The 144,179-nt window shown below is 32.7% G+C and overlaps 6 protein-coding genes across 11 annotated transcripts in view; 4 read left to right on the forward strand and 2 right to left on the reverse strand.

Moving 5' to 3' along the window:
- Positions 1-3,070: 3,070 nt before the first annotated feature.
- Positions 3,071-38,513, forward strand: LOC124354012 (heparan-alpha-glucosaminide N-acetyltransferase-like). The gene is given in 13 exon segments (XM_046804130.1): positions 3,071-3,322; positions 10,727-10,852; positions 15,696-15,814; positions 17,792-17,886; positions 18,342-18,469; positions 24,584-24,696; positions 26,841-26,948; positions 29,654-29,912; positions 32,181-32,321; positions 32,323-32,467; positions 33,222-33,346; positions 36,064-36,247; positions 38,253-38,513. Coding segments are annotated over 12 exon segments (1,725 nt in total). The 5' UTR covers positions 3,071-3,322; the 3' UTR covers positions 38,435-38,513.
- A 9,892-nt stretch (positions 38,514-48,405) lies between these two features.
- Positions 48,406-49,413, forward strand: LOC124355639. Its single transcript, XM_046806801.1, has 2 exons — positions 48,406-48,658; positions 49,249-49,413. Exons 1-2 carry the CDS (start codon positions 48,407-48,409, stop codon positions 49,411-49,413), a joined length of 417 nt encoding a protein of 138 aa, XP_046662757.1. The 5' UTR covers position 48,406.
- LOC124354013 (protein ALP1-like) lies at positions 49,146-51,613 on the reverse strand. Its single transcript, XM_046804132.1, has 2 exons — positions 51,129-51,613; positions 49,146-50,236 (listed from the first exon to the last, which is right to left on the reverse strand). Exons 1-2 carry the CDS (start codon positions 51,555-51,557, stop codon positions 49,424-49,426), a joined length of 1,242 nt encoding a protein of 413 aa, XP_046660088.1. The 5' UTR covers positions 51,558-51,613; the 3' UTR covers positions 49,146-49,423.
- An 849-nt stretch (positions 51,614-52,462) lies between these two features.
- On the forward strand, positions 52,463-76,531 carry LOC124354014 (gastrula zinc finger protein XlCGF26.1-like). Of its 6 annotated transcripts, none has more exons than XM_046804133.1 (5): positions 52,463-52,730; positions 59,776-59,909; positions 61,162-61,269; positions 63,160-63,294; positions 73,159-76,531. In XM_046804133.1, the coding sequence occupies exons 2-5, from the start codon at positions 59,820-59,822 to the stop codon at positions 74,473-74,475; spliced, it is 1,650 nt and encodes a 549-aa protein (XP_046660089.1). In that variant the 5' UTR covers positions 52,463-52,730; positions 59,776-59,819; the 3' UTR covers positions 74,476-76,531. The 6 variants fall into 6 exon arrangements, with proteins under 6 accessions (XP_046660089.1, XP_046660091.1, XP_046660093.1 ...); XM_046804135.1 differs by having other exon boundaries at positions 59,780-59,909; XM_046804136.1 differs by having other exon boundaries at positions 52,464-52,730; positions 61,174-61,269.
- Positions 76,532-91,620: 15,089 nt separating this feature from the next.
- On the forward strand, positions 91,621-98,646 carry LOC124354015. Its single transcript, XM_046804139.1, has 3 exons — positions 91,621-91,762; positions 96,355-96,538; positions 98,340-98,646. Exons 2-3 carry the CDS (start codon positions 96,395-96,397, stop codon positions 98,499-98,501), a joined length of 306 nt encoding a protein of 101 aa, XP_046660095.1. The 5' UTR covers positions 91,621-91,762; positions 96,355-96,394; the 3' UTR covers positions 98,502-98,646.
- A 4,989-nt stretch (positions 98,647-103,635) lies between these two features.
- The window catches only part of LOC124354016 (alkyldihydroxyacetonephosphate synthase-like), a 44,662-nt gene continuing 4,118 nt past the window's right edge, over positions 103,636-144,179 (reverse strand). The window contains exons 2-10 of the mRNA XM_046804140.1: positions 128,630-128,719; positions 124,461-124,591; positions 123,136-123,288; positions 119,532-119,683; positions 118,444-118,580; positions 114,776-114,954; positions 108,950-109,077; positions 107,222-107,399; positions 103,636-103,826 (exon numbers count right to left, since the gene is read on the reverse strand). Coding sequence (XP_046660096.1) covers positions 103,651-103,826; positions 107,222-107,399; positions 108,950-109,077; positions 114,776-114,954; positions 118,444-118,580; positions 119,532-119,683; positions 123,136-123,288; positions 124,461-124,591; positions 128,630-128,719 — 1,324 coding nt within the window. The 3' untranslated portion in view covers positions 103,636-103,650. The remainder of the gene's footprint in view (positions 103,827-107,221; positions 107,400-108,949; positions 109,078-114,775; positions 114,955-118,443; positions 118,581-119,531; positions 119,684-123,135; positions 123,289-124,460; positions 124,592-128,629; positions 128,720-144,179) is intronic.

Consider the following 144,179-nt stretch of genomic DNA (forward strand, 5'->3'; position numbering starts at 1 on the left):
TGGGTGGTTTGTGCTGTTCAAATGAACTACAATGTCCCACAGGGATCTATTCTTGGACCCGTCATATTTCTTGTGTATGTCATCATGTTGAACACATCGATCCTGACGAGGAAAATGGTCCAATATGTTGGTTATACATACTCTCTGCATTGGAGCCTAAACAAAACACAGTTAGAATTCAATGAATTATTAACACTTAATTCGTGCATTAATGTATTCATACATTCAGTTTCTTTCAGAGTTAAACCTGAGGGTTAACCGTTCCAAATCACATGCAATTGACTTTTACCTCCGGAAACGAGAACCCGAGAACCTATTAGCCGTGATGGCGGATAATGTCCTCAGAGAGGGAACTGATTCCACCAAGTTCCTTAAGAATCGCCAAATTCAAGGGCTAACCTGGGATGATCATATTCAAACTATCTGGTCTAGGGTATCATCGTGCATTTATGTCTTGCCAAACCTTGCTAAATTCTGCTCCATGGATATACTAAGAAAGGCCTACTTTGACGTTGTGTATCCTCACCTGACATACTATACGGTGTGAGGCTGTGGGGCAGCTGTTATACATATGAATTCGAAAGGGTATTTAGAAGTCAAAAGAAAGCTGTTCGAAGGGTGCTTTTAAAATCCGAGGTTGGTGTAAAGCTGATCAATAGACTCTGAAGAAATAAAACAATTTAATTGCCCTAAACAATCCAAAGCTCGGCTAAAAAAACCTCTTGGTGTCGAGGGTGTTCAACTCAGTTAACGAGTTTATAACGAGTTTGAATGTATCGGGATTCAATTCAAAATTGACATGATCGATACTCTGGTTCTGAATAAAAAAACCACCGACACGAGCGAATTGCATTTGAGAGAATGAAAGAAATTGTGTCTGCGTGAGTAACTGGCTGGCAGTTATTTGTAAAATTGTTATACAATGCTTTCTGTACTATAAAACTGATAGTTGTATGCAATTATTAAAATAGTTACCAGAATAAAGGTTTATTATTATTATCAAAAGTAGACCAATCCGACAGAAATCTAAATACTTTTATTCTTATCTCGATTTTCGTAGCCTAGATGTTTTGTAATATGACAAATTTTATTATAGTTATACCTAGCTGCACATTCTGTTATTGTATTGTGCTTTTAGTAAATTTAATCGTTCTGTTATACACAGGTCCAAATTTGTTTATCATTCACCAAATGATTACTAAGCGTAATGCCAAATTCGTTGTAATATATCCTCATTAACTTCACATACCTCATATCTCACACAATTTTTCATTTTCGCCTATTGTAATACTATAAATATAGGTATTTTTAATTTTCAGGAATCACTTCTGTTGTTTGTACAAAAGATAATAGATAACAAAAAGTTCTGTTTATTATTAAAATCTTCTCCTTTATATTCAATTAGTACTCAAACAAAAATACTAATAATACATTTTAACCCTGCTTTGTTCCATGGAAATTTTGTTTGGTATAATGGAAATCGTACTTACTGGTAAATGATGATTATTTGAATAAGACCCCATATTTAGCTATACAATATCTTTCTTGAATTTCATTTGCAATTTACTACCAATACCTACCTTACTTTTACTGTACAAAGTTGTGGTTTTATTTTTATACATTGCATTTTATTATTTAAGCAATTACGTGTTGTTGCATTATAGCAATCTGATATCATATACATGTGCTATAGCAATTCTGCAACTTATATTGCAAATAATAATACATTATTGCTTCATTCTAGTGCTGTTTGAGTTAATATGTTTTTCATACAAAAAAATTTGAAGAGCTTCTGCGAAATTCACGAATTAGTATAAATTAGAATAATTCAAAATTTAATAATCATGTTTTATCATTTTAACATAGATTAACAAAATATATATATTATGTCATAATATAATATTAATCGGACCTTTTCATTACACTGCATGCCGTATTGAATGTTACATAACTCCAATCACATCCAACATTATTTAAACAGGAGCGATCACTTGTTAATGCACTTCAGGACTTCATGAAATCATCAATGCCTGTTTCTAATGAGCAAACAAAAACTCCTAAGAAATGGGTTCGATTTAGAGCACTATTCCCACATTCTCATGCAATCTTTGAAAACCCTAATTCAAATTTTATTTTACGTGGACATTGTCACAGTTCCTGGGATGAATGCCTATTCGCTTTTCGAAAATTTCTCCAGTCTACGTCCCATTGATCTTTAAAATAGCCAAAAATCCCATATTGGTCTCTAAAGTTGTGAAATATTATTGGAAAAAACCTGTTAAATGTAATCAACGGTTCTGAGTAAACATTGTTTTCTGACAGCACAACTATACGTGCAATTAATGTAATCACTATTTTTAATTTGATTGCATATATCGTCTGTAAAATCTATAAGGAATAACGATTAGTGTAAGTACTTTACCTTAGAAATATTCTTCAAATAATGTGGTAAGAATTTGACTCCGAAGACTCTTTTTGAAGCAGTCGGCAAGAATAATGCTAGACGAAAGTTCGCTAGACTTTGCTTTTGGCCTAATGTGCTAATTCCAGCTTTAAATGTTCTAATACATTAAAAATATTGTACAATTTATAAAGAAACAAATATGTAAATAATGCCATTGTTAATGGACATGTTTAACAAATATTAAGTATTAGATATAAAAGGCAAAGCTACTACATCTCTTTTATTATACATTTAATGTGTGTTATAACACATTTTTGGTAAAAATAGACTTTTCTGTTCTGTGATATATATTCTCTTAATCGGGAAACAAGGCAAAATCGACTATGAAGCAAAACAATACTAAGACCTAATGTACTCGTGATACACACGTTTTAACATATTTTCTTCATCGCAAGAAGGAAAACTTAACATTAGCTACGAAAATATAATTTACTCGAACCAGAAGTGCAAAATACAAGCACAAAGCCTACAGTATTGGTGTGAAACCACTGGTAAACTACTTGTAGTTTATAAATTTGCTATTGGTATCACTGAGCTACAAATCATATGCTGCATCATATGGTTGAATATTTATTGTACGGTATTAATTTCTTTGTTGATAGTTTTTTTTAGGTTAGGTGTTCAGTTTCAGTTTCAGCCACTTGACACTCGAGTCGACCCTAAGTATTTTACACAACTACATTGTAGACTATTATTGAATTTATTGTTCGTCGCTGTCAGTTCTATTCAGTACCTGCATGTAAATTTTATTTGTTCTGCGACTATTAGATGATCCATCAGCTGTCAGATGTAACTTTTTAATAACGTTTTCTTACCAAATCCGTAGTGATGTAATTTATTTTGCCTTCAATTAATAAGGTAGTAAATATTGCATTGGTATTACTAGACTAAACATGAGTCATGCATGTATAATTTTGCATGGCCTATGACCTGTTTTACCCAGTATATACACTAAATATTACTTCAAGTAATTAATTATATTGTGCTATTTTAGTATGTTATCTCTAATAATTTTATGGTAGGTTTTATATTATTTAGTAGTTGGCTAGTTGTATTATGAAAAAAGTCAAACAAAACATGTAAAATCTCCAGAATGTAAGTTATTATCTAGAGTTAATTCTTGATAATTATTCTGTAATCGAATAATGTAGTTAGGCGCACTGTGAACAAGTGTTTGTGATCCAAAAAGAAAATTTTGTACGGACTATTTGTATTCTATTTGAGAAACATTGTGACTTTTAAAAAATGGGGTAGGGTACGATAAACGGACCCGGTTTTTTATATCGAAGAATGTTATCATCGATACCTAATATTCACATCTCAAATCCTACACTATCAGTCGATATAAAAGTATCTATAGTCCTCAATAACAATCATATGTTTTAAATTAAAATATTAATTTAATATTTACAGTGATCAAACAAATTATTATAACCAAAATTAGGAAAACTGAAGACGACCATATTTGCTCCTCTTCACAGTTACAGTACTTTCTTTCCCACAAATTTCACATAGTATAATGGGTTTTTCGGTACGAGTCCAACATGTTGAAGTCAAAAAAAAAAACATGTCTTATCATCTTTCAAAGCAATGTCATTTAGTTTTCTAAAATTGACTGTCATTTTTAATAATAAAATGTTACTTATAAATAATTGAAATATTACATTACGAGTATTATTTGAAAGTGTTTACAGCTGTTGTTATAGATTATTAAAGTTAATGGTTCAAAATAATTAATCAGTATCGATTGATTATATCGATGGTTATTATTAAGTAATATTGTTTGCCAATTTCGATATAAAAAACCGGGTCCGCTAATTGTACCCTACCCAAAAAATGTAAGAATTTATAGGAAAAAATAACAATTACACATTTTAATTGTGGTAAATCTCTACTCCTATTATAACTGAATCAATAACAATTTTTTATTATTAAAATTTCAAGAAGTCTAGACCAGTTTGGCTCTGTATTTTTTTTATAAATAGGCTATTTGTTGATGACGGATGATTGTTCTTATAAATAGAAAAATCAGGGAAGTGGAATTAAATATTTCTTTAATTTTGGAAAATAATGATAATATTAAACCTACATAATCCAATTTTAACAGCTGTTGACACTTTCAGCTGAAGAGTTTGAATCATTTCTATGGAACTAATGTTTAAAATATGATAATCGAAACTAAACCCAAAATAAATAAACTATTTGAAATTTAAATGTTCTGTTTTTAATAGACCAAATCATTTTTTGATAGTACAATAAGCGGACACAGTTTTATATTGCTCAATATTATCATCAATATTTTTATATCAAATAATTTTAATCGTTGTCAACATATCTAAAACAGTAAATAAAAGTCAGGTTTGAAATTAAAAAGATTAATTTAATATAAGCTATACAATGACACACCATAATAATGAAATTGTAACAATAATAGAAACATATTGAAACCAAGAAAAACAAAGGTTATTGTCTTTCAATGCTATTTTGGTTAGTTTTCTAAAGTTAACTTAACATTTTTATCTAAATGAAGTCACTTATCAAATATAGGTCTTATTTACTATCTGAAAATGTGTTTACGTTGGCACAGATGTTTTAAGTTATTAAATCAGTATCGGAGGATTATATCAAGGGCTGTAGTATAAGCGGCCACAACCACAATCAAATCATCGATATTCATGGGTATTGAATCTTCAATATTTATGACTATCTTAAAATACTGAAAACAAAATGCCCAACAAAATTATGTAATAGGTATTTCAAATAGCGATATTGTTCTGCTGGTTTTAAATAGTAAACATTAATATATTAACGATTAGTAAAAAACTATCTGCTATCTATATTTATGAAATGTTAACACATTTGCTGCGGGCCACATTCCGGACATTACCGTGCCCCTTGCCAAAACTGCGGGCTACTGTCCGGACAGATGCGCGACCAACCCTGCAGCGCTTGGCTATATCGCCTGTTACATGCTTCGATCTGTTACGGCAGGTCTCTGAAACTTTTCAAACTTGTTCTATACGAAGTATACTTACTTTCTGTTAACTCAGTTCCACCTGGAAATGCGGATTATCTGTCCGGACAGTGTCAATGGAACATACGACTTTTGGCTTGTTTGTAGCTGCTATCAATAATGCTGGGGTTGGTTGTAATCTATCAAAGTGGTTTGCATATTAAAATAAAACTTGTCAGTTTTTATCAACAACTCAGACTGCCAAGAATTTTTTTGTTAGAGTTAATATTTTGCTTAGTGAATTCTTGAGAAGTTCTTTATAAAAATATGATAAAAAAATTAATATGCTGTCATTGTAAAATAGGTCAGCTTTTACTTTTCTTGAGTTTTTGTTGTAAATTTAAGTTTCTTGATAGAGTTTAATTGGTAAATTATCTTGCTCTTTTACATCTGAAATGTCCAATAGTGAAGAGACGAAAACTAGAATTAAAAGTGGAAATCAAATAGTGTTTTGCTGCAAGAAAAGACAGAACAAACACAATGTTGTAAAAAACGCACTTGAGAGGGCTTTTTTAGACATTCCAAATTTGGTATTATGAATATATTGAAAATCATGTACTATTTTAGTTGGAATCAACCAAACTATGACTTTTTAATGAATGAATGTAGTTTTGATGGTATCAGTACCTGCAGAAATACCATAGATTAGCTAAGGTAATCGTAAGTAGTACACTGCTCAAACTTAGTTTAAATAAAGTTAAGATATTTTATATAAACTGAAACAAATACATTTCTTTTACATCCAAAAGTAGAGCTTCACTAATAATACAATTTTAAAGACCTAAAACATAATTCAGTACGACATTATTGCTCCAAGTTAATTATAAGTAAAATCATGTGTTTGGAATTTGACTGATGGTAGTAAATACAATGACGATGTACATATGTTCTTTGTGTCACAAGGAGTCAGACACGTTAATCCTTGAAAATAGTAAAAAGTAAATCAATGGTACGTTGTTTTGTTTGTTAACATTGCATAAATATAGAGAGCAGATAGTTTTTTGTCGTTAAATATTAATTTTTAATATTTAAAACCATCAGAACTATATTGTTATTTGAAATACCTATTACCTAATTTGGTTGGACATTTTGTTTTCATTCGATGTGTTCTTCTCATGGAACGATGAATCTTAATTAGACCTCTCATTTAATAGTAGAATTCACTTGTAAAAACTGTCTCTGTAACATGTCTTGATGATATTGTTAATAAAGCATATTGTCTATTGTCTAAAATATTGTATTTGATAAGTTCAATGTTTCTAATCGATAATCATGATTCGATTGTGGTGGTGGCCACTTATTATACTGCAGCCATATCAAGGGATGTAATTATGCAATATCATTTATTAATAGTGATTTAAAAATCAGGGCCCGTTTATCATACTCGACCCTAATTGTTAGTGGATTAAGATCGAAAAACGGTTTTCACTTCAGAATAAAAAATATATATGTCACAACATACTACTCACATTAAAATATTAAACTAATCCAACATGGCCAATAATCCAAAACTAGTCACAATAAAAGGAATATTTATTTTGTGGACACACATTAAAATTAACATATTTTTCATCTATTCCATATTTTATGCTCTGCAACCTATGTATTTTTTTCGATTTGGATAATAAGGCAAACTCAATTGTGGTGTCAGAAATATAATTCATTCAAACCAGAAATGGCTGTATGATGAGTGCCACAACCACAATCGAATCAACTATGGATAAGAACGAATAAAATGCTGCCAGATATTTTTATCCTGTAAAGTAATTGTAAGTAGTAGGCTGCTCAAACACAAATAAAGTTGTATTATTTTCTATAATCTAAAATGTGTATATTTCTTTTACGTATAAAAATATAGCTTCATTATAATATAATCCTAAAAGTCTATAACGTAACGTAAACAATTTATTCAGTTGTTCTAACTTGACATTAGCATCATGCTGTTACTGAAATGATGTTACATTGTTGCAAGTAAACTGAGACTTAATTTACATGTTTGGGTCTATTGACAAAGTTTTCAAAATTTAATGAATCTACAAAATATAATATTTACACTAATAGATTAATAAAATTATAAACTGTTTATTTAAAGTTTTCAATATTTTTCATATACAATACAATAATTATTGGTACTACTCAGTCTGTGACAGGCTCTACATAAGTACGAGGGTCGTCCACAAAGTAACCTCCATTTTGAAATAAAAAATAAACCAGTTGAGATACAAAAAGTTTATTATATAAATGTTAAAACTACAGCTTTTCTCTACTTTTCTACATATTCACCATACAAATTCAAGCACTTATCATATCTTTTAACAGTTTTTGAAATTCCGTCTTTAAAAAAAATCTGCCGCCTGAGAACGTAGCCAACCTGTCACAGCGTTTTAAAGCTCTTCAATCACTCGCAAACCTCTGAGATGCAAGCCACCGCTTCATGTACGGGAAAAGATAGAAATCACTGGGAGCCAGGTCCGGGCTGTAGGGGGGGGGTGGGTCAAAAACGTCCCATTTGAACTTTTCCAAAAGTTCTGTTGTTCTTTGAGCTGTATGAAGACAGGGGGTTGTCATGGACAAACACAACACCAGATGTCAGAAGACCATGACGCTTGTTTTGAATCGCTCGTCGTAGCCATTTTAAGGTTTCACAGTAAAAGGTTTCAGGAAAATGATCCGAAATGAGATTGTGAAGCGACGGTTCTTGCGAATTTTCTCATCCACTTTGTTCACCAAGTCATCACTGACGAGAGATGGCCTACCACTCCGGTCTTCATTGTGAACGTTCGTTCTTCCATTTTAAAAAAAAAACGAACCCATTGACGGACTCATAGTGTTTGGGCCATACACCGCGCTCAATTCACGATGAATTTTAGCTGCTGTGTAACTTTTCGATCACAGAAATCTTATTACACCACGAACTTCACACTTGGCGGGATTTTCTTTCACGGCGCTCATGTTTTTGCGTTGTAACAAATGAACGCGCGATCGCACGATGCTCTCCCTTGCACAGCTAGCAGCGTACTGAACGGCTGCGCACACCGATGTGAGAATGGCGGCGCTACCCCCACTACTTATCGCGCCACGCCCAAACGGCGGTTACTTTATGGACGACCCTCGTATTATAAATATAAAAAGTTAAAGTCGACATTTATTAAGCTCACGTGATCTGAGCTTGAATTTAGGTACTATCTCGAGGTAACCTCTGTGCTCCAAATGTGATTACAGCAAATAAGAAGTTATGTTATTTTTATGCTTACTCTATGCTTTCAAGACTTTATATCAATATATCTCAAATTGTACTTAAATTAATGAAACATGTGATTTTATTGAAATATTATAATGTTTACATAGAACAGTTGATTACTATTTGACAGATTCTTTTAATAAATAAAATGTCTTTGCTACAATGTATTTCTTATGGGAATTTTCACAACTTTATCTCCAGCCCTGATGTCATAGAGAAAAGTTCTTCGTGAGCCTTTAGGCCGCAATATGAAAGTATATATCAAATTTCAAGGTTCAATCTTTCATTATTTTTGCTAGGCGTCGATAAGTAATTAAGGACACTTTCTCTATATAGATGTCTCGATAAACTGATTTGTTATAAAGAATAAAAATCAGTATCCAGTCTGTTATTTCTTCAGACGTGAACAACTCGAGTCTGCGCACAGGCATCATAGCCCATGCAGGCTCATTTCCCGAGGACAATGTTTTATACATGATGTTATTTTTATGATGTTTATTTTATGTTGTTTATTCTATGATGATTATTTCTTATTCTTTGTTCACATTTCAAACTTTGTTCGGTATTGTAAAAATTTAGAAATTAATTGTACAGATTGTATTGTAATATGTACATATATTTGGGAAATAAAAAAATCAATTCATTCATTCATTCAATTCAGTTTGTTTAAATTCACTTTCTGTCTAATATATTTCCAGTACTATTATAGAGTTTGCCCCAATCAAGAAAATGTATACCAACAAAAACTAACATCGATCATGAAGCTTCTTCTTTTGGCTCTTAATTTACTTTCGATCTAAGATTTTTCAAGTGACATAGTTATAGTTTACCGCTTTGTTCCGATAAAGAAAATATATAACTTGTATGTGACTTAAAAGTTACTGCGGTCAAAAGGAGTCAATTCCGACTGATTAAATTTACTTCCGGTCTAATTTATTTACTTGAAGTATAAAAGATATACATATATTTTTTATGCTCATTGGGTCAAAAAGCATCTACTACCAGCAATGGTAATCTACCTCTGGTAAAAGACATTTCAAGTTTCATAGTTAGAGTTTGCCTTTTGTCCCAATGACGAAAGTATATTGTACAACTAAAAAGTTACTATGGCCAATATGAGTTTCGCTGTTTAAATTCAATCCCGGTCCAATTTATTTACTGTTCCACAATTGAATCATGCTGTTGCATTGGCCAAGAAAATGATAACATATGTAAGTTTTGGAATCTAATGTAGATTAATTTCTAGTACTGAAGGGATTTTGATGTTTTCACCAACCAAGAAATATGTATAATAATGTATATGCTTCTGGTATAAGGGGAAGAGTGTGTTATCCATTTGATTTTCTTTAACTACAGTAAAAATACCATTCACAGTGTCATGTGAGCTAACCAGATTCAATTACCTTATGTGCACAATTCACAGCTTTGTACAATAAGGTAGTTTTATTACAGCGTTTAAATAGTATTTCCATTGTATAAGATGATTTATTATTGATTACAGGTGCAATATAAATTTAAAATTAGATAATAACTTCATCTTTGAAATCTGCATTACACTAAAATTTAAATATAAACAAATGTTTCTGACTCTTCGATGAACTTCAGCTGAAAGTGTTAACAGCTGTTGAGTATCAGTTCACTTTGTATCGTGTGTCATAGTGCAGTAGTATGTGCCAGATCCAATGTAAAACATTCCAAAATCAACAATATTTTACAAATAAAAATTAATTAAGTAAGCAATTAAAATTGGACCGAATTGTAAGTCCAAACCATTCTTGAATCCATCTGAAGACACAAACATTTTCATTAAAATTGGTCCAGCCATTTAGGAGGAATTCAGTGACAAACACGCACACAAGAAATATATAAGATTACTAAAACTTAGTTATTCACAGTATACACACAATATATCATTTCAAATTGAAAAAAATTGATTATTCTATATTAACTACTGTCTTCTAGATTTTGTTTTAAGCCACAACTTGTGATGTTTTATGATGGGTTTCAGATGGACACCAGCATTAACTGTTCTGTGGACAGGAACTTATTGCCATATGATACTGCCTGTCTGCTAATAAAGAATAGTTTACCATATCCTGTTGATTTGTTCTCTGTGTCCACTGAGTGTTATCAGGTTAGTTGATTCTTTTTTGTTGTATACTGTTAGTTGTGATGAACCAAGTGTGATGGTTTTTGAACATGCTGTTATTAGAGACACACTGACTGGGAATGGTATACGAGTTGCCATGTGTTCCCAGACACAACTACATAGTAATAATGGTTAGTAAACTCCAGATACAGTACTAGCATCATCGTCAATTAACACTTTGAGTGCTGGCCCTAAATAACATGCAACTCTGTAGAATGCTGGGCGTTTTTGGTGGTTTTCACAAATTTATTAAAAAAAAAAGTATTTAAGATATAAGAAAAATATTTACATGCCTTAATTCAGCTTACTTTCGTCTTTATTTTAACGTGGGATTGTTAGTGTTTTTTTTTCAAAATCTACACATAAAATCTTTTTTTGAAAAACATATATTTTTGAAAAAAAAAAAAAACTATTTTTTGAGACAGTTTTTTTTATCTAAAAAACTAAACTAAACATATATACAATTATTTACAATGACACATTTACATTTAATATAAACTGTCCTTTGTAAATACAAATCATGTTTTTTTTTATGTTTTGTAGTTTTTTTGACAAAAAAACTATGCCGACATGTTGATGCGTCGGCATCACTTTCGCTGTCTGTACTGTTTTCAGCATCTGTAACATAATAATATACCGTGGTAAAATATGAGTATGTTTTCATTTTATTCATATAAATAGAATATTAGTTGAATAAAGTTAATTTATTTTAATACAAATTATAGTTTGATTCACGAAAACAATAACATAACCAAACTTTTAGACTGATGTTTATATAGACTTATTCTTACCTGAAATATGTGTCTCATCTTCTTCCATGAAATCAGGATCGATGTCAGAATCGTCAAAAAATACTATCAACACCAATAAAACTATCTTCATCTAATACATCACTGATCGCAACCGTCGTTCAAGCTGCGATAAGCCATGATTGCGACATCGACTGCCCGCTGCAACGAACGTCACGTCAGCGGCACGTAAATAATGCGACCGAAGTCGCTTTGTCATTAAGCTCAATTCAATACATCTGACTGACGCTTTCTAGCGGTTAATTGTGTTACTAAACACCCAAATAACATTGTAGAGTAGACAAACCCCGTTTAAATACGGACAATGTTAATATTATACCAATTGAAATGACAACCACGTAAAACTACGGGGATTAGCATTCTTCGGAAGTTTCGCTGTTCCGTAAAATTACGGAATTAGCACTCTAAGTGTTAAGAAATCACTGAATATGGTTTTAACAGTAAAGACTCTGAATGCTGTGAGATTGAGAATACATATGTTCCCAGACACAACTACATAGTAATAATGGTTAGTAAACTCCAGATACAGTACTAGCATCATCGTCAATTAAGAAATCACTGAATATGGTTTAACAGTAAAGACTCTGAATGCTGTGAGATTGAGAATACATATGTTCCCAGACACAACTACATAGTAATAATGGTTAGTAAACTCCAGATACAGTACTAGCATCATCGTCAATTAAGAAATCACTGAATATGGTTTTAACAGTAAAGACTCTGAATGCTGTGAGATTGAGAATACATATGTTCCCAGACACAACTACATAGTAATAATGGTTAGTAAACTCCAGATACAGTACTAGCACATCATCGTCAATTTAAGAAATCACTGAATATGGTTTAACAGTAAAGACTCTGAATGCTGTGAGATTGAGAATACATATGTTCCCAGACACAACTACTAACATAGTAATAATGGTTAGTAAAACTCCAGATACAGTACTAGCATCATCGTCAATTAAGAAATCACTGAATATGGTTTTAACAGTAAAGACTCTGAATGCTGTGAGATTGAGAATACATATGTTCCCACCAGACACAACTACATAGTAATAATGGTTAGTAAACTCCAGATACAGTACTAGCATCATCGTCAATTAAGAAATCACTGAATATGGTTTAACAGTAAAGACTCTGAATGCTGTGAGATTGAGAATACATATGTTCCCAGACACAAACTACATAGTAAATAATGGTTAGTAAACTCCAGATACAGTACTAGCATCATCGTCAATTAAGAAATCACTGAATATGGTTTAAACAGTAAAGACTCTGAATGCTGTGAGATTGAGAATACATATGTTCCCAGACACAACTACATAGTAATAATGGTTAGTAAACTCCAGATACAGTACTAGCATCATCGTCCAATTAAGAAATCACTGAATATGGTTTAACAGTAAAGACTCTGAATGCTGTGAGATTGAGAATACATATGTTCCCAGACACAACTACATTAGTAATAATGGTTAGTAAACTCCAGATACAGTACTAGCATCATCGTCAATTAAGAAATCACTGAATATGGTTTAACAGTAAAGACTCTGAATGCTGTGAGATTGAGAATACATATGTTCCCAGACACAACTACATAGTAATAATGGTTAGTAAACTCCAGATACAGTACTAGCATCATCGTCAATTAAGAAATCACTGAATATGGTTTAACAGTAAAGACTCTGAATGCTGTGAGATTGAGAATACATATGTTCCCAGACACAACTACATAGTAATAATGGTTAGTAAACTCCAGATACAGTACTAGCATCATCGTCAATTAAGAAATCACTGAATATGGTTTAACAGTAAAGACTCTGAATGCTGTGAGATTGAGAATACATATGTTCCCAGACACAAACTACATAGTAATAATGGTTAGTAAACTCCAGATACAGTACTAGCATCATCGTCAATTAAGAAATCAACTGAATATGGTTTAACAGTAAAGACTCTGAATGCTGTGAGATTGAGAATACATATGTTCCCAGACACAACTACATAGTAATAATGGTTAGTAAAACTCCAGATACAGTACTAGCATCATCGTCAATTAAGAAATCACTGAATATGGTTTAACAGTAAAGACTCTGAATGCTGTGAGAGTGAGAATACATATGTTCCCAGACACAACTACATAGTAATAATGGTTAGTAAACTCCAGATACAGTACTAGCATCATCGTCAATTAAGAAATCACTGAATATGGTTTAACAGTAAAGGACTCTGAATGCTGTGAGATTGAGAAATACATATGTTCCCAGACACAACTACATAGTAATAATGGTTAGTAAACTCCAGATACAGTACTAGCATCATCGTCAATTAAGAAATCACTGAATATGGTTTAACAGTAAAGACTCTGAATGCTGTGAGATTGAGAATACATATGTTCCCAGACACAACTACATAGTAATAATGGTTAGTAAACTCCAGATACAGTACTAGCATCATCGTCAATTAAGAAATCACTGAATATGGTTTAACAGTAAAGACTCTGAATGCTGTGAGATTGAGAATACATATGTTCCCAGACACAACTACATAGTAATAATGGTTAGTAAACTCCAGATACAGTACTAGCATCATCGTCAATTAAGAAATCACTGAATATGGTTTAACAGTAAAGACTCTGAATGCTGTGAGATTGAGAATACATATGTTCCCAGACACAACTACATAGTAATAATGGTTAGTAAACTCCAGATACAGTACTAGCATCATCGTCAATTAAGAAATCACTGAATATGGTTTAACAGTAAAGACTCTGAATGCTGTGAGATTGAGAATACATATGTTCCCAGACACAACTACATAGTAATAATGGTTAGTAAACTCCAGATACAGTACTAGCATCATCGTCAATTAAGAAATCACTGAATATGGTTTAACAGTAAAGACTCTGAATGCTGTGAGATTGAGAATACATATGTTCCCAGACACAACTACATAGTAATAATGGTTAGTAAACTCCAGATACAGTACTAGCATCATCGTCAATTAAGAAATCACTGAATATGGTTTAACAGTAAAGACTCTGAATGCTGTGAGATTGAGAATACATATGTTCCCAGACACAACTACATAGTAATAATGGTTAGTAAACTCCAGATACAGTACTAGCATCATCGTCAATTAAGAAATCACTGAATATGGTTTAACAGTAAAGACTCTGAATGCTGTGAGATTGAGAATACATATGTTCCCAGACACAACTACATAGTAATAATGGTTAGTAAACTCCAGATACAGTACTAGCATCATCGTCAATTAAGAAATCACTGAATATGGTTTAACAGTAAAGACTCTGAATGCTGTGAGATTGAGAATACATATGTGATAGCAAACATCAAATGCACAATGAGACAGCTATTAATTTACACTACAGAAGCCTTGAACTACAACATTTTCCATTATGAATTCACAATGATAAACCATTTATCGCTTCATGGCTTCTGTGACAATGATAAGTAAGGAGTGAATTGAAAACTAAACCATCCCCAAGTACAACCTGTTCAAAACTATCCCAAATCTTCTCACAAATCATGTAAGTTACTGCAGTATAATTCTTGTAGACTTGTTAGCTCCTTGTAATCTTGAATACTTTCGATCCAGATGAAGTACTAGATCATTGGTATCAGAGTATTATAGATGTTATGGTGCTTTTAAGAAATAATTGTTTAACCTCACAAACCGTTGTTATTTTGTTAAAATCCATGGGGTATTATTGTAAAATTCTTAGTGTTTTATGTTTTGTAAATTAGTACATACATAAAATATTAGGGAATTTCTCTGTGTTAAATTGATGTCTTATTTAGTTGAAGCTACCAAAACTGAAATATCACTTTCGTTATCACGAAATAGTTATCAACTCACATATAACACTGTGATGTGCTCATCTTTTAAATGACATCCTTGTATGAAATGTTAGGCTTTTGCAAAATTACTCATTCTATTTTGAACTCCCTTCACTGTCCTTATTCCTTTGTTTTAATGAATGACCTCTGTTTTTTTCATAGTGTAATGGAACCTACTGGACCACAGTGCCTCTTCTGGCCGATCTATCAATGTTGGTGTCGGCAGCTCATAAACTCACCCTGACAGCTATAATACAAGGCAACAGGCAAAGAGTATGTCAGTAAGTATTGTACAGTGTCAAGTGCATTATAATTGATGATTGAAAAGAATAACAGGAGTGTTATAGACATTTTCTGTTCTAAGCTTTTGAAAACAATAAAATAAACTCTAGAATATCTTCTCTTTGTATTAGAACCTAAGTTTAAAAGTGAAGATAAGTTCACAAATAAAGGAATTATTTACAAAAAACATGCCTATGTCAAGTGTTGGAATTTACAAAAAACATGCCTATATCAAGTGTTGGAACTAAGAAGTTGTATATTAATTTCATATTCTGAGATCTGATACAATAACTATGGTGAAACACACGTAACTAAGCCATAATTTACAATACAGAGCACAATCTTTTTGGTACATAGAAGGCTAGCTATTACATTATAAAACCAGATTCGTTCTAAATGAGTTTTAATCAAATGAAAATAAAATAAAAATATAGTGAAACAAATGTTATAGACATACAGGTTGCAATACAAAGCCACAGTCATTTCATGTCACTATCAACAATGATGCCGTTGGTTAACAAGTTGACTGCAGCAGACGCCTTCCCACTCACAATAGGATGGGGAGTAATAGGTCTCACTCCATACAGAACCACAGTCAGTGTGTATTCAATTTTCACAGTTTTTCTAACAATTATGAGTTGATGTCATTAGAATGAATTTACCAGACATTATTTCAAACTGTCATCATAACCTAGTACAGTAACAATTATCATGTCTAGGATTGATTGTGTGTCACATGCACTGTATACAATACTATCAAGTGAAAAGCTAAACAAGATAGCACAGTTAACAGTTAACTCTTTACATAGAATGTGTCCATACATCATCCTGTGCCTCATTCACTATATACAGTACCGGCACTGCTAAGTAAAGCGTTAAACAACTATAACCCAAAACTCAAAACAGCAAAAATTGATTGTATTCCATTTTAAGCCTCTTAGGATCAACAAATCCTCAGGATCAATGAATGATAAGCAGGACTGGTGTTGCAAAAAAGACCTAATCTTAAAAGCATATTTTGTAGCGTTTCTAAAAAACAGAATGTATTCAGTCAAATATGATTTTTTTTATATTTTATTAAAGATTAAATACCATTTTAGGCATTTTGCTATTTAACATATATATATATATATATATATATATATATATATATATATATATATATATATATATATATATATTATGTTTATGTTGTACCACTGTATATAATTTATAACATCTCTATATTTTTGTACGTATGTATATGTATATACATTTTTGCTACATTGTACCTGAAAAAATTGACATATTGGAGACCTATTATTTTAAATTACAATTTTATTTCCTACACAACATAAAATAACAATCATAAGAATTGAGTGAACTCCCATCAAAATATAAATATAAATATATTATCGTTCATGATGTATGTCACTGCTATGATATGTAATGTTTAATTTTTTCCCTGTCATTAATGAAACACTTGACTTGAGATAACATTGTAAAAAAAACTAAATTAATGCATTACAAGGACAGTGTTTGTTAACAAAGAAACAGGGGCAAACTGAACGTCTTAACAGTGAGGGAGACTAGTGGAAAAAAACATCAGAAGACAAACAGCAGTTCCAATATCTTGGCATAGAGTAAACACAAGTTAAATGGTGTGAGCAATTGCTGCAAGTTATGATATTGAACATTATATATTCTACAAATACTAAATAGATAATGTGTATCGGTCAAATTAAACAAAATATCAAAAATAAAAACAGATAGTCTGAATGATCATCCACTTGGTGGTTTTTTTCATAGTTAGATGTAATCAATACATCACCTGGTGGTCTTAAAAGGAATGAATAAATTTGCTGCAAAATTATTCATTTCTAATTTTACTTCAGTGCACAGTTTTCATAAGTAATTAAATATATTTTGACAGGTAATTTGTAGGAAAAGGTTTTGAGTATTTTAAATAATTTTATTTAAGTACATTGTGTTTCCAGAAAATCCGCTCTGTTTACTCAACATGAAGTTGTGTCTTGGGACATCCTAAACTGTACGCTTACTACACAAGAGAAGGGTGACAATGTTTTCCTCCGTAAGTTAATTCTTCATATTTCAACTGTTATGAGAGTTCCATTTACTATTTAGGATTTTATGATTTGTCACAATTTGAACGACTGCTGAATTAAAGAAACAAGTGAAATAATTGCTCAATGCAGTGGGTATTTCACAATTCAGTAATGGATTTTAAATATTTTATTTTTTGGTTTGCCTGTTTGTTGGAATCTAAAATTTACATGATTTACTGTATCTTAGTATAAACTGACATACCAATAAATGACTAAACTTTTTGATTTGTCTTCTCACATACTTAATCAAATCCTTCCATCATTTATCTGAGATCTGTACACTTTTAGTATTATAATAATATTTTTTAGTTAAAAATTCATTTGAGTCCAATAAAAATGAAATATTCTTGACATCTAAAGTTATTTGCTGGATATTAATTAAATCAATTTATGATGTATTAATGTAACTTTTAATTTACAGCTTTGTACTTTTTCACTGGTTTTGTGGTTAGCCTGATGTTGCTACTCACAATTTGCAAGGCTGCTTATCACTCTCGATGGGCTCAAAACCTGTTAACCCGCGATCCAGCCATCATCGATTTGCAAAATGTGAGTTTTTGTAATAAATGCTGCCATGTTACTACATAATATATACAATATATTGTAACCCTAGATCTATCAAGCGCCCAGTTTATTTTATATTTATTGTTTATGGTCCAAAATAATTGTTTAACCACACTAAAATTATTCAAATCCAAAACTCCTTATGAACAAAAATCACAAAATGTATTAATATAAAAAAATTAAAAACATAAACTGTATTACACTTACATATACAACATACTGTACATTTAACAAATGAGTAATGAATATGTTGAACACCTTTAATGTAGAAAAACTATTTTTTTATTTTTCGTCTGATGTTTTTCTTTATTGGATCATGGACAAAATTCAAAAAGGTCATGCTAACAAAATGTATATTTATTATATTAACCCTCTAAGTGGCAAGCGACGTCTGAGACGTTCTGTTTACGCCGCCATGACGTGGCAAGCGACATCTTAGAAGTCACTTCACATTGCCGCTTATTGCTAGGCAACCGATAATTATTTTTATGCCTAGTTTGCACAGTTGCGTTCACCACTAAATTTAAAATACATTTCATATAGTATCATCAACATCACGATGAAATAATCAATGGTACTAACTGAAATAATGCTAAGTTTTCTCCCGCGGTCTGTGGCAAAACTAGCTGAGTAGGCCTATGTGACTGTTTCATTTCTCTTGGCCTGTACATATAGCTATATATTTTCTTTATTATTATAACATTGTCTATCTTTTTGGTTCGTAATAAATTTGGCATTGTTTTTACGATCTTGTGTTAGTTTGTTTATTCACTGTTTCCTGGTACCAAATTTCATTTTCAAGTTTGATCACAAACAAAAAAACTAAAAATGATAATTTACTGTAATAAACTGATCTGGTAGATCTGTAGAAAAACTCTTTCTCTTCAAAATCAAATATAGTATGCAAAGATTCTACAGCATTTAGGTTGTTTTTTACCAGTTTCAACAAAACAACTTTTTTTGATATTTTGTAAAAAAATTTATTTTTTATTTTTTCGTTTATTTTATTTATTGTTTTATAATTTTCAAACCTTTTCCTTTGGTATTTGTAGGTAATTATTGTTTCTACCTTTGGTATATAATGGATTTTCCGTAACTATGCTTTTATTATTTTTTACAAAGTGTCAAAGTTACAATTTTAGTTCGGTCAATCAACATTTTTTGAGTTTTCACATGATAAGTCCGATTCAGGTTTCAAGAAATCATTTTATTTTGTCATAATATGAAAATTCAACTCTTTCTGAAGAATTCAGTACAACATGACTAGGTTAGAGTAAAAAATATATTTTTGGTGAATTTCTAAAAAATACTCTGCAAAGTGGCCAAAAAGAGCTTGCCACTGTGGAAGTTTAGCATTGCCACTTCTAGGGTTAAGTTTAGGCCAAAACCACTAATAGTGATGATAGGGCAATAATCAGTAACATATTAATTGAACCTAAAAAAAAGTGGTAGTATGTTTTAACATAACTATTAAATGTTTTCCTTTTGATGTTTTAAACGTTCAAATGTAATATAATGTATTTTAATAATAAACATCATAAAGCAATTTTTATTTACCCCAATCATAGTTTTGTTAGTCCAAATAGGTTTAAAAGCACTATATGAGATACATATATAATAACATTTTCTTTCCGTATAAAAAAAATATAAATATAAATAGATTTTGTTGAATTAGTGTGCATGACCATTTTGTGTGGCCTTGACTACGTTGTAGCGATTGGTAATCTTGTTGCATGTCCTTTTCGTTTTTAGGGATGAATTTCTACCAAAGAAAATGCTGTAATTCAGATAAAACTGTAACTCCATTTAATTCAACGAACAATAAAATGATATTGTATTTTATTTTACTTATAATGAACAAAAATCATTTGTTAATGTTGAACCCTTATCGTGATTTTACAGTAAAGAAATACATTTATATATCCAAAGGAATTGAAAGACAATACTGATGTACACAGAGTATATAATACAATACAAGAATATAAAAACAACATAATTTTAATTTCACTACCAGTAAAAACAGTATTACAAAATAATTCAAATACAGTACGTCAAGTAATTACACTTTATTTCTCATTTGTCATAAGTAAAATTTAGGTTCTGCAATGTAGTTTTAACAGTACAATATTAATAGCAACAGAAGAACACAACCCATATTGATTTACAATACAACAATAATACAATACAAACTCCAAATTACATATATATGCATTTCAGTTTTGGTTTTCAGCAGTTACAATTTAGTTTACAGTGTGATTTTTAACAACACAACAGTAACATACAATACAAATAAAACACCACTAGTAAATACATTTAGTTAAGTTATACAATAAATGATTAATTGTACAAATAATTATTAGTACACTACCACCAAATCTCAAGAACATGAAAGGGAACGAACTGAAAAGACATTTTCGAGACTGGCTGATGGAACGACCTGTATATTCATTGAAGGAGTTCTTCGATCTTCTATAAATACCACATCAATATTTGTAAAGCAAGAAATATTAATCTAAGTTTTTGTTATTATCTACTATTGACGCAATTGTATTTCTTAAAGAAACAACAAATAAAGAATATTGTCTATTGTCTATAGTACCAAAATTTCAACTAAGCAATGGAATGGAATTCAAAACACGTAAGAATTAAACCAAACGATAATTTACAATATTACAAATGGCATTTAGCTTAAGTGAAATAACAATGATTGAAAAATTATAACAAAATTGTAAGAATGATTGTTTTATTAATAAAACAACCAAATGAAATGCACATCTATGGTTTTTTTTTTATTTGTTGGCAGATGAAATATGTAAAATATCCTGTTACCTTTTGAAAAACATTGACAGAATATTTAAAATTCCAACAAATTGATTAACTGAGATTGTGGTTAAATCCTGCTCGTTTACAAAATATTTGATTTTGCATATTTTGCTCACATCCATGCTCGCTGTTTCATCTATGGATGTCAGGATATCAGGGAAAACCTCACTGAGGATTAAGTAATGACAATAATGTGACAGAGGGCATTTAAAGCAGGGCAGTGATCAGGAAAAGTATACCCAGGCTGTATGTAATTTGATGAATTTGCATTATTCTGGGAATGGCCGGAATTATCATTGAAGTTGTCTTTCTCTTCATATTTTCTATTCTTTTTTTCTTGGAATTTCGAATAGGGAAATATTTGTCCCTTGAAGTGCAGAGATATAAAGTCCTTAGCGCAAGTGATGTCAGTACTGTACATCACTTTCCAGTCTACCTTCCTTTTGAGAGTGCCTCAAAATCCATTCATCGGCTCTTTGACGTGACCGGCTTCTGTGAAATTCCAAGTAATTTTTTTTTAAGAACAAGAGTGTTGAATAGCATACTGTCGAATCTGTTTTGATGCTTATTGGATAAGCTATCTGTGAAAAAAATGGATAGATTTTGTAGCTGAAATAGAACCATATGGCCCCAGACAGCATATTCTTGATGATTCAACTGATCTGGTGCATATGTAAAGCTTTCTGTTTTAACTCCATCGTCATCTTTAAAATAGATGACACAGGTTTCTAAAGACTGTTCCTTGAATGCATTGAAGTGTACAGATTGTATCTTCTCATTTGTACACACGTAATTTTCAGAAATATCTAACCTAAATACCAATTCTTTAGTCTGAATGTTGTTAATTCTTTTCTCAAGTTCTTTGGTTAGTGTTTTATGTAAAACACTTCTTGAAAAGAATTATAAGTTTTGGAAATTCTGATTGGATATTTGATACAGTATCAATTTTCTTTACTGTTTTCTGAACTTGATTTTTTTATTTCTTATTGCCCTGTCTTCATTGACACTATTCCACTGAAGTACTGAACTTTAAAATCTGTCTCATTGTAAAAAAAAAACTACTTCTTTATCTTGGCATCATGTACACCTGTTCATTAAGTATTCTTCATTTTTTACAGAACAAACTATGGATTTCAAAACTTTACTAGAAGTCTTTTCCTTGATTACCTTTTGTCTGTTTCAATACGTCAACAATCAAGCTTGTGTTTGATTGTTTGATACATGCACAAGTTTCACGGTTTGATTTTTTTGGTAATGTAACCCATAAATGTTTCATTATGGGTTCCTCTTTTGAAAGTATACAGTGAAAGGTAACTTGTGCTCCTTTTGAGCAGTGCTTGTTAATTGTGCAGTGCATTAAGGGTTCTAAAAGAATTCTTCTGTGCATTTTACTGGCCCCTTTTGTGACCACTTTTTTTTTTTTGGGACACATTCTACTAATGCTGTCATCTTCAAAGAGACTAAAAGTCAATCTAGCCAATGCTACAAATTGCAATTTGTAGCATTGGCTAGATTGACTTCTGCTCTTTCATTTAATATTTTATTTGAGTTGTCATGAAAACTTCATCTGACTCCAATTAAATTGCTGATTTTTGTTTTTTACTAAAGAAAGCTTGTAATATGTAAACTTGTAGGTGATTTTCAATATTTTATTGTGTATTTAATGATTCCAACATGAATTTGATTAAAATATATGTTCTAATGATTCTAGTAGTACTAGAAACATGGTTCTCTTTCTCATTCGCAGTTAAAGCTTGGAATGGAGTTGATGTGGAATTACAGATTATGTGCCTCCATATTATTTATTTATGTTCAAATATAGATATGCTTGCCTATAATTCATTCGACAATTATTATTTTGTTTCAGTTACTCATCTGTAGAGCCCTAATTAATTATACAAACAACCCTAATTAATTAAACAAATGTAGTGATATTCTAAGAAATAATTAACTTACTGTCTTACTGTGTCTTATTTTTACTAAAAAAATACAGGATTTTACATCTAACATTTGCCTTACTTTTATGTTGTAAACTAAAGAAAAAGATAAACTATTTTGATGATCTTGTCTTTATTTTATTAATTAATTAGTAATTAATGCCTTTCAAATAATCTTGTGTGTGTTTCTTGTGCAAATTAGTAGTTTTTGCAAAAGTAGTTCTATAAAATATGTTTCTATGAAATTGTCTAATTTTTACCTTATAGATCTTTTTTTTTTAATAAACTATAAATCTTGTTTTATGTGGTAGGTATAATTTTTATACTATGTTCTTGGTTATAAAACGTTAGCCTACCTACTGTTCTCAAAGAAAACAATGCTATTATAATTTTTTTTTTATGAAATACCATATAAGTGTTAAATATTTGGCCTAATGTCGGACAATCCAAAATTGTAAGATAAAACAAGCATACAATTCTTACACTTAAGTTTTAGGTTTTTTTAGTTATAGCTTCATTACTTTCAAAGTGACATATTAGACTGGGTATATTTAAGTTTTACTGATCTGAATAGAAATATTGTTATAAAACTGCTTTTGTTTGTTTGTTCAAGTAGATAGATTATGTTATTTTATTCAGCATTTTTTTTTTTTTTTTTTTTTATTATTCAGTTCAAAATAAAAATTCTAATATCAGCTCACTATAATTGTCTTCACTTTCTATTTCTCAAATATTTGTCTTGACTGTAACAATTATTCTTGTATCATTGCATCATTGTCTTGTCAAACAATTTTTCTGTATCTAATTTTTTTACAATACCTACACTAAGGTAAAATTAGTAGTAAATTTTATGAAGTTTATGCAATAGATATTATGTACATGATTTTACATTTTCACTTCAACAAACTGGCAAATGATGATTTGACTAATGTTGAAGGTTTTCGTATGTAAATAAACTGATATGAAGAAATATCACAGGATCTGATAGAATGTAACAAAAGAGTTAATCCACAGATGGACAGACTGCCATTAACCTTATGACACCAAAATCAATACAATTCTACATTGGACCAAGACATAGAACAATATGATATTTCAAAGGTATCGGAATACTTTCTTCTTTTCTGTTATTACATATTTTTTAACATGTGCTGATTGGGTTGATATAGAAAATTATTTGAATTAATTATTAGTGTAATCATCGTAACTCTCTGTTTTGTGTTGTACACAGGAAATAATATATTAATTTGTCCTTCCTGTAAATATTCTGTTTGTGGAAAGTGTATGTAGAAAATTAGTTCAGGAACAAATTGTGAAATAAGTTTTGTTATTTTGGCAGGATCTGGGGAATCCCAGCTCATCATCTGATTCATTACCTCTGGTTCAATCAGAACTGATACCTCTGCGAAGACTAAATACTCCCAGAATATTATCTCTGGATACCTTTAGAGGGTAAGCAACTGGATATCTGTAGGACGTTGGTCTGTTCACTCTCAGGCCAAAGTACGGCCAAAACATTTAACTGTATTTAATGCCACAAAAGAAGTCCATTTGTAGCTGGTCAAAAATAGAGAATTTATACAATATGCCAACACCTCTTGTTGGCTGACTTCAGGTGACCACTAATTTTTCATTTTAAATTACATTAATATATCACAATATCACAGTATAACAAACTATTACTATTATGTGGTTCTTATCCTATCAATATTATAAATGAGAAAGTTTGTAAAGATGTTTGGTACTCAATCACACAAAACCTAGTGAACAGATTAGGACAAAATTTAGTTTCTACTTTACTTAGACTTTGACTTTAAAAGCTGATGGTAAATGGTCCAATGTATTCAAACAATATCTTCTATTAATTTAGTACGGCTTCCTCTGGCACTTAGGGTGGCAAGAGTGGACCACGCACGGTCGTTGCCACATCGCCCTCGATTGTCTGACGAATCGCACATTCCGAGCAGGCGCCAGCCGCAGCAAATGAAAAAAATCTGTTTAACATGTTTGCTGCTAAATATCCTTGTATAGAGTTCCCTATATGCTGAAATTTTTAAAATATATTTGAACTTATTTTTGGATGAAATATGATAGAAATATATGAAAATTACTCATAAATCACAAAAGTTATCACTCCCTACCATTTTGGGAATGCGGTAACTGTGATTACCGCTAGCTCCTGAGGTCAGTCTTCCTTACCAGCTGGTAAATCTAGTTAACGCTCGCACTAGAGAACGCCCTTTTATAGCAGTGGGAATATTCCAAATGAATACATTGTAGCTAAGTCAATTGTATTTTATTCATTTTAGACACATATAAACAATATTTATACGTAAATGTGAAAACCAAAATGAATGTAAAAGTTTATAAAAATGTGAAAAGTTTATATAAATCTCCGCTAACTCACTCAAATTCAGTTATTATTTACAAATATGTGGTGAGTAATTATAACAAAATATATTTAAATATTTACTTGAAATGGTACAAAAAATATGGTATTACATAAGTTTATAAAAATGTATTCCAATCCAGACATGAGCGCTCCATTGGCGTAGGTTGGTCTTGTAATCAGGATCCTCAACTTCCGAGTCCGTTTGGTACTCCACATCGTCCATGTTGTCATCCTCGTCGTTTGAACTCAATACTGGGCTCTGTTGTACGTTTTGAACTTGGTTATTGTACACCACTTGGTCCTGGTGTTGCACAACCACTTACTACTATAAAAACTTTAAAAATCATTAAAAAGTCTAATGTGAAAAAGAAGTGTATAAGAATACAGGACAAGTACCTACCGAGGAGCAAGATATACATCGTTGTGATAGATCGAGTGCTGGCCGCACACTAACCTCATTTCAGAACAAAGGCTCTGTGGTAACCACAGTTACTGCCCGCTCCTAGCGCAGCGTAGTAGCGGTAACCAGAGTTACCGCCCGCAGCGAACGTGTTAATTAAGTTAAAGTGGTGTTAAATACTATAGTTTTTAAAACAAAAATGATCTCTACAAACTCAATAACATGACCAATGCCTATTTTTTTAACCAAGCCCGGCTGAGAATAAAAGTTAACTTGGTGTATTGGGACGTTATCCTTTTATCCATATAATTCTAAAATTACAATTACAATCTCTAAGTTAGTACTGTTGTACATATCTTGTATAAAACTTTGGTTTTAATAGGATACAAGTTTTCCTGGTTATGAATGTTCAAAATTGTAGTTTGGTTGAAAAGTGCCAAAACAGGTACTATTTTTCATTCTGAACAAAATAAAACTTAAATATAATGTTTGTAAACCATTTGATTTATTTCGAGATGCAGAAATAAACAAGCTACATTTTAATGTAACTCCTGTGATTTTTGCTCAACTAATTACTTTTTTATGCGAGAGTAGTATCCAACGAACACTTGTGCTTGTTCTTATAACATCAGTTCAGATCTGATACTATAAATTAATATAATAATGTATATTATATAATAATGTAATATTATAAATTATTGTTGGAAAGTTGATTAATTATAACAACACATTTGCATATAACTCAATTATAATTTGTTATTTAGATGTCTCATTGTATTTTTCATAATGTTATTTCTTTGTCAGGTTGACCATTGCCCTGATGATATTTGTCAACTATGGCGGAGGCAAATATTGGTTTTTCGAACACTCAGCTTGGAATGGTGTAACTATCGCTGATTTTGTGTTTCCTTGGTGAGTCTTGCCTTACCTGTTTCTTTCATTAATGAGGCTTTGGATGCAATTTTTGTTTTATTTTAGTTCTTTTTTAAATTTTTTAGTGTTAACAACAAAAACTTCAAACATCAGTTGTTTTTTAAGAGTAGATTGTCAGCATCCAATGTTTGGTATTTTTTGTAAAATAAATTAAATTATTTTGGTATGAAAAACATACATATTAATAGTATTTTTAAATGACGGTAAAACAATATCATCAGTGATTATTTTATGTAACTCTAAAGACATACTAAACTGATATAAGCTCTCAAATATCCTTGAATTTAATAGCATGGAAAAGCTATTTTGCCAATAATCTCCAAAATTGCAGATAGTAGATGTAACATAGCTGATAGTGGCTATACTGTATATACATATGAACATTGGTTGACAGTTTATTCTTCTATTATTTCAGACCACTTTTAATAAGTTATAGTAAAAAAAAAAAAACACTAAGGGTTTTTGGAAATTGTTTTAATATTTCCAAAATATTGTTAAAGTTTAAAGATTGTACTGTATTTATTTTATTACGTCTAGCCTAGTAAATTCTTTTTCAATATTTATCACTAGTGTTTTAAATCTGCATTGCAACTAGACATTTGCTTGACGAACAGAATTTTTCAAATTATAGCAATATTGAAATGTTTTCCTTCTCATTTGGAATTTTGTACAAAATTATATGAAAGATTCAGAGATGGAATCAGTGTTGTACCAATATATTCTTTCTCTCTTGTGTATTATAAGTCAAACTCAAGGTATAAAATACAAACTAACTTTCATTTATTAAAAAAAAATATATAAAGTTACATTTTTAGTGAAATAAATCATTGTGTGAGAAAATATAACTTAAGAGTAAAGTAGGAAATATATAATTTGTCTATTTGTCTATGTTCCTATAGTGCAAGAAACAATAAAAAATATCACTCATAAAGTAAAACATAAATCTCTAATACATTTTTATAACAAATATTGGTTTGGTATTTGAAACTCTGTTTTCACTGGCCAACAAAAAAGCCCTGAATTTATTGTCAGTTTCATTTTTTTCAATTTCTAGTATAGCATTAAAAAAATAACTTTTATAAAATGCATTGCAAAGTTTGGCACAAACTACAAAAAGCAAAATATGCAATTTTACAAGACAATTATTTAGCAATAACTATTTGTTGTTATTTTATCTGCGATTAAATTTTTGTTTCTTTTGTAAAATGAACAACTTTTTAATTTCATTTTGTAAAACATTCTATATATAATAAATATACGTTTGAGTAAAAACAAAATAACTCAAAGCAGTTTAAAGAAACTTTTGCAAATCATCCAAATTAGGTATGCCAACACAGGAAAATGTATAGCCAGATCTAGGAGTAATAAGCATAATCCAGTTTCATTTAAATCTCGTCAGTTTTTATTTTCATAAAAACTAAATTTAATGAAATGTTAAAAACTACATGGGGCAGTACTCCACAAATCAAACTCTTCAGTGGCAAACTGATGTAAGTGAATCGGCATCCTTGTGTTACCAAACAAAATTGAGCTTTTATGAAGTAGTTTATCTGAATGGCACCAACTGTTGACTTAGTTGCTAACGTTACTACCAAACAGATTAGTTTCCTCTACCATTTATACTAGTTAACTCCAATATTTTACTTCTGTCACACCCCTAGCATCTCGTTGACTCAAAATAAACAAAGAGTTTTTTATCTAAACGAATTGAAACTGTTTAGTTAACAGTTAGGAAAGTTTTTATTTGGAACTACTCAAGTTTTTCTGTTATATTGCTCATTTCACGAATATTTGTAATTCCACCTGATCAAACTAGGAAATACACAGTTTTAATGTGAAAATGGAATCCTATAAATTGTAAATCTATATATATATATATAAATGCGAATGTTTGTTTGTATGTTCCGTTATAACTCTGGAACCAATGCACGAAACATCGTGAAATTTTGTACGGTGATTCTACACGTTCCTGGAAGTAACATAGGCATACTTTTAGAGAGATGGCTGTTTCGCTGTTTGTATGTATGTCCTTTATAGAATCGTAAACTATTTGACCGATTATTATGAAAATTTGTATGAATATTTATTTTTTGGCGGAGAAGGTTTATATGCTATGCCTATAGATGTATCTCGCCACCAGGTGGCACTGCAAAAGTTACAAGTTTTTAAAGCGCCTGTACACTATAAACTGCGATTACGAGACAGTTAAGTATATTAAATAGCGAAAAACTATTTGAAGGCGCTAAGCTTTGATGTATATTTGTCTTCAAAATACATTTCTGCTTGGACTTAAAGCTTTAGTGTTAGACCACTTTATAATAAAGTATATGTACGTAGACAATGGCTATAAACATACACTTTTGACAGATTTTCTTGATCGTGGCAACAGTACAAACTCTACATCGTTGTTGGAAATATAATTCATTTGAACCAGAAGTGCACATACACGGGCAAAGCTTACGAAAAGCGTGCGAAGCCGTGGGAAACAGCTAGTTATGTTTATAAGTTTAAATTAAATATAAATATGTGTGTTGTTTACTTAATATTATTATATATATATGATTTAAGAAGCACAATTATGTTTCATGGAAATGATGATACCATACAAATTTCTAAGATGCTTTGTAAAATTTCCTTATTTTACAAAAGTTATATATTTTGATAATTTTGTTCATTGCCTGCAGGTTTGCCTGGGTGATGGGAGTTAGCCTAGTGTTAAGCTATCGCAGCAAGTTGCGGTCATGTGTGTCACGACGTGCTGTGTTCTGGGTGTCGCTGCGGCGCACAACCGCACTTGTCGCACTAGGCCTGCTTGTTAACATGTTCGGACACGATGATTTGTCCACTGCACGGTTCTGCGGAGTGCTGCAGCGGCTTGGCATGGCACATCTGGTCGTCTCTACACTAGAGATTACCTTTATGAAGAAACAGCCTAGCTTTCAGGTAGTAATAAATTTAATTACATTAAAGGAATTGTATCTATTGCTACTGTAATATTGGTTGTATTGGTTGTTCCTGCGTAAGGAATACTGTAGTATGAAACTCAATCAGAACAAAATGTTCTTTATATTAAACTGTGTACTCAAAAAATAAAAGCACCTTAATTCAATTACTAGACATTAATTTTAATTAATATATAAAAACCACACACAAACATTACTTAAAGCTTGTATTTTGTTTAATCCAATAGTTTCCAGATAGTGAGCTGTTCTTGTACTAGATAATATTGAAGTTCCTTATTTTGTAAGAGGTTGATATAAATTTCATAGGGTGCCACCATACTTCAACCTAAATGGAGTAAGGAAAAAGTCTCTCATCAAATAAACACAATGAACACAGATATTATAATAATTATGCTGATGGCTTCTTCTGACCACAGTAAAGAAAATCAACAATACAAGATAGGTTATGCCCTGTTACTCAGTTATTGTTGTGCAGTTATACAAGTAAGATGCGCAGTGATATAACTGTTGCGCTCTAAAAATTTAAAACAGAAAAATTTTATGAAAAAAAAAGAAATTAGGTAAAAAGATTTTTTTGGGTCATTATGAATGTACCATTGGGAAAAGGTGAGATGATTTTGAAATTAGTAGTTACAGATGGGCCAAGGAATCTGATCGTGTGGCCGAGCCTGTATTAACCACCAACAGAACATTGGCCTCACTACCGTGATTGATTTTAAAGAATTGAACTATCGGAACACCTTTTGCTCAAATATAACCACAAGACAACTAAATAAATCAGTAAATATTCTAGTTCTTGTCTCTTGGGTCAATAGAAATACCGCAGGTCCAATGTTCTCTGAAAAGACAGCTCCCTCCCCTGCCCACCCATCAGGTGGCCAGCCTGCACATGCAGATTGTTTGTCCCATCTTTAATGAATGGCGTTGATAACGTTTGTGATTGATGTGATTGCTCAATTGTTTTATGTGAAACCTAACAAGTTAATAATTTAATTTTCAACTATACCTTATGACATAGTCACGATTCGTCTCTTCAGTTAAGGAGTTTGTGCATAAAAGCAGAAGATCTTTGCTGAAACACACCCACCTTAGTACAGGATGTGGATGGTAAACAATGACATTACCTTGACACACGTTGATTCATTTAATTGCAAGTTGTAGAGATTTTCATGGTTTGCTCATTAAATTCACTGATTATTTAAGGTTTTTTCACAGCAAACGAAATTCACAGCTTAATCATGATTTCTTTGTTTTTATGGTCGGGTTGGGACCCTGTTAAAGGTCTTTCTTAGTAGAGAGCAATGCTGGAAACCCAAGTTCAAATGTACAATCGAGCTGGAAATGACAACTGTTCAAAGATGTCGTGAATTTACAATTAATAGGTCAAAGTAGCCAAGTTCATGGAAGTTTTATTAATATATTCACAGGGAAAACTAGAGAAATTTATGATTGCTGAGTCCTATTACAATGGCATAAGCTAGGGATGAAATGGCAAATGAATGAAGTATTAGTAGTTTATTATTAATTACACTGCTTAGTTAAAAAATTCAAGCCATCTGTGAACTATTTGCTGCATTGTGCTGCTATTTCTGACTCGGTTGTCTGTTTGAGGTCAGGTTTGCGGCAACGTACTCTAATAATAGAAACCTTTAATTAGATGTGCATACCAACATATGTTTTCATTTAAAATCTTCTTCTGACACCTTGTGGACCAAACCCCTGAAGATGTAAAGGGTCACTGGATATGTGTTAAATTAGACAAGTGTCCAAAGACCATGGTACAACCTGTCTCTAGTGAAGCATATCTTGTAAACTAACAGCACCCCTCCTCCCTTACAATTGTTGACAAGACTTCATTCAGTGAATCAAGTCATGTACTGTTTTCATGGCATAGTCATTTTTCTATGTGTACCTTGTTCCCCTTGTAGCCCATAATTTTATTTGTCTCATTTGTACCCTGTTACGTGACACTGTTGATTCTCTCTGGGCAGGAACTCAAAATGTCACACATTTTGTTTTTACAGGTAAAATTAGTCAGTTTCTCTGTCTTAATTTACATTATTTATTGTTTATTTCTATGTTACACATTAACTAGATAGAATAGCAATTAGATACATTTTATATTAAGTACTTTAAAATTAAAAAGTTCCCATTATTTATTGTGTGTTTTGTCAAGTGTACTTTGTGTAACGTAATATCCAATCCCTGACTGAAATACTTCCACGAAACTCAACTGTGCATGTTATAGGTGAGGCGCTGGCTGCCAATATCAGAGCTGGTTGAGTCTTGGTGTCAGTGGCTGGTCATTATGCTGTTGGTAGCTATCCATCTTGTGGTCACTTTCCACCTTCCTGTTCCTGGGTGTCCCACGGGCTATCTGGGCCCTGGCGGGTGTCGGCAACTATTCCTGGGCCCCTCACTGTACCGGTGGCGCCGCACGACACATAGACACTATAATGTTCTCTGACAGCCATCTCTATGATAGTGGGCCAGTCAAGCGGGTCTATCATACCACGGTTCCATTCGACCCGGAAGGTAACATGAGTCTAATAAAGTAACTAGTAAGTTTTAGTAAAATATTATCTTTTATAAAGGTTTTACAACTACAGTTATCAAAAAGTAGCCATGATTCAAATTTGTTTGGCATGAAGCTTTTCTACATTTTATAAAAATTTAAAGTCCAAAAAGTTTTTGATTGAATAGCTGCTTTTTATTGATTAGCTCTTCCCTGGCAGAAACGCCTTTATCACTTTGAATTTTACTTTGTAATCAATAAAAATAACATTGTAATTTTATGCAATTAGCATTTTCCATATCAACCTGTGAGCATATTGCATAGGTTATTGAAATTATAATGTATTGAATAGATTGTTGAGTTATGTACATGTTAATATGCAAAAACACTGGTCTAACTAGGAAGTGTCAGTGCCATGAAATCTTTGATGAAAATTATTTATTCATTTTAAACATTTAATAGCTTAAAGTGCATAAATAACTTTAACAGTGATGAATTGTATATCATCAACTTAAAAGTCAAAATCCAGGATCATACATTAAGGTTGTTTGAAATATTTTACTTTATTAAGAAGAATGATACTGAATTAAATTCAAGAACTATTTGACAAATTTTTATTCGGATTAAACAAAGTTTGGAGTTTTAAAGCGTACATTTTTTGTTAAGCATTTTCTGGTATTTATTTTTAGAATGATTTCATCTCACTAGTGGTACAAACTAACAATACATAGTTTTGAATCACATCGTAAGGAAATGTATAACTGTTGATTTTAGGTATCCTGGGTACACTGACCACATGCCTGACTGTGTACCTTGGTGTGGTAGCTGGCTATATTATTCTCTGTTACAATTCCACAAGACAGCGATGTACACACTGGTTATTCTGGGCATTGTTAACGGTGAGTGTAGAACTTACAGTTAAATTTCTTTCTGTAGTAGTGTTTTTGGAATCTTGCATTTTACTTTTGTTTTTGTGTATACAGTACAAGTAGCCTATAAACCAAATATATAGTGTTGGTAACCATTTATCTAGAAAGAATTCAAAAAATATTTATAGAATAAAACAGCATTTTTTTTGCTTTCTGTATTTTTATATATAGAACAAGTTTTGTATATATATATTTGTTTATATTCTGTTGACAAAATTAAGTAATCTTAAACATTATATTTTGGATTTGGTGTGTAAAGTTTTAATAGTAGGATCAAATACAAATATAAAGCTGTATTAGATATACCATCCATGATCCTAGCGTCTCACGTTTCTTCATGCAACGGACAAGAGACAGACATCTCAAAACGTATCAAGTATTCCATGAGTGGCACCCCATCTGGGTCTTTCTCACTGATCAACTTGAAGGAATAGAACAGCTGTGCCCAATTAATATATATATATATATATATATATATATATATATATATATATATATATATATATAAATGAATGTTTGTGTGTTTGTCCTTTATAGGCTTGGAAACTATTGGACCGATTTTTATGAAATTTTGTGTGTGTTTTCAGTGGAATTCGAGAATGGCTTAGATTCACAATTTGGTCCAATTTAAATAGTTTATTTGATTAATTTTTTAATTATAAATTGTTGTTGATGTTGGAGTGTTTTATATTGGATCCGACAGACTGCGCTATGACACGTAATACAAAGCGAACTGTTACTTAACAGTTGTTAATACTTTCAGCCGAAGTTCATCAAAGAGGCAGAAACATTTGTTTACATTTAAAATTTAGAAAATTTTTATTGTAAAGTGCTTGATCAGTAGTGTAATACAGGTTGCATAGAAGACGTCATTGCCTAATTTTAAATTCAGATTGCACCAATGATCAATAAACTATCTAATGCAATGAAAATACTATTAAACGCTATTATGAAAACAACCTCATTGTACAAATCCGTGAATGTTTGCACATAAGGTAATCGAATTTGGTTACATTGAAGGTAAATGAAAAGAGCCGAAAGAAGACACTTTATGATCGAAATTGGGTTTCTTTGATACATTTTCTTGAAGGCACACTCCTAAATAATACTGGAAATATCTTAAACAGAAAATTAATTTTAACAGACCGAATTTGATTCTTTATAACCTAATTAGTTTACCGAGATTCATCCATATACATTAATTGTTCTGAATAACTTATCAACACCTAGCAAAAACCACGAAAGATAGAGGCAGGAATATGGTACATACCTTCATAATGCGCCCAAGAGGCTCACGAAGGAATGACTATCAATTATCTCAGCAATGTTCAGAATGTGATAGAAAAAGAATAAGTGAATATAGTGTACTGTTTTCAACGGGAAATCGTTCGAAGTCGCAGGCAACTGCTAGTTAATTAATTTTGATTGTTTGATAAGTGTTAATTTTAAAGTAGTTCAAGGCTGTATTCAGGGATGTAGTTGCAATGTCATAAACAGCATCCGTCATGTTATTTTTATCAGTAGTGTGGAGTCATCAGCATATATGATTTAGACGGTGTTTGGTTTTTGGATGTTGGTAAGGGAAGTTATTTACGAAAAGGATGACAGGGTTGGGCGAAGAACAGACCCCTGAGCAAAACACCATGTGATGATTTTCAGACCAGCAATGTTGAGCAATTTTATACTTTCTCACTTGTTCTTTTCTCGTATTTTCTTTATGTTCTTTAATTCTCACATTTAGTGGTCTTTTTGTCTCGTCTATTACAGGAATGTGTTATACTGTAAACATAGTTTTTTAGTCCTATATGCCATTTTTTGGTTTGGTTTTTACGATACCAACATAATATTAGTGTATTATTAGTATTAGTATTAGTATTAATATTAGTATTAGTACCAACATAATACTTGGTACTAATACATAGTTGATGTAAACTCAAAAAATATCTCCTAGATCTTGAAATTTAACTTAACTAATAATTTTAAACAAGTCTAAACACTGATAACTTAATAGATGGTCGTGTCAGTTGCATGCAAACAGTGTCCCCATTTAAGCACAGTCAAGAGATAAATTCAATTCGTTTATGAATTAAAATGTATTCAAGTATTAATTTACAATTAACTACTCTTTACAAAATAAAGAATGATCTTTATGTATGTAATATTATCAATGTTAGACAAAGAGATGTCTTATTTGTTGATTAAATGTTCTCTTTTCATATCATTCATTTGAAATAACAAAATTATTTTAATTTTACTAAGATCATATCACTAAAAGATAAAGGGTTGGAGACTCTAACATTTCTTATTTTATTAACTGTTTTAAATGTAGTAATGAAAATTTGATGTTTACGTTAGACAATTTTGAGATCCTATTTTTAAAAGAGTCCAAAATTGCCCCATCAAAAGGATATAACAGTAAATCCAGAAAAAGCAAAGCATTCAGTAAATCCTTATTTCAAGCTCAATAACCATTTGTTAAAGTTTAACAGGTGCACTGTGCTGATTCAAACTGTAGATGGTGCAACACTTGACACCTGAACTATAGTAAACAAATATCGAGTCTACTAAGTCTATTATGCTTGTTGTGTAAATTGATTTACACATCAGATAAAATGTTTACAACATATTTAAAACTCTGTTTGATAGTATTCATAGGAATTTGTTGAAAGTTTTGTATACTTTTGCAGGGAGTCATTAGTGGGTCCCTCTGTGGCTGGTCTCAGGAGGGCGGGCTGATCCCAGTCAACAAACAGCTGTGGTCGTTGTCCTTCGCTCTGCTCACCTCGGCCTCTGGATTCCTCTTGCTTGCCATTCTGTTTGTTATAGTTGATCACTTCAACTGGTGGTCTGGCAGCCCCTTCAGATATGCAGGTTTGTAACCAGACTTTGTTGCTGACTTGCTTGACAATTGAAACACGTGATTTTTACTATTCCAAACTTCTTATGCTAGTTATTTGTTACTATAAACAAACAATAACCGATTTCTTAGTTCTTAATCATACACGGCAGTGCCATGCAGAGCCGCAGCTACATATTTTCCAGGGGGAGCAAGCCCTACCAAATTTGCCACCCTTTTTCACCACTAACTATAGTAGTTCAAAAATTTCCTTTTACTCTGCTTCTAAGTCAGCTTGTAAATAATCCAGAAGTACTTAATAATTATTATTACATTTGTTACTAGCAGTTACCTGCGTCTTCACACACAATTTTCATGAAATTATGAGCGTGCTTCTTGGTAAAAACAGTAATGATGTAATATGATGGAATTTAATCACATTTTTAAATCAAAACTTGGCATATATCTTGTACTTATTATTTCAGTGTGCATGGTTAAGTGATTCAATAATTAAATAACAATTTTATTGTTCATTTCAGGTTATGCACGTGTTTTAAAGAGTACATTTCTAGTTCTATTAATTAAATTTCTGATGCCACAGTTGAGTCTCTACCCTAATACCCTGATCAAGGAAATAATAATAACTGTCTCAAATCAAGAAAATGTATACACATAGGTTTTGGAAGCTAACTTACATGAATAGCATCTATTTCTGGTCAACAATATTTCTGGTGGTTTATTCGATTCTGATTTTTTACCCTGATCAAGAAAATATATGCATATTATGTAAGCTTAAAAAGACTACTTTGGTTGTTTTTGTTCTTCTTCCAATATAAGGATAAAATGAAAAATTCTTGCAATTATGTTCATTCCAAATTTCTAAATAATCATTCATAATAAGTTTTGCATTGTAGAATTCTTGTTGTTTTTCGGATTGTAATATAGAAAAGAATGGGTCGTTGAGGCATATTTGTGTCCATTCCCCTATTTTACCTGATACTACAGTAAAAATATCATACACTATGTCAAAGAGACCAATCAGTTTTGAGTACTTTACGTGCAAACATTCAGAGCTTAGTTCATTAAAGTCGGTTTTATGATAACGTTTAAATTGTATTTCCTATGCATTAGATACTTTAAATTGGTCACGGGTGAAATCTGTTGTAAAAATTAGATAGTAACTTTTTCTTTGCAACCTGCATAATACTATTGATCAAGCACTGTGTACTTAGTATTTTCTAAAGTTTAAATATAAAAAAATGATTCTGTCTATTTGGTAAACTTCAGTAGAAAGTGTTAAAAGCTGTTTACTATCAGTTACATATGGATTGTGTTTTGTAAATAGTTGTTTATAATGGCAATTTAGCTTATATTGTTAGGCTTAGTATTTTTTTTAATGACTTAATATTTTGACTATTATAGGAAACAAAGTAAGAGTCCAAAGTATCAAATAAAAACAAGAATACAGCTATATTGTTAATTGGTTCTTAAAGTACACTGTTCTGACTTGTATCTGTAGAGAGGATTTTTTTCTCTAGTCTGCTGAAAAGAATAGACTAACAGTAGGCATGTAAAATATAGCTTCAAATTATATTTTTGTCAAGTTCTAAAAATATCTTTTTCAAGTAAAGATTTATTGAAAATACTCACAATTTATCACCATAGCTTCGTTAATAGCTAATTAAAAATGATTTTTTTATACAAAATTTATTTCTACACTAGTTTTTTACAGGGAAATTAACTTAATTAGTAAATGATGAAAATGTGGTTATTTTATAATTTGTATTTCAGTAAAAATATAATATAATTAAAAAAATAAATGACAAGTTATTTTGAAAAAAATCAAGAAACATATATATTATATATACACACATACACATATATTTACAAATTGAAGGAACAGAATGACTCATTACAGGCTACAGCACAAAATCAGATATTTCCAGACAAACTTTTTATGTAAACTTTGTTAAAAAAACTATAATACTTAAGAAGTTATCCAACATTCTTCAAACTATAACGTTCTTTTCTTCTGCTTAGGTATGAACGCTATACTGCTCTACATTGGTCATATCATTACCAGGCATACTTTTCCTTGGAGCTGGAAGCCATACAATGTAACCGACCATAAAGAGTTGTTTTTGATGAACGTCTCGGGCGTTGTTCTGTGGCTGCTGATCTCAAAAGTTTTACACTCTAACGAGATTTTTTTCTCTGTTTAAAAGAGTTATTTTAATTTTATCATATCACAAGCGACTGAATTGCATTTTAATATACTCATAATAAACTATTTTTAATATATTACTGTTTTTGTGCTATTCCTGTTTTTCCACTATTCACCATTAAGTCTAGTGTTAATCCAAGGAGCTCTCCATTTCTATAAAACTGATGCAAATGGTAATTTAAACAGTATTTAGTTTTAAGTAACATCATAGTTTTTGTGACTTCACACTGTATCGAAACATTGTTTTACACAATTAAATGTGTAAAATATTTCAGCCTCACTGTGGAGAAAATAATACATGTGCCCATTTTCAGTTAATACAATCATATTAAACCAAAAACAGAGTTTTATTTTGTGTTTTCCATGGTAATACAAAGTGGAGCATAAGAAAAAGTACATACTGTTACTAAGACTAGTAGTTGGATAAGTCATGGGGATGGTGGTTAAATTTTGCTCAGTGATTAAGTGTTTTTGGGTACTTTTCAGATAACTTTATTCATATTTTTTTTTAATACGAATAATATAAAACAAATATATCACACTATACAGAATTAATTCGTTGAGCCACAGTATTTGAAATAATTAATAGTACAAAAAGTTCATAAAGCGTACCCACCATTTTCACTATTCACATTTTAATATTTACTATTATACTATGTTATCATCTAACTGTATCACTGTATTTAAAAGGTTCCAAACTAATGATATATGTGAGTTTAGTATAGTTTTTTCTACTCTTTGGTCTATGAATCAATGTGCCATCGTGACAAAACACGTTTCATTCTGACCCCTAAAAAGTTGTTTATATTGTTACTAACATGTAATTTTTATTGTTAATCCAATGTTTTCTTAAAACATTGTATATTTCTATTGTCTATTTGTTGTATACAGTGACTGAACCCTGAAGAAGTGAAAACATAGTTTTTAGTGTGGCCGTTGCTAGGTAAAAGTAAGTTTCTAGGAGTGCTGTTTTAATGTTTATTGCTTATCTATTATCAAACTAAAGAAATTTAATTTGAAGCATTAGAAGTAAGTAAGAAAACATTGCTGACAGTGACACTTTTACAACTACTAGACTATTTTACACTTTTAATCCGCAGTAGTATGGGCAGTTATGGTTGTGGCAGCTTATAGTATTTTATATAATTTATATACAATTCCATATTTATTTATATTATAAAAAATGTGAAGTATATATAAATTTGATTTTTACATTTTATTTTACTTTTTTTGTTTTTATATTTTTTCTGTTTACTCTTCACAGTAAATTAACAAATTAATAACACAAGTTGTCAAAATATAAAGTCACATGTTTTATGACTTTTAAAGGATTTTTGTAAGGACTTTTAAATATTTATATATATATATATATATATATATATATATATATATATATATATATATATATACAGAGTGTTAATCTGAAAACTTCAAACTCGTATTAAAAGACTTCTAGCCCAAGTATTAAAATGCTGTTAACTGGAGTGTATAGTACTAATTGGGAGAGCAAACAAAATTATTTTTAAAATGGGGGTGCTCACCCCCATGCCTCCCTCCCCCGTACACAAAGCCAAAATTTTAAAATGGCAATTAATACCTTGTGACACCTCAAATTGAAGCTCATAAAAAAGCTGTATTTTTGTTTAAAAAAATTTAAATCGGCCAAGCCGTTTGGCATCAGCAGCCAACAATGTAATTTCTTACACAACAATTATTAATCTGCAAACTACTGTATTACTCCTAATAACAACAAATTTGCCCATTGAATACTGTCTGTGACATATATACGAGGTAGGTCCAGAAAGTAAGTTCCGTTTCAATTTATAGCCGCTGCAGCGCTGCGATCGCAGTTCCGCACATGCGCAGTAGTCGGATACGGACCCATAGGAACCACCAGCTCCCTACATGGTCTCACTCCCAGAATTGCAGCGCCTGTGCCGCTTTTTGTTTTAGAGCCGTCTGTGTACCATTCGAGCTCCGCTGGTGGAAGAGGTTGCTTCCCCTCTGACCAATCATCCCTTGAGGGCAAAATAATCCTAAAGGGTTTGTCAAAGGAAAACTTTTGTGGCATCTGATCAGAGATCATGTGCAAAACATCCTCCTGTATCAGAGTGCCAATTCTGCAGTGCCCACCGCTGCAGCCCGACCAGAATCCCGTCTGCTGAAGACAGTAGGCACTCTTCCTGGCCATAGCTCGAATGACAATGTCCAGGGGGGCGAGATTAAGACAATAGTCCAGAGCCGCGCCTGGCGCACTAGGAAAGGCCCCTGTGATAGCGAGGCAGGCCATCCTTTGGATACCTGCCAGACGTGCTACCACCGTCTTGGCTTCCGTTTTTGACCACCATACGACAGCTCCGTACATTAGTGCAGGTCTGACCACGGAAACATAAAGCCAGTACAAGAGCCTCGGCTTCAGTCCCCAGGGCCCACCTATCACACGTCTGCATTGCATTAGAGACCACTTAGCCCTGGCAATGACCCTTTCTAGATGAGGTCCCCAGTTTAGAACCCTATCTAGGATCACGCCCAGGTACTTGACCTCAGGCTTCAGCTCAACGGGTGAGCCTTTAAATAGAAAGGGACCAATGCCCTCCATCTGTCGCCTCCTGGTAAAGGCAACCACGGCAGCCTTGGTGGGGTTGACGGTGAGGCCAACCTTATCACACCAGTTTCCCACCATGTTCAGAGCAGCATTGGTCAGTTCCGTGATTGTTGTGTTGAACTTGCCACTCACAAGAATCACAATATCATCTGCGTACCCTTGTGCAAAGACACCGCTGCTATTCAAAGAATTTAGCAGGTCATCCACAACCAGGTTCCACAGAAGAGGAGAGAGGACGCCGCCCTGCGGACAGCCCCTCGTAGCCTTCGCACTGACACTTGGTCCCATGAGGGTTGAAACAACAACCCTGTCCGTGAGCAAGGCCCCTATCCAGTCACACACCTGACCATCAACGCCACGTCCCGAGACCGCATTGATAATCGCCTGAGTGGCTATATTATCAAAGGCACCTTCAATGTCTAAAAAGACTCCTATAGCTACCTCTTTTGCCGCCAGCGTCTTCTCAATCCTGCATACCAATTGATGCAGGGCCGAGTCGCATGACTTTCCTGGAGTGTAGGCATGCTGGTTAGGATGCAAAGGTCGCTAGGAAGATGAAACCAATTGAAATTTATCGGCAGATTTGCGATGTTTATGGACAAAATGCGATGAGTGCTTCAATGGTGAGAAGATGGGTCCGACAGTTCAATGAAGGATGTAGTGAAGTGCATGATGAAGAACGAAGTGGGCGTCCATGTTTGGTTACAGAACTGGTTCACGCGACTGAATACAAGATCCAGGAAAACCGCAAGTTTACAATTAGTGCTCTCGCGATAGAATATCCTTAAATCACTAATATTCATAAAATTGTTACAGAAAACCTGAAATTGTATAAACTTTGCTCACGTGGGGTACTAAAGATTCTTACTGAGCAACGCAAAACAACAGCAACACAAAAAATGACAGCCGTACAAGTGAAACCTTTCTTTTGACTGTGCCATTGCTACAAGAGAAATGTAACTTATGTGTGTTTCACAGTAACATAGTATAAAGATTAATATATTTTCCATCCCTTTTCAATTGTAATATTATTACTCTTTACCAGTCGAGCCAAACGTAAAGAATCACACAGGTACATTGGGAGAGTGGCCAAGAGAGAAGTTGAAAGAGATGGGAATAACGGTCACCTAGCACGCTGCTACCTTTCAGGAAAGAAAATGAAACTTTATTCTTTTGTGTTTGGTGGCCAGCTCCAAGGCTCCACGCACTTAATCCGTTTGACCTGCAAATCTTCCTGAACTTGCATTTCCTGAATTTTAAACGTCTCAAAGTAAGAGTTAAGTCCAAGTTAACCAATTTTCCTGTCAAGTTTCACTAGTAGCTTAATTTCCTGTCCAGAAATGGTGTAAGCTATATACAAAATGTTCCTTTTTCATTTTTGATAACATATATCTGGACTGAGATACATTTTTATCCGGATTTGCTTCCGAGAAATTGATGAAAATTATTTATATCAATCAAACAAGTAAAATTTGTATAGCAAAAATATAGCCAATAATGAATAAATGATTTACATATATAGAATATGCATTTTGAAAATGTGAGTAAAATTTGTTCGTTCATTGAATGCATTACGTATTTTAAGGATATGATATCATAAGATCAGAAATATATCAGAATTTGGAGTATCAAAATTAATTCCTCTCGTTTACTCCAGTAGTGCAAACTAGCAGCCAGAGCCTTTGATTTGTTTTAAAACTGGTATAATTAAGATAAAAGACTTGATCAAGTGACTGTAGTGATTGGAATTTCTCAAAGTAATTACCAATAGCCAACATAACGAAAGTTGTGTTTTAAAAGTATGGAGAGCTGAATTTTCCCCTGTTGATAGTCTACTGTAAAATGTGCGATTTCCCAAAAATCCCAATTTGTGATTTCCCCCCACTACCCTTTGAACATTGATTGTGTTGACCTTCAGTGTATCAACTGTAACTCTGAGAGTAATAACTTTTACTAACTCTAGCTTTTTTTATTTTGTTAGTCTACTAAATCGTCTAAATTTTGTTTACAAGATGTCATGATTAACAAAACAATTTCATAATTTTATAGTAATTGCTGTACCAAAACAATAACATAATTTTACCAGTATTTTGACGAAACTGTGTGTAAATATTAACACAGATGAATAGAAAAATGTTTGAAATAAAAGTTGTAGGCCGTAATCTGACTTTTAAAATGATATACCTACGTCAGTATTTATTGCGAATAAAGAAAATTCAAATCTACATTATGTTTGCAGCTTGTCGTAGTAATGCTATTGAGCAAATAGCCCATTCAACGAATTACTCTCCGGAAGTATTTCTTAGAGAGTTGGATTTTTCATTGTTAAAATGATTCGTTTATAAAAATCACTCAATTTTCTCCTTATTGTCTTGGATTTGGACCATTAATATGCTGGCCTTTAGGAGGTCAACTGTAACTGTGTAAGTAATAATTAACTCCACGAAATATGTTTTATTTCTTTTGTCTAAAAGTATACCTGTAAATAGGTATGGCGTTAGTCATATATCCTGAAAACGTAACAGTTTCAACTGTTAAAACAATAGCTTTCCCGCAAGAAAAATATAATTTGACTGATAGTTATTAACGATAACTGTCTTTAAGTATTTACAAAAGTTTTAGGTTATTTTCTTTTTTTTATGATATGTAGATGTAATATCAAATTCGATTATTATAGATGTTATACCATAACTGTCTATGGCAGTTAGAGTTTTGGAATGGAATGGAGTTTTCTCTTATTACTTAAAATTTACTAATATCGTACAAATCTTTAACAATGTATACTGTAGCTAGAGATGAATCATAGTTTGAAAAGGGGGGCCCTAGTAATGGTACATAAAACATAAGCATATAGTAAACAGAAAGATGGAACATTGCAACATATATCATTTACAAAGATTATGTACAGAAAAGGTCCAAGAACGGAGCCTTGCAACACACTACCAAATATTTTGACAGGCAGTGCTACTGTTATTAAAAAAACCTTTTGGTTCGGTCCAGACAATTTTATTGAGTTCAATGCCTTATTTCTAACACCATAAAAAGACAGCTTGTAAAAAGCCTTAGTTAGTGCTGTTAAGTTCAAGGAAGAGAGACATACAGCCTGGAGGACCAAACAATATTACGTTTAAGAAAAAGAGATTGTAATAAAATTAAAAACTAAAAATTCTGCCCGGAGGATCAACCAATGTCGTATAAAGAAAATAAATAAAATGAATCAATCAATTATGAGATAATAATTACTAGAAGTCTCAAGCTTCCGAGAATTTTAAAGAAGACCATTTGAGGACAAGAACTTTCATGGAATGTGCCAAAGAGATTATTCACAAATAGAAACTGACTTTCATGAGTACCACCACAAGAGGAGTCCCTGGACCAGGCGCTCGAGATCAAAGGTAGACGAGACAAGTGAGAGTTCCGGGAGGGGCTCCAGAGGTCCACACTGAAGGATAGTCCACGTTCGCGGGAGAACATACACTTTAGTACGCACAACGGGGCACGTAAATTGTAAACAAAGGTTAACAAAATAGGTAAAATAACAAAAAAGAATGGTGAGCTAGAGGGTGCGAGGTGGGGTAATGAGCAGAAAAGCGAATTAGTGCAGAAGACACACACGAGTAATGTGGAGGAGGTAGGTTGTGTCGAGAGAGAGAGAGACAACGACAATGCCGTTTCGAGAGATACAACCCTACTGCCCGCCCGAGCGGCGTGGGAAGTGGTGGATTGACCTAATACATTTTGAATTAGTATAAGGAACAAAGGCTGATCTCTCTCACTCACTCCTTTATTAATCTTAATATGCTTAATTAAATAAAAAATATTACTAAATGTAATTATAACTAGTTAGGTTTATCAAATTTGTGGCTACGAATTTATGTCTATTTTCAAAACTATTAATAACCTTACTTGAAATGGCAAAAACAGCGTATTTTGCTTGGGATGAAACCCATATTAATTGTACAGTAAGTGAATGACACTAGAGTAGCCATATAGTATTAGGCATGATTCTATATTTTTCCAAGGTTAGGCATAATAGTTATTGGTTGATAGCATTCGGGCATACCGGTATGTATGTTGTTTGCTATCTATGTTTTACAATACGCGTATATATTGCAATTACAAATCATATAATTGCCCACATATTTAATTAATTTGTAGTATAAAATGAAAATGGACTATTTTAATCTCTAACTAGTCAATATTACTAACAAACATTTTAGCTAGGTAGTAATCGCTTAATTTGTGGCTACAATGTTGTAAGAGCTACAAATGTAGGTGGTCTAATGGTTTGGGGTTCGAATCAAACAAAACATTTGTTAATAGGATGATAGTAAAAAAATAATAGTTTTAGTCTTTACCCACAAAATAATATTTAATGTACTTCAAGTTTCGTTTATATTAGTTTTCTAGATGTTTGGATTTGTTTCAAAGTAATTTCAAACTATCCTTTCCTCTTCCAAATCTTAGTGGCTCAAATTGTACCCTAATACCTTCTAATAGGCACTCTTGAGTTGAGAAGTATGAGGATCATAACTTTGACCGCAGTGGAGAATGAAGGTGATTGACTTACATGGCCCCCCATAATGGAAGGTAAAATCAAATAGAATATACCACTAGGTTTGCTAGACATCACTGAGTGGGCGAGAAAACACAGAAAGTTTACTTACAATGAAGAGGAGGTAAATAAGCGAAGTGAATTCGCCCTCAATAAAAAAGGCCATTTCCCTTGACTGATGAGGAATAAAAATTACACTCATTAATTTTATTTTTGTGAATAGAAGGTGCAGAAAGGGAATTGTTTTAAATAAATATTCATACAGTGGTGTTAGGCTATTTATCCCTGAATTTTTCAGTTCTCACCCATGTCTTGCAAAAATGCGAACCATCACCTTCAGAAGTGTTTAACACTTCTAAGTTTATAAAAAGTATAGCAGTTTTATTAAGCGTAAGTTGTTAAATAATAAAGAGGCTAAATGATTTTAGGCATCTCAGTTTTTATGTTTATTATTATTCATTACAAATAGTGATATTACCTATCTCAGAAAATGAACCATTATAACTCGTGTTGCCTAAATATAACCATGTTGGCTACTTCAAAGCTAAGATTTCTTGGGTACTGTCTATTTTGTAGATTGATATTTAACAAACTGAGACAAAACTCAGTACACTGGGTACTTAGGATAATCTTATTTTTATGAAACTTGGTAGGGATAATTGAATACACGTTACTTACATACAGTAAAACATCAACTTCCTGTTATATCCTAAGTGTATTTCACTAAAAACCTCTTCAAATCTTGCACACTGGAACAAAACTCTTCAGACTGTGTATTTAGACTAATCCGATTTCATTGAAATTTGGCAAGAAAATTATTTCTAATTTTCTGAATTGATTGTGTTGATTTTTTACTGTATGCAAGTAATGCGATTAAAATATTCTTACAACATTTCAAAATCGGATTAGTCTAAGTACCCAGTCTGCAAAATGGACAGTTCCAGTCCTTTGTTGATGAAAATTACGATAGTTTAACTAAACTTTGTTAAATGAAATAAATGAAAGGTTTTTGGCCAAATAACAAATGGACCTCTTAGAAAAGATACAATTTACTGTCAGCCTTTAATGTTATAATCACACCCGTGATAACTAGCTAATTTTTGTTAATAACATGAGCAACATTAAGTAAACACAAATGAGGTATTGCATAATATAGGGTACCGGTATTTCAATACTTACTTCAAAAATTAAATATAAGAATATTATAAAAACCTAAAATATTTAGTAAACAAGAAGCTGTATCAGAAAGGTAGTAAATAAAACCGTACATTATTAGGTAAGGTGACGTATTTTTATCCTGCAATGTCTCCCAAGCGTTCTACCCTTGTCCGTTGAACATACAACCCTTGATTTCTATAAACAAGGCTGCAACCTAGGTAGTTCACAATATTATTGGCCAGCTGTTTACTCATCTTGATAGTTGGTTGGATGCGATTGTTTATTGTTCAAAATGTTTGAATCTTTGATGGTAAGGTGTCCTCTTCCGTAGACTAATGAGTAATGGTTGTAGTTAGGGTTGTTGCAATATGAGGCTAGTTCCGATATTTGTTATCGATATCAATATCAAGCTTGGACATCGATATACCGATATTATCGAATCCAAATATCGATATCCTTAATATCGACCGATATCGATAAATAAGGGAAGGGGAATGATTAAATTGGTGTATACAACCTATGAAATTGTATGAGTGTGTGTAACTAGTATAATCAAAGATACCACTTAAAAGTTCATTTCTAAAATAATGTTTTTAATAGAAGTACAACTTAATACATTAAACAATAAAGCATTATTTAAAGATAAAAAAGAAATTCCTTAAATTATTCTATTTAACATTTTTTAACTAAGAACCATTTGAAGCACAATTATTAAAAAACGATTGTCAAAGTAAGAATAAAAATTACAATTTTACAATTCAATATAAATCTATAAGAATCTAAATTGAGTTTTAAGAACAAAAATTACATTTTAAAAAGCAACTATATTATATATGGTTAACTGAACCAAGCATCGTCTGGTTACTTTTTACTTAATCTGCAAAAGTTAATTTCTTTGCTGGCGTTGCATTTAACAACTGAACAAAGCAAGTTGTTTGAGTTTTGCTTTTGTAAAACTAATAAAGCCAAAATAATAAATAATTATTACAACTTTTCATTCAATATGATATCAAAACCCCGATATTCGTATATTTCTTCCGATATCACGATAATATCGGATAACTTATATCGATATCAATATAGGTAATATCGAAACGATAATATCGATATATATATATATTGATATCGATAATATCGCAACATCCCTAGTTGTAGTCTCGGCTCTCTAACCGAGAGATCACGGGCTCAAATCCTGGGGAGGTCCAATTATGTACTTTGTACTTTAAGAAAAACCAGGGCACTTCGAAGCGGCATAGCTGACGCTGAGGCTTAAATGAGATAAAAAAATAGTAAGGTGTTGAATTGAAGGTGTGAATCAGTCAAGTCTGGTCGACGGGCTAGAATCGCTCAGGAGTGTTGTAGCCTAAAAAGCCCCACACACTATCGGACCAGACCTTCAGACCAGACCGTCTGGTCTGGTGTCAGGCACTTGTCGTATCGTGTGTGGGGCTGTCTGCGGACCGATTTTCTCGGACCAGACTGTCTGCGTGTCTGATGGTTGAACCCTCCGACCACCGACGGTCTGAGGTTCCCCCACCACTATTTTTTGTCCGGTCTGTGAGTGTGTAGCGCTGTCTGTCGGACGGCCGACCGTCGCGACAGTCTTCATCCATCTGTTGCAGTGAGTGTTGCTGTTCTAGCGCAACATCGTGATGTCTTCACAGCAATCCCAATCGAACAATGAAGCTGAAAAAGAGGTTTTAGTGGAGCTTATTGAGTCACTAAAAGAGAACCGATGTTTGTGGGACACTAAGTGCGATGCCTATGCGAATAGGGATCTACGGAGGGCAGCACATGGTTCGCTGTTGGAGATATACAAAAAATTCCAACCGAATGCAACAATTGACCTGCTCAAGAAGAAGATAGAAAATCTCAAGTGCAGTTTCAGACGGGAATTGAGGAAGGTAAGCTTCACAACATTGATGTTTGTATAAATTATCCAATAATTTATTAACTTCTTGATTTTATATAATTTTTATTTATTTATTTAATACTAGCTGAGTACCCGTCCTTCGTACGGGGATCTTATTGTTAGTAATGAGATGAGTACAGACATAATAGAAGCATGTTCTAAGTTACTATAATGTAGATAGTCAGTAAAAATATACTCGAAAACAGTCCTAACGGTATTTTATTCGAGTATTTCTCAGTATTTATAAACTTCTTTTCATTTCTGGAACTAAAACTAATAAGTCTAAAACTAACCTCGTGGCTGTTATCGTCTGGAAAAGAAAAATTAATTTTAAAATACCTGCCATTTTGAAACGGTTTGGCCGATCTTTCTCATATACGAAATTCGCCTCAGTTTTATTACTTCCAAGTAGTATTTTAAAATCAGTTTATTATGTACAATACCTGATGGGGATTGCAAATAAATTATTTTGCACACGATTAGTATTTTAATAAGGATATAATGATTACAAAGGGGAACATACATTTCCCCTAATAGTAAGCTAATAATAACAAAATAATTGAAATTAAACATTCATTGCAGGTAAGAGCCAGTGAAACAACTGGAGCTGGCAGCAGCCAGATATATACACCACGTCTCTGGTTCTATGAACTCATGTCATTCTTGGAAGAGAAGGAGATGATCAGAGAAGGATTGGATACTCTGGAAGAAGACAAGTCACAAATGGATGCTGTGGTAAGCAATTAGCAAAATCACGTTATTGCGCTCTTAACATATCCTCTTGAAACGTAAGGGCTCCTTTGTCGTTGTAGTAATCAAGAAAACATTTTCGAATGTTCTTTCCTTGTTTAGAAACAGTTCTTACACTCGATTGCTGCATTGGTGCCAAGGGCCGCACCTCACGCCAATCCCCAGGTCGTAACTGCATTGTATTAACATCTTCAGTGTCAACAGATGAAGGGGTTATGTACATTGCATTTCTCTGAGACAAGTAGTTGTGTAAGGCGCAACATGCAAGAACAACTACTTCTACATTTTCCACATTGATTGCAATGGCTTGTAGGAAAACGCGAAACCGTGATGCTAATATGCCAAACGCGTTTTCAACAACCCTTCTTGCTCGTGATAGTCTGCAGTTGAAAATTCTTTGCCCATGAGTAATATTTTTTAACGGGTAAGGCTTCATTATGTAAGGGCTAAGACTAAACCCAGAGTCTCCAAGGAAAACATATGGGATGCACTTATTCGTACCTGGTAAAGCTGTTGGCGCTGGTAATCTCAATTCATCATTTATAAGTCTCTGGTAAAAACTCGAGTTTTGGAGAACTGTAGAATCACACACACTCCCATTGGCCCCAACATTTACGTACATAAACTGATAGTTTGCATCAACGATAGCAAATAACACTATGCTAAAAAACGTTTTACAATTGTAGTACTGCGATCCGCTTCCTGTTGGTTTTTGTATAGCTATGTGTTTTCCGTCCATTGCTCCAACAGCGTTATTGAAGTTCCACTTGGTCTCAAATTGATGTGCAACAGTTCTCCATTCATCCTCAGTTTTTGGAATCTGAAAATAAAGCATACTAAATTGGTATCGTTAATTTCAGGAAACAGTTGGTGACCCAGGAAGTGGTGCAGCAGTGGTGCAAGAACAGAGCAACCAACGGCAGAACGCAGGTCCTTCTACTATTGTAAATCCGGCTGGGACTAGGGCTCCGATTCCACGAAAAAGGAAAATGAGTGCATTGGACAAAAAAAAGGAAGCCATGTTTGACTCTGTGCAAAATTTACTGTCTGCAACCGAGGCCGAGTGGGAGGTGATAGGTAAATCGCTTGGCTTACAACTCAGCCAACTCAATAACGATCAGCAAACCATTGCCCAAAAATTGATTTCAGATATAATTTTTTATGGAAAGCGTGAGAAGCTGACTGACATGTCATGTATTAATCTAGCCCCAAATTCTTCGCCTCATTTCTTTCAAACACCACACCCATCTTTTCAAAGCATGCACGATAATCACAGATTCAAACGTTCAACACCTCCTTTCCCTTCTCAAAAATCGCATACCCTTGTTGCAAGCCCATCTCCACCCTTCATTCCACCCTCACCATCTTCAATAACTACAAATGAGTCCAATAGTAGTGCACAAGATGACTACAACATAACAGAGTTAAATTCAATCCAAAATCCTCGTGGTTACTACAATCCCGATCACGAATATTATTAATACTTTTGTAAAAGTTAATTTTTCTGTTAATTTCCCCACTATAGTCGTACATTTGGGTTCCATTCAACTAATAAGTATCATTTTGTTGTAATTTTTTTAATGTCCTGTTTGGACTTTTTAAAATGACTTAAACGACTGTTTCAATGTGTATGGACTGTATATGAGATTCATATGAGTTGTTTAAAACTACCAATAAACTAATTGTTATTGAATATTGTGTGGTTTATTTACCTTTATGTACTTCTTCAGACAGTGGTAAATTGCAGCACAGGTTTCAGGTATGATTGATGACAGGAGCTGAGGCGAAATAGCAGCACTGAATTTTAAGTCTTCGTAACTCCTCCCAGTTGCCAGATATCGGAGAGTTACAATCAGCCTCTCCTCAGCACTCACAGAACTTCTAAATAAAGTGTTCTTTTTCTCAATGAAAGGCTTAACCATATAGAGTAAATCGGTAAAACACTGCTCGTCCATTCGCAAAAAATTTCTAAAATCACTCTCGTCCAGTTCTTTTAACAGATTTAAGTGTGTAAACCTTTTTCGATCATGAAGCCACTGCTTAGCCCATATTTTCCGTTTCTTCCGGCGTTTTTCCTCAGTTATCAACATACAACTAAGAGCTAAACCTATTTTCTGGTTCCTAGACAACACTGGTGCCATGACGTACAGGTGTTCTCATCACGGTGTCTCAACTACGAATGTTTGGTCTGGGAGTGTGTAGAGACGAGTTCCTCACGCCTGAGATTTAATGGGGTGATCAACCGAGGCGGAGAGAAAGAGTGGGGATGGAGGGGCCCCTCCTGCCAACTACAGATAGCCCGTGTCCCGTGTATTAGAATAGTGGAATGGGCAGTCCGCGCGTTCTCGCTCTGTACTCATCTGAATTTAATTTAGTTCTGTACCTGGCAAACCTATTAAAATGTATCACTGTATTTTCAAACCCCTTTCCGTAGTTTAGTACAGCATACATATATTTAAATTACATTTTCAAAGCTGGATGTTGCAGGATGCAGCACAATTTAATTGCAGGCAATCAATGTGACAAGCCTCTTAAAATGTACCACTGTGTTTTTAGCTTCTACTCATAATTAAACACATTTCAGTAATTTGGTACAACAACATATATATATATATATATATATATATATATATATATATATATATATGTATATATAGATATATATATATATACATATATATTTATGTATATATTTATACATAAATATATACATATTTTTTTGTGTTGATGTTTTATGTTTATTCTGTTCTTATAGCCCTATTTATATAATTTTTGTTATTTCCTGAAGACGGCTTAAGCCGAAATATAGAAAATGTTTATTACAATAATTGAAGAATTCTTATTGAAGATTAATATATGTATATATATATATATATATATATATATATATATATATATATATATATATATATATATATATATATATATATATATATATATATATGGACAATAGTTATATGTATGGACAATAGTATAAAAAACAACATGTGCAAGCATATCCATTTGGTGGCTCGCTCACTCTGTAGCAAAACCGATTACTCACCTTTGGAAATGTATGAGACTGGGGATTTGAAAATGGACATTGATGATGATACAGACTTAAAAGAGGAAGTATTAAAAGAAATTTCATGTGACAAAATCAACACTCCTAATGACGAGGCCCGCACAAAGAGAATATACGAAAAAAATGACATCCTGATGGAATACATGAAAAGACAAACAACTACTTCAGACCAAAAAGAATATATTGATAAACATTTCACACAAATGTTAACTACATTAGAAGCAATGGCCACTACTTCGCAGATACCAGGGTAAGTCCAATCACTTTATGGCCAGTTTTAATTAAACCAATATTTGGTACTTTGGGATTATACCGACCACACCAGTATGAAGAACACAAAAATAGAAATTTATAGAAACAAACATGATAGAACGAAAAAACAACTCTTCAATTACAAAATTACAAACTTACAAGCATTTCCAGGTATTGTGATCGGTATTGTTGTCGCTGTTATCTTATCTTTCTCGAGAATCCTGATTACGGCAGGCCGCGCGGCATCACGTGATTTGCACGGTACATAATTGCCTTTCCATTTCAATTCAATTTATATTTCTGATTAGCCCCTCTAGAATTTGATATTTTACTGATAGGTACTATCTCGAGGGATGTTTTTCTTTCGTCGACATCAGCGCGGGGCAGCACCGAAGGTGCTGTCGAAGCCCGCGCTGATGGCCGGAGGCACTCGCATTTTGGGTGGCGGAATGTGATCAAGAATAAAAACAAGTTTTGAGTGTTTTTTTAATAAAGAGTTTAGTTTGGTAAATGTTTGTTTTTGTTAAATTTTTGTGTTTGGAGAAATGTAGAGGTAAAACACGAAAGTACAACAAAGCGATGCACCAGCTGAACGGGCGGCGAGGCTCTGCAATCACGTTATCTACTAGACGCTCGACTTTGACCTCTGTCTGAGGATGGGGAGGGGTTTGCGATAAGACAATTCCTGTTTTATACTGACGAAATAGTCTTCTACGCTAATCTAGTAATCAAGAAGCAAAATGTTAAATAACGATTCATGTCTGGGTGTGGTCGGTATAATCCCAAAGTACCCAATATTTTTATTGTTTAGTAGTAAAATTTAAATTGAATTGAATTTAAAACAAGTAATAGTATCTCAAAACTATGCCACGGAAAATTCTGTCAAATTTATCGAATTTATGTTTTAAGAAGAAGAGTGTAACAGAAGGCAACCAGGCAATACCAATATTACCAAACAGAGGAGTTATTTTTCTACGAAAAAGAACAAAAAATCCTCGCAGAAAGGCCTCACAGAGGAGGAAAAGTTAGAAATTTGCCTAGACTTAATTAAGCCTTCTGAGTAGCAATGGCAGACTTCAATAAATTATATAAATTTTTGTAATTGTATCATAAATCTTTATATTCGTAGCTTAAAATTATAATAGCGTAAAAAAAAATTAACTCGAGCTTGCAAAGTCCAAGCCCAGATCACGCATGACTGCTTACACACACAACACTCAGACAGAACTAACGCAGGTTTCATTACATGCAAAAGATAAGCGGCGCGCGTTTATTACTGATAAGATAAGACGAGTTTATACTAGAATTAGTACATGGACTACTACCCTACGAACTAATAACACCAAAAAAACTAATAAATGCATTGTCAGTCAGGTTTTTTAATTTTATTTTTTTTTGGGGGGGGGAGTAAACGGCTACGGCGATAATCGGGACTATTTTTTTCGGTGAAATTACGTTAACCTGTGTTAGAATGCAAAAAATTACGGCGATCGGAGCGGTAGTCGCTGAGCTTAAGATTTACCAAAAAATTGGGTAGACTACGATAAGTGGACCCAGTTTTTTTATATCGAAGAATGTAATCATCGATACCTAATATTCACATCTCAAATCCTAGACTATCAATCGATAAGAAAGTATCTATAGTCTGCAATAACCAACATATGTTTTAAATTTAAATGTGAATTTAATATAAACAGCGATCAAACAAATTATTATAACCGAAATTAGAAAAACTGAAAAAGACCATATTTGCCCCTCTCATCAGTTACATTAATTTTGTTTCTTTCCCACAAATTTCACATAATGGGTTTTTCGGTATGAGTCCTACATGTTAAAGCCACGAAAAATATGTCTTATCATCTTTCAAAGCAATGTCTTGTAGTTTTTTCTTCACTGAATGTTCACATATTTTAACTTAGGCCTAGTAAAAAAATTATGCTGTTCTTGAAATAATTCTGGGATGAAGCACTGTGGTACCTAAGCAAACTAGGGGAAAAAGTACAGTTCAGTTAACAGAAACTAAAATTTTGAAACAATTAAAAATTAATTCCAATAACAAACCATTTTCAGTAACTCATTGTTACATGATACTCAGCTCAGAAAAAAGAATCTCTTTGTGATTCCAATCATATAGGATATACCCAGGGGCACATTATCTCCACTTGCAAAATCACTTTTGAACAACATTTTACACCGTAATGAATCATGAACTTGTATTCACCATTGTTTGAACTTAGAAAAAGTAATTCTGTAATCTAATTCTGAGGGATTATTAGGTCAATTTCTTATTTTAATATGTCATTCAGACAGTCATTATAAAATAAGATATATAAAAATTAAGTGTGAGGAAGCCATTGTTAACATTGCAAACCAATAAAAAATGTTCATTGTCCACGCTATACCACTGCCATACAGGACACACTCAAAACGTGTGTTATGATGATTCTGTATTAAATATTATTTATGGATGGTACATTGGTATTATCTGGAGAACCCTATTTTTGGAACAGTTCCAAAATTAATAATTCAATAGACCTACAATTTATTTAACTTAACATATGACTTCAACATATTGATAAATATAATAATGTCTAACGTAAACAATAAAGACGAGTAATATCTATTTTTTTTGAGATTTCGAAAATAGTAATGAATATGAGATTGAAAGTTCTTGGCGAGCGGTCATAGAGGTTGAGGAGTGGAATTGCGGCAGACTATCTTTGTAATTGTTTGTACCATAGAGATAAGCGCCTGTCGGGTACTTATCCTTTCTTTCATTTCACAAAAGCGGTTGCTCACAGCTATCCGGGCAAGCTGTAAGTATTGTAAAGTATCTCTAACATGTGGTCCAGGCTAAAGTTGGTTTTGTTATGTTTAATTCTAACTGTTAACTGTTAAGTTAGTTTATGTTGTAATGTATAATAATTCTTGTACAATTATTATATAATGTCGAAGTTGAGTAAAATTCAGAATTGTTTGATAATGACGATTGAATAACAAATGTTGGCTGTTTATTAAATTCTTGCCAGGTACGGCTGCAGTATAATAAGAGGCCACCACAACAATAGAATCATGTTTATATTATCTAAACTATATAAACAAAAATGTTGAAACGAATTATTTTATATCAAAACTATCTGTTTTGTGTATCTAAAAAATGTAACAAACAAAACAGTTTAACTTTTAGTTACTTTTTACTGTTTTTAAGAATATAAACTATGATTCTATTGTGGTGGTGGCCTCTTATTATACTGTAGCCCCAGTTTCTCTCACCATGTACCTAAAAAAGTACATTATTAGAAAAAAAACAAACTTTATTTGAACTACTGTGCAAATTACATGTCATGATGACGACCTTGTTTTTGCCTTCCAAGAGGAAGAGAAGAAGGCCAATCTGGAGGGTCTCTGATAGGGATCTACTACTTATTATTACGTGATTTAAGTAAATTTAGATTAGGTGATTATACATATGTTACTAGTAATTCCAAAGTTAATGATAACCCTTATGAACACTCATGTAATCTGAATTTGGGTACTATCTTGAGGGATGTTTTTCTTTTCTTGCCAGAAATTTAGGATGGCGCTGAATGCTCCACTTAGCCCACACTGAAGGCCAGAGGTATTTCTGATTGGTACTTTTCGCCTCAGATCACGATGGCCGATTTGGCATATGATCTGAGGTTGGGAAAATACAGATCGGAAATGCCACAGGCAATCCTGGCTTCAGTTTTGGCTCCACCTCGAACTTCTGGCAAAAAAGAAAAACATCCCTCAAGATAGTACTCAAATTCAAGCTCAGATCACATGAGTGTTTGTAAATTTCAACGTTAACTATTTATATTTATAATATGTACATGTATAACCAGTAACAAATGGTAGATCGGGACAGAGTAGCCTCCTTCTAACCAACATCACTTCCTTTCGGGAGGCAGAAAACAAGAACAAATCGCCATAATAACATGTAATTTTTGCAGTAAATCAAATAAAGTCTGTTTTTCCTAATAATGTAGTTTTTTAGTTCCCTGATAAAAAAAACTTCCAAAAATAGTTGCCTTTAGATAATACCAAAGTTTAAATTTTTCTTTGCTTTAATTCAATTAATATATATACATTACCCATTGAGATTGGAGTGCTAACGTGGTATGAGCTGAGTTTTTTCTGTTGGATGTTTAGAGCGGCATGAAGGTGCCATCGAATTTCACACTGATGTCCAGGGGTGCTAGTGATCTGCACTTTCCCGTGATCATATAATGTTAAATGATTTGGCATGGGAAAGTACTGATCACAAATGTCCCTTGCCATTAGTAAGGGTTACAGTGGTGTGTCTGGTGCTACCCCAAACTATTAACAAAAAGTTTATAGTTTAAGCTTCCCTGTCAGTCATCAACCATTTATACTCATTTATCACTTTAGTAAGGGGAAGAGGATGGCTATGAAGTGTAAAGGGGTAGTTGGTGAAATTCATTTGCAGTTCCACGCTTAGTAGGGGTAAGAGCTTAAATTAGGATATACGAATCAAAACTGTGAAAGAAGGAACTTTTAGCTTACAGATAGAAAAGAGAGAAGGTAGTAGAAATGGTAAAAAAGTAAAGATGTCATTTTACCAGGCGAAGTTGGGGCTAAGAAGCCCTCTCTAACACTTAACCTCAGGACCAACGGCTTAAGGGGAGTCGGAACGCCCATCTTCCCCATGTTAACAAAGGTACATTTTTATCAGAAAGTACTTAGGCTACAGTCATAATTTTTTCAACATTTGTTTATTACCTTATTTTGTGTAATCAGACCCAACTTGGATAATTTTCAAAAAGTTTTTCCTAGTGAAAATTTTTTTTCCAAATCAATTTAAAAAATCACGTAATCGTTTGGTAAAAGTTTTATAGCAGCAAAACTAAGATTGCAAATTGCATGAAGTTGGGTCTGATTGTTGGCAATAGCCTATAGATTACGTGCAAAAAATATCAGTACTGTATCTTGAATACTTCCTGAGAAAAATGTACCTTTTTGAGAAAAATGCTAACTTTCCGGAAATCGCATTTATTGTGAAAACAAGACTAAATGAGGCTCTAGGTCTACCTTATAAAAGTCCTGGGCCATACTGGGGTCCATCTGCTTCATCATACTTTTCATTTTGAACCATTCTTCTTTTTCTTCTTTCTTGTCTGGCTTCTTTCGTTATTCCTTCCGCAGCTTTCTCACTTTTCCTCTGTCGCAATTCATCAATTCCGCGCAAAGCACTCACTGACCTATCACATAAACTTAGTCCAAGCTTCTGGAAAACTTCAAGTTTGTCACTATTTCTATCATTGAACGAAGTGACAGCATCATATACACCAAGTTTCAACGTATCCAGCCTTACCCGTTTTGGAATTTTGGCCCATACCACATTGTTGAAGCTCTCGTTTGGATTCTGCGTATGTCCGTTGTAAACATTATTTTAACAACTCAGAATTTGTTAGTGCCCTGTAGATGTATTTTATTTCTAACATTATCTCTTCAGGTAGGCTATCTTTGTGGTCATAAACTGTACCTTGAGCCTTAGCCTTCTCATAACCACACCACGAGTCTACGCCTTTCGGACACAAACCGTGTTGAGGATTTTCATTAGTGGAGAGTTTATGAAAGTAGGTGGCCCGAATATTTTTCTTCATTTCTTCTACATTCTTTACACCTCTTCTTATTGCAAGGCCATAATATGTTTGTAATTTGTCTATTTGGGCGTCTGTTAGTCTTTTCTTTCCCCCAAGCACCTTACCGTCACCTAATTTTATTTTTATTTATTTATTTCACAACAAACATAGGCTAATAGGAAAATCAGATGTTAAGTAACATTAGAGGTAACACAGAGTAAGAATCAAGTCATAGAGGTTAAAACTTCTCTGTGTATAGAGAAGTGTGCACTATACAATGTGCTGAAAGAAGTGGTCAGCTTTCTCAACGCGTTTTTCCGACCAAAAACAGCTGACATACCTCTAGTTTTTATTTAATTTTGAAACTTAGGAATAAGATACAACTGTGAGAGTTATATTTTTTTAAAGGGAATAAACTAACAAATCAAAATAAAAAAAAATTGTATAAATTTTATTTTTTTGCGTTCCGACTCCCCTTAAAGGTGATTTCCGGACCACCACCAATGGCCAGGCTCTGATAAGAAAATGGTTTCTCAAGGAATATCTCCAAAAAAGTCATTGTTAAGTCATACCACTTTACCTATGACTATGATGATCAACCGCATGTTTAGAGAAGGAAGTGATAGAATGAAATTAAAATATTTTAATGGTACTGAAGGAGCCAACCAACATGAACCGTGGCTAGTGCAGGCACATAAGCAACTGTTCCCTCTCCACTCCATGCTAGAGCATGTGGTACAGTCAGTGCCAAACAAACGTACTGCTTACTTACCTTACCAAAACTTTTAACCATAGAATATTTAACTTTTTATCAAAACTTAACAGGCCACTATTTTTATAGAGGTTGAGACCTGCAACCGAGTCAGGTGGTTGAATATGTAGACATACTAAGCAACGTAGTTGACTTGTTTAGTGACTGTACGTGGTCGTGCCGCAAGAGGGTTGTTGGGTGGTGGAGGACAGCACTGTAGACACGAATACTCCACGATTAGCTGGCTCCTTTAGTAGTTTCTAAATCCTAGGCCCTAAATTCTAAGGATGATTCCTCTCATACTTGTAAACACTCCATTTCTCAAGCTAAATTTTGAGAAAGATTTTTCATTTGCTGCAAATAATTTATCAGTAATATTTTTATCTACGTGTTTTATAAAAGTATACTATTTAAAAATTACTAATGATAAATGTCACTTTAAATGGAAAAAAATAATGATCAATTATCAAATTTATAGGCTACTGCTGCAATGATAAAATAAATAGCTATTCAAAACTTCATAAACAAATGTATAATAAAATTAAAAGTGAAAATAAATCAAATATTTTATTTCTTAATGTTACAAAACAACAAATGGTACAACCATCCCAATAATTCAGTATCTATATAACTTTTAATCTATATAAAATTATTGTTTGTTTAAGGAAGTGAAGATCACGTTTAAAACCATAACTGGAATTGTGCAAACATGGAAGTAAAACTCCCTGAATTATCAAAATTACCAGAAGATATATTAGATGTAAAGAACGTTGTAGGGTGTAAAATCAAATCAGATGAGGTAAGATAAATTTATGTTGTAAATTATCTGATATATTATTCCATTCATGAATATAAAAAAGAACTCAATAAATTCTAAAATGTTGTTATATTATAAGTCCAATCGGTTGTTATTCATTCAACAATTAGTGCCTTACTATTCTTAAGAACTATGAAACATGGGTTTAATAAGTTTGATCCTTTGCACTCCAGTGTCCAAAATATCACATTGACATGTCTTTAGAAATCTTTTTATTATCCTTGTATAGATTGTATAAGTATGTTAAATATGTGATAAAAAATTGTGAATTATAACAATGTAATAAACTTTAATTCTCTGTGGTGTTTTTTATAGAATTAATTTGGATTTTTTTAGTAATGTCTACATAAATATATTTGTAATTATAAAGTTTGTAATATTGGTTAGTTAAATATTTTGTGATTTTATAATTTTTACTTTTGTTAAATTTAAAACTTTTCCAAATTTTGTTGTGTTTTATTACATTTTTATTTAACAATAAATGATTAAATATCTAGTTTAATTGTCCAATAAAGTCACTTTAGTATTGTTTACATTTGAAAGCACAAACTGATGAATTTCATGATGTGCTTTAATTAAAGCAAATATTCAACTATATCACAAATATGTTACCATTAGAAAATTTGATGATTAAAAAAATTGCTTATAACTGTTTTTACAAACATTATGAAGGTAAGTGCATGATTTTGAATAAATGTTTATAATTGCATAAAAATAATAAAACAGATTATAAAGGCTCAGTGTAATTAATTCTACTTCTAAGAGGTGAAAGTTGAGGTCAGAGGTCAACTTTCAGCTTTATTTGTATTATGTATATAAAGCTAAGTAATAACGAAACCACAAAAAACTAATCAGAAAGCTTCGTTTAAATCATGGTTCATAAGAGCGCTTGATAAAAAAAGCCATCAATATATTATACCTAAAACTGCCAAAACACCAGTCCTATAGGTTCTACTCAAATTCCACAAACCAATTCGACTACCATTTAAGACTAATAGTGTCTAGTTATGGCTGTCTAACTGCAAGGATCTCTACCTTTGTAAATGATGTTCTGCAACCATTTATCAAGGAGCTTCCATCATACATTAAAGACGCCAGTTTTTTCTTTCCCAAACTGCAAGAAGCCCAACTAACACTTTCTGATAATTGTGTAATAGTTACTAATGATGTGGAATCATTGCATATCAACATCTCTTATGATGATGGTATTGATGCTTATAAACATTTATGTCAGTTCCTTTTCCAGAGTGGAAAAATCACTTGGGCGGACAGTAAATTTGAAATTTTACCTTCCAAACAAAAGTTGACCTCATACAAGCTAATAAGGATCAAGACAAAAGAGGTAAATATTGCCAAGATAATTCTGCTTTATGCTTTAAGATTGGTGATATCAATATGTAGTAAATGTAATTTTGGAGGTACTTGGTTTTCTCAAAATATATATTAATTTTTAATATAATGACTATCTTTTAAATGTTGGTAAAACAATTTTGTTGCTTAGAATTATGAGAATGAATAATCACTGATTGAACACTTTTTGCGATTGAAGAATCAATAATTTTCCCACTTTGATGTACTAGAATTTTTACTTACTGGAAGGTTAAAACTGATAAGCATGTTAAGAGGACCTAGGTCAAGGAGAGATGACAGAGTGGTACTGGTTGTGATAAGACTAAATTTCTGTGCATCTAAATCTCTGGGCTTCTTCCAGATTGTCTTTCAGGCAGAAATGCTTGTAATACATCTGTGTGCCTGGATCAACGTATCTAGAAAACTGTAGAGTGCTGAGATGTATATCCCATCGGAGATTCAAGCTGCTCTGAAATCTCATCAGCTGCACCTTTGTGTCTGGAGTGGTCTGTGGATGTCTATTGTTACTAAAAGCCCTGGTTACCCGCAACAAAGTCATTTTGATGTGGGTGCAGGGGCACAAGGGTATTACAGGAAATGAGACAGTGGACAGGTTGGTTAGAGCTGGAGCTATGTCACGATTCATAGGACCAGAACCCTATTGTGGCTTGACCCTAAGTGTCAAGTAAGGAACATCTCTACTGGGGAGGTCTCCTAGGTCTGAGCTGTCATAGACCCCAAAGCTATTTTTGGACTTAGCAGACCAGACATCAGGTTGTTCTATAGCCTGATGACTGGACATTGTTTACTTAACCACCTCTGTTTAAGATGGGTATATCTGAATCGGAGACATTCCACTTCTGCAGAGTTCCACTGCTATACACATCATTAGTGACAGTGAAGCGATTGTCCTGATCACCTGACATAGGGTATTACAAAAACCCGCTGAGTCGGGATTTTCAGCTCCTATGGACACCTTAAGATGTATCAAGAACTTCAAGATGACTTGGGTTTTCACAATACATCTTCAGGGTCACAATGACAGAGGGTATTACTTTTGCCCTTTCGACTTTTAGTATCGTATCAAGGGTATTAAAATCATATATTATATATTACAGAAGTATCATAATTTAACACATTGATTGTAGTGGTTGCATATTACTACTATTCTGCGTATCCTAAGTTCAGTACATAACTCGTGTATCAGTGAAGTGGTGTTAACATAATATGGCTACACAGGTGTTATAGACTAAACATCGCCTGTGGTAGATGCTCATTACTAATATTATTGCTTTTCTAAAGTTGGTACATGACACGTGTTTCACAGAGAAGGTGTTAACTGTACAGAAATACTGTTTCGTAAACATTAGGTCAGTCTCTTTTGGTACAATGCTTCCATGAAGTACGATCAAGCAGCCAATCCAAGGCTGTAATATCCATAGATAAGATGTTACTCTGTCATTCAAAATAATCATGAGACACTGTTTAGTTGGCATGGCATTATTATAAGTCATGACATTTTTTTTCTTCATTATTGATTATTATATAAGAAAATTCCCGAATACATGGGACCTAAAATCAAAAATGAAATGTTAGAGAGCATCAGACATGAAAATTATATAAATACACACACATGCATGCACCCACGTACACTTTTTTAGTAAGAGCTCTCTTAATAGATAGACCACCGTATTAATTATAAGAATTTTCTATCGTATATATATATATATATATATATATATGAATAAATAAAGAATGTTGTAACATTTACAGGTGACTTGCCGATCATTTAAAGAGTTGTTGTAGATGGAGATCTTTTTGTAAATAAGAACCTATAAGTGGTGGATGTTGCAAAGTGTTTAAAGAGAATTTGTTGTTATAGGAGTTCCTCCAGGACTCAGTAGCTGGTTGTGTAATAAAACAGTTGGTCCCTTTTGTCAGCATTTCTCGTGAGCCTAGGATAGAAAACATGGTAGCAGAATTGGAGAAAGAAGATTGTACTTTATCTTTTTCACAGGTAATGCATCTATTATTGGTATTACACAACAGCCATCGAAATAGAACATCACAAATTATAGGAAAAGACATTTTAAACTGTTTGTATTGCAAAAATAGATTTTTATTAACAATTTTTGTGTGATTTATTTCTCTGGCGCTGGTAGTTTTATTATTTTTGGTGGTAGGTTAATTAATGGATTGTATTGTTTTGTGTTGCTATTTGTTTGTATAAAGAATTTAAAGGTTGTATTGTAACATTCTTTTTGGTAAAACAATAACTAAACGATAACACTTAAAAATTTATTATGTTTATTTGTAGGTATTTTAGATCTGTATGATGAAACATAATTCATTTATAGTAATTTTTAAAACTCCGTCTACCACGAACTACTTGATGTAGATTGACCTCGCATCTTTTACATTTTTTAAATTCTGTATCTTACATCTTACTACTACATCTTGCATTTACATTCTATAACTTTACTACTGTACTTTCATTTTGAGAATCCAATTTCTAGTTAGCTAGATATACAATCCTGTATGTATATATTATAAATGTTAACATTTGTGAAGGTATTTGATATTCAATCACGTAAAACATAGTGGATATATTTGGACAGAATTTGGCATGCACATTACTTATGTATAGGAATCAAACATATGCATACTTTTATACTAAAATACCACTCACAAATACTTTTAAAAGTAATTTATAAAAAATGCATTTACTGTAAAGAAAGGAAATATTTTTTGGTAGCTGATAGAGTCATAGACGAGCAGTGTCACTTTGCATTGCATTTGCATGGTTAAATATTAGCAGCCATTGATTTAGATCGGTTTTAGCCCTCACATGAGTGCAGCCCTTGCTGATTGCCTTGTGTAAGCGCAATGTTGTCATGGTGTATGTTGGTAGCCAGTTGAACGGGATCAGGTTGTCACTGTCTAGCCCTACGTGTTTGTAGCAATTTGAATATAATAGGTTATATTGTATGTGTGATTCGTACATAGTTACGTTTTCAGTGTCAGATTTCATTAAATTTAAGCAATCTTAAACTGTATTCATTCCTGATAAATAATGTTTGAAGGTATCAAATGTCAATTAGATTCAAATACCTCACCTATTATACTCACCACTTGACATACACTTTGGGAATATCAAGAGAATATGAAGATTTATTTCACTTTGCAATAAATTTATTTGTAGGACTGAATACCAAACACATGAAACAAACAAACATCTATTATATGAAGAAAATAAGAATCATAATAATCATATTAACAATTATGTTGGTATGTTTTTGAATGTTCAAGGAATCGGAAACAAAACATTACTGTTAGAGACCTCTTTAACTAATGTTTAAAATTTAATTTTCATTTGTTAATCAGAGTATTAGCTTAACATAGCTGAATTGCCATCATTCCAAAGTGGATTTAGTTACATCTCAGCCTATTGCCGGAATTTTCATAGTAGAGGTGGTTGCCTGATTTTTGTAAATGTTCAAGTTGAGACAAGATCATGTGATGTAGTGGTTTCTGCATAGAATTTTATTTTGAATGCTGTGCAGTTTTTATAGACAATTGAAAGTTTTAAAAATATCTTTGTACCACTCCACAGCGGGCTATTACAATATTTTTCTTGAAATCCTGGAAAATGTTCTCTCTTATACAGCTAAGTAGCCAAATTATATTGCCATAGTTGGTGGGGACATAAATATTAATTTTGATGTAAATACAACCTTTTATTTTCTCAGACCATGATGCAATTGTTATTATTAATCTGACAAATCAAATTTATGACATATCAGGACACTGTAGCTGTTAAATTTGACTCCAACTATAAAAATGTCTCTTTTCCAAAAACTGTAATCAATTAGCCATTAGATTAGCTTCATATGATTGGCTAAACCTGATCTTTTATTGTATTTCAGGAAAATATTGTGCGGAGGTAGTATTGGAAGTGATCTTTTCTATTTTAGTTAATAATATTAAATTTCTACAAATAATTAAAATAGTTAGGTTTAGCAAAAGTTATGCACAAATACAAAATAAGTGGTTCAACAATGAAATGTTGTCTATGAGGGATAGGCTTTTCTTTTAAAAGCCATTGACTGGAGATATATGCTAAACTGTTGTACAATTCTAAAGTTATAGAGTTCAGTAATAATAAGTGTAAGGTAGCATGGAGAATAATAAATAATAACATAGAAAATGGTAGTAGAATAACAAGTTGTATACCTCCTGATGACTTTAATGATTTATTTATAAATTCTGTGAAAAATATTAAACAAAAAATAAATATGTCTAACCAAACTCTGAGTACTAAAGAACATGTTCAGAAACATTTCATTTATCAATCTCTTTTACTTGGAAACATGTATAACCCAATGATATAGTAAATTCTGTCTGCCAAGCGTCTAACACCAGAAATAGAGAAAAATGTATCCATAATGTTTTATAGACTAAATAAAACTATTAATAGTCACACAGTAATCGAAAGTCTACAACTTTTTAAGACCACTTATCTCTAAATATAGTTATAATGAATTTAATACAAAAAGTTTATTCCTGGCTTTTAGTCAATCCATTTTATTCTTATAAAGAATTTTTTTAGTGTGGAACCGTTGGTTTCTTGACATAACCTATTTAGTTTAATGATTAGATTTTAAACGTTAATGCCATATGTTTTTTTATTCATACAGACTGTATTAGAACATTTATAAATGTTATATAATTCTGTTATTGTAATTTTTGAGGCTGTGTTTTACTTGTTATTTATTAATTTATTATATACCTGTTTTAATTTGTTATTTAAGTTTTAAAATAATATTTAAATTGTGTAATATCCTACTACTATTATTACTTTAAATAAATGGTTAAACTTAATTTGTATTCTGATTATAGTTAGAAATAACAAATAACTCAGTATGATATAAATGTGAACTTTAATAATGATAAATTAATTGACATACAAGTTTGAATTTTGAAACAAGATGGAGGATACAATAATGGTAAATTTTTAAATACAATTCTTAATTTTTAGGGCAGGGTGGTCGTGCTGGCTTAATGAAATAGAAATATTGGGTATTTTTTTTAAATAAAAGATATTGTAATTTTGAAAAACAATAGTTGTTGTTAAATTTTAATTATATTAATTTTGAATTATTAGCCAAATCGAATGTTCCTGGGTTTTATGTTCTTCCAATGAATCACTATTAAACTTAAAAGGAATTTTCTCACCCAATGTCTGTCTTCTGCTTCTTTGTACTCCAGTGATAATAAGAATTTAATAAAGTAACCTTTCAAATACTGCTGAATAAATGTAACCAGTTTCTTTATAATAATAATCTTGCTTCACTTCTTCCAGATCCCTCTCTCCTCTCCACCTTTCAAATATCTGCTCTCTTCACTCTTCAACAATCATCCCTGCACACTGTATCACTGACTTTAGTTCACTTTATAACTTTTGAATTTTATATGTAATAAGGTGAATTTTGATTAATTTTGATATGTTTAATTTTGTATTTATTATTGTTTGTATTAAAATTTGAGACAATTTATAAATAATTATTCCTTAATTATTATTACTAACAAATTTCTAAATTAAATTAGGCCTAAGTATTGAAATGAATGTGAGATGGGCGTATGAAATGAGTCATTACAATTGTGGCATGACTGTTTTGGCAACTTTATGATTTGTGTACCAAATTTTCCTTATCTGGACTTATGCTTTTTTTTAAATGTTATATATCACTTGTGTCGATGCTTGTTTATGGTAATAAATGTATTCTTATTCTCATTCATGGTTACTGAGTTCACCATGATTTTTTTGTTTTTTTATTACATTGAATAACTTGTTTCACAAGAAAATTGTCTACTATGTGTTTCAATAACTGTACATAGATTCACTTTTAGATTACTGAGAAATAAATCATTCCGCTAAAATCATAGATGTTACTGGTATAAACACCAAGTAAAGAAACAGAAGTTGGGGGAGGACCGGGGTAGATGGAAATTGATCCCTGCACTTTTAATTTTGGACCCAAACTACTACGCTTAAATTTTAATATTAAATAACACTATTATTGTAAAAAAATTTCCTCATGTCTATTCAAACCTATGTACTAAATTTGGTCTCTTTATCTTAACTAGTTTTAGAGATAATAATTGTTTTTTATACAAAATACAAAAAGGCTAGCAGCTAAATGAGACGTTTCTCGACCTATGTATATATGAAGTTTTTTGTTTAAAATTAAGTGTAATGTCAGTCGCAAAAGTTTGTGACACCCTTTTGTAAACACCCTGTATGTATACTCACACTAGTAGTTACACATGACTTTGCATACAATTTCTCGCTTAATAACAGGATCCCATGGGCATATCCTTTTTAAATGGTATATTAAACACTCCAACGATAAGTGATGGTCAGTGGAAGACCAAGAATTGTGTGAAACGGTTTTTATAAATACCATTGAAAAGACCCCGATTTCTCTGCTACATTCTATGTATTTTGTTGAATAGTGTCAATAATTGTAGACATTAAGCAATATGTAAATGAAGGTATGAAGGGCAATAATGATTGTGAAGTAACCAAACTTAGGAATAGGTATCTAGGATATAGTTCCTTTAAAGTTGGTATTCCACTGTCTCTGTGGAATATGGTGTATGCTGAAAATTTCTGGCCAGAAGGAACTTATGTGAGTCGGTTCAAATACTCACGTAATAATCCCTCAAATGCCCATGAGGCTCCTTTTTTGGAAACCAACCAGGAAAATGGACACAATACATGAGTCATGGGCCTACACACTTGATTAATGACAGTAGGCATAGGCTAACTCCCAGTGCTCAAACTACATTGTCGAGTGAACTCACACTTGTACATATTAATCTTCAGTCAATTAAAAATAAACTGAACCTACTTGAGATTTTTAATCGCAATACTTTGTGTGATGTGCTTTGTGTCAACGAACATTGGTGCACCCAGGACGAATTAGGGTTATATGTACCTGAGGGATACTCCCTAATTACTAGTTACTGTAGACCGTCTCCCTACGGGGGAGCTGCAATTTTTGTTAAGAACTCCTTTCTACACCCATTTGAAGTAGTAAATATTGGCACTTTCTGTGAGTGCAAGGTTTTTGAAACTGCTATGATTATGTCCAGTGCTGTTGGTTTGTTGATTGTGACACTGTATCGTACACCTGATTCAGCTGTAGAAGCTTTTACTGATAGACTGTGTCAACTTCTTGACTTTATAATGGGTAGCCTTAAATTCCGCAAGTACAAGATTGTTATTGCAGGTGACTTGAATATTGATCCTAGGAGTAATAGTCTACAAACTCTAAATTTTATTAATACCCTCAAATCTTATGACTGCTTCTGTGTGAATCTACAACCAACTCGTCTTGAGTCCTACCTGGATAACTTCATCCCCAATCTTCACCCAACTGATTACACTTGTAGAACTGTACAGCCTCATCTTTCAGATCATCTTGGCCTGCTGTTAAAGACAAAATTTCTTGCTGCAGGTCCCTCACCTCCAAACGTGAGTGAAAAAACAACATACAGCTATAGGGTGCTGAACGATGTAAATATTAATAGATTTAAGTGTAGGTTAACTAATAGCAACTGGTCAAATGTGATTTTAGGTGCTGATGACCTTGACAATGCTTTTAATTCTTTTTTGCAGCATTTGTCTCGCAACTTTCATGATTGTTGTCCTTTAATGACTAAAACTAGATCTGAAGGAAAACTTAGATGTAGAAATAAAAACTGGTACACTCCTTTTTTAGAGAAAATTAGGTTATTACTGGATATCAGCTATGAAGTGAGTAAAAATAATCCTACTTTGTTAGAAAGACATAAAAGAATTAAGAAATTTTATAAACAACAGGTTGAAATTGCAAAAAGAAGTGCAAATGATAAATACATATTGGAATCTCCAAACCCATGCAAAGCTGCCTGGAATGTCATCAATGCCGAATCTGGGCGGTTATCTAAAAATCTTACTCTGTCCAAGCTTCCATTGTCTGCTGATGATTTTAATGACTATTTTATTAATGTGTGTAGTAATGTAAATAATAATAGGGCCAATCTGAATACTGCTAGTGCTATTGAAATATTGAAATCTTCTGGTATAAGAAATCCCCAGACATTACCTTTTAAGTGGAATGATGTTTACCCTGTCGATGTTTATAACACTGTACTTAAACTTAGTAACTCCAAATCAGAAGATGTTTTTGGACTTTCAAACTTTGTCTTAAAGAAAGTTATAAGTGAAATTTTATATCCTTTAACAATACTTATTAACTGGATGCTCAGGATTGGTGTTTTTCCACAATGCCTTAAGACAACTGTAACAGTGCCAATTTACAAAAAGGGTGACAGGTCTAATGTAAACAACTACCGCCCGATTGCGCTGGTTCCTGTAGTATCCAAGGTAATTGAAAGCTTAATTAAACAACAGGTTGAATGTTATTTTGAGTACAATCACTTGCTTTCCTCTGAACAATATGGATTTAGACGTAGTCTCTCCACTGTCAAAGCAGTTGAAAGTATTGTCTCCTATATCATTAGTGGCTTTGAAGGTAAAGAAGAGATTAGTACCTTACTGTTAGATCTTAGTAAAGCTTTTGACGTTGTGCCTCATTCAGAACTTATTGAAAAACTAAACCACTATGGGCTGGAAGGTGTTGAGTTGTCTCTCTTTACTTCTTATTTATCTGACAGGTACCAGTATGTCAAAATAAGTGACCAGAGGTCTGATCTCAAGAGGGTGACAAGGGGGGTACCCCAGGGCTCTGTCCTGGGTCCCTTTTTGTTCACTGTTTTCATTAACGACCTCCCAAAATTTCTTCCCAACAAGTGTGTCCTTTATGCAGATGACACTATCTTGATGTGCTCCAATAGACTTTCCCAACTTAATCTAGTAATAATCAATTATATGAGAGAGAGTTCACACCTCTGGTTTTCTGCAAATAGCCTATATGTTAACGAGGATAAATCAGAGCATGTTATATTTAGTCTAGGTGCCAACTCTGAGAATAAGTCTGTGAAGTTACTAGGTCTTAATCTTGATTTTAAGCTCACCTGGAGAACACATACTGATGCTTTATGTACTCAGTTATCGAAAGTGATCTTTTTGTTAAAAAAACTGACATCCTGTACTAGTCCTAGTTTAGTTTTAAAGGCTTACTTTGCCCTCTTTCATTCCCACCTTACATATGGTACCCTTCTCTGGAGTAGCTCCAGCGGAGCTAGAGAGGTTTTTCTGTGCCAAAAGAAGGCTGTGCGAAAAATTTTTAATCTTAGCAATAGTGACTCGTGTAAACCTTATTTTATAAAATACTAGCGGGCCCGGCGCGCTTTGCTGCGCATTTCAATAATTTTTTGCAAAAGTTGCCCGCGGCTTCGCACGCAATTTCCCGTTGAAAACAGTACACTATATTCACTTATTCTTTTTCTATCACATTCTAAACATTGCTGAGATAATTGATAGTCGTTCCATCGTGAGCCTCTTGGGCGTATTATGAAGGTATGTACCATATTCCTGCCTCTATCTAGCTGTTACCCACGGCTTCGCACGCAAATCTTAAGAACCGAAGTCCTTATATTACTTAGTAAATTTTTTTTTTTACTATAATAAATTTTAGATTAAATTAGTTATATCTCCGATGCCACGATTGAGCTTGCTTTGTTGTCTCGATCGAGAGAATATGTACACACGGAGTTTTGAGAACCATACTTCTGTCAAAAAAAACAACTAAGGTTGATTTTATAACATTCTTTATATTTGTAGCCAACGTAAGATAGTAATTATGATATCTGCATTACCTTTCTGATCAAGCATGAGCATGGTTTATATTAAATAAATATTGCAGTTAAAGGTGAATGTTTACGTCAAATTTGAATTGTATTATCTGGATAGTAAAGTCTATGTTTAACAGTGATTGCAAAAACAGTTTAAACAAAATTTGTCGTTTCTCTTAAGCTTACTCTATGCTTTAAAACTATAAGTGTAATATATGTTTACAAAGAACAGCTGATTAAAAATTTGAAAAGACGTTAACATATGTTTGCTGCAATGCATTTCTTATGGGTATTTCTGTAACCAGTGGGGCGGAATCCTGAATCGGGAAAGGGATGGGCATAGCTTATAAACCTTCTCCGTGGAAAAATACATATACGTACAAATTTTCATCATGATCGGTCCAATAGTTCACGATTCCATAAAGGACAAACATACAAACATTCATTTTATATATATAGATGACATACTTACGCTCCCTTGTATTTTTGTATTGCAGAGTTTGATATATGTAAAAGAAAATTTAGAACAATTTGACTTAAGAAGCTCAATACATACTCATTATACAAGAAACCAAGACTCAATCAACCAAAAACATGCTAGGCTAGCTAAAACCCATAATAGTTATCTGTATATAGGCATAAAGCTCTTTAACAAGTTACCATGCATGACTTTGTCAATGCATTGTTGTGTGGGATGGCAATAAAAATATTCTTGATTCTTGAATTTCAGTAACAATATTGAAGTATTTTAGGCCAGTGATGAGGTATCCTAAAGTCAAAGTCCGGTAGTCATAGCGTTGTGCCCCAGTAAAATTGTACTGTACCAAAACATCTGCATCAAGCCCTTTCACTCTACGCCTGGTCTAAGGTATTTCCAGTGCCATAGTTGATTTTGCTTGTTGCTTCAGTCAAGAAAATATGTACATATGTATATAGTTATGAGAAGACTACTTCAGTCAAAAATAATCTACTTCCAGCCATTTTTGTCTAGGTTTAATCTACTTTTAGTATCATAGTCCAGTTTGCATTGCCACGGCGATCAAGAAAATATGTACATTCATTGCTTAGAGAAACATTAAATAATAAAATTGTGAAAAATATGTTCTTAACGCTATTTTAATTTGTTATAGTATGGTTTCTTTGTTAAAAAATTGTTAATGTTGTTTGGGTGGAGAAGATTTATCAATGTTTTTTATTGGCAAACTTTAACATTCAGAGGTTTGGCCACATAATCTGCAAACATGAAAGATTGAATTAACATGGTTTTATCTACTGACACTTGATGCAACCGATATCCAAAATAACATATGAGAGTTCATGGGGAAATGTAAAAATGTTATATATCAAGTAATTTTGTTTATTGAGGTTCGATATATTAAGGTTTTAACATTGTTTTTACTATCTGCATTATACTACTGATGAAAATACTAAAAACTTAACATAAAACCCAATACTAATCCAAATTTTTTTCTAAAATTGATCATTAAAAATACTTTTACTAAAACTTATAATTTTTATATCTGGAAAACTCTGTGCATAACATACGTACAGAAAATATTGAAATAAGTGTTGTACCTTTAAAGATGATAAAATCAAATATTTCAGCCTTGTTTGCAAACTTCAACTAAAAGTGTCAAACGCTATTTAGTATCACTAAAATTGGGATTATGTTTAATAAACATTATTATTATTTTTCCGGGATTCAAAAATATTACAGCAAAGTTTTTACATTTTTCTCTTTATAAGAACCTTCCTTGAGCTGTTCTCAGGTTTTGCGCTTAGCAACACATTTAGCGATTCATTTTTATTTATAAGAAAAAAAGCGTATGTGTACAAAACATTTCATACGTATTAAATATATTATATTTATCTTAGTTTTAATATGATCAAAGTCTCTTGACTTACACTTACACTTTTCACTGAAATTTTCCACTGACACCAGAAAGCAGAAATTGTAGATTTATTTTTTATAAGGTTAATGATATAGTACACTCCATTATTATAACAGCTCTGTATAGATGCTAATCTTTACATCTAACTTTTGATGCATTTAACCAATTAAAAATGTTCTTTTCAGGAAAGAGGCGCAGTTGAAGAACTAAACAGTACAAAGTGTGATCAACCACTGAAAAAGTACACCTGTGATATTTGCAACAAATCTCTCACTGACAAGAAAAATTTGGCTGCACACATGTGCACACATTTAGGAGTCAAACCATATCCCTGTGATGTATGTGGTAAAAGTTTTAACTCACAGAACGCTATGAACAAACACAAACGTCGAGTTCACGAAGGGTTTAAACCATTTACATGTGATGTCTGTAATAAATGCTTTTATACAATGGCCATTTTGATTGTTCACAAACGAGTTCATTCAGGGTTGAAACCTTATCAATGCACCCATTGTGATACAAGGTTTTCCCAACGGTCAGGTTGGGTAGAACATTTCAAAACAAAGCACGATGAATATAAGAGGTTCTACTGTGGAGTATGTGGCAGAGGTTTTTATCGCAAGAGGTACTTAAATGATCACATGCGCTCCCATACAGGAGAAAAGCCCTTTCTTTGCAGACATTGTGGGAAAGCGTTTGCTAGTAGAGCTGGTTTGAACAATCACAAAATCAAGCACTCAGGTGAGAAATTTTGTTGTGAACACTGCTCTCTGATTTTGTCAAGCAAATCTAGTTTAGAATTACATATAAAAAGACATTTCGCAGTAAGAAACCTACAGTGTACCCATTGCATGGTGTTTTTTAAATGTAAACAGACATTACTCAAACATCAACTTTGCCATTTGAAGACAAGACCATTCAAGTGTGAGGTTTGCCAGAAAGCTTTTAGAACTAAGAGCAGTCTCAATTTACACAAAAGGCTACATTTATTATTTAGAAGGTTCCAATGTGATTTGTGTGACAAAGCTTTCAACCAGCAAATGGCTTTGATGGATCATAAAAATATTCATTGTGGCGTGAAACCATTCAAATGTGACATCTGTGGTGAATCATTCACCAGAAAATGCTCTTTGGTGGTCCACTCTCGCAGGCACTCTGGAATAAGACCTTTTAAGTGCAAAATTTGTTGCAAAGATTTTACTTCGAAATCTGTGTTGACAACTCATGAAAAAATTCACTCCATGAAGTTTACTTGTGATAAGTGCAGAGTTGAGTTCAGCCAAAAGTATGATTTGTTAAAGCATCAACAGATGCACTCTGGGGTGATGTCATTTGTGTGTGACATCTGTGGAAAGTCTTTCACTCAGAAAGGAACTTTGACTGAGCACAAACGTTTGCACTCTGAGGACAATCCCTTTGCTTGTGACTTATGTGACAAACGTTATACAAGAAAGGGTCATTTAAACAGGCATAAACTGATTCATTCAACAGAAAATAAATAATCCTGAGTGATAAGATAGTAGGATTATAAAATATTTTGTGAAAAGTGCCTTGTTAGTGAAGTGTTTAAAGTGTAATATTCACAGAAATATCACAAGATAATCCCAAATTACACTTCAGTCATCTTAAAACTCTTTAAGACCAGTACTGACATGTTGGCTCTTGTACTCAGTAATCAAATGTGCTTTTATTAAGTAGTTGATAATATTTATAGCACAAATTATAAACTGATAATATTTGGTAGGGGCGCACTGGCAGTGATGGAGGGGAGTGAACGGGTCCTGTTCTTCCCTCGAGGAGCATTATATTTCAAACTCTTTCATCACCTACTAGTCTTTTTTCCCATAAAAAATTACTTTTTTATGGGAACTTTATCATCAATCATAATCAAATATATAAATTCAAACTTTATAACAATTTTAATTTACAAAGTACACCGCATTGCATTTATAATAATTCAATTGTTCTCAAAGTACTAAATATTTTAATTTTACCGTCACAACAACAATGAAAATGAGGTTAGCTTTTACTCTATTGTAGCATGTAGCTGTATTGAGTACTCCCAGTAACCGAGTTCAAAATGTAGTCATACTGATTTTGAATCGTACGTTACAGAATACTTCTAAAATTGTTGTTATATGTTCCAGTTACTATTACTGCTGAACAAGTCCAAGTTCTTTGTACAAGAAACTATGTTGTATAAAATATCTGTATCATAATAGTACCTGTAACAGTAACCTGCACCCATACATTGGAGACTGCTGGAAATTTAATGAATACAAAGTTACAGCAAAACACTTGGTAGTTGCATGAAAATTTAAAATTAAATTTGAACATTTCATGTATGATTTTTGCATACTTTTGGTTTACTGAAACGGGTACTGTCGAGATTACCTTGTACAAAGTATTTATACAGTAGTCCCAACGTAATCAGTTGTCAACGTAGTGAGTGTGTCGCCAGAACTCTGAGCAGTTATGTGTGTGTGAGCAGTGTTTGTTATCTTTCGTTGTCACCTAGAGGCAACATTGTCCTGGGCAGTCTGACAATTTGCGCATTTAAATAAGCAGATAGATGCCAGCCAGGGGAATACCCCAAGATAATGACTTAAAAGCTTCATAACTGACCAATGGCAATTTTTGGACCACCCAAGATTCACATTTATGATCAGTAATTTAATAACAATTCATTTCATTTAATTCTGAAACTTATATTACATACAGTACTCAATTACAGTACATTTTTACGAATCTTGTATAAAAACTTTTCTTGTTTAAAAAATCAAATCACAAGTTTCCTAGTTATGATGTTCAAAGATGCAGGTTGATTTTAAAGCGTGATTGTTAGTAAATTATTTGTTTTATACATTGAAACACAAAAATAAACATGCTAAACTCCTGTTATTGTAGCTTTATTAGTTAGTTTGTGGTCAACTTTCACACTGGGGTATCTATACTTTTGATCAGAGATTCAGCTTTGATCTTGATTTGTGCCTTACACCATTTAAACTTAACTGTTCATAAATGTAATTATAACATTTGATTTATTTAAATACATTTTATATGAGCTGCAATGAAGAAAGGAACGGTAAGTCTTTTGTTAGTGATGACTCATTGAATGAAGTGAATGAAAAATGTAGTGAGAATTGTTAACAATTACAGAATTGTCTTTTACACGTGATATTGAGAGACAAATTAGGCTACCAAAAGTTTTTGCTCATTGGGTACCAAAACTGCTTACTGACTACTGCAAGATAAAAAGACTGTTATAAACTTTCTTTCTCCGTATAGCTTTGAAGGAGCTGTTTTGGATATGATTGTTACTGGTGATAAGATTTGGGTTGCCTATATGAGCGGTGGCATGCATCTTAGTGGTTTGCTGATGACGAAGAACTTCAAAACACCATGACTGGTTGGTTACATTTAGAGTGGTGGCAGATTTTTATGCTGAGGGTATTTTAAAAACTGTTTTAAGATTATGACAAGTGCTTGAATACTGTTTAGGGACGAGTATAAAAATACAGAAATGTTATCAGATGTAATAAAATTGTTTTATCTTCATTTGTTTTTGTTGTTTTATTTAAAAATGGAAGGTTCTTTCTAAATATCACCTCTAAATCTAGTTAATTAAAAGTCATAAAAATATAGCAGTGTGTTTTTTTGTCAAAGTACTAGATCAAACACCACTGAAATATTTACCTAAAGAACGTTCTTTATATACAACTCCTGCTTTATTGTTTTTATTGTTACCAGTCACTAAAATGGAACTATTATCATTTTTTTCTTTTTTTCAAAAAAGTAATAGATATTGATGGCATCTCCATCAGTTTTAAACATGTTAAACAGTGCTCAAGCTCGATTACTGAACATTTTAACTAAATTGATGAATATGTCGGCCTCTTTAATAAAGGTATTTTTCATTTCATGTAATTTCAAACGGGTGTTTTCCAAATTCTTTCAAGTTTGTGAAAATTATATCAATATTGTAAAAAGAAGATACTTTGGATACTATAAGAAAGTGTTTGAAAAACTTTCTCATCTGTTTAGTGAGCTAGACTATACCACATGTCTAGTTTGGTATTAAAAATTAAAGCTCAAAAATGAATGCAGTATTATATTATTTAACACTTTGAGTGCTGGCCCTAAATGACATGTAACTCTGTAGAATGCTGGGCGTTTTTGGTGGTTTTCAAAAATTTATTTAAAAAAAAGTATTTAAGGTATGAGAAAAATACTTACATGCCTTAATTCAGCTTACTTTCGTCTTTCTTTTAACGTGAGATTGTTAGTGGTTTTTTTAAAAAAACTACATATAAAAAATGTTTTTTAAAAACATTTATTTTTGGAAAAAAAAATTATTTTTTGAGACAGTTTTTTTATCTAACTTACTAAACTAAGCATATATACAATTATTTACAATGACCCATTTACAAATATAAACTGTCCTTTGCATAATACAAATCATGTTTTTATGTTTTGTAGTTTTTTGAGAAAAAACTATGCCGTCATATTGATGCGTTGGCATCACTTTCCCAGTCAGCACTGTTTTCAGCATCTGTAACATAATAATATACTATGTAAAATATGAATATATTTTCATTTTATTCATAAGAATAGAATATTAGTTGAATAAAGTTAATTTATTATAATATAAATTATAGTTTGATTCACGAAAACAATAACATAACCAAACTTTTAGACTGATAAATAGACTTACTCATTCTTACCTGAAGTATGTGTCTAATCTTCTTCCATTAAATCAGGATCAATGTCAGAATCGTCAAAAATACTATCTACACCAATAAAACTATCTTCATCTAATACATCACTGATCGCAACGTCGTTCAAGCTGCGAGAAGCCATGATTGCGACATCGACTGCCGGCTGCAACGAATGTCACGTCAGCGGCACGTAAACAACGCGACCGAAGTTGCTTTGTCATTAACCTCATACAATACATCTGACGCTTTCTAGCGGTGAATTGTGTTACTAAAAACCTAAATAACATTGTAGAGTAGGCAAAACCCGTTTAAATACGGACAATGTAATATAATACCAATTGAAATGACAACCACGTAAAACTACGGGATTAGCATTCTTCGGAAGTTTCGCCGTTCCGTAAAATTACGGGATTAGCACTCTAAGTGTTAATACTAGCTGTTTCCCGCGGCTTCGCACGCGTCTCTTAAGCTTTGCCCGTATATTTCTTTGGCTTCAAATAGTGTTTGGCTATATAATATACGTAACTGTGTCGTGCAGTTTATAATGTGCAGGCGCTTTGATAACTTTTATATCTTGCAGTACAGCCTGGTGGTGAGTTGCATCAATGGGCATTGCATATAAACCTTCTACATGGAAAAATACAAATAAATACAAATTTTCATAGTGATCGGTCCAATAGTTTCTGAGTCTATAAAGGACAAACATACAAACATTCATTTTTATATATATAGATTATTGATCATTGGTGCAATCTGAATAATTAGGCAATGACGTCTTCTATGCAACCTGCATTAAACTACTGATCAAGCACTTTACAATACAAATTTTCTAAATTTTAAATGTAAACAAATGTTTCTGCCTCTTTGATGAACTTCAGCTGAAAGTATTAACAGCTGTTAAGTATCAGTTCGCTTTGTATTATGTGTCGTAGCGCAGTCTGTCGGATCCAATATAAAACACTCTAACATCAACAACAATTTATAATTAACAAATTAATTAAATAAACTATTTAAATTGGACCAAATTACTTGAAACTTTTTGTGCCTATAACCTTCTACAGATCAAGACGAACAAATTTTAAAAAAAAATTAGGCGAATCCGTCCAGCCGTTTGTGAGTGATGCTGTTACACACGAACAGTTTCATTTTTATATTATAGATAATTTGTAATAATAGAATTGGAAAAGTAGTAGCCCACAGTGGAAATTTTCTTAGATTTCCCTAAAGTAATCGATTATGTTGACCATAAAATTCTTAGATCCTCTGTACAGCAATGGGGTTCCTGGACTACCACATAAATGGCTAGAATCATGTCTTAGAAGAATTTACAAATAGAATAGTTGAGATCTCTGGAAAATTATCAGATTCAGTAAAACTACATTTTTGTTACACAAGGTTTAATTAGTCCGATATTATTTCTAATTTATGGTAAACAATACAGTTCATTCAGAAAAAGTATTCTGCGTGATTAAAAGTATTGGGATATAAATTGATGTATTTTTATAGATAATATATTTACTGTGTATACAACTGCACAAATTTTGAGACAAAATATTATTAGTTGTTTAAGGATGGACATTTGCAGGGCCCGATTAAGGTTTTTTGGCGCCCGTAGTCTATCTTGTACTTCGCGCGCCCCCCCCCCCCCAACGGTTTTCCGGCCGCTTCCCTCTGTCAATTTTCAATAATAAAAAGTGTTCTGCTGTTTAGCGGCCATATTATATTTTTTGTAATAAAATTTCAACTTACTTAAATTTAAAAGACCATTACAGAGAGAGACCATTAGAGTATTAAACTTTAGGAAAAGAACAACATTCAGCAACTAACTATAAACTTTAATTATTGTTCAAAGGTCTAATGATACATGTATGTATGTTATAAACTGCTATGTAATATGTTTCAAATTCAACGGTTAAAAGAACTATGCTGTTTGCTGTCATTTCCTAAAAAACACACAAACAAAACGAACAAAAACAGCAAAATTATAGAAAGTGCAAACTTGCAAAGGGAAAGGATGCTTACTGCTGAGCATTTATTTGTATCTTTAAAATGGAATATGGTCTATTGTTGTAGACTTGTAGGTAACATTCTTTAAAGAGAATCAAGGGTTTCTTATTTACCACTGGTTTTGTAGGACATACAAAAATGTGTCCTAGCTACAGCCCAAACCTTACATGAGTTTTTAATTCTTATACATTTTTTGTAGATTACTATCATTAAATAGTCACAAAATTCAAAGTTCAGCACTTTGTAATGTTACTTTTCAAAAATCTGTAGGCTTATTTTTTTCAAAATAAATTAAAATGCATACTGTAATTTTAAGGCTGTTAAAATTATGTGAATTTTTATCTCTTACTTCAGTATAAATGCTGCCATAATAATGGAGATTTTATTGTTGTCCATTTTAATAAGAAAGCTTAGTAGCTACGTATAGCCTGTTTAATTAGCGTTTTTAACTGTAAATCACTGAAAAGGATTTATAATAAATCAATGAACATGGTCAAATTGGTCATCAACTTTCTCTGGTTTATTCAAGTACATTATGTTACATAGAAATGACATTAGACTTTGGTATACAACTTGGTGACTTGAACATTTAATCACAATAAACAAACAATGAGCTAGAACTATAAAATTAATTAGGCCTACTGTTAACAAAAGAACTTTTTATTTTCTCATGACGATATATTCCCTGATTAAACAAAGTCTTTCTTCCGTGCTTTTGATTGAGGCAAACGCATCGATCAAGTCATCAAACGGAACGAGCTGTACATAGTCACTTTCTATAAATAAGAGAGCGAGTGCCTGGAGTTTTTCTTGCCGTAGAGTCGACCTCAAATAATTCTTGACTCGAGTAAGAGCAGAAAAGGATCTTTCTCCGCTGCAATTAGACACCGCCATGCTCAAGAAGATCCGCAATGCCACTTCCACGTTCGGAAAAAGAGATTCAAGTTTTAGGGTTTTTACATGTTTCATAGCCTGTAGGCTTTAGTCCCGGTCGGTTTGACTTTCTTCTTTTCCTCCATTCTGTCTGTCTGACAGTACATTTTCCTCTTCATAGAATGTATTATCATCTTTTAAAAATTTTTTGAAGATACAAACACTCATCTGGAAATGAATCATCTAGGTCTGTTTGAATATTCATTCATTAGCTTTGTTGCCTTTTCCTTCAAGATTGAACTCTCAATTTTATTCAAATGCCATAAAAAGTTGAAGGAGTCTCGTAGTGTGACATAAATTGATTTTCTCCTTGTTAGTTGCCCTAGGAGTGTATCAATTGCTTTGTAGTAACAATTTATCAGGAATGATTTCCGCCCATCAAACTCAGTGTGCCCCTCTTTGCTTTCTCCAAAAGGGATTTTTGGTTTCCTTTTTCCTTGTATTGTCTTGTTTGTACTCTTGAGAATTGCACATAAGCTTTGCCTCACTTTCAAAGTTAGAAAATTGTTCCTCATTTCTTAATGAACTTAGAAAAGACTCTAGGAGCTCGTACGAAAGTGCTGTCTGATCTAAGTCTCCATCTTCAGATTGAAGTCGTACACTGATGTCATGAAACTTCATGAGTACTTTATTCCAAAAAAAAAATCATCATGGTCATTTCCAAAGACTGGAGCTTCTCTATCAGTTGTTTGGCTTCAAGTCGTACGTCTTTTTTATTTTCTTCGTTTGAAGTGATGTCTTGTAAACGCTGCGATTATTTGTTTATATGACTTGTGCATTGGCTTTACTGGCATCTGCTCTTGCACTCCAGCGAGTTTTCGAAAGGGTCTTGACTGTCAAAACATTCTTTGTCATATTGCGACAAGAGAATTTCCCATCTGTGTGTAGATGAATGGAAAAAGTTGTACATTTGCTGTGCCAGGGCAAAATATTCAACAGAACTACTACTACTTTCTGCAGCGGTCGAACCTACTAGCTGTAACGAATGAGCTACGCAAGGAACGTAGTGAGCAAGAGGATTTTGCTCTTTGATTCGATTTTGAAGCCCCCTTGTAAACACCCAGACATGTTACTTGCATTGTCGTAACTCTGACAGTCACTGATATTTAAGTTCAAACTTTCAAGAGTATTTATCACAGCCTTCTCCATATCTTCCCCTTTATGGCCAACAATTTGGGATGAACGTTATGAACCGCTCATTAGGTGACCCGTCAGGTGCTACAAAACGAATGACAAAAGTCAATTGATCCACATTGGAAACATCTGGAGTAGAGTCGACAATAATCGAAAAATACTTAGAATTCTTGATATCTGACGCGATTTTGGATTTTAACATTGTCAGCTAACAGAGTAATAAACTCGTTAACGATCGTGGAAGATAAGTATGAGGGCACTCCTTTACCTTTATTTCCGAAACGAGCAACATGGTCAGCCATGAAAGGATCAAACTTGCACAAAAGCTCGATACAGCCAAGGAAATTACCATTTACTGGTTTGACCCCAAAATTTCATTTTCACCATAAAAACGGAAGCCCTCGAGAAGTTAAATACTTAACTACTTCAACAACTCTTGACAATACATCTCTCCAATACTTCACTTCTACTTGATGCTGCTCAAGTAGTTTTGCATCAATTCTCTGAGGTGCATTCATTCCGGTCAAATATTTGTTCACACACATTCTCTGTGCTCTAGACTATTATCATGTTCTTGAATTTTGTGTGAATTTTTCCAATCATTAAAGCCGCATGTAGCTAAGGCAGTCGTCCCCCATAGAGCTTACAAGGAGCACAGTATACATAGCCAGTTGATTTGGAATAAACTAAATGAGTTCTTTTTACAATCTCTCCATTTACAAGTTTTTTGAAAAAAACAAGCTTTGTTCAATTAACGGTTTTGGTCAGAATACTGCCGCTTTGATTGGGAAAAATCCCCACTGTCATTTTGATTGATGCTGTGCACTGCAAAGTATTCACGCAATGCCTCATTTACCAGCCTTAAAGCGGGATCATCAAGATTTTTTGAATCGGTTACCTCTTTATTTGCTGGTACACAATCTTGCAACTGATGTCCCAAATCTGCTATTTTGCTCGGTTGATGGTGGTGAAGGGACGTGTACAGGTGCAATTTCCGTTGTGGTGTCTGAGACATCGGTTAGCAGTGGCACTGGCAGGCTGCTGAATCACTTCCACTTCCACTATATACACCGCTGTCCTCACTCACAACGTTTCGTTCAGTTCCCGTGACGACCGGCAATGTCTCTCAGCAGAACAACCTGGGAGTTTTCGGGTTTATTGAAAAAATCGTCTATCTAGTCTATGAATTTTATTTAGAAGAGCACTTTCCCGTTTTGTTCCCGGGGCCCGTTTACGGTATTCGGAACCACTTGGTTTTTTTACTCATAATGTAGCCTACATATGTAAAACAAGAAACCACTGCTTCTTCTAATATTTCAGTATCAAACACTACTCGACTTACGAATAAATGTCAGTGTTTTATAATAACGAGCAATGACACCAATTAATCACAACGAAAGTCCCAAATAATTCATAGGCCATAGGCCTAAAACAAACAGTGCAGACGAGGAGACGACTGACTGCAGCTGCAGCTACACTCTGTCTCTATCTGTCAGAGAGCGTCAGTGTTGCAAACGGCGAAGGGCGGCGGCCGGCGGCGCCCCTCGCGCGAAGCAAAATTTCCCTTTTAGTTTCCCTACCGTTACGATAATTACTATGCGTTGTCACTAATCGCTATTAATTAATTTCTTTTTCTACTTAATAGTTATTTTTAAGTAAATGGAGTAAATCTAAGGTCTAGGTGGATGTGTAAATAATGTACAAAAATGTATAGTGAAGTTTTAGACCATACCATTTTATTTACTACATATAAAAAGCACTTCATCTTGAACTCCGAAAGCGCCCCCCTAAAATCGTCACCGGTCTCGCGCCCTAGGCTGCAGCCTACTTAGCCTACTGGTTAATCGGGCCCTGGACATTTGCCATCCTTCAGTGTAACAAATCATCAGTAACACTACGTTTCGAGATCTGCAATGTGATCTCTTCTTCAGGTAAATAACTAATCAAACACATAATAACAAACTAGGTAAAGATAAACAAATCAGTAGAAAGGAGTAATTGTTTGTTTTCCGCGGTTGACATCCACTACGTGCATTGCGCATAGACGCAGCGGACGCTCGGCGATTAACAAATGAGCATACACAATATGAGTTTCAAGTTAAATATTATCTAAAAAGCACTTCGTGATTTTGGCTGTATAATTTTAGGTCTTCATACATAGAGTGGGATAGAAACACGTTATAGCGACCAGTTAATAACGAACGTACAAGAATATAAATCTGACAGTATAGACATTTTTTAATCTCTCACGTAGCAAATTAGCCTTTAATTTAGTAGTTTCTTAGAAGCAAGTACATTGAACTTGAAACAAAAAACTGATAATGTTTAGTATGAAACGTATCGTAAAATATTGAAATGAAATGAAAAATGTCTTTATTGAATACAACGAAAAACATACTCATTTGGCGAAGTTAGGGCTTTTAAGCCCTCTCTTACACCTAACCATAAATTAATAAACTATACTATCAGTGTAAAACAAGAGCCACAATATAATCTACATTACTATTTTACATTCAATAATGATAATCTATATTTATACAAATTAATAAAATGAAATGAAGGTTCTTTATGGAACTAAAAATAAATAAATAAAATAAAACTTACAAAGAAATTAAGAGACATTCACCCATCACTATTCATACAAAGCCATCTTCCTTTACCCTATGCCACGATATCGTCAACCCGACGAGGCCCGAAATAGATGGTCCTTAGGTAACGGTTACTATGGATGCGAATTCTGACGAGTACGTCCGAAACCCTCGTCAGAACAAGGCGGTTACAGTGTGCGCGTTTTCAGATCTTCTGATAGTACGTGTCAAAGCCGCCCAGCTAAATGGATGAAGAATATTTTCATGAATGCCGTTTATTAAAAATAATGATGTTGAATAGGGTAAAAGCAGAATATGTTAACCGAATATTTGGTAGTATGTATGTAACAATGTATTTAATTGGTAAAATAAAAATTATTTATTAATTATAACAAAACAATCTCATTTTAAAACAAAACAAATTAGATTCATAAAATTATTGAAAATCTGATTGACATAACAATTAACCTTGGAAATAAAACAACCTTTGTTTGATAAAAAGAATAATTTTCCTTAAAAAAAATTGTTTTACTGAAAACCCACATTCTCCCTAAATTGTGCTGAGTTCTGCTGCAACCTTATCCCGATGCTTCCGAGCAAGATCTCTGTTGTGATAATTTTTATCTCTCATGTCCCACTAACACCTGTTCTCGTACACAAGACCGATTAATTTATCAATATCCATGGTTAATTTAAGTTAATAACTCTAAAATTCGACGCACAGGGTGAAACAAGTTGCTGGCCGCACGAAAAATCAAACTTGTTTGATCGCTCAAATCGTCTGACGACTTCGTGTCTCTTCTGACGCAAAAGTAGCTGCCACTGTAAACAGTTTGTATCATTAGAAAACAGGCTTTTGTTTGTTCGGACGACTTCGTACGAACTCGTCAGAACAGATTTTCGTCAGAATTCGCATTCATAGTAACCGTTACCTTAAGCACACACCGAAACCGCTCCCGACTACGAATACCTCTGATATGATCCGGGAGATTATTCCAGAGTCTACAAGCAGAGACTGTGAATGACTTATTGTAAATAGAAGATCTATGAACAGGAATAGACAACAAAGAGGCTCCACGTCGAGTATTCAAATTGCTTGTTTCAGAAATGAAAGAAAACCGTTCAGACAAATAAGAAGGGGAATAATCGTTATCCAAAATAGAATGTAACACGCTTAAGAATGTGGAACTGACGGAGTAGATTCAATTTTAACAGATGTAACTGATTGATGAATGGTGTTGTATGGTCATATTGTCTAAGGTTGAAGATAAAGCGAACACAATAATTTTGAGCACGTTGCAATCTGTCCGAAAGCTCAACCGTCATGTTATATATCATTGTAACATGAAAATTGGAATAAAGTATTCAATGATAGAGACGTTGAAAGACAAATCATTAATTTTTATGGACAAATTTGTTTAATCGATAAATTAGAAACTAACAGACAAGAACTTAAAGATACTTATACTTACATAACAAAGACCCACCAGAAATAATAGTTATAAATTAAAGAAGTTTGAACGAAGAATTTATTGCTAGAGTAAAATTTGACCATGACAGGAGCGTAGAAAATGAGTACAATTCTATTTAGTTATTATTATTTATTTAGATTTTATTCATGAAATTGATTTAAGTCAAACATATTCTAGTGTTAAAACTAAAACATTAAAAAATACGAACTTTGAGTCAGATATTATTTAAATGACCACGAGATTTACCTTAGATTTTGGACTTTCAGTTTTTGTTAACATTTGAAAATCTATAGTCTAAGAGCTAGTGGTCGGCTACCTATATGTATTTGACGAGACCTGGGTTTTTGTACAGTGAGGCCCCTGTACCCCCTGTACATGAGATGGGGAGTCACTAAGCTCCAGGTGGCCGACTTGGCGGGCGCTCAGGTAAGACAGGTATCAATTTTTGGGCAATTTCGTAAGTATTTGATGACGTTTGCCGTTTTGTAATTTGAAAATATATTATTATTATTATCGGAAAATAACAAGTCCAGGGAAGGTTTAAACGATGAGAAAATATAACAAAATTGCAAGGAAAATACTAAAAACGACAATTTGATTTTCCCATACAAACTGTTCTTACCTGCCAAACGTTTGATTGATGTTTATGTATCGATAATTAGTTTAACAGCTGTAACAAATACAAATGACGAAGTGTCTCAGTATCATATGTTTACTTACTACTGCATGCAATTTTGGGTAAAACAGCTGTCGCCATTATAGGTTAACATTATTAGTGCAATAAAACATTAATATCAGATACTGCTTACAATGCCGAGAAGAAAACGACCTAACATGGGTCGTCGAAGTAGATCGAATGTGCGGCGAGCTACCTCACGCGCTAATCGCACTGATGACCAGCAAGAGACTGATAATGATAACAGTCGTATTGGTATGGCACATTTGCGTTCTACAGTAAATCAGAATGAAGTGGATAGACAAAGAATGCAACGAGTTCGGGCACATCGATCACAACAGCAGCGAGCCCGGGAAAAGGAAATTGACCGATTCCGCAAACGCAATGCTCCTGTGAACCTGGAACGAGCAGCATTCTCCTACGATCCAGAAGTCGATTATAGTGCCGACAAATACAGTACATCCAAATAACGCTGAATGTTATTATCTTAGATTGTTATTGGTGAATGTTCGTGGGCCGACATCGTTTCAACAATTGAGAACGGTTGATGACATCTGTGTGCTACTTACCGTGAGGCGTGTCAACTATTACAGTTACTCGAGGATGATTTACATTGGGATAATACGCTCAAGGATTCCATATATCTTCACCACATCAAATTCAAACATTGTTTGCGATTATAATATCCACATGTTTCCCTTCGAATCCGGAATATTTGTGGATGAAATATAGGGATGACATGTCTGAGGATGTGCTACATCGTGTGCGATGTCAAACTTCAAATCCTACACTACTAATTAATGCGGAAATTTACAATTAGACATTGATCATGCTAGAATATATGTGTTTATTGATGGCAAATAAAGTATTGTCGTGTTTGGGCCTGACAGCATCCAATATTTTATGTCGAAGATTTTTGTTACACATGGTAAAGTATATCTTTATATGTTTACGCACCGCAAAAAAACTACAGAAAGCTTTAAATTGATTACCTGTATTGATTGCCTTTTGTCCGATATGATAATGATGATAATTTGACAATAAATGTGTTATATTTAATGTATGCAAAAATGTCATTGTTTATCATTTCTGATTCCAGGTGCTGAAACCAACAAAAAAGTCAGCTCTATGAATTTTTATTCATACAGATTCGTGATGCTATTAATGCCGTTGCAAATGCAGAAAATGTGGAAAAAATTACAATTTTGACGGCCACTTACATTGGAAGCCCGCGCCACATGCACGAATACGCGCAAGATGCGATGTCGTATGTTAGAAAATATGGCCGTCCAGACCTATGTATTACATTCACCTGTAACCCACAATGGATGGAAATTAAGAAAGAATTGCTACACGGCCAAACACCAATTTATAGGCATGACGTCACTGCCAGAGTGTTTAAGCAAAAATTAAAATCTTTAATGAATTTCATTATAAAGCATCGTGTGTATGGCCAAGTACGTTGTTGGATGTACTCTGTTGAGTGGCAAAAGCGTAGTCTGCCAAATGCGCACATATTAGTTTGGTTAGTTGATAAATTAAGGCCAGAAGACATTGATTCCATAATTTCAGCCGAGATTCCCGATGAAACATTTGACCCAAAATTGCATGCAGTAGTAAGTAAACATATGATACATGGACCTTGCGGAGTTTTCAACAACATCTCCCCCTGTATGGTCGACGGCAAGTGTTCTAAGCGATACCCTAGAGCATTGATTGCTGAAACCATCTCGGGAAATGATGGTTACTCGTTGTATCGTCGGCAATCAGTTGAGGACGGTGGGCGATCTGTAATTGTGAAGATCAAAGGACAAAATTTTGATGTAGATAATCGTTGGATTGTGCCGTAACTTTTGAAACTCACATCAATGTGGAATGTTGTAACTCTGTCAAATTGATAAAGTACATATGTAAATATGTTAACAAAGGTAGCGACATGGCCAAGAGGTAAGTGAAACGAAGTTCACCGGGTCAGCTAGTATAGTATGTTATAAAATATTCCATAACCTCTGATATATCAAAAGTTCATCTCAAAACTGTTGAAAGTTCATTATTTTATTTTTATATAAGCAGGTCAACTAAAACATGTGTTGATGACCATGTAATTTTGTATACGTCTCACACAATGTGAGTTGAAACAATACAGGAGAAATGTAACAGTGACAGCGAGTAAAATTTAATCACGTTTAAGATATATATATTTCTAAATATTAAAATCAACAACCTAACTCTCCAAACTCCAAATCTATATTTTGCTCTTTACCAACAGTATTTATTTGAATTAGACTATTGAGCGAAAATGTTAACTAGAGTTGTTCACGTAATCAAGATTCTTGGTTACGTGATCAGCCTTTCGGGGCTCTGAAAATGGAGTCTTTGGATCTTGAGCTAATGGCAACTTTTTAGGGATTCTAGAGTTGATATCTGAATACTAAGCCTCTTAAAAAGCCATATAAAAATCGTGGCAATCCTGGTCAGGGAAAGACGAGTTATTTGTAAAAAAACATTTACTAGGTTTATTGAAATGATGTACATAGATTGTTTCTATTGTCGAGGAGATGAAAGAAAGCAAATGCTATTCAATAAGTGTTGATTCAATCTCTGATATAACTCAGAATGACCCAAGGACATAGCCAGCGAGGGGGCAAAGAGGTCTGGACCCCCTTCCTCAACTTTTACATTATTATTATTTAAATAATTCAGTATTACTGACATGTACTGCTGAAAAATCGCCCCCAACAAAGAAACTGGTCAACAACTTTTAAAGGATCGAAATTGTACCTTACACTCTGTCCACTACAGAAACATATCAGTTATCTAGACCCCTCCCAAAATGTTTTCCTGACTACGTTTTTGCCATGACCAATAATTGCTTATATTGTTCATTGTGTTTTCAGTAACACTTTGTGAAAAGATTTGTTATATTTTTCCAGGTGGAAAACCACCCTTGCGCTGAAACGACAGACTTGGTCTTGAAAACGCTTTCATCACTGGACATTTCTATTGAAGATATGAGGGAATAGTCTTATTTCAATGCCACAAATATATCTGGGGAGTATTCAGGATTGCAAGCTAAAGTCATGACCCTTTGACATATATCTTTCGTATTTGGTACACTCCTTGAATATGGTGGGCACACACGAAGCTAACTGCTGTCTTCGAGGAACTAATTTTTTACTTTTATTTTAGCACATCAGCCTTATGACGGTTAGTAATCGAAACTATGATAAAAATAGAAACGTCAAGAATAAACTATTGCCTAGGAGGCTTAATATAACAAGATAGGCTGACAAATGGCAGGCATCAAGAGTTTTACTGCTTCATTACTGGGAGTTTCATACAGAAATCAAATTTGCCTAGGAATTCTATAAACTCATTTGGTAACAACAACTGAGAATTCTTTGATGACGTTATTAAGGAAATTTCGTCAAATAAATCAAGAAAAGTAATTTGTCAACATTAAATTAATTACTTAATTAATTATTGGTGATTTTGATTTTCTGGTTGATTGATTATTGAGATATTATTGTATTTTTTAATAACTTTAATGACTCATAACCGATAAAAATGTCTCATAGAATTATAAATAGTATTCTTTTTGTTACCTTTATGGTGGTCGATTTTCATGAAACTCAACAAGTTTTGTGTACAGGATGCAAATACAATTATTGGGCCTATGGAACCAAAAAGTTAAATGCGCCACTGCTGATAGTCACCACCCCCTAAACTTGATGTCCAAAGCTGCTGCTACCGATCTGGAAGGTTGTAACAGGCTCTCCATAAACGTTTGCCTCTTCTTCAATCATTGTCCGTAGTGGCCACGTCTGATGTAATGTTCTTCCTATACGGAACTGCATCCAAGGTCATGATAGTCATCGTTGCGCCGGTGTCTAGGAGCAAGCATCTCGGTTTTCCGCTGATCTCTCCGTGTAAGTACAGGCTTTTGACCCACCCGCAAGAGATGCGACTGCAACGCGAATACGGGGTCTTTTGAAAGCGTGTTGACCTATGCTCCTTCCAATCGACTCCATTTAGTTTTTCAGCTTCTCTTCGTGCTTTATTCGGCTTTTAATCCTTATGCCACAAGATCCCAGATGCGAATTCCCTCCCTTATTGTCCTTAGCGCTTCTTACGCTTTTTGAACAACCTTTGAAACCAGTTGAAGACTTGACACAAACAGCACGGAACTAATCGTGACTTCTTACAGATTGGTTTACATCTTCGAATTCCATTGTTTGGGTAAATGTCTCGTTGAGTGTTTTGAGCTGTGCGATCTTCATCGCCCGCTCACGAAGTCCTCCGAGGATTTTTTTCAACCCCTTAACTTTCGTTGAAATCTTCCATGATGGATGGAAAAGCCTTAATTGACAAGCGAGCTATATCCGCTTTGAATTCCTGCAGAGGCTCATCATTTTTCAGGAGACTACTCTTTAACTGTAGAGTTGTTATAAATGATGATTGCTAAACCGCACTCTAAGTATTTAACCTGCTTGCTAGAGTCTAGCCTCTCCTTAATTGGAATAGTTTGCAAGACTCCTAATGCATCTCCTCGCAGCGATAAGCAAAGCATTGATGCTTTCCTTGCCGATGGCCACCGATTAATTGGGACCGCCATCTCAAAGAATGTCTTGTAGCACTTCTAAGGTATCTTTTTATCGAAGGTCGGCATATCACTGTGCGTAGATCTAATACGAATATTTGTTTGTATATAAAATGTATTTAAAAGAAAGAGTTTAAATTACAAGAACATTTTACATCGTTGTGAAATCCATTGGGTCATAATAACAGTAATACAAATTAATTAAAAAACGTTATACCAGTTCGATTTGAAATAAACACGATAAATAACATTATTATAAGTATTTATTTAAAGTTCTGTTCAGAATAATGTTAATATATTTTTTAATACTTGCCGATGATAAAGTAAAATTCTAAATTAAATAAACCTTATGATTATAATAAATGATGAACTATGTTAATATACTCAACATTACATATATAATAGCAGTATACAAGTAATTGTCGAAGTGGTTAAAACAATTCTTCATTTTCTCTCTCAACTTTGGTTTTCATTTTTATACGCTTGTATCATCAGCTGTATTTTGTCAATAATATTGTTTCTACTATCGTATTGACAAAAATGTTCCAAAACAAATGAATGAAACTGATATTAATATAGATATATACCCCGTCATCTCACTTCTATAAAGATAAATGAACAATTGAATGAATCAATCTAACTACATTCAACAATTATAAAGGTATGTTTGTTCTCTTAATTATTAATCTCCTTTATTTTGTTAAGTAAAGTAATAACATTGAATGTCATAGGGTTACCTATGAGATGAGGACATTTTGCCTAATATTTAAAGAAAAATTACATTTTTTAATATTTCTATATGGTGTGTGCTTGTATATTTTATATTTTTTATTATTAAAATACAGATAATATCAAGAGGTTAGGGTGTTAGGAGAAATGTAGTTCAACAATGTAAGCCTATATAGCCTAGCCTACTTTGCATGCCAACTTCCTGACTTCACAAAGCATATTTGTTTTAAACACTTTCAAGGTAGATTGGCCTGAATATCAATTATTGATTCTACTTTCAAAGAGAAAACCTCTTACAATAAAATATTGTTAGTAAAAAAGTTGTAGGTGACTGCCATGCTCATTTCCCATCATCCATTTTTTAGGAAATTTGCACGTATTTTCCTATGTCCTATAATCAAGGTGACCAGGTGTCCCATCCTTAAATGGGACAGTTTTGTCTTTTGGAGATATGCTGTCTTGAAAAACGTTTTTAAATAGCCATTTGTCCTAGACCATCTCAAATCCTAGACTATCAATCGATATAAAAGTATCTATAGTCCTCAATAACAATCACTTGTTTTAAATTAAAATATCAATTTCATATTTACAGTGATCAAACAAATTATTATAACGAAAGTTAGGAAAACTGAAGACGACCATATTTGCTCCTCTCACAGTTACAGTTGTTTCTTTCCCACAAATTTCACATATGTTTTTCGGTACGATTATGTGTATTATTTGAAAGTGTTTACAGCTGTTAATATAGAGTTAATTGTTCAAAATAATTAACCAGTAACGATTGGTTATGATTTAGTAATATCGTTTGCCAATTTCGATATAAAAAACCGAGTGCGCTTATCGTACCCTACCCCTATTTTAAGCTGTTTGCTCTTTTATGAATAGGTTTTTATTATTTGGAATATTATTCAATTACTTTATAAATCCTTTAATTAGGCTCACCTTTCCCTAAATGAGATTGTAGTCCTATTCAGTTGACACCATTGAGTTGGCTTTTCAATTCCCATGTTCTAAAGCAAGTTAGGGCTGTGATATACTAAGCGGCTACCACGATAATTGAATCATTAATAATTACTGTTATCTAAGTTTACACTTTTGGGTGCAGCATATCGAATCATCAATATTCGTGAGTAAAGAACTCTCGCTACAACTAGTTATACCAAATTTACATTTTTATTATGTTGTATTTCAAATTACAGTATAAAAAGTAATAATGATATGGTGAATAAAAATCAATCTAGGATTTGTATTTATAAAATATAACAAACAAAACTGTATAATATTTACTTACTTTTTACTATTTTGAAGGATACCTATTTTGTAGGTGTCTTATATTTGTTCATTGTTATATATTGTTAATTGTTATATATTGTTAATTGTTATATATTGTTAATTGTTATATATTGTTAATTGTTATATTTAGATTAAGACTTAAGACACATTGACAAACAACAAGCTATCTTACATCAAATTTTCACTGAAGTCAAATGTCTGCTATTTTATTTGTATCATTGTGCTACCATTTAATTGACTAATGTGACAAAGCCTATTGTAACATATGTTATTTAACGGCAATAAACGAATTGAATTGATACAAACACAATATGTGCATAACCACTGCCCTTTCTGCCATTACAGATCTGCAGTATTAGTGTCAGTAACAGATAATTTAGTGGTAAACTTTTACTAGGATACTGTTGTTTCGGTAACAACTGAGCTGAATGATTTGTACTCATAATGATTTTTTTGTTTTGGTTTACTCCGTAGATAGTACAACCCAGACCATTTTGTGCAAGCAATGAGGCATATATTAACAATGGAAATATTAGTACACACTGTGTTATTATGGGATATAAGTAGGTTTAGATAAGATAATTTTAAATATGTTAATATAGGTACAAAAGTTAAACATAACATTTACAAAACAGGGCAGGGTGGCATCAAAGGCGCCACTGAAGCCCGCACGGATGGCCAGAAGTATTTCCGATCTGTACTTTCCCGATCTTAGGTCACATCCTAAATATGACAACTTGATCCGATGTCAGAGAAGTTAGACAATCTGGGACGTGATCTGAGGTCGGGAAAATACTAATCAGAAATGCTCCTGGCCATCAGTGTGAGCTTCGGAACCACCCCGCACTTCTGGTGAAATGAGAAAAACATCCCTCGAGATAGTACCCAAATTCAAGCTCAGATCACATGAGCGCTTATTAAGGTTATCTTTAACTTTTTATATTATAATAGGTTCTTATTATTGCCTAATAAGAAATAATGGTACTTTGGGATTATACCGACCACACCCAGACATGAATCGTTATTTCACATTTCGTTTCTACTGATTACTAGATTAGCGTAGAACAATATTTCGTCAATATAAAACAGGAATTGTCTTATCGCAAACACCTCCCCATCCTCAGACAGAGGTCAAAGTCGAGCGTCTAGTAGATAACGTGATTGCAGAGTCTCGCCGCCCGTTCAGCTGGTGCATCGCTTTGTTGTACTTCCGTGTTTTACCTCTACATTTCTCCAAACACAAAAATTCAACAAAAACAAACATTTACCAAACTAAACTTTTTATTAAAAAAACACTCAAAACTTGTTTTTATTCTTGATCACATTCCGCCACCCAAAATGCGAGTGCCTCCGGCCATCAGCGCGGGCTTCGGCAGCACCTTTGGTGCTGCCGAAGCCCGCGCTGATGTCGACGAAAGAAAAACATCCCTCGAGATAGTACCTATCAGTAAAATATCAAATTCTAGAGGGGCTAATCAGAAATATAAATTGAATTGTAATGGAAAGGCAATGATGTACCGTGCAAATCACGTGATGCCGCGCGGCCTGCCGTAATCAGGATTCTCGAGAAAGATAAGATAACAGCGACAACAATACCGATCACAATACCTGGAAATGCTTGTAAGTTTGTAATTTTGTAATTGAAGAGTTGTTTTTTCGTTCTATCATGTTTGTTTCTATAAATTTCTATTTTTGTGTTCTTCATACTGGTGTGGTCGGTATAATCCCAAAGTACCGAAATAATAGATAAGAACTTCGTAGTACCCAATAATTGTCTTGTTTAGTCAAATTTGAATTAACTCACTTATAAATCTGTTAGATTATTAGTCTATGTTTCATTTGAATTAGTTTTATTTGTGTATACTAACATGCTACTATGATAACAGGCCACGGGAACGCAACAACTCAAAACACGTTATTTTGTATTTCTAGCCTTCTTGTCCTCCAAGGCACATTTTTCCTAAGCCTATTGCTTCTAAAAGAGCATCTTTTCTTATAAGCCTTTATTATTACATTTTTACCATTTGGACTGACATTTCCAGTTCCATCTCAATTTTTCTGATAGGGATCCATATACAATAACTTTTCCGCTAGGGTCTCACTGTGTCCTCTCCAGTCAGTATATTTAGATACCCTATATGTTAATTTGTCTACCCCACGTCTAGGTCAATATTTATTAATTATCAATTGTAGGTCAAACCTACAAAACTATGAATGGTAAACAATGAGGCCTACTATAAGACATAGTACCTTCCTAAGTTTATACCATTTAGACCTTTGAATAAGGTTATGTCTAGGTGGATATTTGTTATTAAATTGTCAATACATGTGCCAGCATTAACCAGATCAGGATGATAATTTTGTAACATTACATGCATACCATAACTTTAGTGGTATTTTTAGTTGTATTGTATGAGTTTTCATATGAGTTCATTCCATATAGTAACTGGATTTAATATTAATTTAATTGAATTAAATATCTTTGTAAATAATTAACTTTATGCTTTTTTTGTCACTTCATGAAGGGGATGGATTTCAATCCTTGAAACATAGTGTTCTATTTTAGTAACGTTGACAACGGAAAATTCCCGAAAACCTGTTACCTTGATTAAAAAAATAAAAGTAAATTATAAAAACTTTAAAAAATCTATAACACAATAATTAATTTAAATGTACCTAGTTCCAAAGTAGTTTTGAGACTAGAGATAATTAATTTGAGATTAATTATAATATACAGTAATTAATTAATGTAATAATATAACTTAAAAATTCTAAAGATTAATAATTCAAATGTACAACGGTCCTAAAGTACTAGGAGCCCAGAAATGAGTAAATTAGATAAAGTCAGAAATAATTTTTTTATTTAGTGTAATTTGTTTTAGTAACTAGTTTTTCTTGTTTAGATACTAGATTATTAATGACCAGACCTCTTATCTGTAATTTTGTATGTGCCTCAAGTGAATGCTAAAAATGTTATGAATAGTCAAAAGTAAACCACAACCAAAGCCCTAATACAATGAATATGTCATCAATTTGTAAAATTGGAAGGTAACCAAAGTATAGTGCACAAAATCTTTGAGAATTAAAAGAATTTTATTATTTTGAATTGTAGGAATAAGAATAGATAACTGCATGCTTAAAAAATAACTTACTTATTTTTTTGGTAATACATTTCAACGGGTCTTTTAGCTTGTTGAGATACTTGACTAAGATTGTTTTTTTTTCTTTCAGGCTATTCATTAGATAATGTGAAAAAACTTAGGTGTGGGGAATGTTACGGCATGTGGCAATATGGCGAAACGTCAACAAGAAAACATGTCTGGCCTCTGGAGTTCTGGCATTGCTTTTGGTCTTCTATGTGATGTTCTCCGTCAACTACTGCGTCATCACCAACATTCACAGGTTTCTCCAGGAGGTAAATGAAAGAAGAGAACACTCAAGAATATACCTTAGAAGCATGTTTTAGTCCCTAAAGATGTTTGAAGACAAGAGATCCTCAGCGTTAAATCCTGGAACAGTTATCTCCCATCCATTTATGAATGATATACCTAACATGTAGCTGTTGTTGTTTTCTCAGATTACCAAAAGTGACAAAATAGTACCTATAATCTCTATAACATTTGACTTTATTGAGAATTCATAACTGGATACTTGTTAGACTGCTGTCAATGGTGCAATGTTGTAAATGTTAACAATTCATTTCATTAGATTTTAATCAGCTACTTCTGTATGTATTGAAGCTAATGACGAATTGGTGTGACTGTTATGAGAAGTTTTAAATCGGAATTGCATCACTTTTAACAATAAATCTTATCAATTTGGTGGTTTGGCTTGGTTTTATCCTTGTCAGAATTCTTAATAGACGTTTATCCCAGTAAATTGAAAATTAATTCATATTTTAAAACAAATGTAAAAAGAAAATAATGCTATATAAACTATATGTTGATTATGCAATTGTATTATGTGACGAAACTGCAAGAAAATGAAACTTTTACTGAACCACCATAATAGCATAATGTCTAACCTAAAACTTACTCTGGAAATTAAATAAATGAATATTTATTTTAACAATTGTTTGGACCTCACAGTTAAAAACAATTATAATTTTAATATTTACCGTAAGCCAATCACATCTGTCCATTTAATGCATGCTACATCATACCATCTATATACTCAACAATTTTCTGCTTATTGTTCAATAGTACAACACTGCAGTTCAAGTCGCATTATATCACTAAAGCCATCCTTTACGGGAATGAAATTGCACAAACAATAGATCACTACCCAGCTGATAACGCAGTTAGTAGTAGTTAACTTTGTCTTACAGTCTACTACGTGTGCCTAAAATTTGGAGACCAGGTAGGCCTACCAGTTTTTATTTGTTTATGTTGTGTGTGTTACATGTTATGTAAATGAATATTAATTTTGACAAAGCTAACACCATTGTACGTATTGTGTTTTTATCCTCTGATGATGGTATCTTTATACCGAAATGCATAAACCATTTTAATCTTGAATTATACAACAAAGTATGTTTTTGCTGTAATTTAGCAATTTGGGGCATCCAAAATGAATTTAAAATAAAGACTTCTCTAGTAGTGCCCATGTTGATTGGGAGTAGGACAAGTATATATTGGAAATTGAGACTATCATAATCATAAAATCTTGTCGCCTCAAACCTTCGAATTCATAGCATCCAAGAACCTGGATTACAATACATTACGACAGCTGGTTTTATTTATTTACATTATTTAAGCACTTCATTTTCTAGTCTTAAATCAACTGTATTGGACTATTTATGTTCAGTGTGAACTGGTGTATTGCCAAAAATGAAACCTATGGTAAAATATTACTTGCGTCTTGGTATTATTAACAACTTACAACTATATTAAATCAACAATTATGAAAACATTGTAACAAAATAAACATTGACACACATGATTGTTACACAATAGTTATAGCTAAAGAAATTGCATGATTTTGCTCTAGAGATGCATAAACATTGTTTGTTATAAATGTTAATTATTAAGACAACGTATAATTAGTAAGTATCTATAATATTAATTTCATGTTATTATTAGGGTCTACTACAAAAAAAATCAAATGTGCAGCACCTCAAGGGAGAAATTATGTTACAGTACTGCAGTTAAAGCATTCGTGATGATCAACAAAATAATTATTTTCCTTCTTGAAGGTTTTTAATTGACTGTTTACAGAACCCAGAGACAAAGGCAGTGGCAGCAGCTAATGTTCAGGCAGCACCAACAAATCAGCCGCAGACAGTTGTGAGGCTCGTGCCACTTGTCAGTTGGGCAGGACTGGAAGAAGATTTACGTCGGGTTTGTAATGTATACCATCATAGTTTATCTGTACCGTAATTGAAAGGAATATCTCAATTAATGCAATGTATTATTTTGGTCCATGTTTTATATTTTTCAGCTCATGCAATTTCAAATAAAAGAATTATGATATTTTTTTCATTTTATATCTTGGGAATAAAGTTTAATGTATTTATTATTAATTCAAATGGACAGGATTTATAAACTTTAAAGTAAAAAATAATTTCACTTAACAACTTTAGATTACAAAGACACTGAAAAATTACCTGTTGGCTTAAACAGATATAAGTATTATTTGTTGTGTTCATCAAGCTAAAACATAAAACCTGTGAAAATTTATCATTATTTTCTTCTTTTTAACTCACTACCATCTCATTTCAACCCTCTCCAAAGTTAGTCGATCTGACAAACAACTTTTTGAGAGGAAATTCCTTTATTGTTTTTATGAACACTAGATTGTATTCCTATAGATTGCAAATTAGTATCAACTCTGGACTATCTCTTCACAATTTTTAAGATATTGTGGTAAAAGAGTTGATTGATGGGTCTCGTTTACTGTTAAGGATGGCTGTTAAAATGGGTGGAGCTCCCTTAAAGGATTAAAGGATGCTTCTAGCCTAAACATGAGGGAGTACTTTCTAGTACCCATTTTTACTGAAAGAGGCTGAAACAGAAGTAGCCTCCTCTTCATCCAAGGTAATATGACAGATATAGAGGAGCCTACAATCCCTCCTCATGGGATCTCAACAAGAGGTGGTCCTTACCACCAACGTTACCCATCCTGAATGTCCAGTCAATCTGGAAGCAGATTCCAAGTTCAATGAAGGGTTTCCTTATCTTCATATTATAAGTGAAAAAAAAAACATATTGTACCAAATATTTGCATATTTAATACATTGAATACGGAGCCCGAGTATAGGTTGGGCTAGCATACTCGGGCTCCGGTACTTAATTCAATACGTTTAGGTTTTCGGTAAAAAAAGTCGGATTTAGTTGTTTCAGACCAGTTCCTGTTTTATTGTTTATATTTATACGTCTTTTGTGACAGCTGACAGTTGTGCAGCTGTAAAAATAGTATTTTCAACTATTACACAGCTCCTTAGATACGTAACCGACTGACGACGCAGTGATGCGAGCATTGTTGTTGTCTGGAGTGTATCTGTAAACAAAGTTCCACTGTTACAGAATAAAGTGATAAATGTCGGTTTAGTTTATTTTTATAGGTTTCTTAGTGAAACAAGTTTTATTTTTCTTGATTGTGTAAAATGAGTAATCATTTAGACAAAGTAATGGTGCGCATGATACGTGATATGATGTCAGATTCTGAGCATGATTTGGAGGAGGATGATCGTATTTTTAATGAAAATAAATGATCATCTGCAATTCAGTTTGAAAGAATCTCGGGTCAAATTTATGATTCTGGATCGGAGCGTGAGTTTCTCAACGACAATGATCTTGATCCAGATTTTGAGATTAGGCCTAATGATCAAGACGTGAATGATGCTGAGTATGGATTATGATAGACCTTCCATAAGTACTAACATGAATACTTTCTATCTTTTATGTTAATTTTTATATAAAAAACTCATTTATAGAACATTAGGTGGTTGAAAAATTGTTTATACAGCTACTATTGTTCAAATTTTATTTTTTTCCATAATTTTGTTTACTTTATAATTTTGTTCAATTAATTATTTTATGATAAAAAGGCATATTTTCTAGAACTGCTTGTTATCCTCTATAAATTGATATATAATATGTTAGGTTTAAACAATGTCTTCATCATTTTTAACATTTTTTAAAATCTCAAAAAATGGCCAGTATACTGAGTAAATTCATTGTTATAGACTTAGGGTTAACGTGTTAATTCTTCTAATTAATAGATTTTTAGATGTTTTTTTCCAGTAGTACCACATATATACACCACCTAACTGCATGTGCTAAGGATTATTTTCAGTGAATTCACGTGATTGCTGCCATGATTGCAACTTCTTACAAAATATTTAGAAACATTTACCAATTGATGTGTTTATATACAGTGTGTTCCAAATTGTATACACTCTGAAAGGATCTTGGAAACCATACGAGATATATCGAAGAATAAATGGACAAAGTTGTGCATAGTAACAAGACCAGCAAATCAATGTGGTTTTATTAATTATTGGTTGTGTTGTTTACTCACTGCTTTCAAAAAATTGTTTTTGGTCAAAATCTTCAAAATGTAACACTTTTCTTATTAGTAATTAATTATATTGTAACATGTTTTACGTGAAATCTGCATGAAATTTCTTCTAGGTTTTAAATATTAAAATGCAAATTATTTTTAAGAACAGCAAGCACAGGAAAGAAAGTAGATTTTTTAATGATTTCAAAAATATTAAATATGATATACTTTCCTTGTAGTTTTCATCTAATGAATAATAAAACCCCGTTTTATGGTTGTTTGAAGAGAAATGTTATTCTATTAGTTGGATGGTTGCTACATCTGACTGATCACCTGATATTGTACTGTTGGATTTCCTCTCTCCTGATCACATGTCCTGCCAACATTAAATTTCTTTACATCATTTGTGAATAGATGGAATTGCATTTATAAATAAAGTGATATTAGGAAGTATCTGACTTTACTGCTGGAAAGTAACTTTTTAGGTCGGATATGTCCGGCCTTGCCACTCAGAGGATTAAGGGGGCCATTTACCCAAAACCAAAAGTTTTTTTAATTATAATTTTTTTTTAATTTGACTATTTTATTATAACCTGGTTAGTTTTGTTAAAAAAAAATTTCAATGAAAAAAACTTTCTTTCCCCCCCACCCATTGCCTTAGGGTGGGGGAGAGCAGTTTTTTTTTTTGTTTTCACGGGAAACACTCTAGTTTTTATTAGTATTATAGATAATTAAGTATTTCTTTTTTTTAATTGTAGGGTAAGCAAATACCTACACACTGTAGCATGGGTTTTAATAAATTCAGTTATTTATTACCATAAAAAATTTTTTTTCCTCAAAAAGTCAGGTTTTTAAAAAAAATTTTCAAAAAAGATTTTTTTTGTGGGGTTATTTGTAGTATTTTTGTAATTTCCATGCTACAGTGTGTAGATAAAGTATCTAGGAGAGTACAATAAAAAATTTCAAGTATGATATACTAACAAATAAAAAAGTTAGAGTGTTTCCTGCGACGCAAAACACAGAAATTTAAAACTTTCGGAAAAGTCCAAAAAACAAAAGCTTGAACACAATTCTTACATTTTATTTAGTTTAAACACTTACTTATAAGGATATAAGTTCCTAGAAGTTCCCTGCTCCATAAGTAGGCCCTTCTTTCTTCTTCTTCTTGTCTTCTAGTCTCTGCCTCTTCAGCTTCAAATTCCTTCGATATCTCTTGTAATGCAGATTGTTCTTGCGCACAGTGCTAGTAACTCTCTTTTTGTCTCTGATATTTATTATTCTACCACTGAACCTTCCAGGAGAGACTCCAGCAGCACTCATGCTCAATGAAAATACAGAGTTTCCAAAATTAAACTGTGAAACAGCCTCAGCTCTACTGCGCCCTCAAGAGTCTTTTTTCGAAACGTTTCTTGTTTTAGGACACTTTTTCCATATGGTACCATGCAAACTCTCATTTGCATTTTGGGTCCTTTCCTTTTAACACATCTTTCCAACAAATCCTTTGCCACTAACCTTTGGTAAACAGGAAAGATGTGTCTGAGAACCTGTGGCGTGATGGCAGTACCCAAGTTGTCCTTATGCGGACCAGGTTGTAACGTTTGTAGCTTGCGCCCTTTTGTAAAAACACCAGCTCTTTTCTCCATCAGGACATTTTTGAGTGGCGAGGCGCTTCATCTGTGGCTGTACAATGATGTAAAGTGGGCAAGTATGTCACTTTTTCATTTTAGAAATGTCATCTTTGTATTCCTAAGGATGCTATTCTTGTAATATTTTTGTCAGTTTTATAATTGTTGTTTCCTTGAGCATTCCGTAGCCTTTGCCACCAAGGGTTATACCTTTAGCACGACATGGTCTTAATAATATTGCGAAGCCCAGTCCCCAAGGCGTTTGGCAACGTGGTTAACACATTCTTCTTTTTGTTAGGACTAACTCATTTCCATAAATATGAAGGCTCTGGAGGTGACCAAATACAGAAGAATCACCGTCCGACAAAATAGTGACATAACGAAAGTTATAGGTCAAAGATCTCTGCCAAAGGATTTCCGCAGCTTTTGTTTCCATTGCTGGGGATGACCCATCATAGTTTTTTGTAGCACAAGTCTTTATGTCCACTAAACCAAATATTATATTCTGGAGAATCTTCACCTAACTCTGTCTTCAGTAATTCACACACACCTGACAATACTTTGACAGTACGCAATAGTCTACGACTAGGCCAGTTTTGTAGCTCTATCACACATCCAATGCCATAATTGGATGTATGGCCTCTCTTGTGCCACGATCCATCGTAGCTTACACCGAGATCAATGACAGAATCGTCAGTTACAGTACAATCCATTTCTTTGTATACTTCACGCACTCTTTTTTCGAGCCATTTCAAGATTACTTTGACTGACATCAATGGCAGTATTGAGTATTTGCTACAACTGAAAGCATGCTTGTGAAAATGTTTTTGCTACTCAAAATAGGCATGTTCATAATCATACAAAACTGCTCTACAGCAGCAATAAACCTTTTCCTAATGCTGTAAAACTTTTTCACAAATCCTCTAACGGTTTACATCAAAGTTGTTAGATTCATCAATTGTATCAGAAGTAAAAGAAGAAGCTTTTAATTCTTCGCAAGTACTACATGAAATCGTAAGTTTTATTGCAAACCCACGTTGGTCTGATGTCTATCAAAACTAAATTTTGTTGAAAGCATTAGAGGGCAAGCTAGGCTAAGTAACAAGAGGCTTCAAACACCTAATGTCAACCACTGCGTACCCCCCCCACCCCCCCCCCCCCCCACCCCCCCCCCCCCCCACCCCCCCCCCCCCCCACCCCCCCCCCCCCCCACCCCCCCCCCCCCCCACCCCCCCCCCCAATTCCTCTGTGATCAAGCGGCCAGTTTAAAAAATTGATTTAACTTAAAATGTAAAAGAATTATCTAAATTAGTTACTGTATGAAAAATACAAAATCTGATGAAGGTTTACTAATTAGTTTAATGAGTTAAAATCTACAATAATAAAATGAGAGAGATATTTAGAGCAAAAGTGATCTTAAAATAAAAATCGATTGATTCTTTACCCTAATATAAGCTATGACAAAGGTTAAAGTGTAGCCCCGTTCTCCATTAGTTTCTCCTGCTGCAAGACCGCCAACTGCCGTTGCAATCTTGTAGATCCTCTTCTCCTGACTGGCAACATCTTCTGGGTCCCCTATAGAAATACTTACTGTCAGAAAACTGATTCTTCAGATTCCATAAATTAAATAAAAATAGAGTGAGATAATTATCTCACATCATAACCAGTTTCTATACAATTCTTTCCTTAGTTTGATCTATTTTAAATTCAGTGATTGGTGAATAACTATTAACTGCAGGCCATCATTTTATAACACTACTGTAGAGTAGAGTATTTGAAAATTGAGTTACAATTAGATAATAAATTTTGTTTCAATTAAAATAAATCAAATTAGAAGTCAAATTATGGTCAACTCTATTGACTACAGATACTAAACTCTCTTTGTTTTTTTTAAGGGAGTCTTCAACACACATGGTACATGGTCCTGAAATATAATCACTCTGTGTTTTGAGTGATTTCCAAACATCATTACAGTGCTATGAGAATACATATGAGGGTCGTCCACAAAGTAACCTCAGTTTTGAAATAAAAAATAAACCAGTTGAGATACAAAAAGTGTATTATATAAATGTTAAAACTACAGATTTTCTCTACTTTTCTACATATTCACTATACAAATTCAAGCACTTATCATATCTTTTAACAGTTTTTGAAAATCCGTCTTTAAAAAAATCTCCCGCCTGAAAACGTAGCCAATCTGTCACAGCGTTTTGAAGCTCTTCATCACTCGCAAACCTCTGAGATGCAAGCCACCGCTTCATGTACGGGAAACGATGGAAATCACTGGGAGCCAAGTCCGGGCTGTAGGGGGGGTGGTCAAAAACGTCCCATTTGAACTTTTCCAAAAGTTCTGTTGTTCTTTGAGCTGTATGAGGGCGGGCGTTGTCATGGACAAACACAACACCAGATTTCAGAAGACCACGACGCTTGTTTTGAGTCGCTAGTCGTAGCCGTTTTAAGGTTTCACAGTAAGCTGCAGCTGTAATGGTCGTACCACACTCCATAAATTCATCGAGCAAGATGTCCTTAGCATCCCTAAAAACTGTAGCCATCAATTTTCTCGTTGACAAAGATGGGCGAGCTTTCTTTTGTTTGCTTGGCGAAGCGGTATGACCCCATTGCATTGACTGTTATTTTGTTTCGGCATTCACATAGGCTACCCAAGTCTCATCTCCTGTAACGATCCTGTTCAAAAATGTTTCTCCTTCAACGTCATACTGAGTAAGAAAGTCTATGGCAGAACTCATTCTTTTCATTTTGTGATCATCGGTGAGCACTTTTGGAATCCAACGAGCACAAAACTTGTGATAGCCTAGTTTTTCTGTCACTATCTCATGCACAAGACTTCGAGAAATTTCAGGAAAATGATCTGAAAGTTCCGAGATTGTGAAGCGACGGTTCTCGCGAATTTTCTCATCCACTTTGTTCACCAAGTCATCACTGACGAGAGATGGCCTACCACTCAGGTCTTCATCATGAACGTTTGTTCTTCCATTTTTTTTTTTAAACGAACCCATTGACTGACTACACCTTCGCTCATAAAGTTTGGGCCATACACCGCACTCAATTCACGATGAATTTCAGCTGCTGTGTAACTTCTTGACCACAGAAATCTTATTACACCACGCACTTCACACTGGATTTTCTAAAACGGCGCTCATGTTTTTACGTTGTAACAAAAGAACGCGCGATCGCACGATGCTCTCCCTTGCACAGCTAGAAGCATACTGAACGGCACGCGATGTGAGAATGGCAGCGCTACCCCCACTACTTATCGCGCCACGCCCAAACGGCGATTACTTTATGGACGACCCTCGTATTTCATCAAATATTTGCACTGGTGGAATTCCCCTACTTTCTTCTTTATATTGATACAAAACCATTGAATTGCATGAAAAGAATGCTTTGAAGTATGCAATTCTAAGGAAAAAAGGAAAATTTTTATGAAACTGGTTTTACACAAATTAGTTTAAATATTTTAACCTTTTAAGGAGTGCGTGTAAACTCTACATAATGAGTAAGGATGTCATATGTTGTATATTCTTATAGTGGCCCAAAGGAGTACGGACGTCATATGACGTTTAGCCTGTGTATTTTTGTATTATCATAAATGCATTGTTATTACTGATTGCATTTAAGTATATTTGTCTGTAAAGTGGTTCCATATATCGGCAACATACTTAACTTCCATGTTTGTGCTTGCATTCACTTATAATCTGATTTTACCACCAGATCTCAGTACCCACCTGGTAGAAGCCACTGACTCAAGGTCGCGTCGCGCACACATCGCTTTGCTGTCAGATTATGCCACCACATTATTCTAGCCATTCCTTGTATACTGCATACTGTGGCCGTATTTATCTTGTGAGAGTGACATATTTGTTGAGCAACCATCTAGTTTGTTACTGTTGTCCAAATGGCAGACAACATTGATTGAATCTGCCGTTGTGAGGAAATAAGACAATTGATTTTGAAAAAGTACTGAAATATTGACTTGTAGAATACGTAGTTCATTTTTATTAAGCTTCCAAATGTAAATAAACATTTTTTTTTAATTTTAAAGATTTTAATTTTTTACTCCTTTTGGTAATTTTTTGGATTTCATCCATTACTCATTTTAGCCTATCAAAAGAAGACGTCATATGACGTCCATACTCCTTAAAGGGTTGACAAGTTCCTTGTTTACATGACAGCTGTCAATATTTTTAAAAATCATTTTGCCTGACTTTACAATGTATTAATCATAGCTTTCATAAAAACAATCAACAATGTAAGCCAAATCTCCTGAAATATGTGCCATAGTTGCAGCAGGTGAAATAATTCAGCTTTAATATTCTAGCAATGAATCACGTAACTAACTTTTTATGGACACTACAAGTTGAATGTAACTATTAAATTTTTATTTTGTAACCATCTCTTAGAATAAACTGTTTTACAGAATATTTTGTCATGGTATTCAATAGTGAAATAACAGCAAAAAATAACAAAGCTTGAGAAATAGATTGAAAGCAAAATATTAGAATGATAAAATTCATTATTTTCAAAACAACTTCCAATTACTATACAGGGGTGGATCAGTTGTGTTGGTTATTAACTGTTGGAGCACAGAACTTTTTTAAAGCCTTTAACCCTTATTCTCCCCATCCTCACGGGCTACTGGCCTCTGTGAGGATCTTATCAAACTGAATAAGTGGGAGAGGTGATACAGTAGGTCAATTGTACTGATAATAAGTGCAGCAGTAACACATGGGATTCGAACCCGCACTATCTCTAGTACAGATCCAAAGTCTACCATCTTGGATCGCTCGGCTATCAGCATTCCTTTCTAATGAATTAAAATGAGTTCATTAAAATCTTAAGAATTGTACACAGAAACATCAGAAGTAAGATAATACAAATCAGAACTTACAATTTGCAACTCAAATCCATTATAATATTTAAACCTCATGAAGTTGTAAGCCAACACTTACCTTCAAACAGCAGTGTTGCTACACAGACTTGGTCCAGGCTGAAGCCCTTCAGTTTTGTCAAGAAGGTTTTCTTGAGACCCTCCTTGAGCGATCCAAAGTAACCAGTTTCTGGCCGAAGGGCTTGGCCAAATTGGAACTGTTCATTGTCCATCAGCCTAATACTGGCCGGTTGGCAGCGCTGGAACCATGGCAATACTACAGTCAGCTAGCAATTCTTAATTTTCCTGTATTTTATTTTATAACACATATTTTATTATTACTTTTGCTGTCAAATATTAAATTTTTGTTTCCCTTATATATCGTCTCTAATAAAACTCATTTGTTTTTTAATATAATAAAATATTTGTACACTGTCTTTACTAGGACAATATTCAGTGTTGACTATAAATTAAATTATTTAAAATATATAGATGACAATTTTTAGAAAGTACCATTTAAAATACAAAGTAATACATTTTTAAGCAAATTAAAAAATGAAAAAGTAGATGTATTGTGCAACAAGAACATTAATTTTGCAATAAATTAAAAATTCTAAATATTATTTTTGTTTTGTACTGTAAGAGATGTGTATAAGTGTGACAGATCAGTAATAAAACAAAATAAAGTTCAAACGTGTGAATGTTCATGGCAAACAGGTGTGGGGGGATACAGTTGAACCATGTGACACAACCACATAGTCACCACTGGAAGTGAATGCGACATATAAGTGTAAAAACGAGTAAAACATCTATCAGTTAAATAAATTTATGCTGGAATAAATAGTAAACATAACTAAATAAATTCATATGTTATAAAGAGATATATTGGATCCTTAACGTATTGGTGTGGGTTTGAGATTAAAAGTGGAAGGGATCCAATTTTCCTCTGTCCGACGTTCTCTTTCTAGTTTGGTATCTGACGGTTAAGACGTATTTTTGAAGCAAATGCAAATCATTCCATTTGTTTTAATATTCATTGGTTTTTTTTTATGAACTAAAGTACTAAAAAAGTAAACATTTGGCCTGATATTACATGAGAAAGACTGAAAGATTAGCATTATATAAAGTAAATTGCTGTTTAATAAGTGAAAATTGAGCAACCACATGTTGAATTTGTTTCACTATACTGACATATGAGGTAATAAACTAAGATTCAATAGTGAAGTTTTCTGATTGAAGCAAATTCAAGATAGTGTTTTGAACTATAAGAAATATAAAAACCTAGTGATCCACATAACTAACACAGCCATTTATTTGTTTTGAAGTTTAACAAATTTAGTATTATAAATTTATATGTAAATTTTGAACTGAATGCCTTCCTTTACAATTGAACTGCACCATTTACTAATATAAAAGTGAAATTTAAATTGATTCATATCTAATAAAAAACAAACATTTAGTGTCCAATAACATAAGGATCAAACATTTTTATTTAACAACAACAATTTACGTACATTAAATAACTTCAATCCAATATATTTAATAACACCAACTTGGCCAGAATACTACATTGAACCTTTATATTTTGGCACCAACGTTGGGCAAAATAAAATTTGAACCTCATCATTTTGGTGACACCCATGCGGGACACGAATTCATTAAAAAATTCAAACCGTTATTATCAAACGTCTCAAGATCTACAGTTATGATTGATTTTTTGAAGCACTTGTACATGTTATGACAAGTTATTCACAGATAAAGATAAATACATTAATTGATCCTATAATTTACAACAAGAGAATATACTTACCTGTCTGGCTACTTCCCTCATGCACCTCACACCAGTCTCAAAGTCTGGGAACACTATGGAACCATATTTCTTACACCGAGGCAGAGGCCGAATTTTCAGCACCACTTCAGTTACAACTCCCAGGGTACCTGCAACATATGGACATTTTAAACTGTATTTAAAGCAAATTTAAATTATACGGTATTTTCTTTAATAAAAAAACTAATTTTAATCTTGAGAATGTAGTTTGACTAGATTTGTCCAAATCTGTTTGTTATAACATTCTTTAGCAAAATGTCTTGAGCTGCTATAAAATGCTTTGCTGAAATCCAATACTCAACCCCAGGTATTCATAGATCTTGAAACCATTTAATATTTCTGTGACAACACAGTCCAGGCACTCAACTTTAGAAAATCAAGGTTGGAATCATATTGGAAAAAAATCCACTCATATGAAAAACTAAAAAAGCTGCTCTTTAACATAAGACTCAAGTACTTTTTGATAAAACTAACATTGTTTTTGTTCTGTTATTGGCTAAATATTGCAAAACCTATTGCTCAGGAGCTGGAAAAATTTCAGTCTCTCTGTCCACTTAGTATTTCAAAAACTAATTAAAGTGTCAACTTGAAATATTTGATAAAACTTAATTTCTACACAGGCAATACCACCATCAATGATGGTACATGTCTATCCATGCCATTGGGCTGAGCATTAGCACATCAATTTTTAACAGGATATCTGAAGAACAGATTGAGCTTTTATTTTAGAAATTTGTATATTTTGCTATAATTCATTGGGTTAGCATTGGTCTGTCTGTCTATTTGTTCTCAACAGGACATCTCAAAAACAAAATGAACTGAAAACTTGACGTTTTTCATAAAGCTCATTTCTAGATAGGCAAGATTGAGTTTGACCATGCTTTATATCTGTCCATGGGATTTGGCTGAGCTTCAGCTGAGTCAATTACTTAGAAGAATAACTCAATATCAAAAAGATCTAAAAGTTTGAAATTTTGATTAAACTAAATTTCTAAATAGACAAACCAAGAGTTTGATACTAGTGTATGAATCTCCACGGAATTTCACTGAGCCTCGATAAAGCCTATCACTCAAGGGGTATCTTGAGATGAACTGGGCTATAAATTTGAAGTTTAGATGAAAGATGATCAAGTTTGATGGGTCTTTATAGAATTTGGCTGAATGTTATTAAAATCTATCACTGAGGGGTGTGTGTATATACATATATAACAAATTAAGCTATGGGTTTGAAGATATGGTGAAACCTCATTTCTGCTTAGGCAAGATCGATATCCCTTTTGTAGATGAATTCCTTCATAAGAAGCTTGAACATTTATCACAATTTCATATTCATAGCAAGCTACACAGTGATTTTTACTGTGTTATGTTGACTTTAGTTGTTGATAAAAATGAATTTCATGTATGATAGCTCAATAGTTTATATTAACTCACTTTCTAGTGTTTATCTATTAACCCTTTGAACCCCAGACCAAAATATTGATGGTGGAAAAAACGTACCAAAATCATTTGACCTAAGAACTACCGAGAATCCCCGGAGCAGAAACAGCTGTTTTGCATACTGTTTGTAAAAAAATTAATACTTTTGCTATTTTTTATGCTATTGTCTTGTATTACACACCAAAAATGTCCAGAATGAAATTGTATACACAGAAAAAGATTAGTCTGAAGTATAAAAAAAATGTTTAACAGCATTAAAATAATTTTAAAATATATGTATATAAATTTTTAGGCAAAAAAATTGATTTTAAGATTTTTTAATTAAAAAAATAAGAAATATTTTTATCATGGGCACCCACATTTTATTTTTCTAAATTTAGTTTTGTGTATGTACAAAAAAAATTATATTGATATCTCTAAAAATAAACTTTTTTTGAATTTTTTAATAAAAGTATGTGACTTGTAAAAACCTCTAAGCGTACAACACAAAAATCACTGATATTACCTAAAAAAATAAATTAGTAAAAAAATAAATAAAAAAATTAGTATTTTAATAAAATACATATAAATATGTATTAATACTCATAAAATAAGTATTTTACGACTTCAAATAAATATGTATTAAACGCATATACCATGGCGACGATATTACGTCGCCCGGGGATTCTCGCAACTTCATTGGCGACGATACATCGTCGCCGCGGGGATCTTCGCATATCTTCTCGGCGACGATATTTCGTCGCCTGGGGTTCAAAGGGTTAAGTACAAATACTTTTACAATTTCAACCGTGCAACTGGCTTCAAGCGATTATCAACGCATTAACTACATTTTCAAATCGCACAAGCTATTTTTGATGCATTAACTATGTTGTTATAGAATTATTACTCACCGCAAATACATTTTTACTTTGTTTGAACTAAAACACATGTAAATTTAAATATAAATATTTCATATTATACCGTAAAACATTCTATAGTTACATTAAATTTGTCATTAGAGAATTTTAAACTTGGATGTTCACATTTCGAACATGCAAAAATTACCGTATGTTTGTCAAAATTCCCTGTTAAGAGTTTACGTTCTACAAGATCATGAGTGTTATTATTGTAAATGGTGTAGCAATGGCTTTCAGAAACATCGTTTCAGTAGTCTGTTAGTAAATAACTGTTCATATGACAGTTGTTTGAAAAGGTTAAGTTTTGTAAAATCCCTATGCGACAAAAATTGTGTCATTAAATTTTATTATTTTGTTTACTTTACCATTGTCTGGAAGTAGTGAAAATCATATCAAAACAAAGAAAAACTCTTAAGCAACAGTATCTTCACTGAAGACGTTGGACTACTATTTTATTTTTTTCTGTTGCACAATCACCGACTCGACTCTGCTAGTAGATAAGAATTACACATCGTCTGGTTGCCATAGTGATTTCTTGGTTGTTATTACACCATTTGTCAATACTAGTGTATTGTGTGCCATTTATTTGTATATTTTAGATTTTTCATTGTTTAGTGTATATAAACGTTTGTGTAGGTTTTATAAATTAATGAAGAGAAAAATGTGAAAGTTGGTGTAAAGTTTTAGTGAATTGATTGAATTAAACTAAAGGTTGGCCTATCTTCATATAGGTTCAATATTTTTATTGTTGGGTATATACATTTCATAATGAGTGTTAATTTGAACAGTAGCGCATGGGGAATGTACATTACATTAGGTAGCGAATCAGAAGATAATGTTAGTTTGATAGATATGGATGGTTTGATTTGACTTGGATGAATCAGCTTCTGGTGAATTAATTGTGCCTGATCCTACTGACTTTGAAAATAATAAAGATAGAAATACATTGTAAATTTTTGTAAACTTATATACATGTACTTTCTATATGCCTATAAATAATTTTTGGATGAAAACAAAATTGTTACCTAAAAATTTTTAGCACTTCATTCATAGTTTTTACTTTTGTAAAAAATTGTGTCTCCATAGAAAACTGTTTGTATAACATAAACTTTTTCATAAATTTCACATTGGCTGTGAGGGTTCTATACATTGCAGAAAAATGTATTCTTTACTACTTGTTTATGTTAATCGATGTATTTTTAAAAGTACAATCCAAATTATTCAATATTTAATTCTTTTGTTGTAAACTACATTTATTTCCAGGACCAGGACTTGAAAATAGTGCTATAATGTCCAATTTACTACTACATTATTTAACACTCATACAAGTGATTGCATATACATAGGACAGTGTTCTAAACTCTTTCTACCCTCTGAAAATAAATAGATGTTTGCTGTATAATAAATTGTATATTTATTTCTATGGTTTTGCAGAAACCAGAGAACTGAGTTTGTGTCAGAAAATCTACAAGGAAATTAACATACGAGGGCTGTTTTTTAAGTAAGGGCCGTTTTTTTTTTTTTAAATAAACAATTATTTTTTTCAAAATACATTTATTTTCAGAATCTACATAATTTTTTTTATTTTTCTACATAGTTGCCTTGTTTGTTAAGGCACTTATCATATCTTAAAACTAAGTTTTGTAATCCCTCTTCAAAGAAATTTGCCGCCTGCTCTGACAACCAGGAGTTCACGGCCGTCTTGACTTCTTCGTCGTCATTGTAGTGCTTCCCGCCAAGATGATTTTTCAAGTACCGAAAAAGGTGGAAATCGCTCGGAGCAAGGTTGGGGCTGTACGGCGGATGATTCAAAACTTCCCAGCCAAAAGATTCGATCATTTCCTTTGTCCGAGCAGCGCTGTGAGGCCTTGCATTGTCGTGGAGGAGCAGAATTCCCTTCGTCAGCATGCCGCGTCTTTTGTTCTGAATGGCGCGTCGGAGACTGGCCAGGGTTGCGCAGTAGGCTTCTGAGTTAATCGTCATTCCTCGCGGCATAAAGTCCACTAGCAAAACGCCGTGCCTGTCCCAGAACACAGTTGCCATAACTTTACGCCGCGACAGCGTTTGCTTGGCTTTGACTTTGACTGGAGATGTTGTGTGCCGCCATTCCATGGATTGTTGCTTTGATTCATGAGTGATATGGGATAGCCATGTTTCATCTCCTGTGACAATTCGACTCAACATGTCGTCTCCTTCCTCGTCATAGCGGGTCAAGAAAGTCAAAGAACTGCTTAATCTCGTTTTTTTGTGATCCTCAGTGAGGAGTTTGGGTACCCATCTGGAGCACAATTTTTTTAAAGTTTAGGTTTTCTGACACAATTTTGTACAGTTCTGACCTGAACACTTGAGGAAATTCCATAGAGAGAGTGGTTATTGTGAACCGTCGGTCCTCATGAATTTTTGCGTCAACTGCAGTAACCAAATCTCCCGTGATTACAGACGGCCGGCCTGAGCGATCTTCATCGTGGACATTTTCGCGGCCATCTTTAAATTCTCGGACCCATTTCCACACTTTACCTTCACTCATTGCCTTGGCACCACCTCACAAAGCTGACAGTGAATGTCAGCAGCCGACATGTTTCTTGCAGTCAAAAATCGTATCACTGATCGAATCTCACACGCGGCGGGTGATTCGATTATCTTAAACATTTTAAAGATCAACAGTAATGCATACAGGTTAGCTACAGAGCTGCAACTGACATGAAGTTGTTCGCTAGGAATGCCGGGAGGCGGGGCGCACGCTCGTTACGGCAGGAACGCGAACTACTACCGTGTACGGGAGAACGGCCCTTACTTAAAAAACAGCCCTCGTAAATTTATTATTTGTAAAATCTAGAGCTGTGCCTTCAAAAATTTCATACAATTAAAATTAGCCTCTAAAAATTTAATTAGCTGAGCATTTATCAGAGTCTTTTCCACCAGTTGATGAAGAAATCTAACTTATGTCTTTGTGTGTCCATTTGTACACACATTCAGTTTTGAATGAGATAACTTGGAGGGTTAAAATATAGTATGAAATCTACCTATATTACTTCTATATACAAATGAAAATGCCAAACAGTTCATTGAGAGTTGCTCTCCAGGCCCAAATGGTATTAGCTGTGGGGCGAAAGTGAAGCCTCTTACTCTAACTTAAAAGCCTGGTATAAGATTAACCTTTTTCATTATTAAGAACGTGACTCTTGATGGAAAGGTGCTAGAAACTTGATATATAGATTTCTCTTAGTCAAAGAAAGAACTGTAATGATTTTTGGATCAAAAAGTAAAGGAGCAGTCTGCTCATCTGTATAATAACTCTTTCTTTAGAATATTGTACTACATAGTACAATTTAATAATCAATTTTCCTATGCCACATATTGTATGGCCTTATTTAATTATATTAATCAGAAGTTTAGATATAAATAGAACAAGGTACACAGCAAATTACATTAAATAATGATCCACAATAATTGTGAACACAAATGAACCTCTTACCTTCTGAACCGAGAATAACATGATTGAAGTCTGGTCCACTTGAGACCCGAGGACCCTGGCAAGGCTTATCCAGTACCCCACGAGGAGTCACCATCCTCACTTTCACTATGAGGTCCTCGATGTTACCATATGTGTTCTTCTTCATTCCCGACGCCCGAGTGGCAACCCATCCTCCCAGACTGGAAGCAGAAAGAGAGTAAAACTGTTGTCACTTTACACAAAGGTGAATTTTATTAAAAACAGCAACCTCTATAAGAATAAGAGACAATTAGTTGAACAATTACATTACAGTTTAACCTAAAATAACATCCAATTTATCGATTAGTACTGTATCAATTAGAATGTTGAGCTGGTTGATTATAATGTTAATTTCTAATTTATTTTGTCAACTAATTATTGTAATGAAACATAACTAGAAAATGTTATTGTATTTTTGGATGTAAATCTGTTGACAAGAAATATATCACCAACAATCGGTAGCCTTAACATTTATACAGCACAGGCTTTGGTGAAATTACAGAAATGTAATCAGATATTTAAAATAAAGCATATCACAAGAACCCATTGATGGGCACTTCCTTATTTATCTGCTATAATTTATTGTAAAATCTACCAAAATTGACAAACAGTAACTAAATATAGCTTTATACTAGACGATACAAACCTTATGTCTGCTTCTTCATAAAGGGAGTATGAATTGACATCAAAAACTGATTTAAATAAATCAACATTATTTTAATAATAAGCTGCTATTGTCAAATGCTGATAAATCTCACTTCATAACATGTAATAATACTTTTCAAATACAATTCCCAATGAGTCCAACAATCAAAATTAATTATAAAATAATAAATGAAGTGGATTACATAGGATTTTTAGTGCTGTAAATAGTAGAAATAGGTTGATTACAATACTCAATATCTCAATACTTATAATTCTCTCTATTTTATTTACTCGTTTCCAATACTAATATTTTTAAAGTATTTTGTTAGAAAATAATGAATAAAATCATCAGAAGTGCTTAAAATATGCTTGGAAAGTCATGATTTCACAATATTACAACCAATGATGTATCGAAACTGAATCTTGAATACACCGATCTTCAAATAAGTCTATTCGCAGACAACAGCTGATTGGCAATACGCAAATTACAGATTGTTAATACTTGTTTTGTTGGACTTCCTACTCGAAAAAATGTAATTAGGTAAACAAATTAACAAACTGCTATGGTTTTATACTTAATATTTTGCTTTCAGTTTGTATTTTTTAAATGTATTTTTGTTTATCACCACGTGTCTATTGCATGGACATCCCCTTTTCAGCGTAAACGAACACAGATCCACTAATTTTTATTTATCTTATGATTTGTGTAACTATACAAATATGTTCTCTATAAGAATAAATGTATTTTTATATCTTGGCTCAGGCTGGTTTGAATTGTTGGCCACTCTTACTGGCCAGATTTGCTTGATAACAAAAAAAAAAAAAACAATTTTGTTGTTCATTGTTGGGGCTCTTAATTATTTATGATTAAAGTGAGGAAAAAAGTAAGATTTTAATAGATAGATTTAGATAGGATAGAAAGAGCAGGATAATTTTTACCAAATTGGAATAATATCCCTCTTCTTCTTCACAGAATATGTTCTTTTTAATATCTTTATGACAAAGAATGGGAATATTCTTATAGTCCAGTTGAGGTAAACCCTTCTGTTTCAATCCTATATAAATGCTTTAATACTATTTAATTATTACTTATTAATACTATTTATACATGATTAGGTATTGAATTCAGATTCAAGACCAAAGTTGGTGGTATCAGAATTGGAATAATTATTTTTGTATTGACCCACCCTTAATAAAAATAGCAATACCATATTTTTAGGATCTGGCTAAATTTTTACTTCTTAGTAGAAAATAACACAGGAATTTAAATCAAATTCAGAATTGAGAATCAAGACCATACTAACTTTGGTATCGGAATAGAATTTTTTGGAATCAGCCCCTCACATTAAATAGATAAAAATATTTGGTAACATTTGTACATTGATAAAACTATGACCAAGTTATCTTTGGTAATATTTTGCTCTATTGAGAAGAAAACTTTTTTTAAGACATTGAGTCTTTAAAAACAACGTATTTGTCTTGCATATACTCAATTTCATCTTTAGGAATCTTTAAGGAAATCATCTATTACCAAACCGAAAAGTACAAAAAGAGTCCTATGCTTAATCTTTAAACTTAATAGATGAACACCATTGAAAGAATACTTATCATTAGACATAATGTAAGTGTATGGCCCGTATAAAAGGGCTGTAAAATCAACGAAACAATCCGTGAAAATCATCATTTCACACTTAGAAAACTCTCAGAACATTTCCTCCAAATTTCCAGTAATTTAGTTCATGAAATTGTGATTGATAAACTTCGTTAACACAACTTTTGTGCCAGGTGGGTTCCACAAATCCTAACAGTAAACCACAAAAAACAGAAACTTGCTGCAGCACTGACATTTATGGAAGACCATGAAGAAAAAATGGAAACCAAGTCATTGATTGTAACCAGTGACAAGTCTTGGGTAAAGCATGTCAACTGTTAAACAAAATGACAGATGATGGAATGGGGACACACGCATTCGTTCAAGAAAACGAAGAAATTAGCAAGAAAAATCATGGTATTTTGGGACGCTCAAGGAGTTATCCTCATCGATTTTCTTTAACGTGGCAAACTAACAACTCAGGGAAGTATTGCCAAACACTCAGAAACTTACAACGCGATATAAAACAAGCGTTGGGGAAAACTCAGCAGCAAAGTTTTGTTTCTCCATAACAACACTCGTCCACACATGGTCATTTGTACCCAAGAACTCTTGAATGGTTATAGATGGAAAGTTTTCAGTCATCCGCTGCACAGCCCACATTTGGTCCCGAGTGACTACCAACTGGTCGCAGTGATGAAGACGTGGCTAGCTAAGCAGCGATGACACCAACACTAAACTGCATTCAGGTGTAAACCAGTGGTTGAACTCACAGGTGGCAGAGAGGATATTGAAAAGCTTGTACCACATCATGATAAATGTCTTAATTTAAATGGCGATTATGTAGAAAGTCTGTTAAATTTTGTAGAAAAATGGTCTGTTCAAAACATCTGTTACTTTCTTAACAGTTATTTATCAAACTGTTCTACCATTATGAAATAAATTTGATCATTTATGATTGAAGGGAGATACCACAGTATGTACTAGAAGTAGGGGAGATATTGTGTTACATTCCCACATACTAGTACTGTACTCCAAAAATCCAAAACCCATTAGCTCAATGGTTCAATATTGTTGGCTTATCAATCGGGAATCCAAGAAAAAACTGAAGCACTTACTTTTTAACAAAACTATTAACTTTTAAGAAGAGTCTAATAATACATTTTACCTATATGACAATATTTTATATCTTAACATAAGTTTAAATCCAAAATTGTTAAACATGATATATTTTTATGAGACAATTTTTGAATTTGTCTCATTCAAAAATGTGAATACCCCTCTGTGTGTGTGTGTGTGTGTGTGTGTGTGTGTGTGTGTGTGTGTGTGTGTGTGTGTGTGTGTGTGTGTGTATTGAATAAAGAAAATTAAAACTAAATTGCATTGAACTACCTTGAGATTGATTTAATCTGACCTGGAGAATTCATACGAGTCAGGTTCATGGCCACAGGTGAAGCCTCGAGACTGCAACTCTCTCTCCAAGTCCTGCCCTATTATACCAGCTTCTACACAGGCCGTCAGGTTGTCCCGGTTTAACCAGAGCAACCGGTTCTGCACAAAGCGAATCAATGAGTTAAAATGCATAAAATAACTTGTTATTTGATTTCTTACACAGAAATCACTTTCCTGGATTTACTTATAGTGCTTTTAATTAAGGCTTAAGAAATAAGTATTCTCAATTTTATTGAAATAATATTACTCTAATAAAAACAAAACAGAAATAAATGTGTTTATTAAGAATATTACACAATTTTAACATTCCATAAAGAAATAGATTTATCACTGAATTGTTTAACATTTTTATCCTTGTGATAGTGCAACTATTCAACACTTTCTTGTTCTAGGGAATGCAAACTGTTTACTACCACCTCTTGTAAACCAAAAAGCAAAATAATTTTGCAATATCTCTCTAGGTATTCAGTGTATCAAAAGCTAACCAGTGATTTTCATTTTTCATAACGATCGCTCAACAAATAACTCTGCAAGTAGAGATATATTGTTCATGAATCAAAATGTAGACATACGAGTATGGAAAAATCAGATTATAAGTCAGATTGGAATAGCTTACTAAAAAAGGATTCGTGATAAAAGCAATTTTTTGTAGACAGAATTTATATTTTTATTGTTGGTTTTGGAGTAAGTTCTATATCATGGCATCGCAAACCAATCAATAAAGATATGTTGTTTAGACACCAGGGTACTGTAACTAGCAAGAAAGCCATTTTTCATTTTCTATTTATTGTGCCTATTCAAACATGGATTGCCACAAACAGCTTATCGATTTCTACTCAGTGAAATCTCTTTGTCATTTATGCCAAAAACATTTTTGTAATTTATTTATAAAAACTGTTTTCTCAGCAACTGAACATTGCTCACATACTAGAGTTTGAAGTTGAACTTGGCTTCTGTATGTGTAGGGCACACCATATCTGAAGTTAATTAAGCATACATAGCTGGAGATGGGAGATTTTATTGACAAAACACATAAATTTATCCACTTACCATCTGCGAAGTGTCCAATGCCATCACAACTCGCTGTTCTCCTGAAGGACAAGTTACACTGCCAGAGACGCTGGTGCCACCACCATATGGAATCACAACAATGTTATACTCATCTGCCAACCTCACAGCTCTCTCCACTGCGCTGTGGCTACCTATTGAAATATCAACTGTGTAGTAAACTTATATTATTTTCACAATACTTTTTTTATTCAAAAGATGTATTGGTAAATACAACATACAGTATCTTGATAAATACAGGAACATTCAGCTGTTGTAATGCATTTCAAATTAAATTCTGTTTATTATCAGGACATAAAATATAAAATATGCATAACAATGGTTTGTGAACACTCTTATTGATTGCTTTTCCAATAACTGTAATCAGACAAAATTTAAAAAAATTTCTATTAATATTTTTAAGGACACAAATTTATATATGATGACAAGTCACTTTTATATAGCATTTATTAATTGTTATGATATAATCATCCTTGATTTACAACTGCTGATATTAATAATAATTAAAGAACTTGCTTGATTAATATGCAATCTTTCTTGGATGTATATCAATCAATGTCTTAGATCATAAATCTATATTCCATGTTTCTATTCAAAAATATTTCCTGTTACGGTTCAAAACCCCTAACAACTTTAATTATTGTGTAAATGAGAATAGTGATGTAGCTAGTTGAAAACAGACACTTGCAGTGTAAATTAATAGCAAGGACTTTTTAAGAACTTCATATTTAAAGTGTTAAAAAAATAAGATAAAGATCAATGGAAAATCACAAAATGTTAATTACATGTCTTCATTCTGTAATAAATAAGATATTTAAAACACTGAATATCCTGTAGGAAAAAAAAAACAATCATTAGAAGAAGCCTGTATTTCTGGTGAGTACCATATTACCAATCAAAAATACAAGTAGTTGTTTTCTATCTCATTTAAAGAATCAACACTTTTCTTGTTAGAAGCAAGAAGCAAAATTGATTTTATCATCATACAGAGTTAACCATACCAGCTGGCTCACTGATAGTAGCAGTATAATAACTGAAGATAGAAACTCGTTTCAACTGTACCCCTTCCTCCTATTTTGAGGACAAAGAATTCAATAAAAGTATTTTGAACTCCTCAAAAAATTTGTAAGAGGTATTTTTTTGGTGTGGGTGTTGTTTTCAGGAAATTTTTAAACATAAAGGTAATGATAGTGTTGTTTAGGAAGTGTCAATTGCTTGGATAAGATTGTTTGAAAACAAGTTGGAATAAATTATTTGCAATTTTTATTTTTGCCTACAGAACCAAAACTGCTTGAAATAAATCCAAAAACCAAAAATACAACAAACTTGTTTTTTTTACCATCTTTAATTTGGTGTAATGCAAACCATGGTTGTAATCTGTATGTTTTAGTTATAAACATTTATTAATTTAGAAAATGTTAATAATTTTTAAATGTCGAAAGTTATGGTAACTGAACTTTCTTAGTTTATCTTTTGGAAGGGTTCGTCCTCAACTATTTTGGGTAAAATTTAGAGTTTCATAAGTTGTTCAATAAAGTAACAATAAAAAACCTGTTCAAGCTGAGTTTTTTTTATTTTTTCACACCCTTTACTTAATCAAGTACCAAACCCCACCTTTACATTTAAAACTTTTCCAAAAACACCTCTCCCCATTCCCAAAAACACACCTTACAGATTTTTTGGGGGAGTCCAAAATAATTTTATCAAATTCTTTGGCCACAAAATAAAGGGGATACAGTTGAAAGGGTGTTTCTATCTTCACTTGTTATACCACTACAATCTGTGGCCCATGTGGTCTAGTTCACCCTTTATCTTAAAATACAAGCTTTTAAAAGAGAGTTATTAAGCTATTCTATACACCAAATAATAGTGTGACTTATAATAGGTACAATTTTAAAGGTAAAACAAAATATGTTACAAATATTTTCTTCAAATTGTATTATCTAGCGTTTTATTCAACTAGATCACAACTAGTGAAGCTGAATCTTGAATCCATTGAATCCTCAAATAAGTGAAATATGCCACATCTACTTGCAGACAACAGCTTATAACACTGCTCACATTACCTATCGCTAACACATGATATTGTTGCACTCTGGATTTCTAAAATAGTTTTGTCATACTTTGAGTGTGAAATGAAAACTATAAATAAATAACCTAATTAACAAATTATCATAGTTTTGTAAATAATATTTAGTTTAACACGTTCGCTGCGGGCCACTGTCCGGACAGTCCCGTGACCCTCGCCAAAACTGCAAGGCACTGTTCGGACAGTGCCGATACGCACAATGCATTGCTTATTCGTTTCGCTTGTCACGTGATGCGATCTTCCGGGAATTGTCGGAAGCTTTTCAAGCTTGTTCTAGATGAAGTATACTTACTTTCTGATAGGTCAGTTCGTCCTGGAAATGCGGGCCTACTGTCCCGACAGTGCCAGCGAAACAGCTGAAATTTCACATGTTTATTGCTATTATGAACCAGTAGGAAAACAATAAAACACGTGTTCCTAATTTCTTTTCCCTTGTGTTATTGTTTTCGTGAGTAGACGTATTAGCAGCTAGGCTTGTTTACAAATTGGATAGGTTATTACTATTAAATTAAAAGTAAGGTAATCTTTTAGCGGTATTGCGATTTTATCTATATGTGTGGTGTCAATATTTTTCTTGTACACAGTATACACATATTTTGCTTTTTTTTATACAGTATGACGTATTGTCTCCTTAGTAAATTCATTCAAACAATACTTTTATTTGTTTTACTGTGCGGACAGCACGCGGCGGCAATCTGCACCGCGGGCTCTGTGGGTGTTTTACGCTATGTGCGGGACTACTGTCCGGACAGTAGCGTTGTCTAGCAAAGAAACCTGATGCATATCAAAGTCGATTGAAGTATTCTTGCTACTTTTGGACATCACACAACACATTTGGTAAGTTATAGTTAAATTTTATATAGCCCATTATATGTTAACATAAATGATGCCATGCCAAAAATGCGGGCCACTGTTAGGACAGTCCCAATGATTACGAACGCATAAGAACGTAATATAATCGAATATCATTATTTTATAGCGCATCAAACCAAAATAACGCCAATTCAACAAAAATCGCAAGTTCAAATTTTGCCGCATATCGGGTACATCATTGGCCGCTCTTGCCGCAGCGAACGTGTTAAAGTTCCTACATTCTGTCTATATGTACCGCCACGTGTCCACTGCATTTATGTGCGGGCATCCACAGCTTGGCAGTAAACAGATGTTTGCCAATTTTTCTTAAGCATATAAGTTATGTAATTGTATAAATAGGTCCCATACAAGAATACATATTTTTTATTTTAAAATTTGTTATTATGGCTAAGGGTAGTTATACAATTTTTAGCTAGCTGCTCCTACTGGCCAAATTTGGTTTAACAGTAACAAAATGAAACCATTTAATGTATTATATTCATAGTTATAAATAACACAGGAATTGGCATTGAATTCATAACTAAAACCACAACTTGATATTGGAATCTCTTTTTTTGGACACCCTTATTTAATATTGAACTGTTTTGGCTGTCTTAAGGTATGGAATAGACTATGATGATTTACCAGGCCAGATGACTAAGTCTGGTATTCTTTCCAGGGTGCCAGAACATCGTAGGTTAAAAATGTCATGGAGAGTCTGTCCATGGGAACGAACCAGTCGGTCCATGCCATCTACTGAGAATGAAATGCCCTCCTCTGTCATTCTGTCTAGGAAATCTGTGAACATTCATAATCATATTTTCATTTGATGATACGTTTGACACAATACAATATACATGTTATTTTCTGTTATTAATTACAGAAATAATCTTAACTTCAACTTCAAACAATTATATCTTATTGGTAGAACATTTTTGAAATGTATTTAAAGTCGCACTTAAAAATGTACTACAATTAACAATTTGTGTATAAAATGAATATTTAAAAACTGAATTAGTTTAGTTTAGATTTATGAAATAGTTATACAATATTAATAAACTTCATTTACCAATGGGCCAAGTTAATTTTAGTAGATTTTTAAATGCGACTTTAAATCAATTTCAAAAATGTTCTACCAATAAGATATAATTGTTTGAAGTTGAAGATATATATATATGTATATATATCTTCAACTTCAAACAATTATATCTTATTGGTAGAACATTTCAGAACACACACACACACACGATATATATATATATATATATATATATATATATATATATATCGTTTATTTTTATTATTTTATTTATTTTATAGTTTTTTTAATACTTGCACATTACTGCTTTTATTTTTTATTTCATCCCGTATCATTATTAACTAGAACTAGAATTACTGATAATAATAAATTTGTTTTCCTTAACATACAATAAAGTCATATACACAAGGTATTTTAACTCTCACTACAAAATTTAGCATATTGTTCCATGTATCAGAGGAACCAAAATCTATATGCAAGCAATGGTCAATCTCTTTTCGTTTTACCGTCTGTCAAAAATAAGTTCGGTTTCTAATCCAATTTATCTACACATGTTTTAAGTTTGACTGACTGCACTGGGAAAAGAAAATCTAATTAGACCCCTCTTTGAAATTCATATTAAGTCCAGAATAGAATTCGCTAGTGTTGCTGCTCTACGTTCAGTAAATGATAGTTTCTAGGTCGGTTGAAGGATGGGACTATGAAAATGTTTCAGTGAGACGTCTGTTTTATATTTTCTGTGGTACTGGCTGTCTTAGATCAGAATGAGATGGCCTACTACAGGCTGACTATCATTCCAATATTCCAATTTACACCATGAAACATTGCTGATACAAAATCTTGAAATATTTTGACTTTGCTGTAGGAGCCATCTTCACTAAACCAAAAATGTCAAACAACTAAATCTGGAAAGATGAAAAATTGGTCATACCTTGTCCAACTTTTGAAGGAGGAAACTCTTTAGGAACATCTTTTGGAGCTTTGCGTTCGTAAAGGTTCACGTTGAGCTTTTTCACCACCCATTCAGTGAAGTACGGCAACTCTTGCTGGCCAATTGGATATCTGTAACATATATTTAGTTCTACTCGTAACACCATAACATTTCTGTTTATTTTCTAGAGGACAAGCAAATCTAAGAAACTCAAAAATCAACTTTAAAATCACATGTGCTAAGAGTAAAAAAATAATCGGACTTCTGGACTACAGATGTGTTACTTGACAAAAAAGAATGAAAAACAAATTGTAATTTTAAAAAATAACAATACAAAATCTTACCTACAAAAATCTAAAACATAAACGCAACACATTAAAGAAGAAGGTAGCTATAAATAGCAAGATATGAGACTTTCTATTAATTAAAAATAATGGGTAGCATTTGTGACATACTGCTGTAATTCAGTACATAGTACAGATATTTGTAAAGATTGATGTAACAGGTTTGATCCCTTTTTGATTGGACAAAAATGGGACTAATTCTTGCAATTTTTAATTTTAACTCTAAATCCAACTCAGATCAAAACTGACCAACATCACATATTCTTACATTCAAACTGTTTTGTACCGTAAGTACTAAAAAACCTCCTCTAATGTGTTCAGTTCTACAATATGCACTTTTACAAAATAACCACCAGGCAAAGAGACAATTTCTATTTCTTTAAGCCAACGCTCAGATAAACAAATTATGTCCATATTATTAGATGTTAATAAAGTTTCTAGGATTAATGTTTTGTTGAGTAAGCAACGCATATTAAAAAATAAAAATTTAGAGTTTAGTTCTCATATCCATATGCTAATGGTAACTTTTGATTTGTTTTGTTTTGTAGGCTTACTACTTTTGTATTACTAAAAATACCCTGCTTGGTATATACCAAATAAATACCAAACTATTTATTTGGTATATACTATTATTTGCACTGTACTCCACCACCTCAATAACAGACTCATTAACACTAGACTGACTTTCAGGACTGCACAAGACACTTTGACACTGGGACTTGGGGTGTATTGGTTCACAGACGATAGGACTGACAGAGTATAGAGGTGTTGGCGTCTGTCATCAGCTCCTCCTCCTGTGTGGCAGCGACCGGTAATTGTGATACAAGCAGCCTCCTCAGAGTCTCCACTAACTCACAAGCCCCCTCCAAAGAGTTCTTGCCTCTTGGTAACATGAAACTGTTTTCACGTTAGCCCCTGTTTTTTTGTGGAAATTTATGATGTTACAACATGTTGTGGCTCAATAAGGTCTCTGACATGACCCATCACAGAGCAGATCAGAGTTAGTAAACCTTGGGATTTGAAATCATGCTGTAGCTGGTCAAATGCTGCATTTCAGTCAGAAAGTGTGGGCTTGTAAAAGTATCTTGTTTTTGTGACTAGGCTGTAAATAGTAGATCCGTCTTTAATCCTTTGCCTATCCAAATTTCCGTATAAAAGGTAGGATTTTTGAGGTCATCCAAACTTTACTCTGAAAGTCACAGCCGCTCTGCCGACATATAAAAATCTGATGACAAGGCATGTGCTAGTGCAATTAATTGATGAAGCATTCTTGACTTATTCAAAAACTTCCCTCATGTTGGCTTCCACAACAGTTATCCTGCCCTCTTTGGGTAATAAAGGCTAATAAAAGTTGGGAGAAGGTGTGTTTCGAGGTAGATGGAGTTTTATTTAGATTATTATTTTTGTTGATAATTTTTACTATCATTTCAGCTACTCTTGATTGACCTCTCTCGTTCATATGTAACCCGTGGCTTTTTAAAAAGATGGTGAGGTAGATGATGGAGTGGTAATACGAGACAATTTCTGTTAGCACCAATACTTTCAATTCCCTTATTAATTATCGAAATTTTCAAATCCAAATTAGTCTTGTCATACCTCATTGGCAAATGTGGCTAAGATAAGGTTCAAATCATTGGACTCATTGCACAATTCCTGTACCTCATGCAGAAAACGTTCTGTACCCATAGTTTCCACATTGTTTGTTCTAGCTATGTTAAGAACACCGTCTTCCTTAGTAAAGTTCTTGCTTAAGTCCATAATGTCTTCCACCACACCAATAAATTTTTATCTGGACCGAACACATGAGAAAACGTTCACTGAAGATCTTTGGTGAACTATTGAACATACATTTTTTCCATGACTATCAGCCAAGATTAGAAATTGATTCTTGATTAAAGCAGCTGATGTTGATATATATTTGGATGTATGAGTTTCTGTATCTTTTGGTTTAACATTTGTAGAGAGTGCGATGTCTGGGTAGATCTATTATTTAAATTACTGTTTCTTTTTGTTTTAAAACATTTTCAACATCATCTTCTATTTCTAGAATTTTAAAACAGTATAATTTTTTTGGGAGGCCACATTTGTTTAATTTCTTTATTAAAGAATTTAATTTAACCTCTTTGAAATTAGAGTCCTGTAGGGGAGAAAAACAATGGAAACAATTTTTATTTATAGTGGTTTCTTTGAGTTCATTATTATAATTTTTAAGTTTCAAAGTAATTCTTTTTAATTTAGTTTTTTTCTGTATTCTTCCAGTTTAGTCAAAAGCTCTTAATTTATGTTGTACTCTGTATATTTTTATTTTTCTCTTTTGTCTATGTACCAATTGAAATGCACACTTTTGGAGTGTAAGTAATTCAGTTCATCTGAAATATTATTTTTTAGTTTCATGTGTAGCTCAGCCAATTCCCTCTTTCTTGCAAAATTCTCTCCAACAGCTTTATTTGATCGTTGAGACTGGCTTTCTCCTTCTCAAATTTTCGACTCATCTCTTCAGCTTCTTCCTCTGTCATGCGTAGGGATGATTCAATTCTTTTCTTCTTCGTACTGTATTTGGCTATTTATTCATCATAATTCAATCATGCTTTCTTCTGCAGGATCACATGAGAAAGTCTCTTCTTTGTCTTCCCTAGTTGAATTTATATTCTGCATTTGTTTCAGCAAAAGATGAATAGGCTTCCTCAAGGGTGATTTTTAAAGCAAGTGTAATTTTCTTTTTTTTAGTAATGTTTCTGTTTCGTATTTATTGCAGGGAAAGACATCTCCCTTTTTACACACTGCAGTATCACTTGTATCAAAAAATACAACACAATATTTATTGTTTTCAACTTTGGCAATGTAAGCTGGCCAGGGCTGATACCCTCTTACTTTTGCAAATACAATATAATTAATTTTTAAAAAATTTTCACTTTGATTTTTATTACATTAATACTATTACTAGTGCAGTAAAATATTGACCTCTACAATTTTTTATATTTCTTTATTATTATTTACATAAATTAACGTCTCCTCAATAAATAAACAATAAAAGAAGAAAGAGCAAAAAAAAGATTAAACCACAATTTTACTTCAACAATAGTGTTTAGTAGTTGATTTAGTATGTAAAAAAACAAGACAAATATATATATATATATATATATATATATATATATATAGATCCAAGCTAGATTTGAACCTAGTTCCCTGTAATCAGTCATAATTTAGGAAGTAGGAACTCTACTAGTTTAAAACCTGTGTTCCAGCTAGTACTAATGATGCTGATAGGAAGATTTACTGTCCAGACATGTTCAATTCATTAAATGTAAAAATATATTCACTGATAGATTACAATCATAAAAATGTAGTCTTTTACCAGTGATAATCACTATTTTAAAATAATTTAAATTTCACTATTTAGAATCAAATAACTTAAAAAGAAACTTCAGCGTTTAAGGTTAAAATTGTTACCAAAAACTTTGCACTAAGAATACAGTTAAATTAAAATTGTAAAAATGAAACTTGTCTATTCCAAACTTGCTTGACGATAAAATAATGTGTTACGATCATATGAATATTACACCCTCTAGTAATAAAAACCATCAATTTAATTCAAGGCTAAAGCAGACTACATAAACATCCTGTTATTGAGGTGGGTCTTGGATTTCTATCATTAAATCCAAATGATATAATTGAACTGTTATATTTATATCACATAATTGTAGTTTTGTTGATATATTTATGTTTATAACATGTTTGCAAACAGATTAGAGTAGTGTTGTGGGGAATGAGTGATAAAGATGAAAATTTAGTACTGCTGATCACCAAGGAGAAACTCAAACTCACCTAGATCCAGTAAATTCGATGATGTCTCTGTTGTTGACGAGGAACCTGGAGTCCTTGTATCCCCATCCATTCCACTTCAGCAGGTCAGTTCTGACAAAAACAAAAAATAGTAGTTAGTTAGGATTACAAATTTCTAAAGGTTTTTTTTGTTGGATTGAGTTATACAATCTTTCATCATGTATAGAAGCTATTTGGTTTACACTACAACAATAACTGGTAAAGTAAGCCTGATGTGGTCTCTACTAAAGATTGAATAACATCCATATGACTTGTGATTTTTGAAACAGGTATATGTGTTTGCTTGTCACAAAAAAGGACAAATATCAAAATAATAATTTGTTGAGGCTGGCTCTATACTGAAAGTATACAGTACACAGCACATTGTGCACGATCAATATCTGATCATCTCAAATTGCAAATTTCACAGTAAATGTGTCTAGTGCCTAAAGCTGCTTAGGGGAAACACTGGTAAGATTCGTTGAAGTAACTGTATGAATATTTCAAGACAGAATAGTAAGATGCAACAAGAGCTGCGGGAGGTTTGCAGGGTGAACAAATCTAATATGTGGAAGTTGGGTGAGTCAGTGTTCTAGATACAAGCATTATTCATACAATTCTTGTTGTTTAAAAAATCCACTTTCAATTCAATTTCATAAACTGAAACAGTACAGTAATACTGAATAGGTCAATAATATGATGTGTTGGTACAGATCATGGTATCTCCCACTGACAATTTTTTAATGGTTTCATACCAAAAACTAAAACTTGGGAGGATAATCAACAGTATCTACTTTTGAAGGATTAAAAATGTTCAGGCATTACTTGCAAAGGAGAGATAACCCATTTCAAAATGTTCTAATGATAAACCCCTCTTTTGTGATAGAAGAGATAACACAAGGTCTAGTTTTTCTACCAATAGACGTCAAAAGTCTAGAAGACCCCCATGAATTCCCTTGTGATGTGTTTGATTTTTCAAAACCGCCAAGAAACTTTTTCCATCCAATCTTTATATTACTCCTCCACATCCAAAAATTCAAAAGTATTTTCAGAAAAATGACAGAATAATGGTGACAAAAATGACAATATTTAAATTAGTAATACTTGTAATATTAGATTTCAATGTTTAATGACGTGTGGATTTTAAGAATTTATTGTGTATTTTTATGTTAAAAGTGATTGCAAATTGAATTTATGAAGAAATGTACATGGGTACAGCTAACTCTGACATGAAATATTAAAAAAAAAAATTATTTTAAAAATAGGATTCTACAAACATTTTGTAATTTTATTTCTACAAAATTATCAAAGAGGTTTATTTCATTTCTAAACTAAGAGGTTATAATTTAAAGAATGTAGACACTATTTATCTAGAAATGTCTTCCAAGTTTCATTTTTGTTTTATTTACAACTATTCAAGAATACAAGGAGAAAAGATTTTGTGATAACCCTGCACATTACTGGTTCACCTGAAATTTAAAAATTCTTTAAGGCATGTCAATAATTAATTTTACATCCTATTATAATGAGTACGAGAAAGACATTGAGGTTTCATCATCTAATATGGTTTTCTCTTTAACTATGGTAATGGCAATCAATTGTGTAAGAGGTGACGGAGGCAATGTTTGTCCAATAAAAGAGAAGACTGTGGTGTTGATTTATCCCAAGGATAACCACACCTGTATACTTGCTGAGGCCTCATGCTCACTTCACCAAAGTGGCTGGGTGATTTCCAAATAATTTACTTTTTACAGTATACAGTCAGAAATGTATTTCCTCTTAACAAGGAGTCCAATTATAGCAGTTGGGTATTACTCCTGAAACTATTAAAAACACTCTAACAAAATAAAATATTCTTGATCTAAACACACAACGGTAGAAGTCAATTTAATTTACAGTGAATTGTAGTTCAAAACGTGGATGAGATAATAAAATCTATCACAGTTGCCTATTCCACTTGTATCATATTCAGATTAAACTAAACTAAAAGGTCTGATAAATCAATGTTGATGAGAGCAATAGTTGGGCTTCAGCAATTGTTACAATTGAGAATCAGCATTATGAATTTGTTAAACAAATCAAATAAAGGACTAATTAGACTTTAGTAATAATGAGTGATCATAAAAATTGTGGGACTTTTTGTTTTATTGGTCACTGGGCTAATAATTAATGTCAGTTTTTACAGATCTGTTCTCTTTGGATAGCAACAAGACTATACAGAATGTGTTCACATTCATCCTACAAATTATTCATTCACACAAATATGTTGGAATATTCCATTTCAAAGATATGTTCAAAAAGTTAATGTTATTAAAATAAAAAAAAATAAAAGGACACATGAAAAACAAGTGTCACTCGGAACCATAGTTGTGCAGAACTGAAATTATAATTACGATTTCACCCCTATCAATATCAAATCTAAATCCAACTCAGGTTAGATTCAAACTAGTACTTGATTGATTTGGATTAGGCAAAATTTAAACTATAGGTTTCTGGTTTTACTGAAAAGAGCCAGCTGTAGAGAAACGACTTTGAGGTTTACCTCATTAGAATAATGTTAAACTTTTAACACTTTTACATCCTTAGTTTTCATTAAATAATTATGGGGTATATTGGGGGGAGGGGGAATTATGGGGAATTATCCAAATTCTTGTTAGTGCTTCTTGTAAAGTTGATATTTTTTAAATATTTAAATGATAAATTACAAAAGTATGAGATTTTTTTATTACCAGCCCCTCACATTTCTATTACTATTAGCTGACACGTGTTCGCATCATTAGTACCGATACGCCATGGTGGTGGCAGAATACTTTTTTAATAGAAAAATCTTTTTATAGAAAAGTAATTATAATGCTAAATGAATACAATAAGCTAAAAATCTCAGTTTGGGGTTTCAGGTGCTATATTTCAAAATAGGGTTGGACTTGAACAGGATCAGGCTATTCGTAGAATATCAAACCTTGGGAAAATTCCACGATACTAAACCTTTTATACCTACACAACAATATCAGTATTATTGGGTTAACAATTGTAATTTTTGAAGGTAACACTAAAGTAAAGAATAATTCGAAACAGGTTACAAGTCAAATTGCATATGCTACACACACAAAATTAAAAGATCCATTAAAATATAGTATTTTATTAACGAATTTTTTTAATTTTCTTGCTCTGCTGGCAAACTACACTAAGCATGACTACAATGCAATTCAAGACAATAAGTATTTTATTAATTTTAGAAAATCAATTTTTTTTATTCTTTTGAATGTCATAATTAAAAATTAGTTACAGATAATTTTTACTGAACAACTAATTTTATTCATATTAAACTATTTCAATAATTAAATACAATGTTAGCATTGGAAGTAATATAGGTCTATTTACTGCAAAATAAAACTTAAAATACTTTCTATATTTCAGGTTTTAATACTTATCAGGGTATTTAAGTAGGAGTTCAGCATTACATTTGCTTGCTTACCTGTGCTTTACAAATTTAAATTTATTTGCTTTACTTAGCAGTCACATATTTTGTTACAAACTTAAAAGTCTGATTATTTTGTACTATGATTATAATTTTTCATAGAGAGAAAGCAAAATATCAAGGACACTGGCAGTTTATTTTAGAAGCAATTAAAGATTCATTGCAATACTTGTATGACAAGATGGAGTTAAATTCACTTCTCGTGGATTGTATTTAAATTGGTGCATTCTTTTGTCTTTTTCCAACACTCGTGATGCTGGCAGTTTATTTCAGAAGCAATTAAAATTCATTACATGACCTGTATGATGAGATGAGCAGTTAAATTCTCTTCTTGTGGATTGTATTTAAATTGGTACATTCTTTTGTCTTTTGCCAACACTCATGATGCATAGTGAGAAAGCAAACTATCACAGACACTGTCGGTTTATTTTAGAAGCAATTAAAATTCATTACATGACCTGTATGACAAGATGGAGTTAAATTCACTTCTTGTGGATTTAAATTAACACATTCTTTTGCCTTTTGCCAACACTCAAAGTGATAGAAAAATATGTTTATCAAAATTAATATTACATACTTAGTTAAAACAATTTCCTTACATCTTTTTTTGATGTGTGTTGTATATTAAGTAATATGACACGAGAAGAATAGACAGTACGTCTTCAATCGGCTTGAGTGCTACTAGCAATGCCATAATCAAGAAAGAGTTTTGGTGTTTTTAACCCTCCTCTACGGGAAGAACTGTTTGAACTATATGAAATTTTAATAGAATTTGAAATTAACACTTTTACTGTAAAAACATTCGAACAATGTTACATTTTGTGATTACATAAAATTAAATCATAGTTTAATAGTTAATCAGTCTTTTCACAGGCCATAGACTAGCTTGAACTTATTAGCTTTGTTATCTAAAGACAACTGAAACAGTGGTGGTTCAATTGACCAGGAGGCTACTTCATTTCATATTTTTACACATAATAATTGCTTTGACATGTTTATTTATTACACTACGGCTTCAACAGACATGTAGGGCTGTAACCAACTTATAATAAAAAGAGTTGAAAACATGGTTAAAACTTCAAAATTAGTTACTAAGAAGAATCATGAAATGGATTGAGAAAAATCTTTTAAAAATCCAAATGAACCAAATCTATGATGGTATGTTACATAACTGACAAGAAAATATTGCATTAAAGATTGAAAAGCATGAAAAATATTTAAAAATAAGTTTTTATCTTATCTAAATCATGGTTTTATTAATGTATAGATTTGTTATGGCCTCCTCAAAACAGCCACTCATTTCTCTAAACTATTATATTTAATTTAACTAACAATTCTTTTGTTTATTTAATTTAAAACTGTACAATATCACATATGAAAAGGACAAACTAATGTAGCTATTTTAATTACAGATAAATATTATTAAATTAGTTTGTATATTAAAGAAACATTTTTCTTGATACATTAAAAAATTAATATAACAATTAATTAAATACACAAAATAAGCACACTAATTAACACAACAACTGTGATGAACACAACCTATTGTCTCAGCTATCCTCAAGTTGGTACATGTCTTGTATCACAGTAAAGGAGTTACCAACCCATACTATAACATAAGATACAAGAGGGTGGTTTGATAAGTCTGGTAAAAATAGAATAAAATATTGTTTTAAGAGGAAAAAACACACTTTATTTCTCGACATAGTCTTCTTGCAAGGCTATGATCCAACGAGTTTCCAATTTTTTCAAACCATCCAGGCTTTGCCGAACTCTGCAAAATAATCTGTCACAGCAGTGGACACTTCGTCCTCATTCAACAATAATTTCTTCCCATCAAGCCAAATTTTCAAGTTTTTGGATAAGAAGAAGTCACTCGGGGCCAAGTCTGGTGAATAGGGTGGGTGAGGAACCAATTTGAATCCCAAGTCAAGCACTTTTGCAATTGCAATAGCTGCTGTGTGGGCTGGAGCATTGTCCTGGTGAAACAGCAACTTCTTCCTTGCCAATCTTGGACGTTTTTCAATGAGTTCCTGTTTCAAACGATCCAGCAGAGCAGCATAGTAGAGCCCAGTTATGAATCTACCTTTTTCTAAATAATCTATCAGGATTATACCCTGGGAATCCCAAAAGACAATGGCCATCACCTTTCAAGCTGACAAAACAGTCTTCACCTTCTTTGGTACACTCTCCCCATTGTTTGGACTGATGCATGGTCTCGAAACATGTATAATGGTGTGTAATGGTGGAGCCCAGTTTCATCCACAGTTATGAATCTGCGCAAAAGTCCTGTGGATTGCCCCTAAAAAGTGTGAGATTTTGAGTAGAATTTCGTTTCCATGTTTGGTTTAAAGTAAGCAGACGCAGTACCAATCGCGCACAGAGGATCTTCATGGCCAGTTTTTCATAGAGGATGCAATTCACTCGTTCAGTTGAGTTGCCTACAATGTTAGCTATCTCATGAACTTTTAATCCTTGATCTTTCATTACCATATCATGCACCTCAACGATGGTTTCCTGTGTAGTAACTTCAACGGGCTGACCGGAGCATGCTTCATCTTCCGTGCTTCTCCGATCACGTTTAAACTCACTGATCCAAAAGTAAATGGTTTTCAATGTTGGTGCAGAACCCACATGGACTTATTCCAACTCGGATTTGATCTGTACAGCTGTCCAATCCTTCAAATGAAAATATTAAATGATCGCGTGAAATTTGCTTCTCTCCATCGTAAGGAATTAACTACGCAGCTACCACTTCAGCTGGCTGCCAACACGCAACTAATAACAACTGCCATTCGAAACTTGAAATATTAGGCTTATCAACAACAGTGCAGGTTCAAAAAATGTCCTGCTCTTTCATACAAATTTACCAGACTTATCAAACCACCCTCGTATATCACAATTTAACACAATAACTGTGGCGGACACAGCTCCGTATTTTTTTAGATTGGCTACATTAAAAACCGTGAACTGAAAAGTTTTTAAATAATATTTAGTTTTAGCTTATGTGCAATAAAATTAAACATGCGTTTTTTGCACACATTTTTAATTGATATTCTATGGAAACCATATAATAAAAACTCATGATTTTTTAATGATTGTAGCCCATAAATTCTACACATTTTTAGTTACTTAACTTTTTTCAAACATTTTTTATACACAAGAAAAATTGTTTAATTACATTTTTTCAATTTTTACACACATATTGTTTATTATTTCTGTGAAGTATAAATCATGAAAATGCATAAGATTTGTATTACTGCATTCAAAAATATGTAGTAAAAATATTACTCTCCTATCTTTCATAGTTTCGAGAAATATCAACTTGCATATTAGAAACACAGACAAGCAAACTTTCAGATATTTACAAGAAACTACCATAGTGTCAGTGTAATTCTGTATAACTGCTATCTTACAGTCTTAGTTGTTTTACACTCTGATACTTTGAACTATGCCTTATAACATATCAGATATTTTTAAACTATTTGAAATATTTATTTTACAAATAAATAAAAAAACTGTAATCAACGGTTTTCTTCCACCTTTGAAAACATGATTCCTATCACTCAATCTCTTCTTAGGACTCTTCTTTCTCCCCATAATAAAACAAGACACTACACAAGTGTTATTATAAGAATAAGTAACACACTAATATACAAATCAGCAGAAACTTTGTTTTGATTTGCCACAATAAAGTAAAAGTTGTTTTGGTTGACATACAATCTGAAGAATACCATAGTAAACAGAAACACGTAGAGGTAAATCTATTCAGAAAACCAAAAGGCAAAAGACAATTGTTTATTATATAGAAATAGTTTTATCACAGATAAAGAATTATAACAAAATTCATCTTCTGCTTGGCTCAAATTTAGAACACACCTTTGTAAGAACAATTTTAATCAAAGAAAGCTTTTATTTAAACTATTGTGTTTTTCCTGCTCAAAATTGAATTGAAAACAATAATCCGCAATAAAAATTAAATTTTTGCCATTTCTAGATATTTTATGTGCAGAATCCCATTAACACAGTTTTTAAAACTAAGACGTGTTTTGTGGTAAGTTACAAGTAAGTAACAAATTTTGTATATTTTTTATCCATAGGGAATGTAAGATTTGCATATAAACAGTTGCATATATACTGAATATGTAGGATACAGGACTGATATATTCAGAATTTAAGCAAAACTACAATTTTATTTTAAATTGCATTTATTTATAATGTACATACAGAAAATACTTAGAGATAGCCAAAAATTTTTATCAATGTTGTTTTCTTTCCTTAACAATGCATAAACCCTGAATATATAAATCCACTCTGTCATCTTTAGAAATTATTTAGAAATAATTTTAGAAACTGATTTAGTAAAGTAGAAACTATAACATGAACTAAAACTATGCCTAATTTACATGTGTTATTTTTTATGCTGTAACATTCATAAATGTTAAGCTATTTACATTTATTCCAGTTATTTGTTATAAACCAAAAATAATCACTCACATATGCTAAAACAGTATGTATATTGTTTTCCATTGTATTATTAGATGTTTCTATTTGAGTTATCGGCTTGGGAAATATAATATTTCACACTCAGTACAATACAAATTAAAATAACAAAAAAAAAAAACCATTCAGAAACAATATAAAGTTTAGTAAGTATCTCTAAGCAAATCTCTAGACTGGATATATGTCACAGGCTAACAATAATACTTTAACAGTCTGAATCAGACAATTTTATGGTGAAGAAATAAACACAGAGTTATAATTGCATGAGGTGTGTTGTTCCATAAACCATGGCATTAATAGTCAATAGGTTAAGGAAAACCCATTAAAATTCATTACGCAGTTCCCTGAAAATACAAATTTCTTCCTTACACGAATGGTGTAAGAATAAAGAAATATTACAGCTGTTAAGATGTTTCACAGTGAACCTCCTTTCATAAAGTATAAGTAATAAACATTCCATGACCAAACAGCTTTTAACTCCTTGTATAACCATAAAGTTTACTGCATGGACTTTATTTGAAGAGACCGCCACATAAATAAATTGGCTATATAAGTTATAAATATTTTACTACGCCTTCTTTATTACTCTGGGGAAAGTAAAATCATAAAGTTCAAGTTCAGTTCCAGAATAAAATCAGTTTCTGATTATAGCTGAGGAAAACAAAAGAATTACATGTCTGGGTGGAAACTTTGAAGGCAGTTTAAAATATTGCATTAAACAAAATTTAGAGTTTTAAATTTATATATTAGACAAATTTTTTAACAATTCCTTATAACATGTTATGTGACAATTTGGTTCAATGATTTGATTATTTTTGGTGACCTCTTTATTATATTGCAGCTCAGATTCCAGTAATAATTAAGCATATTAAACAAGGAACCACAATTGTAACCAATTATAGAAAGTTTATTTTGGTCAGACTACAAATGGGTATGACCATTTTCATCTCAATCACAATGAAAACCTTTTTTGACCTAATGACTTTGGCAAACACTCTTCAAGACAATATACCTTGTGTTACATCTGAACATACATAGCCTACATCTTTTATCTGTGACACTATCAACATCCAATACTTTATATATGATAAAACTATTCAGTATGTTCATCACATTATTATCACCTCCTTCTACTACTAGTGTATTATCCTCCACCCCAGAATCCAGATTCCCTCCTGGTTCCCTACTTCTTTGTTAAGCGTGTAATAGGTTAAATTTTGATTATATTAAATATTATTGATTTTTCTGTATTTTGTAACAGTTTCCCCACTAAAATTCATAGCAATAACAATAATTTATATAGTCAAGAATACGTTAACACTACAAAAGTAATAGGTACACATCATGTTCACTTGGAAAACGTAATATGAGTGTGACAAGAGTATATAGTCACACAAGGGTTTTGGTGCAATTGAACATGTTTCTATTTATTTTTTGTTTCACACATATTGCAATTAATTTATGTTTCAAATATCACAATGATTTAGGTAGCATTGAAATCAGTAAGTTTTAAATTACATACATTTCTATTTTATTTTATTTTATCAAGTATCTTTGTAAACTCTCACAAGCCGTTCATTGTAAATGTATTAGGAGTATATACAGAGTAGTGTCCCAGAACCTTCTACCAACATTTTCAAGTATTATTCTTGGATTGAAGACAAACAAAAATACGATGTTAAAAATTTAGAAAACTCAATAATTACCCAAACATCCACCATTTTGTAATTTTCACATATCTTTAATTTGAGAACGGCTTATTATGTGGTACATAGCATCATAACCTAAAAGCCTAATTACTATAAAAGAGTAGGGTACGATAAGCGGACCCGGTTTTTTATATCAAAATTGGCAAACTACATGACTTAATCATAACCATTGATATAACCAATCGATACTAATTAATTATTTTGAACAATTAACTTAAATAATCTATATGAGCAGCTGTAAACACTTTCAAATAATACAAATAAGGTAATATTTCAAATTTCACATAAGTAACATTGTTTATTAAAAAATTACTGTCAATCTTAGGAAGCTTCACAACATTGCTTTAAAAGATGATTAGACATGTTTTTTGTGGCTTCAACATGTTGGGTTAGTACCTAAGAATCCATTATGTGAAATTTTTGGAAAGGAAACAAGTAACTGTGAGAGGAGCAAACATGGTCGTCTTCAGATGCAAAAAAGAAGGTAATGGTGCAATTTTAGTAAAAACGCACTGAAGAATAGTTTTTTTGAAGAGTCAAAGTTCGGACTGCGCAATATTGTGACTCTAATGTACTTCTTTTCCAGAAATCAGACAGATTACGATATTTTAATTCTTGAGTGTAGTTCGCATTTACACAGTCCATCAAGAAGTACTATATCTGGCTGGCTGTCGTTTTGCAGGGAAGTGTGTTTTGTGTGGATTGATGATCAGTTTAATAGGGAAGAAAAGCTTGGAGGTCCTGGAGTGGTGGTGAAAATTGATGAGTGCAAAATTGGAAAACGTAAAAATAACAAAGGGAGGTTGGTAGAAGGAACCTGGATTCTAGGTTTAATAGAAACTACACCGGAAGGACAAAAACATGGGGGTAGGTATATAATAGAGATTTGTCCTGAAAACAAACGAGATGCTAAAACTCTCATTCCTCTCGTATTAAAACACGTACAGCCTGGAACAACCATAGTCACAGATATGTGGAAAGCTTATTTTGAATTAAGTGATTGTGGTTTTGTCCATTTTACTGTCAACCATAATGAAAACTTTTTAAACCCAGCCACTGGTGCCAACACTCAAGACAGTTGAAAGTTTATGGAGAGCCGTAAAACACAGTCTAAGAAGTGGTATCCCAGCCGACCTTCTCGCAGATCACCTCTGTGAATATTTATATACAAGAGAGTTGTTATGTTCTAATTTATTTTTCTATTCCCAATGTTTGTTATCATTTCTTAATTATTTATGAGTATTGCTGTTTGATTGTTCTCGTTCTGATTCATTTAGTTCATGAGTTTCCCTAATTTTGTTTATACGAGGGGGTACCCAAAAAAAACCGGAATTATTTTATAAAAATTATATATTATCAAATTTTTTACAATACGATTTTATCTCTTTCAAAATAATCTCCATTACAACTAATACACTTGTCCCAACGGTATTTCCATTGATCAAAACATTTTTTGTAGTCATCTTTAGAAATGGCTGCAAGCTCGAGCTTCGTTTTTTTCTTAACCTCTTCAATGCTGTCAAATCGTTGACCTTTCAAGCCTCTTTTCATGTGTGGAAATAAAAAAAAGTCGCATGGAGCGAGGTCAGGCGAGTAAGGTGCGTGGGGCAGCGGAACCATGCCGTTTTTGGCTAAAAACTGCCTAACTGAGATGGCTGTGTGTGCCGGTGCGTTGTCGTGGTGGAAGAACCAGTCTCCAGTCTGCCACAAATCGGGTCTTTTCTGGCGAACACTGTTGCGCAATCTTCTTAAAATCTCCAAATAAAATGTTTGGTTGACAGTCTGACCTGGAGGAATAAACTCAGAATGAACAATGCCTTTAGCATCAAAAAAGCAAATCAACATGGTTTTGATGTTTGATTTGACTTGCCGACATTTTTTTCGAGATGTTCTTTCAGAAGGCGGCAAGTTTCAACTCGATGTGACTTTTGATGGTCAGTCAGAAGTCGAGGAACAAATTTGGCAGCAACCCTTTTCAGTCCTAAATCTCCTGTTAAAATTCGCTGAACCGAGCTCCAAGTTAACCCACTACTCTCTGATAGTTCCTCAATTGTCTGTCGACGGTCGGTGAGCACAAGTTCACGAATTTTCTCAACATTTTCGTCCGTTCGAGAGGTTGATGGACGTCCAGAACGAGGTTTGTCTTCAATCGACATGTCGCCATTTTTAAATCGAGCGAACCACTCGTAGACCTGAGTTTTCCCCATAGCATCATCTTTGTAAACTGTATTCAACATTAAAATAGTTTCTGCAGCATTTTTACCAAGTAAAAAACAAAATTTCACAGCTGCACGTTGTTCACTTAAACTTGCCATGACAAAAAACGAAACAAGAACAAAACAGGGTTAGCGAAAACAGTCACTACGAACGAACAGAATGCACTACGACAACGGAACTGGGGTCACTGAGCTCGCAATGGGTTGCACGACACACGCCTAGCGGCAGGAATGTGTACTACACGCTGCCGGCTGCCAGCAATACAATTCCAGTTTTTTTTGGATACCCCCTCGTATGTTCATTTATTATTTGTAACATCATTAAATTCATATTTTAATTTAAAACATATGATTGTTATTCGGGACTATAGATACTTTTATATCGATTGATAGTCTATGATTCGAGATGCGAATATTAGGTGTCGATGATTATATTTTTCGATATAAAAAAACCGGGTCCGCTTATTGTACCCTACCCCTATAAAATAATAATTTTTTACAGGCTTTATTTTTAGAATATCTTAAAACAACATATGATAAAATAGTAACAGAAATACATGTTAATTAGACAATTTAATTAAAAATCCAATGATACCAAACTTTTTTCAAATCAGTAGAGAAATAAGGAAGATAAAAAATCAAATTTTAAAAGTCTTGTATTAGACAATATCAACTGTCAATATGAGACAGCACTGCTTGTGAGAGACAGCTATAAGCTGTTTTAATTTTAGCTGCTTAACCAGCTGATTATAACATTATACATATTGTGAACTGTGGTCATAATACTGTTATCAATTGAAGGATTTAGATTTCTTTAAACAAATATATTGAAATTGAAATATGCATAAACCACAGTGGGACTGTGTTTACACAGGACTTCTAATTAATTTACACAAGGTTTTGTATTAGAACAGAGTACAAAAAAACTTAGATTAAAAGAACAACTTTTGCTACTGAACAGTTTCCTTCCAGTATTATGTAAGCCAAATATTTTTACTACTCGTTTGATTGTACACCATGAACCGTGTCATTAGAGTTAACCCAACATTTTCAAATTCGATTGTGTACTTTCTTTTGACATTGTTCTACATTTATATTTTTATTATAAAAAAAGGCTTGTAGCAGGTCAACATTTAAAAGTGGACCACAATTTTATATGTTTACCATGACTTTACTGCAGATGTAGTGTTAAAGGTTGTTTTAGCCCTACACGTAAATTGTAAACTTCTTATTGGACACCAAAACTGTCAAATAGATATCAAACAAATATTATTGATATATCACCTGCAATAAAATAAAACAAAAGCTATCAATGATTCAAATAATCAATATTAAATGTAGGCTATTATTTCCATCTAGTTCTAGTAGATTACGATAAGCAGATCCGATTTTGAAATCGAAATCAACAAACAATATTGCTAACAACAACAATCGAACTCATTAATTAATTTAAACAGTTAACTATTTTAAATCAACAATAAACAAATTTTTAGCTCATACATTTAATACTTGTTTAAAAAATTATTTCGTCTAAATAAAAATGACAGTTAACTTTAGAAAACTATACAAAATTGCAAGGGGGTCAAGTAATAAAAATAATACTAATAATTGTTTGTTTTCCAATTTCTTGATATAAATGTTTCTTTTGTGCTTACAGTGCCTTTATAATTTATGAGATTTTCAATATATTGGCCTATGTTAATCTTTTATATTTTTTATTCACTATGGACTGAATAAAAAAGTACAAACCACCGCTAATACAATAATATCATAGTATATTTTTATACCGCTTACGTTTAGTATAATCATCAAAACTAAGGTAACAGAACTGTCAATCTGTATCAACAGATAATTTAATTTAGTATTACAACATAATTTTATTTAGTATTACAATACCAATAATACTAGATAATCAATGTTTCACATTAAAAGAATTAATTTATATTATGCATAGGTAAATAACAAACTCATAATTATAATAAAGAAACTATAACCATCAAACAAACGATTGTGATGGGAAATAGACCAAATTCCATCAATACATAATATATAGAAACAATAACAGGAAACATAAAAATTTTACAGAACTAGGTTTTATCCCCTTCTCCAGGCAGCACTGCCAAAAACAGTTTGTCATTTTTTCAATGTTACATGAAGTTATTTTTAAATATCAAATAATATGTTTACAATATAAAAAATGTTTACAGTTGATCTAAATTATTTATTCAAATTAATTAATCAGTATCAGTTGGTCATATCAATGGTTGTAATCAAGCACTATCATTTATTAATGTTAAAATAAAATTCCAGTCCACTTATCATACTTAAGTTCAGTATTTAAGATATTTTTATATAGATTGATACTTGTGTTATTTGATTATGCAATATAAAAAAGGTGTCCGCTTATTACACTTTGTCCCTAATTTTACCAAGAACAAATAAAATAGGCTATCAAAAGAAGTAAAGTTAGTAAGAATAAACAAGACATTTTTATAAATTAAACGTATTTAATACTGTTTTCTGGGGTCACATCTTTCAGAAAATAGGAAATATGGAATCTCATGAAGTAACTTTACTTAATTGTGTAGGGATATCAGATTATGAACAAAACTAGATGTATGTTTTGACCCCTGTCTTGAGACAAAACAACTGTTTTTTTTTCTTTTTCTTATATTTAAAGAAGTTTGTTTTTTTAGTTGCAAGTTCCATAAGATACCAAATAAAACAATCAATTGCAAATATTGATAGTAGTCTGCTATATCAAATGAAAATATCAATATTATCAAATTGAACCTAGTACCGCTATTTTCATAAGTTTAAACATAATTTGTTTACAAAACAAATGACAGTGAAAATGGAAAAAATTCAAATGTTACAAATTACTGTTTCATTTATGAAAATATCTTATGCGCACAAAAGAATAAACGGTTTCTTTTTTCAAAAAAGTGTAATATTGAAAATAGTAAATTGTAGTGAATAGTAAATGATTATATGAAGTTGGAAATTAAAGAGTATGGATTGTTGGACCATTTGAGATATAACCTAAATTTGTAACCTAAAATTTCAATCATATTACCAGTTATTGTGCAATTATAGATAGCAACTGCCTAAAAATTCCTTCTGGGAATGAAAACATACCATTTTAAGAAATTGAGGGTAGGGTACGATATATTCGCATCTCAAACCCTAGACTATCAATCGATATAAAAGTATCTATAGTCCTCAATAACAATCAAATGTTTTAAATTAAAATATGAATTTAATATTTACAGTGATCAAACAAATTATTATTTGTTATATTATAACAAAAATTAGGAAAACTGAAGATGACCATATTTGCTCCTCTCACAGTTACCATTGTTTCTTTGCCACAAATTTTACATAATGGGGTTTTCGGTACGAGTCCAACATGTTGAAGCCACAAAAACAATATATTTTATTTATGTCTTATCATCTTTCAAAGCAATGTTGTGTAGGCCTAGTATTCTAAATTGACTGCCATTTTTAATAATTAAAATTACTTATGTAAAATTGAAATATTACCCAACCTGTATTATTTTAAAGTATTTACAGCTGTTGATATAGACTATTTAAGTTAATAATTCAAAATAATTAATCAGTATCGATTGATTATATTGATGGTTATG

Source organism: Homalodisca vitripennis, chromosome 2 (assembly GCF_021130785.1).
Source record: "Homalodisca vitripennis isolate AUS2020 chromosome 2, UT_GWSS_2.1, whole genome shotgun sequence".
Lineage (NCBI taxonomy): Eukaryota > Metazoa > Arthropoda > Insecta > Hemiptera > Cicadellidae > Homalodisca > Homalodisca vitripennis.

Excerpts from the sequence above, each read along its gene's own strand:
- LOC124355639 (XM_046806801.1), top strand. The coding sequence starts at position 48,407 with ATGTCTTCACAGCAATCCCAATCGAACAATGAAGCTGAAAAAGAGGTT. Across the intron at positions 48,659-49,248 it reads TCAGACGGGAATTGAGGAAG|GTAAGAGCCAGTGAAACAAC; the intron begins GTAAGCTTCACA and ends CATTCATTGCAG.
- LOC124354015 (XM_046804139.1), top strand. The coding sequence starts at position 96,395 with ATGTTACGGCATGTGGCAATATGGCGAAACGTCAACAAGAAAACATGT. Across the intron at positions 96,539-98,339 it reads TTCACAGGTTTCTCCAGGAG|AACCCAGAGACAAAGGCAGT; the intron begins GTAAATGAAAGA and ends GACTGTTTACAG.
- LOC124354014 (XM_046804133.1), top strand. The coding sequence starts at position 59,820 with ATGGAAGTAAAACTCCCTGAATTATCAAAATTACCAGAAGATATATTA. Across the intron at positions 61,270-63,159 it reads TAAGGATCAAGACAAAAGAG|GAGTTCCTCCAGGACTCAGT; the intron begins GTAAATATTGCC and ends TTGTTGTTATAG. Across the intron at positions 63,295-73,158 it reads GTACTTTATCTTTTTCACAG|GAAAGAGGCGCAGTTGAAGA; the intron begins GTAATGCATCTA and ends TGTTCTTTTCAG.
- LOC124354013 (XM_046804132.1), bottom strand. The coding sequence starts at position 51,557 with ATGGCACCAGTGTTGTCTAGGAACCAGAAAATAGGTTTAGCTCTTAGT. Across the intron at positions 50,237-51,128 it reads GTCTGAAGAAGTACATAAAG|ATTCCAAAAACTGAGGATGA; the intron begins GTAAATAAACCA and ends CTTTATTTTCAG.